Source organism: Mchenga conophoros, linkage group LG3 (assembly GCF_057382185.1).
Source record: "Mchenga conophoros isolate Kocher_MC1m ecotype Shallow Benthic linkage group LG3, M_conophoros_male_GT1.1, whole genome shotgun sequence".
NCBI lineage: Eukaryota > Metazoa > Chordata > Actinopteri > Cichliformes > Cichlidae > Mchenga > Mchenga conophoros.
In genome coordinates this window covers 30,309,933-30,454,111 of record NC_140528.1, presented here as the reverse complement: position 1 = coordinate 30,454,111, position 144,179 = coordinate 30,309,933, and the positions used below count along the sequence as shown (strand labels likewise).

General features: G+C 43.3%; 5 protein-coding genes and 1 pseudogene across 7 annotated transcripts; all 6 read left to right on the top strand.

Annotated features, from left to right (window-relative positions):
• The first annotated feature begins 15,150 nt into the window (after nt 1-15,150).
• LOC146578106 (macrophage mannose receptor 1-like) lies at nt 15,151-22,572 on the top strand. Its single transcript, XM_085269432.1, has 4 exons — nt 15,151-15,220; nt 15,409-15,786; nt 21,599-21,949; nt 22,226-22,572. Exons 1-4 carry the CDS (start codon nt 15,151-15,153, stop codon nt 22,570-22,572), a joined length of 1,146 nt encoding a protein of 381 aa, XP_085125558.1.
• A 15,192-nt stretch (nt 22,573-37,764) lies between these two features.
• Nucleotides 37,765-44,052, top strand: LOC146578105 (basal cell adhesion molecule-like). The gene is made up of 6 exons (XM_085269431.1): nt 37,765-37,832; nt 41,728-41,769; nt 41,858-42,127; nt 42,216-42,458; nt 43,366-43,586; nt 43,693-44,052. Exons 1-5 carry the CDS (start codon nt 37,796-37,798, stop codon nt 43,557-43,559), a joined length of 786 nt encoding a protein of 261 aa, XP_085125557.1. The 5' UTR covers nt 37,765-37,795; the 3' UTR covers nt 43,560-43,586; nt 43,693-44,052.
• A 158-nt stretch (nt 44,053-44,210) lies between these two features.
• LOC146578104 (uncharacterized) lies at nt 44,211-51,641 on the top strand (annotated as a pseudogene).
• A 31,673-nt stretch (nt 51,642-83,314) lies between these two features.
• LOC146578103 (uncharacterized) lies at nt 83,315-92,071 on the top strand. Its single transcript, XM_085257323.1, has 6 exons — nt 83,315-83,358; nt 88,871-88,912; nt 89,001-89,273; nt 89,362-89,604; nt 90,531-90,734; nt 90,839-92,071. Exons 1-5 carry the CDS (start codon nt 83,322-83,324, stop codon nt 90,704-90,706), a joined length of 771 nt encoding a protein of 256 aa, XP_085113449.1. The 5' UTR covers nt 83,315-83,321; the 3' UTR covers nt 90,707-90,734; nt 90,839-92,071.
• A 9,191-nt stretch (nt 92,072-101,262) lies between these two features.
• Nucleotides 101,263-109,318, top strand: LOC146578102 (uncharacterized). Of its 2 annotated transcripts, XM_085257310.1 has the most exons (6): nt 101,263-101,339; nt 106,143-106,184; nt 106,278-106,526; nt 106,615-106,848; nt 107,748-107,908; nt 108,015-109,318. In XM_085257310.1, the coding sequence occupies exons 1-5, from the start codon at nt 101,303-101,305 to the stop codon at nt 107,903-107,905; spliced, it is 720 nt and encodes a 239-aa protein (XP_085113436.1). In that variant the 5' UTR covers nt 101,263-101,302; the 3' UTR covers nt 107,906-107,908; nt 108,015-109,318. The 2 variants fall into 2 exon arrangements, with proteins under 2 accessions (XP_085113436.1, XP_085113427.1); XM_085257301.1 differs by having other exon boundaries at nt 101,286-101,339; nt 106,143-106,526.
• A 13,710-nt stretch (nt 109,319-123,028) lies between these two features.
• On the top strand, nt 123,029-135,861 carry LOC146578101 (uncharacterized). 2 transcript variants are annotated; one of them, XM_085269429.1, is made up of 6 exons: nt 123,029-123,111; nt 133,504-133,545; nt 133,634-133,903; nt 133,995-134,234; nt 135,134-135,418; nt 135,525-135,861. In XM_085269429.1, exons 1-5 carry the CDS (start codon nt 123,075-123,077, stop codon nt 135,388-135,390), a joined length of 846 nt encoding a protein of 281 aa, XP_085125555.1. In that variant the 5' UTR covers nt 123,029-123,074; the 3' UTR covers nt 135,391-135,418; nt 135,525-135,861. The 2 variants fall into 2 exon arrangements, with proteins under 2 accessions (XP_085125555.1, XP_085125554.1); XM_085269428.1 differs by having other exon boundaries at nt 133,992-134,234.
• The last annotated feature ends 8,318 nt before the right edge of the window (nt 135,862-144,179 follow it).

Genomic DNA, 144,179 nt, shown 5'->3' with positions numbered 1-144,179 from the left:
ACATCACGTGATGGCGGAGCTTCAGTTCATCCTTTGTCATCCTTTTTTTTTTTTTTTTTTTTTTTTTTTTTTTAATAGGACAGGGGGAAAGAATGAAAGAAAGAGGGGGAGAGGAAGAAAGAAAACCAAAGGGGAGAAGAGACGGTGAGAAGGGGGGGAAGAGAGAAAAAAAAAAACAAAAAAAAAAACTCCTGGGTCACCTGTATGGAGAGAAAGAAAAACAATAAACTAGCTAGTCATAGATATCAATAGTTACTAAATAGTAAACGATATTGTTCAGCACGCAAGATAGACAGCGCACAGTGTGCTTTGAGACAGCAGCCAAGAAAGCTGTAGTCCGCATCTGTGAATACCCATGTGTACACCTGTGTGCATACCTGTGTGGATCAGCATGCTTGCATTCCAAAGGTTTCTCCATGTAATGATCTGCTAGAGAGTGTGGGGAGCCACAGCCCTGTCCTCTATGGTATCAAGCAGGTATGGAGGAGATCAAAACTCCAGACATCCAGAGGCCCCCCAGAGCAGTCTTTCTGACCGACGACTTAGGCCAGACTTGTATACCCAGCACTTCATACATATATATATATATATATATATATATATATATATATATATATATATATATATATATATATATATATATTTCTACAGTTAATGTTAGCTATGTTATATTGCTGCCTCTGCTCGGTGGTGTCGAGCCAAACGGACTTTAACGTGTGTTTGAACGAGCTGACGGTTCACTCGTTAAGCTGAAAGAAAGATGCTTTAATCACAGCAGTCACACATGTGTCCACTGCACCATCTGGAACTCTTCTTGTTTACACTCGTAATAACACAAACACTAAATCCTGCTTCTCTGGTGCTGTTGTGTAGCAGTGTGTACACCTGAGACTGTCACCTGTCTGTCCTGCACTCTCTCTCTGTTTCTTTCTCTCTGATTGTGGAATAAAAGTATGAACGTGTGTTTATAAGTTACACTTGTGTTTGCATCCTGCAGCTTATCACACATTTGATTTCCATGTGTGACGACTGCAAGTGTCCAGAGTGAGGACAGACTGAGGGACCCACTGCTGCACATCACCTGTGAGGCTTTGCAGCCCTGATGATCCACCAGGACAAACTCAGCAGTGTGTGAGGAAGAGGAGGAGGAAGAGCCAGCAGCAGCTGACAGATGGAGAGAATAGACAGACTGTTCCCTGTTTGTGAAGGACTGCTAGGAAAGTTTAACATAACTGTCTGTGCTGAATCAGTCTTATTAGGTAATGTTCAAATAATGTGATCATCCCAGTGTTTCCAGTGTGGGAGAAAGTACTCAGAGTACTCAGGGCCTTCAAGTTACACACTATGAAAGGCAGCAACAAGGTTAATGTTCACATAATGTGATCATCCCAGTGTTTCCAGTGTGGGAGAAAGTACTCAGGGCCTTCAAGTTACACACTATGAAAGGCAGCAACAAGTTTAATGTTCAGAAACCTAAAGTCTGTATCAGCAGCAGAATGGAGCTAAAAATAAATGTTGGTTTCAGTTCTATGAAGCTTTGAGTATTTTGGATCAGTAGCTGCTGTGTTTGTTGCATCATATTGCTGTAACTGTTTATATGCTTTATATATTCTGAGCTAAGTTGATCTATAGTGTTACATCATATTCTATAAGGATGTTATGTGTTTGTAGACTTTCTGCCCAGTTTGACCCATTTAGCAGAAGTCAGCCTGTTTAAGGCTCTGATATCTATTCTGTATGACTTACAGCAGTTATGACATGGTCTGATTTTCTCACCCAATAAAGGAATATTTCATATATCAGTCTACTCTTCATTCTATCAGACACAGTTACCACAGCTCCTACATTTGCTTTTTACACATATATGTAAGCATTGAGCCAAATTTAGTAATCAGAATCAGAATCAGAATACTTTATTGATCCCTGGGGGAAATTATTTAGTAATGCCAACATACTGAAGGAACAACATTTGTCTCATATATGATACACCTATATATACACTGTCAAAGATACTTGTCTTTGAGTGAAGATTTAAGGTGATAAGACATATAAATAACTGCAACTTGAATCTGTACTGAGGCTCAGTATTTGACACAGAGTTCATGTTCACTGCTGTAATAGCTAATAATGATTAATATAATAACTATAATATTGGCCATATTATATTTACATTACCAAAGTGATATGACTTTAGTCTCATGAACAACATCAGCTAATTGTTATTTACTAACTAATCTTAAAATGACTGTTCAGCACAGAAATGAAGCCCAACAATCATGTTTTACTGTCCTGTGGTCTCAGCCTCAGATACTCAACTAATCACACAGAGCTCATGTAGAAACAAATGAACTAAATATGTTCTCCTTCATTTCTGTCAAACAAAGTTGTATGACACGTTTCCAGCAGTTAGTATCTTGGTTGCTAGGCAACCTGGGAAGCGCGACGGAGACTAGACCGTCCCATACAGACAAACTTGCCGTTTATTTTGCAAATCGAGCTCAACACTGCCCCTAGCGTCCTGGAGCACTTCCGTTGTGCGTTGGAATTTGCATGTGTTTTGGGGTTTGCATGTGTTTTGGATTTTGCAAGTGTTTTGGAGTTTGTACGTGCTTTGTCTCTAGGGGCCACCGTACATTTGGACCCAGTTTCTACGCAAAAGAAAACACTGGGAGCCAAATAGTCAAAAAAGTTTTTGACATCTAAAATATACACTGTATATATTGTTTTTTTACCTTTATGCTTTCTGTGAACAACTAAAGTGTGTTGCTTATGAAATCCATGAAGTGGACATTTTATTTATGTAATGAAATGTAATGTCGCAAAGAAAAACTGTTGGGAGCCGCCACTCTTATATCGCCTTTGGGCTTTTGGAGCGTAGCGGAGCCTTGACCTGAATTAAAAAAAAATTATTGGAAAAAGCACTATGCTATTAAAAAAATGAAAAATAAATATTTGCAAAATTCTGCATAAATATTTATTTTACCTGGTTAATGTGTGTGGTGGGGCGTGGTCTGCAGTGCTGCTGCATGGGAGGCGGACACACCTGAGCGGCATCTGTAATCACGTCTCACCAGCTTAAAGTCTGTGCTCTCTTTGCCGTTGTTGTTGGGCTGTGAGCTGAAAAGCTACAGCCAGCTGTATGCATGTGTGAAAAGTGGTCAATAAAGAGATGCCTAAAAGCATGCTCATGAAAACATTGTTGGGTCTGCCGTGATATGTTTACAATGGAACTTCTGTTCCTGAACCTCTGCGCACAGCGTCTGCAAATCGGGGCTGTGCGAAGTCACTTTCATCTTTACGCAGGACTGTAAGCTGTCGTCTGTGAGGCGTGAGCGTGTTTGTTTGAACACAGTTCACGGTGGAGAACAGCTGCTGACATAATGTGGATCCGAAGATCCATAATCAGCCTACCTGCGGGTGAAAGTCTCAATAAATGCACGGCGTTTCTGCGGGTACATTAGCTTCCTCGAGTGTGACGCTTATTTTGAGTGGCGAAAAACAATACAATATAATTCTTTTTTTATATTTCAATATCACAATAATCCTTCAGTTAAGAACTACACAGCAAAATCTCCAGTGTTAAATTAACACTAGAGAGTGTCTATATGGGTCCACACCTCTGAGTGTTAAATACAACACCGTTGAGTGTTAAATTAACACTTTGACAGTGTTATATGTTTAAAAGTAACCTGGTCAGTTTTGAAGATTAACAAAGACTAACACTGAGCAGTGCTGATTTTCGAACACTGGAATATTTCTAACATTTTGAGTTATTTTCCAGTGTTAGAAAATCAGCACTGCTCAGTGTTAGCCATTGTTAATCTTCAAAACTCCAGAGCCGCATGTTGCCGACCCCTGGTTTATAGTATCCTACACATCCTCTCGAGCTCTTCTCTGAGCCCTTGGTATTTCTCCAGCTTCTCGTGTTCCTTCTTCCTGATATTGCTGTCATTCGGAACCGCTACATCGATCACTACGGCCGTCTTCTTCTGTTTGTCTACCACCACTATGTCCGGTTGGTTAGCCACCACCATTTTGTCCGGCTGTATCTGGAAGTCCCACAGGATCTTAGCTCGGTCATTCTCCACCACCCTTGGGGGCATCTCCCATTTTGACCTCGGGACTTCCAGGTTACTCAGCACAGATGTTCCTGTACACTATGCCGGCCACCTGGTTATGGCATTCCATGTATGCCTTGCCTGCTAGCATCTTGCACCCTGCTGTTATGTGCTGGATTGTCTCTGGGGCATCTTTACACAGCCTGCACCTGGGGTCTTGCCTGGTGTGATAGACCCCAGCCTCTATGGATCTTGTACTCAGAGCTTGTTCTTGTGCTGCCATGACAGAGCGTTCTCACTCCCGAGGCGTAACATGTCGACGTTTTGTCACGTCCCGCGGCGTTCCTGAGGAACGCGAAAGGAGACCTTCGGCGTTCTTATGGTACGCGGCGGGTTATGGCTGGAATCCAGTGCAATGACGCTCCCGCGGGAGTAGACGTTCCAGCCCTGTATTCCAGCCCTAAACCTAACCTTATCCCTAGCCCTGACCATAACCTTATTCCTGACCTTAACCAGGACTTTAATGAAGTTAAATAGCGTGTTTCTAAGCGATTTGAATAAAAAGAGCGAACATGTGTAGATTCAGTCCAGACGGTTCTCATATTTCCTCTTTTTTCCGAGGTCGTCATTTAGGAACGTGGTGGGTAGCCGAAAACGTAATATGGTGACGATTTGTCACCTAGCGTAAAATGTTACGCTTTGGGAGTGAGAACGGGTTGGCCATGATTAGTGCCTCTGTGCTGTCTTTCAGTCCAGCTTTGTCCAGCCACTGGTAGGATTTCTGGATATCAGCCACCTCCTCTATCTGCCGGTGGTACATACCATGCAGGGGCCTTTTATATATATATCTATATATATATAATTTAACATGGGACATACATGACTGGGAGATAGGAAGGAAGGGAGGGAAAGAAAAAGAGAGAGGAAGAGGGACCGTGAGAGAAGACTAAAAAAATCTGCTGGATCACCTGTTGAGAGAGAACAAAAAAGGAAAAGAAGAAATAAGAAAGCAACACGATACACATAACATCATCGCACAACCTAAATAAACCTTAGTAGCAGTAAATACTAAAATTGAATGACGCTGTGCAGCACGCAGGACTGACAGCGCACAATGTGCTTTGAGGTAGCAGCCAAGAAAGGTGTAGTTTGGGTCTATGAACAGTGAACACCCGTGTGCACACCTGTGTGGATCAGCGCGCTTGTTTTCAAAGGTTTCTCCATGCAACTATCTGATAGAGGGTGTGGGGGAGCCATAGCCCCGTCCCCCAGGTCATGAAGCAGGCATGGAGGAGATCCAGGCCCCAGAGTTCAAGAGTCCAAGGAGGACCATCGGAGGGGCAACCATGACACCCTCCTGGGAGGGGCTGAGGACAGCCCCAGACATGGGATCACCCAGAAACTGTGGTGCAGAAGCCACAGGGGGCTGTAGTGGCACAGGCTCTGCCAGCAGCCAGCCACAGTGGACCGATCCCCAGGACCAGGGGCCCGAGGGCTCTATACCCCCCGGATGGGGCCCAAATGAGCCATGGGTGCCAGGCCTCGTCAAGCAGCCTAGGGAGTACATACCTGAGCGCCCAGCCCTGGACAGTGAGAACCACCAATGCACCAAGGTCCAAGAGCATCAGCCACTGGCAGTGAGTGTGGTGGGCTGAGATGCTCCCAGACGTGGAGTCTAAGACTCAACATGACATATGGACACAGACACAAACATACATCCGCACCCTCATTAACACTTATACAAATACTCAGCACTCGCCCAATGTGGAGACAAACATAAATGGACACTGTACACACAATCACACTCCCCAAACAAACTCTATACCTCAGGTCCAGGCACAACCACCCCCAGAAGGGTGATGGTACCCAGACCTAGGAGATGTTCCCGTTTCCCTGGGGTGGAGACAGACTGCCCTGGTCCTGTAGCTGTTTTTTAAAATAATAAAAGCACCGCATTAAAAATATCACTTTATAAAATACCCTCCCGCATCCCTCTTTTAATCTCCGTATAAGTCTCAGTTAGTTTAATCTCAGAATAAATGGATTCTTCTCTGTTTATCTCAGAGTTATTCCCTTGCAGGTGCAGCTCTCATGCCCTATGACCTCTGTATGACCTCTGTTCCTGACGTTTGTCAGTGTGTTACGTCCCCAGGCTAGTCTAGGGGTTACAAGGAACTACCATAAATTTAAATACTGAAGGAGGAACCGAGATGGTAAGTTAAAAGGTTTATTTCTTGCTAGAAATTCTGGTTGAGTTCTAGTTCAGACTAAGGATTAACTTTAGGGAGAGCCAAGGCCAACATAACAAACCAAACATCCCTGATATGAAAATAAAAGGAACTTACCTAACACTAAGAAAACAAAATATACAACCTATAACCATAACCAACCAAGGTTTAAGAAAACCAACATCCTCCTGGGGGATGTAACACAGTGTTTCAGCAGGTGTCTGTCTCTGAGTAAACCTGTGGTGGGAACAAAGCTAGCTCCTGTGACAGAATCCAGTGATTCTGCCGCAGATGCCTGAAAGCTCACCATTTCAATATTCAAATACAGCAAAAATATACTGTATGCAAAAACCACTCAAACAGAACTTTATTTATATAACACATTGCAGCTCAAAGTGCTTTACAGGAAAACAACAACAACATATGCCACATGGTTCTAGGTCCAGTCTGAGTTCTGGATTTTGTTTTTCTCTTTATTTCATTCATATTTGTGACGCAAGGTTTGTTTAATGTTTTATGTTATGTATTCTTTGGGGTGTTTAGTTTTGCTTCCTGTTCTCAGTTGTGTTACAGTTAATTCATTCCTTAGTGATCGGTCCTCTCATGTCAAGTCCTCCGTTTGTAGTCCATTCATATTTTCCTTCTTTTGTCTTGTCTGCCATCATTTTGCCCACCTGTGTCTCATTCTCCCCTCCAGCTGTCTCCACTTCCCCTAATTGCCCTTCTCTGTGTATGTAGTTGTGGTCTCCTCATGCTTTGTGTTAGAGTGTGAGCAAACAATCCACCAGGGTCTTTTATTCCTCGTATGGTTCAAGTTTGAGGTTTTCCATCCTTTTTATGTTGCATGTCTGTATCTTTGCAGTCAGCAACTAAAACGCTATCTTTTTTATCCCCTCGGTCAGCCTCTGCATATCTGCATGTGGCTATTCACATGTGACACAACCATTGTCTCTCTCTCGCAATCACTCAAACACACACACACTACTAATGAGCTCACCATATGAAACATTAAATCGGTTTTTAACTGAAGAAACACTATTTGGACTAGATTTGGACAGCCAAGTTTCAGAAACAACAATTACATCAGCACCTGTGGAGTGGGCCCACCTTCCAGTCATATCCATGTTAGGAAGCACACATAGGATGTGTAACCTATGAAATACAGCTATGTGTTAATAATTTCATAAATTAAGCATCTGCATTTTAATAGAGCAGAAATGAGAAATAAGGAAAGTTTTTCCTGTTGAAATGGCTGCTGTGACACGTTGGTGCTCGGATGTAGTCATTAAAATGAGCCGGCTCTCGTGCGTGGTTGTCTCTGCTGTTGATCATATCTAACGTTTGTTTCCTCAAAACAGCACAGATATGCGATTGATTCAATCTATTTTGCATCAACAAACAAATTATCAAGGTGCTGAAAGCAGAAACACTGAAATCTGCATGACTCACTGACTTCTCACGCTCACCTTCCATTCATTACATACTTGCAAAGGTAAAGTCTTTATTAGTGTTACATGAGCTTTGTTCACATAAAATGGAAACTTTTTACAGTGTAAACAGGAACACTTTGACTGGCTCAGACACTGAGTGTGAGCAGCGTCACTGATTCATACGGTGAGACAGTAAAGTGGTCTGAATAAAGCTTTATTTTAGGTTTGTGGGAACAGCAGGGTGATGTGTAGAATGTATTCACAGTTTTTCTTCTTCTTTTTTGACGGATTTTGGCTGGAGGGGAAACCTGAACTAAGCATTGCTCACAAACTAAATTAAATGATCTTAAAATGATAACTTATGTGAGCGATGTTTGAAACATCACCTTTAATACAGAAACATTTAATACAGAAAAAATGCTGTTTGTGAGCTGAACTGGTGGTCGGCGGTGCTGACGGTCCGGGCCGACTCCCTCTCTCACAGAGAAGGCTGATGCACCTGCGCGACATATGCAATTACGCCCGCCGACTTAAATAAGGGGAATTAGGGTTGTGGGGAGTTGTTGTGGTGTGAAGTATGTGTGGCTGGTAGCTCGTTACCTGCATGTGGACCGGCCATGCCTCATTCATGCCACACTGACTTTTTTTTTAAATTATCTCCTTATATGGTTACATTAAATAGTATTTTAAATGTTCTGGACATGCTATATAGCTCAACGTGTTCAGTGAAAAGGTGTTTATAGCCTTTAAACTTGTACATATTGATTATGTTACCACCACAACCTTAATTGTGTTTAAATGTGTGATAGACCATCATAAATTATCTCAGGATTGTGAAGTGGAAGGAAAATTATCCATGGTGTTCAAAGGGTTTTACAAATAAAAGTCTGAAATGTTTGGCATGCATTTGCAGTCACCCTCCTTTACTCTGCAGAAGATGGTCTGGTCAAACCATAACTGAACTTCATGGCCTATATGCAAAACACTACGAGTGGTGGAAACCTAACACTCCACAGGAACCTGACCTCACTATCCCCACAGTGGAGCATGGTGGTGGCAGCATTTCTTCAGCAGGGACAGGGCTGGTGCTCAGAGCTGATGGGAGGAAGGATGGAGATAAATATACTGAAAACAAACCTGTAGAGGCTGAAAAAGACTGCAGACTGTGGTAGAGGTTCACCTTCCAACAGGAAAATGACCCTAATAGAACTAGAACTCCAATGGAGTGCTTTCAGATCAGAGTATATTCATGTGTTAGAACAGCCCAGTCAAAGTCCAGATTATAATACTGCTGAAAAACTGTGGGAAGACCAACACTCTCCATCCGAACTGACTGAACTGGAGAGGTTATGTAAAGAAGAATGGCCAGAAACTTCAGTCTGTAGCTCTGAAAAGGTGGAAAACAAATCACAAAGACCTGCTGTTACGGCCCTGGGTCAGTTAGCCAGGTTTATGTTTTGGACTGTCTGTTAATGATATTCTCAGTTTGGTTAGATTCTTTGAGAGGTTTATGTCTGATTTTAGTGTACATAGGACTTCTTATGGGATCGTTTAGTTTCCAGCTCTGAGGTTCTTAGTTCTTTCATGAAGTTTAATACCCTTCAGTTCTGAGTGATCGTAGTTTGTCCCTACCTCGGTGTCTAATCTTCTCCTGTGTTTACTCTACCGTGATCATAATCTTTCTTTTAGTTAACTAAAACTAAATGTAAGATGATGGCAGAGCAATCAACCGCAGCCCAAACTGTGAACCTGCAAATTGATTTAGTATTTTTGGCTTTTTCTCTGTTCATTGTTGCCATACTAGACGATTAATTAAGGAGGATTTGGGGTTACATCACACTTGCTTTCCTGTTGGGTGACTATCATCAACTAGTCAAATATCATCGACACAGAGATAAGAACATCCTTGGATCCTGTTGTGCTTTATCTTCTTCAGCCTTCCTCCTCCATAAATGAACAAAATCAACATCAGCTCAAAGTAGATTAAGTTGATTAGTGTAATTCAGGTGATTTATTAAACTGTGACTTTTATTTATTTGCTTTTTCTTTTGCTTTGCTCGTCCTAAATGGCTTGAATAAAATATCCTGCAGCTAAAGTCTAAATCATCATCACTTTTAACCCTTTGAGAAACAGTAAAGGTAAAAACCAGAGTATTAATCCATTTTAGTGTAAATAACAGACGTCCAGTCTCAGGGTCCTGGGACCTGACAATCAAAACCTGTGTTTCTGCAAGGCTTTACTGTGAACCATCAGAAATAAATTTACCCGAAAGGTTGCAGGGTCCGGAGAAACGTCATCTGATGAGAGGTGAAACATCTTCAAGAAACTCAAAGAGGTCCTTTCCAAGCTTCTTTAAATTTGTATGAGTGGGTTTTAAACCGAAAGCATGCTGTGCCAAAAACTGGTCCACCCCAAGGATAGGGGGTCCTCAGACACAGACAGAGTAATGCAGTGTTAAGTGCCAGGACTCTGCAGTCTAGTTACACCTACAGGTGTAAGACTGGAGACTCTTTCAATGATGTAATATAAAGTTAGAAGGAAAGGTTGATAATTTAATTATTTCTTCAGAATTTACTGAAAACCAAATGTGATATTGACATGTACTTTCATACATGCTTAATTTTCAAATGTAGGGACTGGTATTTAAAACCTGAGATGTAAAATCGAGTCATAGGCTGCTGTCACATCTCACTTGGTGGCGCTGTCACTTGGTGTTCGGTCGCTCTGTGGTAGAGTATCACTTCCTGTTCCTGCTGAAACACAGTGGTGTTTCTGAGTAGCTTATTTGCTTAGCAATTTAATTAACAACTTTTAAATACATTCTTCTTTCATGGTATAATCTTCACGTGCTTCATCCGAAGCACACTTTCTGTGTACTCACTACCTAATTTATAGCCAAAGTATTCACTCACTGTCTCTGTACTGTTTCGCTAGCTTAGCTTAGCTCGTAGCCGACTCGTTAGCACCATGGCTACTTAACCTGTCCCTCCTGCACTTTCTTGCTCATTGTGTCAGATGTTTAGTTACTCCTCGGCCTCCTTTGGCAGTAATGATACCTGTAACAAATTTAAAAAAACATATTTGCAGCTCTGGAGGCCAGGATTACTGAATTGGAGACTCGGCTTCGCACCCTTCATTCACCCGTAGCTAGGCAGGCCCCTGTAGCTGGTGCAGCCGAAGATAGCGTAGGCCCCGCTAGCTGTTCCCCGGCAGACCCCAAGCAGCTGGGGAAAGAGGGCGGCTGGGTCACGGTGAGGAGGAAGCATAGTCCTAAACAGAAGCCCCAGGTACACCACCAACCCGTTCATGTGTCTAACCGTTTTTCCCCACTAGGCGACACACCCGCCGAGGGTCAAACTCTGGTAATTGGCGATTCTGTTCTCAGACATGTGAAGCTAGAGACACCGGCAACCATAGTCAATTGTCTTCCAGGGGCCAGAGCAGGTGACATTGAAGGAAATTTAAAACTGCTGGCTAAGGGTAAACGTAAATTCAGTAAAATCATAATTCACGTCGGCAGTAATGACACCCGGTTACGCCAATCGGAGGTCACTAAAATCAATATTGAATCAGTGTGCAACTTGTCGGACTCTGTAGTTTTCTCTGGTCCCCTCCCCAATCAGACCAGGAGTGACATGTTTAGCCGCATGTTCTCCTTAAATTGCTGGCTGTCTGAGTGGTGTCCCAGAAACGATGTGGGCTTCATAGATAATTGGCAAACCTTCTGGAGGAAACCTGGTCTTGTTAGGAGAGACGGCATCCATCCCACTTTGGATGGAGCAGCTCTCATTTCTAGAAATATGGACAAATTTATTAAACCCCCCAAAATATGACTATCCAGAGTTGGGACCAGGAAGCAGAGTTGCAGTCTTACACGCCTCTCTGCAGCTTCTCTCCTCCTGCTACCCCCCCAAAAACCCATCTCCATAGAGACTGTGTCAGCTTCCAAAAAGACAAAAAACAAACTAAAAACCAGCAACAAACAACTTAAACATAAAAAATCACAAAGAAAGAACAATACAGTATCCACATCTGAACCAAAGAGTAAAACAGTGAAATGTGGATTATTAAATATTAGGTCTCTCTCCTCCAAGTCTCTGTTAGTACATGACTTAATAATTGATCAACAAATTGATTTACTCTGCCTTACAGAAACCTGGTTGCAGCAGGATGATTATGTTAGTTTAAATGAATCAACACCTCCGAGTCATTCTAACTACCAGAAATCTCGAAGCACAGGCCGAGGGGGCGGTGTGGCAGCAATTTTTCACACCAGCCTGTTAATTAATGAAAGACCAAGACAGACTTTTAATTCATTTGAAAGCCTGATGCTTAGCCTCGTCCACCCCAGCTGTGAAACTCAGAAACCAGTCTTACTTGTTATCATCTATCGTCCACCTGGGCCTTACACAGAGTTTCTGTCTGATTTCTCAGACTTTATATCTAATTTAGTTCTGAGCTCAGATAAAATAATTATTGTGGGTGATTTTAACATCCATGTAGATGCTAAAAATGACAGCCTCAACATGGCATTTAATCTGTTATTAGACTCAATTGGTTTCTCTCAAAATGTAAAAGAACCCACCCACCACTTTAATCACACTCTAGATCTTGTTTTAACATATGGCATCGAACCTGAACATTTAACAGTGTTTCCTGAAAACCCTCTCCTGTCTGATCATTTCCTGATAACATTTACATTTACAATAATTGATTACACAGCGGTGGAGAGCAGACTTTATCACAGTAGATGTCTTAATGAAAGCGCTGTAACTAAGTTTAAGAATATAATCCACCCACTGTTATCATCTCCAATGCCCTGTACCAACATAGAGCAGAGCAGCTATCTGAACACTACCCCAACAGAGGTCGATTATCTTGTTAATAATTTCACCTCCTCACTACGTACGACTCTGGATACTGTAGCTCCTGTGAAAACTAAGGTCTCTAATCAGAAGTACCTGACTCCGTGGTATAATTCTCAAACACGTACCCTAAAGCAGATGACTCGTAAGCTGGAGAGGAAATGACGTGTCACAAATTTAGAGGATCATTATTTAGCCTGGAGAAATAGTTTGTTGCTTTATAAGAAAGCCCTCCGCAAAGCCAGAACATCTTACTATTCATCACTGATTGAAGAAAATAAGAACAACCCCAGGTTTCTCTTCAGCACTGTAGCCAGGCTGACAAACAGTCAGAGCTCTTTTGAGCCAACCATCCCTTTAACATTAACTAGTAATGACTTCATGAACTTCTTCACAAATAAAATTTTTATCATTAGAGAAGAAATTACCAATAATCATCCCACAGATGTAATATTATCTACAGCTACTCTTAGTACCATTGATGTTAAGTTAGACTCTTTTTCTCCAATTGATCTTTCTGAGTGAACTTCAATAATTACTTCCTCCAAACCATCAACGTGTCTTTTAGACCACATTCCTACAGTATCATTAGAAGACATAGCATACATTTTCACTGCTATGCAGATGACACCCAGCTCTATCTGTCCATGAAGCCAGATAACACACACCAATTAGTTAAACTGCAGGAATGTCTTAAAGACATAAAGACCTGGATGGCCGCTAACTTTCTGCTTCTTAATTCAGATAAAACTGAGGTTATTGTACTCGGCCCTGAAAAGCTTAGAAATATGGTATCTAACCAGATTCTTACTCTGGATGGCATTACCTTGGCCTCCAGTAACGCTGTGAGGAACCTTGGAGTCATTTTTGACCAGGACATGTCCTTCAACGCACATATTAAACAAATATGTAAGACTGCTTTCTTCCATTTGCGCAACATCTCTAAAATTAGAAATATCCTGTCTCAGAGTGACGCTGAAAAACTAGTTCATGCATTTATTACTTCCAGGCTGGACTACTGTAATTCTTTATTATCAGGATGTCCAAAAAACTCCCTGAAAAGCCTTCAGCTAATCCAAAATGCTGCAGCAAGAGTCCTGACAGGGACTAGAAAGAGAGAGCATATTTCTCCTGTTTTGGCTTCCCTTCACTGGCTTCCTGTTAAGTCCAGAATTGAATTCAAAATCCTGCTCCTCACATACAAGGTCTTAAATAATCAGGACCCATCTTATCTTAATGACCTTGTAGTACCATATCACCCTATTAGAGCACTTCGCTCTCGCTCTGCAGGCCTACTTGTTGTTCCTAGAGTATTTAAAAGTAGAATGGGAGGCAGAGCCTTCAGTTTTCAGGCCCCTCTTCTGTGGAACCAGCTTCCAGTTTGGATTCGGGAGACAGACACTATCTCTACTTTCAAGATTAGGCTTCAAACTTTCATTTTTGCTAAAGCTTATAGTTAGGGCTGGACCAGGTGACCCTGAATCCTCCCTTAGTTATGCTGCAATAGACGTAGGCTGCCGGGGGATTCCCATGATGCATTGAGTTTTTCCTTTCCAGTCACCTTTCTCACTCACTATGTATATAAACAAGTCCTTTCATAACCCCATATCTACACTGTGTCTTTGTGTCATGGGGGGGAAGTCTGTATCTTAATATTGAAATACTGTGATAATAATAATAATAATAATAATAATAATAATAATAATAATAATAATAATAATAATGTGGAAAAGTTCAAGAGGGCCGAATACTTTTGCAAGCCACTGTATTAAAAACAATTGCATATCCAGAGGAAATATTTTTGACAATGAATGAGTCACGTTTTAAACACAGTTTGAATAATCAGCACTGACAGACATTTATTGAGCTCTACAAACTCATCGATGGACGACAACCTGATGATGGGTGAATTTGGAGGGCGAGCTTGAACAGGATTGACTGCTGCGTCAGTACATGCAAAAAGTCTTTGATAGGTTTATAAGATCATGTCAGCGTCAGAGCGATCCAGCGATATTGATCAGTACAGGCAGCGTTATGTTTATATTCTCAAAAATCAACAGACTCATATTCATGTTTCTGTCACAGAGTGGTGACCTGTTCAGGTGCACCTCTGCTGTCACAGCCCTCCCCTGCACCTGCTCCACTCCTTCTTCTTTCTCCTTTCCGTAGCAATATGTAAATGAGTCTGTATATAACTCATATTAACAGTGTGTCTTTGAGTCAGGGGTAAAAACTGTATGTTCATATTGAAATACTCAGTACAAAGAGAGAGTGTGTTAGTACAGATGGTTATTTACTGCACAGCTGTCTGCATGAACACCAGAGAAGAACCAGATGTAAGTTTCAAAGCTGCAGGCTCATTTCATGTCTGTGTACAGAGGTGCTGTGTGGACCACATTTGAACTGTTGCTTTTTTCTTCATGGACAATTTTAAACAGATGATCATTTATTAAGAACAATCATATATTTCTTACAGCAGTGTGTGACAAACTAGATATCTGTGTTTAATATAAAGTGCTGCATGTCCATCAAACACTGAAGAGCTGCTGGATTCATTGTTTCCTCCAAATGACAGAAAAGTCATTTTCATGTGACAGAGCGACGATGCAGTGGAGTCTGTTTCTGCTTCTTCTGATGGGTGAGTGATCATTTTACCAGGGCTCCTGATTGTTTCCACCTGAAATCCTTTAGTTTGATCAGGACTCATTAAACAAATGAACCCTTACTGAGAAAATCAAGGATTGACCTGTAAACTGGACAGTTTGATGGGAACATGCGTTTCCTGCTTGTATCAGCAGATATTCAACAGTATTTCTTCTGTTTCAGGTCAGTGTGTCTTCATCACATGTCAGCTGTATGAGTACCACTTTATTAAAGAAGAGATGAGCTGGGATGAAGCACGGGCATACTGCAGAGAGAACTACACAGACCTGGCCAAAGTGTTTGACCTGACAGACATGAGAAGACTTCAAGACTCTGCACAGAATCAAACACAAGCCTGGATTGGACTGTACAGCGAGCCAGGAAGAGACAACAGGAGGTGGCACTGGTCTCTGCCGGGGGAGGAATACACTGAAAATAAGACCTGTTGGGCAGCTGGAGAGCCAAATGATTATGGTGGCACCCCTGAGAACTGTGTGATAATAGAAGACAAATGGGCTGATTACCCATGTACTCACACATCTCAGTTCATCTGCTATGACGGTGAGGATATGTGGACAGTGATATAATAAAATATTTAATAATGTTATAATTTAGTTTATAATCTGTGTTGTATCATATGTTCCTGAAAGAGACAGTTTGAAGAATGAGGCAAATTAGCTATCCACAAACTTCCAGAAGCTTGTGTTATAACTAAGGATGTACAATCATCAGTGTTTCCACTGCAAAGAGCTACGAGGCAGGGTTGTCCTCTGTCCCATCTCCTCTTTGCATTAGCACTTGAACCTCTAGCTGAGGCCATTCGGCAGCACCAAGATGTGCACAGTACAACAGTGGGTGAAACAAATCATAAGATAGCATTGCTGATGTTATTCTGTTGTTCTTTTCAAAACCAGAACTACCAATACCAGCCATTATGCCCATTATATATGAGTTCAGCTCATTCTCTGGTTACAGAATTAATTTTGGGAAATCAGAAGTCTTGCCGCTGGGTGATCAGATTAACTCTTTGCCAGATATTTCTAATCCCTTTCAATGTTCCCCCAGTGGCTTCACATACCTTGGGCTAAACATTACACCAGTTCTTAAAGAATTATGGAAACTGAACTTATGGCCTCTTTCTCTTATGGGGCGTTTGAGCCTAATAAAAAGGAATATTGTCCCGCGTTTATTATATCCCCTACAAAGGTTACCTCTATGGATAACCCAGAAGGTTTCTTGTGATATAGAAGAAGTCTTTTTAAAATGTATCTGGGATGGCAAGAAACCTAGATTAAGAATTAGAATTTTACAACTGCCTACTGATAGGGGAGGCTAATGGTCAATGGTCAATGGTAACTTTATTGTCCCTGACGGGAAATTGATTCGCAGTATGTCAAAACGAACAACAAACATACAACCAACACATCACATACACTCAATAGAAATATAATATAATATAATATAAGCCTGATAAAACAACCTAGATTATCCATCGGAAAAAAGTGCAATGTGCAATGGCTTAGGGTTACCAAATTAAAGTTTTTATAATTGGGCATGTCATGGCTGTGTTTTATGGGAGTGGCTACATGCTTATCTAAATTCTCATTCCCACCTAGACTCTTGGTCTACTTCACCTTCTTCCCTTTGGAGCTTAGCTGTCTGTGACAAAACAAATTACAAACTGAGATTAAGAGTGTTCCCAATTATTTATGATACAATAAGGGTTTGGATGGAAATGCATAACAGGTTGGGTAGAGAAGACTGCACTTCATTCGTGACTCCTTTATTGAGAAACAAAGACTTTGTTCCATGAATGTCTTGCAGTATGTTCGATGCATGGTGTAGAATATATATACTGGAAGTGCTGGGTATACAAGTCTGGCCTAAGTCTTCGGTCTGAAAGACTGCAGCAGTGCAGGACTTTAACCCTTTAAGACCTACCATAGAACCAAGTCCGCCAGAGCTTATATTATATTTTTACATGCTGTGGAGCCATTTTTTGGAGCATTTCAAGTTGCTATACATCAGTACAACCATTATAGCCCAAATTTTAATAATATGTCTGCATTAAGTGCATAGTAATTACATAAATTGCAAAAAAGTGCAATAAACTACAAAAAAATTGAAAATCGTTTTTGATTTTTTAACATATATTTCTAGTTAGAGAAATTTAAGAGGCTTATCCCTCAAAACTGTAAACACAAAAAAGTTGCACAAACTAGTTTCAGGAAATTTATTTTAAGTGTCTTCATAGTTTTATTTTTGAGATACACCAATTTTCATATACTGCAGGAAAAATGAAAAAATATATTATAGTGGAAATTTGCAAAATAACAGCATATGCATCAAAATAAAATATTTCCAGCAGTGCAATATGAGTCCTAAGCATCCCAGAAACGACACAGAAAGTCATAAAGTCAAACATAACTTTTAAAAACACAAGTATAGGCTCATAAGGTCACGATGGTAAAAAACTACATTTCCGCAGAATGACGTCACTTCCGGTTTCGGGCAGATCGTGCAGTCATGTGATAGTTCACGCTGATGGACGTAGGAAGTGTTACAAACAGCTGATCAGATCGGCAATGCGTGTTTCTGGAATATTATGTTTTTGTTGCTGCAAGTGCTTTTTATGCAGTTTTTGCAAAGCTATATGTGGAAGGAAACTGTGACCGAGGACAAGCTGATGGCATAAGATGTAAGTACAACTCCTCCGGTTTCATATGCAAAAAAAATTATTGCGCTAGCTTACGTGGTTGCAGTGCTACCGGGATTTAAAAATAGTTATGCAAAATGGAGCGTGTCTGCTCCGACCGGCTTTAAAGGGTTAATTAAGCTCCATAGAGGAAGTTACATCAGAGCTTAACATGTTTAAACCAAATGTGATGCAGCCAGATGTGAACTTATAGTTGTAGCAGATGCAGTATATATATGAGAAACAGGTAATACTATAATCAGTGTTGGGTAAGTTACTTTAAAATAGTAACTTAGTTACATTACTAGTTACTTCTCTCAAAAGTAACTCAGTTACTTCAAGTTACTCGTTACTTTCAAAGTAACTAGTTACTAGGGAAAGTAACTTTGGTTTTACTCAGAATTCTCTTGTTAATGTGTTGCTTCCATAACTTTGCCAGTCTTCTAGCTTGCTTTCTTGCCACAAGTGCACTGTGCCACCTACCAATAGAAAGGAAAAGATAATGTGCATATTTCCACGAGAGAAATCCCACGCCTGGACTGTCATTGACTACTGCCATGATTCTAGCCTACGTCACAGTGTCATGTGCGCCTTTTACATCCAACACAAAAACTGCAGTCGTGGTGCTTTCGATTGTACTCAGAACTCGGAAATTCTGCCTTCTGAATAGGAAGATGTAGGTAACACCAGACTGCAGATGAGCTGCATACAGGGCTGGACTGGGACAAATAAATCGTCCCGGGCATTTTGACTAGAGACCGGCCCACCATTATAGGAAAAATCATAAAGCCTTTGAATGAAAACAAACGCTGTTGTGACAGTGATGTACACTGTTTTGATGGTATATATGCATCAGTCTATCAATCGTTTGTTGTAAGATTCAGATAATTATTTATTAAAAGCGAGATATTTTAAATGAGAATAAGAAAGAAAAGTATTTCTTTGTGCTCCCCTTTCCCTGTTAATGCCCTACATGCCCACCCTGGCAACACTTTGCTAGATCCACCCCTGCACAGTTACCAGCTGTCAGCTACTTAGAAAAGCATCCTGGTGTTATTTGTCTCTCAGAAACAGTTCATAACTTCAACTCATTCATGTCACCTAAAAGGTAAACCTGTTTCTCCATCACAGCTCTGATGATCCAGTAAGGACATCTCCTGGTTTCATCTTCATGTTTCCCTCTCACCAGATATACAAACCGACATCATGACCAGCAGCTTTTTTGCAGCTGTGGCTCCAGCAAACATCAGCTGATACTAGAAATTAATATTAAATAAATTCTAACAACAGCTGATCAAGCTTAAACATGCTGCTGTTTTTTAGCGCGACATCCGCTGGTTTCCTCTTTCGGCGCAAAGTGAGTGATAAACAAACAAGAGAGCCGATCAGCTGATCACTGATCAGTTTTCATGATTGAAGTAGAAACGGGAGAGGGAGGGGGGAGGATAAGAAAAGAAGAGGCAGCTGTGCAGCGTAAAGACAAAGAATAACTCCAGCTTTGTGTCTTTTTCATTGTAGCTGAATTACGGGACAAACTGTTCCTTTTCACCTCAATAAGAAACGCGTAATATTTTCTCTGAATACCAGACGGGACGGTTGGCAACTCTAATAACTTATGAACAAAATAAAGTTCAACATCAGTAACATAGCACCCACCCAGCTGTATAGAAACTCCATCATGCTAGCTAGCACGCAGTATGAAAAAGTCAGCACAACGAAAATAAACTCCACCTAAACTTTGTTTATATCTGACCCAGAGAGACTGCAGGTCATAACTTCTTACCTGAAGTTCAGTTCACACTTGGACCGGCGGCTGCCTCGGGTCTCTTTTCCTTCTGCGTCCCCTTTCCTTCATCCACCTGCTGCCTCCACCACTTGCTAATGTTACTGAATCTGTGGAAGCTCCACCATAGCCACCACACGAAGTAACGAATAACGACCCTATCTAAATCCCAGTAACGACTAACGCGTTCCTGATTTTGGCATAATAACTAGTTACCGTGCTCGTTACCACAATAATAACGTAGTTACTGTAATGCGTTACTTAATAACGCGTTAGTCCCAACACTGACTATAATTAGTAGGGCCAAAGATAACTAAGAAACAATCATAACCCATCATCTACTACGACACAGCAACATTTTACAATGTCCACAAGGGGTCATTGTAAAATCATAAGTTGGCTAAATAGCTTTAACAGGCACAATCTGTGGCACAAACAACTACAGCTATTATCATACCAGTTAACTTGTCAAACATAATAACACTTACAGGTTCATTAACGCTCACGTAATCACGCGTTACAACTAATAATGATAATGGACTGCATTTATATAGCGCTTTTCAAGGCACCTTACAATTCCACTATTCATTCACTGGTGAAGGCTACAGTTGTAGCCACAGCTGCCCTGGGGCAGACTGACAGAAGCCAGGCTGCCATATCGCGCCATCGGCCCCTCTGGCCAACACCAGTAGGCGGTAGGTGAAGTGTTTTGACCAAGGACACAACGACCGAGACGGTCCGAGCTGGGGCTCGAACCGGCAACCTTCCGACTACAAGACAAACTGCCAACTCTTGAGCCACGACCGTCCTGCAATGCTCTGCCGCCTTTTGCCTCTCACTCTGCCTCTGCGTGATGCGCACATGACCACTGATGCGCTTCCCTTTGGGTGCGCTTTATTCTTGCCTTTGGACATCCTGAGGCTGAGTCAGCAGAGAATTTGCATATGTGGCATAAAAACGGATGAAGGGTAACTGGCGACTTGTTTCAAAACAACACACTGATGAACTTTGAGCAATTACAGTCAGATTTTAATATTCCTAGAGACCATTTTCATTTTATATGATGATAAGGAGACATTTCTCATTAAGTGAAAAGACAGAACCCATTTCATTTCCGCTTTTTATTCTCTTCTATAGACTCTCAGTAGCAGCACACTGGGCGCTATTCATAAATGGGAGAGAGATCTTAATATTCAAGATACCAAAGAGGAGTGGAAAGGATCCATTAACATAGTTAGATCCACTTTTACTTGCAACTGCTTGCGAGAAACCCAATACAAAATCCTATTCTGCCTATACATAGATGCCATGTTTTGCATAAGATCACACCTCATATTTCCCCCTTCTGTAGTCAATGTCAGAAAGAAACTTTTTTTCATTACTTTTGGGAATGCAAACTCATCAAAAGATTTTCGAGATCCAAGAACTAACTAATATTTTTAAGAATCAGATCCAAGGGGACCCCTCCTATTTTCTTCTCGGCCTACCCTCTTGCTTTTAAGATGTCCTCAATAGGACAATAGGTAAATAGGAAGTGAGCGTAAAGGACAACAGTTCACTCTTTTTTCTAAATCTGTGGGTAAATGGATGAAAAATATATTTTTTATTTTTCTCTTCTTTTTTTTTAAATTTTCTTTTCTCCCCCCCCCCCCCCCTATTTTGATTTGTAAAGGTATCTAATCACTTTAATGTATTTAATTTCCTTTGGGTGTTTTTTTCATTTCTTGTTTGTCTGTGTTGTTATGTTTTTATGCTTTTCCTAATAATGACTAAAAACTGTTAAAAGATATGAAAGTTTGAATAGATATAGAGACGAGAAAATGTTTGTTTTTGCTGAGAAAGAAAAAGACAAATTAGTTGATAAAGATGATGTTTTTTTGTTTTTCTGTTGACAGCAACAATGAAAGACAACAAAACCTTTCATTTGATTATTATGCCGATTATGGCGAAGAAGACCTGGACTCAGGCTCAGAGCTACTGCAGACAGCATCACACCGACCTGGCCAGTGGACTCGATCAGATATACAGTGAAGAGTTTAAGAAGCTGCAGAAGTCTACACCCTCGTGGATCGGCCTGTTCAGAGACAGCTGGAGGTGGTCAGATGGGAGTAACTTCTCTTTCAGATACTGGGACTCATTTAATGATGGACTAAACAACAGGAAATGTGCTACGACTCTGTTAGAGAGATCAGGAAGATGGAGCTCTGCTGGATGTGACCAAAGAAAGCCTTTCTTCTGCTATGATGGTGAGTTTACACAGATTTATCTCAGCTGTTTGTCCAATAGATGAACTGCTGGAGTCTCTGAGAGGATTTAGGTCAGTATGTTTCTTCAGCCACTTATTTCTGCAGGTGAAGATGTTTAGCTGATGGTTGGAACAGAGATTTCTCTGTAGAGCTGCTGATTCATCTGAAGAATCACTGAAGTGTTTTCTTTTGTTCTTCCAGTGAAACTGGACCAAACATCCAGAGACTTGAAGTCCAGATTTTACTGATTTCATGTTTTCTCTGATTTTATGGCAGATAAACTGATTCTGATCAGGGAAAACAAAACCTGGGAGGAAGCCTTGAATTACTGCAGACAGACACATCATGACCTGGTTTCAATCAGCAACCCTCATCAGCAGCGATGGGTCCAGGAAAGAGCCAAAAACGCCTCGACTCCTTTCATGTGGCTGGGACTGCAGTACTCCTGCACTGCACGTTTGTGGCTTTGGGTCACTGATTATGTAGTGTGCTATGAGAGGTGGGCTTCAGGGGGAAGGACTGACGACTGTGGCATGTCTGCAGCCATGACCACAGGAGGGCAGCACGAGTGGGTCAGTCAGAGGGAGAATGAGACATTTAATTTTATTTGTATAAAACACTAAAGTTTAAACCTAAAGTCACTTCTTAGCTGCACATGTAGATTTTCTGGGGTGAACTCTGTGTTTGTGCTCAGTGTTTACAGTCTCTGGGTTTGAAAATGACCAACAGATTTTTACCTGCAGCTTAGACATTTGCAGAGAGCAGTCTGTGTTTCATGTCCTCTCCTTTACCAGAGTCAGGAGCATCTTGGTTTCTTCCTTCATTGTTGCTGGATTGGTTCATTATTAAACTGTAGCAGGATGTTTGTTGTATTTAGTTCAGATAAGGTGAAGGTTTTAATGTTTCTGCTTCATGTGCTGTAAATCTTTGTATCGCACCATTGTATCCTCAGCTTGAATTACAAAGCCTGTCACTAAAAGCAGGTAAAACCATGTTTGTGTCATGACTCCATATGAGCTCTATAATCTGATCATGTTTGTTAATGTAGCCAAATAAACCTTCTGTGGCGGAGGTGTGGTCCCGGGCTCGGCTGCAGGGGAGGAGTGGTGCAGCGAGCTCAACGGGAGGGTGCTGGAGAGGCAGGTGAGAACACAGCTGATGGCGTTTGGCCTGATGACGGTTTCCTTTTTTAGTGAGACAGGAGAGGAGCGAAGGGGAAGCTGGGAACAGCTGAGACCATATTAAAATACATCCCAGTACTTAGATTTGAAATTATTTTGATGAATTATCTAAACGTCAAAAGTCAACAGGACAAAAAAAAATTGATGTTCAGAGTATTCACCCAAATCCCCGCTAAGAACGTGACTTTAAAAGCTTTTCCCCTGATAGTTCAACCTCCACCATGACCTTTATGTTTTAAAAAAAAAGTGCCATCTCTGTCTCCTACAATGCTTCTGCTGCTACACAGGAACGTACCCCGTTTAGCCAGAACAAAAGGAGTCTCTCGTGTGCTTCTGAGTGGGTGAGTGCGATGAAGGCACACACAAAAAAAAAAGCCAGCCATATGTGGAGCAGCTTCCGTATGTTAGCATTTAGCAGCTGGCTACTGACAAAAAAGCAGTTCTATCCAACTGAAGAGCAAACTTAAGAGTTCAGCTGCCTGAAAATCTGTGACTGTAGGATCTTTTGGCCCTATGGTAGTGTCAGGTCTTTACCTTACAATATAAAGCACACTGAAAAAAACTGCGGTTGTGATTTGGTTCTCTAAAAATGAACTGAATTGAGTAAATGGGGAATATTGATGCAGCAACAAAGTTTTGCAGCTTCTTCTGTTGCACTAACATACATTTGAAGATTGTTTATGGAGTTTTCTCAGAAGTCTGAAGAGATTTTTCCAATTTATTGTGATTCAGTGTTTTATTATGAAGGGAAATCCTTTGAAATCTATATGAGTGACAAACAGGACATGTGCTCTGTGAATGGTGTGATAGAATCAGAGGTTTTCTCAGGCTGCACTCATTCATATAGAAACAAATCTGAAACCACAAACCTCCAACAGTTGATTCTGTTCATCTGGACGTAGCGTTTTGTGGGAGAAAATTTCGTCACTCATCCAAGTGACGTCTTCAGTCTCAGCTGACTGCAGGTTTCCCCAATCTTATAAACAGTACATTTGCATTATGACCTCCCAGCCCACTGATGGAACAATGGGCTGGGAGGTCAGTTCCTCAATCTTAATTATACAAATTCTCATGACCATTGATCAACAACCCTTAGGCCCCCTCCTCGACTCAGAGCTGGTCTTTCCCTTTTCACGTAAACGTAAACCAGCGTTCCTCCCTGTCCAGGACAGGGAGGAACGCTGTTTTGAGCGCGGAGTCAAGGAGGCCACTGTCATCGGTGCAACAAATGATAATTTGACAGGCGCAAATCAACAGAAGAAAAATAAAGGCTAGGTTTGTACTAAGTTAGAATATTTCTTTACTGATGATGTTAGACATTTAATGACTTAAATAACCTACAGGACTGAACTTTTGATAAGTTGACAGATCAGCTCTCAACGACTAAAGGCTGCTGTTGTTCTTCTTCTCTTGGATTCATTCATTAACCTGCGTCACGGCCAGACATTCCACTGATTAGCTCCCCCTGCTGGTTCAAATATCTGTCCTTTCATAAATGGTAAATGGTCTGTATTTGTATAGCACTTTACTTGGTCCTAAGTACCCCAAAGCGCTTTACACTATACACAATCATCCACCCATTCACACATACATTCACACACTGGTGATAGCAAGCTACAGTGTAAAGGACGCTCCAGTTTCTCCTCAGCTAAAGGAGACATTAAAGGGCGCACTGAAGCTCCTTTCCTTCATGTTGGCAGATTGCACTGGCCCTGATTTTGGCTGCAGACACTCAGACACTTCCTGTCACATCTGTCACTGTGGAGCTCTCCTAAGCAACACCATCCAACCTCCACCCGCAGCAGCTTGCACTGTAAGCAGGAGAAGCTGGACAAAGTGTTACAGAGCGGCTGTGAACGCAGCAGCAGCTCTTCATTCTGCCTGCACATGTATCTGCTCCTGCTGGATTCCTCTTGATTTTATGATAAACATATATTTCTGAAATATTTCCTCATATCCTAACATGCTGACGCTCGTCCTCTGTGAGCGGTTGGTGTCTTGGCTCAGGTGATCAGTTTCTGTTTCAGGTCACTTTCTACATGCTGATCATAACATGCAGGTGACCTCAGTCAGGAGGATGATCCAGGTGTTGTGTTTACCTGTCTGCTGTGGTTTCTTACAGATACCAGACTGCATCAGCTTGGAGCTTTTGTCCACAGCTGTTGGCTGGACACTCAGATAAACACTAACTCAAAACTACACTCAGATGTTGTGTTTAACCTTTGTAGAAAAGCCCCAGAGCTCTCTCGCTCTTCCTCACTTTGCAGAAGACCAATTAGTGATCAGAGTGCATCACACCTGTAGTCTTCACATGCCTGAAGCAGAGGAAGGGCCATGATGAGACAAATCACTGTTTCTGGATCCTTTATTCCTTTTCATTAGGACTGGATCTGTGTGTGCAGATGAAACACGTAGTTCCTGCTTTTCTTTATTTGTCATGGATTTGCTGTGTTAGTGAGTGATGGTTGTACTTGTAAGCTCAGGTCTGCAGGTTTCTGCAGGTGTTAGCATGTCTGGTGCTGGCAGTCACGCTTTGTTTCTTGCTGTTTGTTATGATCTACTTTATTCATCACTTTTCCAGAACCACAAGCAACTCCATGTCCCTGTGTGACCTCAGTCAACACTCCTGCCATTAGAATCAGACATCTTCTTATGTTCTGGTCAGTCATCCTGCTCCTGCTGGTTTCTTCTTGATATTAAAATAAACATACGCTACAAAAAAAGAGGGGAACACTTGAACAACACAATGTAACTCCAACACAAACACACCTCTGTGAAATCAAACTGTCCACTTAGGAAGCAACACTGATGTTGTGTAATGGAATAGACAACAGGTGGAAATTATAGGCAATTAGCAAGACATCCCCAATAAAGGAGAAGTTCTGCAGGTGGTGACCACAGATCACTTCTCAGTACCTTTGCTTTCTGGCTGATGTGTTGGTCACATTTGATCAGTGATTTCACTCTAGTGGTGGCATGAGACGGAGTCTACACAAGTGGCTCAGGTAGTGCAGCTCATCGAGGATGGCACATCAATGTGAGCTGTGTCAAGAAGGTTTGCTGTGTCTGTCTGTATAGTGTCCAGAGCATGGATGCACTACCAGGAGACAGACCAGTACATCAGGTGTCATGGTCCCGGGCCATGTTGGCCCAGTATTCTTAGTTTCTTGTATTTCTGTATTTCATTCCTTATTTAGGCCATGTTTCCTGAGTTGCCCTGTTGTGTTGTTCCCTAAGTGTTTTCCCTTCGTGACTCTTACCCCCTGTGTGCCCCTCTGTGTATTCATGAGCCCTCGTCTCTCTTTGTGTTTATTCCCTGTTTCCCCTGCCCGTTATGTCTATGTTCTCCCTGTGCTCTCTCTCTCCTCCGGTCTGAACCCCCATGCACTTCCTGTTTTACTTTGTGCCTCTCGCGCCTGTATACGTCATGTTATGTTCACCCCGCCCTGTCTCGTTATGGTTATCTATGTCAGCTGTGTTCCCACTTCCCTCGTTTACCCTCGGTGTATTTATGTCTGCGTCTCCCTCAGTTCTGTGTCGCGTTCTCCCTCATGCTGTGTGGATCTCCCTGTGTCTCTCTGAGAGTTCTTAGTTTGTGGTTTCCCAGTTTAGTTTAGTTTGTATGTTTGTTCTACCAGCAAATAAAGCTGTGTTTTGAGTTCATCCCCCCGAGTCTGTGAGTCCTGCATTTTGGGTCCAACTCCTGCCTGCCGCATAGCAATTCATGACATCAGGAGACGTGGAGGGGGCCGTAGGCGAGGAACAACCCAGCAGCTAGACCGCCACCTCCACCTTTGTGCAGGAGGAGCACTTCCAGAGCCCTGCACAATGACCTCCAGCAGGCCACAAATGAGCAGGTGTCTTCTCAAACAGTCAGAAACAGACTCCATGAGGTTGGCATGAGAGCCTGACATCCACAGGTGGGGCTGTGCTTACAGCCCAACACTGTGCAGGACACAAGATTAGCAACTTCGCCACTGGTGCCTTGTGCTCTTCACAGATGAAAGTAGGTTCACGTTGAGTAGATGTGACAGACGTGACAGTCTGGAGATGCCATGGAGAACGTTCTGCTGCCTGCAACATCCTCCAGCATGGCCAGTTAGGCAGTGGGTCTGTAATGGTGTGGGGTGGCATTTCTTTGGGGGGGGGCGCACAGCCCTCCATGTGCTTGCCAGAGGTAGCCTGATTCCCATTAGGTACCAAGATGAGATCCTCAGACCCTCAGTGAGACCGTGTGTTGGTACAGTTGGCCCTGAAAGACCAAGGCATTACCGCTGTGGACTGGCCCGCCCATTCCCCAGACCTGAATCCAATTGAGCACATCTAGGACATCTTGTCTTGTTCCATCCACCTACAACACGTTGCACCACAGACTGCTGAGGGGTTGGTGAATGCTTTAGTCCAGGTCTGGGAGGACATCACTCAGGAGACTATCTGCCACCTCATCAGGAGCATGCCCATGCTTTGTGGGGAGGTCATACAGGCACATGGAGGCCACACATACTGAGCCTAATTTTGACTGGACATTGGACATTACATCAAAGTTGGATCAGCCTGTGTTTTTTTTTAACTTTAATTTTGAGTGTGTCTTCAAATCCATATCTTCATGTGTTGCTACATTTGATTTCTGTCGATAATTCTTGTGTGTTGTTTTTTTGTCAGCACATTCAACTATGTGCGAACAAAGTATTAAGATTATTTCATTCATTCAGATCTGGGATGTCTTATTTTTGTGTACCCTTTATCTTTCTTGAGCAGTGTATGTTTCTGACATATGCTGACTTATTTCCTCAGATACTAACGTGCTTCAGCTCGTCCTCTGTGAGCGGTTGGTGTCTTGGCTCAGGTGATCAGTTTCTGTTTCAGGTCACTTTCTACATGCTGATCATAACATGCAGGTGACCTCAGTCAGGAGGATGATCCAGGTGTTCTGTTTACCTGTCTGCTGTGGTTTCTTACAGATACCAGTCTGCATCAGCTTGGAGCCTCTGTCCAGAGCTTTTGGCTGGTCACACAGATGAATAAGAAAAGTTCAAGGTCAAATGAAGAGACAACTATCCCTGCAGTAGACAGCTCTGTGGCGATGTGTTTCAGTACAGTAGTTACTTTATAGGTGATAACAGTCTTCCCTGGGTTAATGCACAGTTTCCACTATTCAACATCTGACTAAAAATAGTTGATGTTGTGCTTTGAGGATGAAGATCCAAGAAAAGGAACGTCGACATGTCCTGTACAGCGTAACACCCGCCTGTACACACGGCATCAAAAACGATAATCTGTTTGTGTTTTTTTTTTTAAGCCAAATAACTGTTTAAAGTGCAAGCAAGAATAAACATGACATACAAGAACCAGTAGACTAAACACGTGGCCCCTCTACAGCAAACGTACATCACACACTTTATATGTCACAATAAATGGAAAGAACTGCAGTTCATAATGCTGTGACAAAGGATTCACATCTTTCCTCTTTTCTTATTTTTGTACAGTTTTTAACATGTTTCAGATCATCAAACAAATGTTAATATTAGACAACGATCACCCAAAATAAATATGGAATTCACTTTTTAAATGATCCTTGAATTCTTGGGGGAAAGTTTTTCAAACCTACCAGCCAAATGTGAAAAAGTGATTGGTAACAAGAACTGCAATCAAGCTCTTTTGTTAACTAGCAATGAGGAACTTTGGCCCACTCTTCTTCTTCTTCTGCTTTTTTATAACCTTGTATTTTGTCATTTTCATGACAAAAAAGCACTAGCAAAACAAAAACAAGTACAAGCAGGCAACCAGGATGTTAACATTCTCTGACATAGGACCATGGAAACCAAACAGACCAAGACCAACGAGAGAGAGATTTCATAAGGGGAGTTTATAACCTTATAGTACAGCGTTCCAGGATTCTGTTTCAGTCAATGAGGTATCTAGTCACAAAGCTCCACCTCTGTGGGAAGATGTCCAGTTTCAGTTGCAAACTTGCTGTCACTCTCCTCCTATTGTTTTTTTTAGCTATCAATAGGAGTATTGTTAGAATAGTTTCTGTCGGGACTATAGGTCTATCTAGGTATAGAGAGAAATAAGTTAGTTAATTAGTGGAGAAATAAGTTAGAGGATTTTGTCTGTTTCTTTTTTGATTCTTGTCCAGAATCCTTGGATTAATGGACAATCCCAAAATGTATGTGAATAATCTCCTGTTTTCCCACATTTTCACCAACATAGTTCTATATCAGGTTCTTTATAATGTGAGGAGATAACAAGAGCTGTATTAAAATCTGAATTAAAATTTTCAGTCAAATTCTCTCCACAGTTGACTGTTTATTCCTTTGCGACAGCTTTTACAGAGCTCTTCCCACACATACATCATCAGTAATTTTAACATTTAAGTTTAGTTCCCATTTCTCCTTAATACATCCCTATTTTAGCAGCATTTATTTATAAGCTTTTTGCATACATATCCATCTAAGTCTTTAGAGGGGAGTTGGAACTGTTTCTGAAGCTGGTTAAATGACTCGAGCTTTGTTCCATTAAATACTTGATATATAGTATGAAGGCCTGGATTGGCCCACGTCTTAAAGCTACTGTCCCACACAGAAGGCTGGAATTCTAGATTGCCTCTCACTGGTACGGCCTTTGAAACAGATAAATGACTACAGATGCTTGTTTTCCACATCTTCAGAGTATGTTTTATGGGGTCCACTCTTCTTTGAAAAATAGCTTTAATTCAAACACCTCAGAGGGTTTTTCAGCATGAATAGCCTGTTTAAGGTCACATCAAAGCATAGACTTCAGCTCAGCATTAAACACCATTATCCCCCCCAAAGCTGCTTGACAAATGTCACGGGGTGGAAAGGGACAAGTTACCTAGGGTTTTTTATTATGCATGTTTTGCTGTGTTTTACCTTTTTTAATATTTTAATATTGTACAGTGTTGTATTTTTATGAGTTTTATTGCATGTTTTTGTAGTATTTATTGGTGACTTGTCCTGGAAAGACTCTGCCCCTCCCTGATTATGACCCTGACACACCTGGGAGGTCCCAGAGGCCAATAAGAGGGCCTGGCAGACCACAGACCACAGGCTTGAGAGACAGGCAGCAGGGATGGTTAACTAGGAGTGGCAGGTGACGGCTGCAAGTGCTGGAGTTGGCATTGGTGAGAGTGCTCAGAGACGCAGGGCGGCTGGTGAAGGTTGCCGTGCAGGACATTGTAGAGCATACGATGCTGTTTTGCTGCTGGGATAACTGGAGGCCAGATCACGGTGGGAAATCAGTGGCCAGAGGGACAGCGCCCTAACTGCCACGGCGAGACGGGCCGGTGCTGATTGGCGTGCTACAGGAACGCGGCGGGCAGAGTTAAGAGCTCTGCCCATCCGGGGTAAGTCTCCTGACTTATCCCACTCTAATGAACGGTAGCCACTAAAAGAGTAGTGACTGTCGCTGCCCCTTTTTTTCCAGCGCATCGGAGCGGAGAACACGGACAGGAAGGCGAGGGCGCCGCCGGGTTTCCCCCTTCTACACTGTTTGCCTGGATTTCTACTTTTTAGTGACTTTTATTCCGTGGCGGAGCCACTGGATGTTTAATGTTGTGTTTTATTGATTTTTATGGTGTTTCCCCCTGGCCAGGGTTGTTTTAATTCATTTTATATTTTTAACTGTTTAAGTATAATAAATTTTATTTTCAGTCACACATTTTAATTCGGTGCATTCCCTTGACTGCTCCACTGCTCCGTCCGTTTTTGAGGAGGGTTTCCCTCCTTCAATAACACCTGTGTTAAATCAAAATCACATTCCCACCGTTACATAACTGGCGTTGTGCGACAGGATACGAAGTTAAGAGCAGTTGGTGGTAGCTGGGGGAATAGCAAATATGATGATGTATGTGTATTCCAGTGTCCCAGTATTGCTGTGGTTTAAAGGGATAGGCCAAATAAGAAGATGGAGGATTAACTGTTTGTAGCTTTAGCCAAGGGCCCCCTGACAGTGTGCGCAGACATGAGTGTTTGGCCACAAGAAGAGGAAATGAGGAACGTCCCGCCTAGGTTGTCGTGGGAGGTCAGCTGCAGGGTTGCGGGGTAATGATTTGCTGCTAGGCAGCAGTGCTTGGGATTAAGCACAAAGCCAGGTTAGGCCTGGAAGTATCCCTACAGTAGCAGCTAGGTGCACCTTAGGACCTTATGGCTTCTGGGTAGCTATGCTATGGTAAATGGTAAATTGCCTGTATTTGTATAGCGCTTTTTACTAGTCCCGCCTAGGGACCCCAAAGCGCTTTACACACCCAGTCATCCACCCATTCACACACACATTCACTGGTGGAGGCAGCTACAGTTGTAGCCACAGCTGCCCTGGGGCAGACTGACAGAAGCGAGGCTGCCATATCGCACCATTGGCCCTTCTGGCCAACACCAGTAGGCGGTGGGTGAAGTGACTTGCTTAACGACACAACGACCGAGACTGTCCCAGCCGGGGCTTGAACCGGCAACCTTCCGACTACAAGGCGAACTCCCAACTTTTGAGCCACGGTCGTCCATGGGTACGTGAAAGGGATTGCTCGTTGTAGCATTTGACTGTATGGCGCACTTTGCTATATTTTCGCTTGGGGGTAGAAAAAGGAACCGCACTCCAAGAAGGCTGCATGACTGGAAGCTGGGCCTTAGCAGGGACTGCTAATCTTTCAGTGTGGGGGGATGTCACGTCGTGGAAAGGGACTCTGTTAAATCAAAATCACATTCCCACTGTTACACAAACTCAACAAGTTAAGGGTTGCCTCCGTCCTGCCGCCCTCATCACGTTCTACAGGGGCACCACAGAGAGCGTTCTGACCAGCTGCATATATGTGTGTGGTTCAGAAACTGCAATGTTGGCCATCTCAGCCAGTTATAACGGATTAAAGTAGCTGCATAAATCATCGGAACATCTCACCCTCTGCTCTAGGACATCTTCCACAAGTGCTGCATCAGCAAGGCCTCCTGCATCGTGCTTGACTCCTCACATGGACTTTTTTCTCTCGTTCCATGTGGCAGACGGTATCACAGCATCGGGGCCCAATCCTTCAGACTGCAGATAGCTTTTCCAACAAGCCATCAGACTCTTGAACTCATTACCTGCTCTCCCACTCCCCCTCACCACACATACCCACACAGACTGTTAACTGACTCTATTACACTCAATACCACTGCATTTAAAAGGGTGGAGTGCCCACTCCGGGTCGGGGATGAGTTCCTGTCCCAAGTGGACGAGTTCAAGTATCTCAGGGTCTTGTTCGCGAGTGATGGGAGAAGGGAGCCGGAGATCGACAGACGGATTGGGGCTGCAGCTGCAGTAATGCGGACGCTGCACCGGTCCGTCGTGGTGAAGAGGGAGCTGAGTGTAAAAGCGAAGCTCTCAATTTACCGGTCGATCTACGTCCCTACCCTCACCTATGGCCACGAGCTGTGGGTAGTGACCGAAAGAACGAGATCACGGATACAAGCGGCAGAAATGAGCTTCCTCCGAATGGTGGCTGGCCTCTCCCTTAGAGATAGGGTGAGAAGTTTGGCCATCCGGGAGGGGCTCAGAGTAGAGCAGCTGCTGCTCCACATCGAAAGGAGCCAGCTGACAGATCTGCCTAATTTTCACCAATACTTCTTAGCCAACAGGCTTCAGTTCATCTCAGAATGGTCAAAACATACCTTCCTAGATGAGCCCTGGCTAGATGTTGAACAGGCACTATGCAAGGATCTAGAGATTTCAGACCTACCATTTATTAGCTCAAACATCAAAAGACATGAATGCTTTAAAAGTATCAACATCAGCTCCTCTCTGACAGCATGGTGGGAGTTTCTAAAAATATCGGAGTCTTCATTAATCCCATGCAAACGTACACCTATCTGGAATAACCCTGACATATTACAAAACAATAATATGATTAATTTCCCAGAATGGAGTTGTTAAGGAATTAAATACTTAGAACATATATTGGAGGGAACAGAATTGATCCCATTTGACAGACTAGTTGCACAATATGGGATCAACAAGAAAAATTTTTTAGAATCTAAACAAATTAAATCCATTATAAAAAAGAAATTTAACCTCAGTCAAGTTGAATTACAAACACCACCAAGTGTGGAACATTTCCTTACTCTTAAATCCCCCAAATTATTATCTAAAATATATAGAACACTTTCTAAATTAGATGAATCAATATCCCTTCCTATTGCAAAGTGGGAAGCAGATTTATCAGTCAGTTTAGTCCAAAACTTCTGGTCTCAGATTTGCTTAAAAACTTTTAAATTGATTAAAAATCCCAGTCTGCAATTAATACAATACAAAACACTACATAGAGTGCACTGTACAGGTCATCGGATGTTCAAGATGGGCTTTACATCTTCCAACAACTGCTCACACTGTCAAGGCAATACACCAGACAATTACATCCACGCTCTTTGGTTCTGTCCACCAGTTCAGAAGTTTTGGCGCGAGATATGTGAAGACTTATCAAAGTGTCTGAAATGTAACATTCCAACTTCCCCCTTAGTGTGTTTGTTGGGCAGCTTAGATAATGTCACTTCAGAAAAGAATATAGCCCATATGGTTTTCACTGCCCTATGCATAGCCAAGAAAACAGTCCTCATGAACTGGAAAAAAAAAAAATCTTAATTCTAACCAATATAGAAATTATCTATTAGATTACATTAGTCTTCATACAGCCTCTGCCACCACATCAGATCAATTGCTCTGGGCTCCTTTTATCAGCTCCATCACCTAGTGGGGGTGGGGGGGTCATAGTTTGGTCCCGCCTTCACTGTTGTGATTGGTGTGGGGGTAGGGACAGGCTTGGGGCGTCCTTGGGTGGTTCCCCGGAGGCATCTTCCTTGGGGGGCTCAACCCGGGGTAGCGGTCGTGGGTTACTGACCTGGTAGCCTGGCTGCCCCGGGGTAGGTCCGGGACGGGAGTGGGGTTGTGGGGGTGCTCCGTCTCCAGGCTGGAGCCGTGGCTGGGCCTCGGGGGCTTGGGTCCTGGTTGGTGTGTTGCCAGGGTTCTGGGCGGGTGGGTGTATGGGGCCCAGCCCTGGCGCAGGGTGCCGCCAGTGCATCGAGCCACCTGGGGGGCTCTTCAACTGGTGGGGGAGATTGTCACATCTTGCAGGAGCTTTCCTCCCCTCAGGAACTCTCTGCAGGAGGGGGAGATACAGGAGAGGTGGAGGAAGATCTCAGCCTGGGTGTCTATTGTCTCGTGTAGTCTGGAAGATGAGTGGATGACAGGGTTGGTGCAGTTTTCTCTGTGGTGGTGTCGGGTGCGCTGTCCTGGGCTCTGTGGGGTCAAGCGGCGCTGCTGTCCTGGGCCCCGGTCTGGATGGGCCTGGGCCCCCTTTCCCTGGCGGGTCGCGGAGTATGGGGGTGCCTACTGGGGTCAGCGGGGGAGCTGGCCCTAGCGAGGGGTCACTTGCCCCTCCCTTCCTTCCCTCCCCATCTCCAGCTGCCTCCCTCTTCCTGCTCCACCACAATCACCCACACATGCAGGGCTGTTGGGTCTGTGTTTCCACAAACCCCGCTAATTCTAGAGACTTATTCATCATGAAGAAAACAAGACAGTCGATCGATCCATTACTTACGCAAGGGAGGCCTCTCATCTGTGTCCAGCATGACAAAGACCCCGATGATGGCCTCCTCTCGCTGCCTTTTATTGACAAACTTCAAACAATAGTTTACTAAACACCTCCCCTTGCAACCCCCTTTGGTTACAAAGACAAGGCACTGTATGTAAATGTATATGTGTGATCGTGTGTACAGCGTCTCTTTATGTCTGTCTCCACGTTGGTTGAGTGTGGAGTGAGTGCATATGAGAGCATGAGGGTGGGAATGGATGTTTGTGTCTGTGTGTGCCTGTATGTCTGTGTCTATATGTCAGGTTGGGTATCAGACGCCACCTCTCTGGGGACATCTCAGGCCCTCCAAGGTTTGGAGGGCCTATCTCCACCCACCACCACTTCCCCTGCCAGTGGCGGACTCCCTCAGACATCGGTGCGTTGGTGGGTCTTTGTGTCCAGAGATGGGTGTCCAGGTACACACCGGCTCACTCCTTGGCGGCTGCTTATCGGGGCCTGGAGCCTGGGGCTCGCTCGGGCCACTTCGGAGGTGGGGTGCCCCCGGCCTCTCGGCCTGGGGCTCGGTCACTCAGGCGCAGCTGGCTGCGGCGGAGCTCACGGGCGCGTCACTGCAACTCCCCCTGGCTTCTGCTCCGCGGCTGCTGAGTGAGCCCTCATCTGGGACTCTCCTCAGCTCTTTCTGGGACAGTGGCGCGGCTGCCCCTCTGTGGGTCTTCCTTGGTCTCTTGTGTTCTGGGGGCCTCTGGATGTCTGGAGTTTTGATCTCCTCCATACCTGCTTCATGCCCTGGAGGACGGGGCTGTGGCCCCCCCACACCCTCTAGCAGATCATTACATGGAGGAACCTTTTAAAAACAAGCGCGTCCATGCTCACAGGTGTACACACGGGTGATCACACACACAAACTACACCCCTTTTGGTTCCTACCTCAAAGCACACTGTGTTCTGTTGATCTTATGTGCTGCACAATAATGTTTAACATTTAGTATTTACTCTCCATACAGGTGATCCAGGTGTTTTGTTTGTCTTTCTTTTTTTTTCTTCCCCCCTTTCTCACCATCTCTTCTCCCCTGTATTTTTCCTTCTCTCCCTTTTTCTCTCCCTCTTCTTTCTTTCATTCTTTCTCCCTGTCCTATCCCCCAGTCATGTCTGTCCCGTCTTTAAAAAACGAAAATAAAATAAATACATAATTATAATAAAGTTCAATCAAATGGACCAATATGGCAAGACCATGATGATCCACTTGGTAAAGTATATCCGTTGGGCATCTTTCTTGGCCTTCAGACAACAATTCTGATGGCTAAAGATCCAAACGGGTCACAAAAAACAAAAAAAAAAACAAAAGCCACTTTAAATCATTAAACTGTAAATTGTAGATTTCAAATTCTAATTTATTTTGATCCTTTAATCCTTAGTCTTAAGTGTATATTTATTTTCTTATTCCTTTTATATCTATTTGTTTGGTCATCGCATATCTCTATATACTTCACTGTATATAGCTGAGATCACAATAAAGTTTAAAGGTGGAAAACAGGAGGAGTGATACACCTCCTGCTTTAAGGCCTGCAGGTATCAGGTTGTGATGTTCCCCTTTATCTTATAGACAGGAACTATTTTTTGCATTGACACAAATAATTTGTGTGAAATCCTATTTGATGCAGAACACCTGATTGTTCTGTAAACAGTTTTAAATGGTTATCAAAATATACCTTAGCTGTGTATAGGAATTTCTTTTACTTGTGTATTAATCACATTATTTTATTGTCTAACGCCTTGATGCTACTGGATTTTAACAAGTCTCACACTCATACATTAAGACAAATGGTGGGGGTCTAGTAAGGAAGTTGGGGGAAGCAGACAGCTCCACAGGAAGAAACTTTTGTCTCTTCGAGGACTCTGGGAGGTAGCAAGGGAGTGTGAACCTGAAGGTGTGAAACAGCTGTGTACTGCCTTTTGTTCCTGAAGAAAGTATTTAACTGAGAGCCATGCTAGGCTCAGGGAAACTCTGCTGACCTGCCCCGCAGTCATGCAGGGTCTCCACAAGCTTGGTTTTCTGTTCTTTATGTGTTTTGATTAAAGAATGTTAGCTACCGCTCGTCTGCAGGCTTTATTTAATGGAAAACTTCCACAACAGCTGCATTTTTAGGTAAATAGCTAAATAGCTAGAAAATAACTAAGGTTTTTATAATCTACAATTTATATTTGAATTTCAAGTTGAAAATAAAATAAAATTCATTAAATGTGTTTGAGCTTGTTACCGTAAAAAAACAAACTTTTTTCTACGCAGAGTTTTTTTTTTGTCTGATTTTAGATCAATTGTGTTATTATACCAATGAAGTAATAACAGTAAATTCAGACATGTGAGGTTGTGCTGAAAAGAATGATACCAAACAAGGCAAAGTAAATAGTTTTTAAAGTTGAAATGTAGAGGAAACATCAAAAGCAGTCAAAAACGGCTCATTATACCCTGGACCTCAGAGGGTTAAAGTTATTTTTTAAGAAACGCAATAGTTACTTTTCCTAGTAATTAGTTACTTTTAAAATATTGTAACTCAGTTACTTTGTTAAAGAAGTAACTACTAAGTATAACTAATTACTTTTTGAAAGTAACTTGGCCAACACTGCTGATGCTGACCTCTCCCAGTTTGAGTTCTGACTCACTGTCCAATCAAAGCTCTTTGTTTCTCTCCTCACTTTCTTCCAGCAAAGTTTAAGAACGGCTCATGTTGAACCATCTTGATCACATCACTGTAAACTTGTCCAGTCATTTTCACTCCACCCTCCATTTTATTGATATTGTGCCATATTGTAAGGTGAATACAGTATTACAACAACAGAAAGAAAACTTGAAGACTAATCCAGTGTTGGCTGTGGTTGGGAGGCCTGTGCTGTCTGAGCATGATGCTGGATACTGGTTAACTTGTACGTGTCTGAAACACATGATCAGGACGCGACTGGCACAGGTGTTTATCTAGGACAGCTTTTATTGTGGAGGTGCCTCCTGTCAGAGTGCTACAGCTTCCGGTTGAGAGTCTCCTGAGAGGAGGGTGAGGTCCGAGGCAGTGAGGAGCTCTGTAACGGGACTGTGAGGATGAAAATGAGGCTGCTGTCTGTGATCCTGCTGCACGGTAAGAATTTCCAACCTCTGATCCATCACACACTCTGAAAAAGCAGCTCCTTCAGTGTGTGTGTCTCCTTTACACAAACACACACAGATGTTTGCAGGGTTTATGTTCAGCCTCTGTCTGCTTGGACTTTGTGAAAGTTTCTAAAATACCACAGGTGTGGTGGACAGCGGGTTTGTTCCTCTGGGTTTCTTACCTGGATCAGAGTGTGTGTTAATAACTCTAAACTCTGTTAGAGAGTCTGCAAACTTTGAGCTCATCCACATGTAAATGCTCGTTTAGAGCAGTGAGCACAGCGTTTGGAAAAACTTCTTAAAGAGAGAAGGTTGTCATAAACTCTGCTTTTTTATAAAGTCTTTATGCATCAGAGCTGTGTGCCTTTATTTGGCTTCATGCTACATGTGCTTTGTTACCGTTTACAGGCTTTATTGATCAGCACCTCCTGTGACAGTGCTGGAGATCGATTTTGTGCATTTTATGTAAAAAGACTGTTTTTTTTTTCGTTTTTCCAGTGGAAAGTCTGCACGTTCATGTGGACACAAGCCTGTTCATGATACAAGTCAGGGTGATGCGGGGGTGGGATTGACAGTTTCTAATGTAAAGGACACAGAAAGAGAAAGAGAAGGATGAGACCGTTACACTGCTAATCCAGACGACTCTCCACTAGTCTGTACTTGTCAAAACTGGCATCTTACACCATGAAACTGTTCTTACACTGTTGTTTTATAACCTGTTCAAAACACTGACATGAGTCCACTATCAGATAAGATCATTTGTAACCTTCACTAAAGCTGTTTCTGTGCTGTGATGAAACCTGACTGAAACTCTTCAAATAAGCCATTCCTCTGCAGATGATCTGTTAGCTGTGTGACAACTACTCTTTGATATAAAAGGAAGGTTGGATACTGGCGTATAATTGGCTAAGGCTCTAGAGCAGCGGTCCCCAACCCCCGGGCCACAGACTGATACCAGCTTCGAGAGTTGAGGCTCAGGTTTGAAATTTATGGTTTTCAGGGTTTTTATCTCTATATTTTTATCATTTTTATCAGTAACTCGGTTTCCATGGGCCTTTTCCCGTGTGTTATGACCAAATCTTCTATTTTAGGTACTGGTACTGGTTTTATTTTGTTGTATTTATCCGCAACACCTTAAAGGGTAGCCCGTAAAAACATTGTTGGACAGAAACCGCTCCGTGGCTCAAAAAAGGTTGGGGACCGCTGGTCTAGAGAGTAAAGGTTTAACTACAGCCAGCTTGAAGGCCTGTGGTGCTTAGTCGATTATTAGAGATAGGTTAATGGCTACCCTGGGTAACGAAATTCTAATAATCAAACTGGAAAAATGTGGGTTTAGGGGTGTAGTATTGGATTGGATAAAAAGCTATGTGATGGATCGACAGCAATATGTAGAAATAAATGAGTTTAAATCTAAACTGGTGGATATTGAATGTGGAGTACCTCAAGGATCAGTATTGGGTCCAAAAATATTTATTGTGTATATAAATGATATTTGTAAAATATCGAAGTTACTAAAATATTTGCAGATGATACCAATATACTTTGTTGAGGTGTGGAATTGCAAGAGGTTTTGGACGTGATCACACAGGAGTTAAACACATTAAAGAAGGGGTTAGATAAAAAGAAAATGTCATTAAATTCAAATAAAACAAAATTTATGTTATTTGGAAATTATAAGAAAACATTAACATTGAAATTTGTGTTGATAATGTATATCTAGAAAGGGTTAATACCATAACATTTCTTGGTGTGATCATTGGTCATAAGGCCTGTTGGAAATCACACATCACTTATGTGAGGGTAAAGTTAGCTCGGGGCATTGCTGTCTCGGGGAACAAAACAATTTCTGGATAGGAAAGCATTGTACATGCTATATTATGCTTTACTAATACCATATATGAGTTATTGTGTAGAGGTTTGGGGAAATACATATAAAAGTAATATTCAGACTATAATCATAATGCAGAAAAGGGCTATTAGATTAATAAATCAGGAGGGGTATAGGGCTCACACAAACGTACTCTTTATTAAGACGCAAGCTATAAAATTCCAGGATCTGGTGAAGTTTAAAACAGTGCAAATAATATATAAGGCAAGGAAAGGTTTATATCACTACTGACCTTTATTTCTTCTTTTAACTCATTCTAGAATTTAACTCCCGCTGCTGAAATAGACATCCTTTTCAAAGTTGTTCTTCCTCTTTGTATTTCTCAATTCCACTTCCCTCTAAACTCAAAAAATAAATTTTAAATAGGTATAAGAATGAAGAAAATGCAAGTAACCCAACACAGTAGTCAAAGTGATGTTTATTTTCTTTTGCAAATCAGTAAATCTAAATATATTTTTACTTGAATATGAGAAAACAATTGTGTGTGTGTGTGTGTTTAGATAGAATGATGAAGAAATGATTAAGATGTCAACCTAAGGGGTCAGAGTTAAATAAGTATATACTTCTGACTACTCCCTTTCAAACAACTGCATGGGATGATATTATGAAATGTTGGTGAATGTATGTGTTTGAAATAAAAATGAACTGAACTAAAATATTATCACTTCTGTAGTTGGGTAAATATCTGCTGTATCACCAATAATGATTGAAATTATAAACTAACACCCTTTTCAAATGCTATCTGCTCTACATCATCATCATGTTGGCCAAGAGGAATCTAATCTGTCACCATGCCTGTTCACTAAGAGATGAGCAGCTTTATGATGGCGCTGTCTGTGATGACAGGAGATTATGATGGTCCATTTTATGTCTAATGTCTTTTCAGATTTAATAATAATAATAATGGATTGCATTTATATGGCGCTTTTCTAGGCACCCAAGGCACTTTACAATTCCACTATTCATTCACTGGTGGTGGCTACAGTTTTAGCCACAGCTGTCCTGGTGCAGACTGACAGAAGCGAGGCTGCCATATCGCGCCATCGGCCCCTCTGGCCAACACCAGTAGGCAGTAGGTGAAGTGTCTTCCCCAAGGACTCAACGACCAGGACAGAGAGAGGGGGATCAAACCGGCAACCTTCCAGTTACAGATACGCTTCCCAACCCCTTGAGTCACGGTCGCCCCATATGTAGATTAAAGCACTGCTTGCCTTACCCATCCAGACAGAGCACACAACACTCCATGGATGGAGTGTGGAGCATAAGTCCTTGCCTTAAATCTAAGCTCTCTACGTCTTCTCATGTGCTTCTTTCTTATCTTCTTATCTTTCTCCATCTCTGAGTGATGTTAGCTCTCTTTCTTTCCTCTCTTTGAAATACAGCAGCTGGACCTTTAACTGTAACACACTGTGAGACAAACTGCACACAAACAGTTTGTGTGTTTGCTGATGTTTGTTGTGCTCATAGAAACGCTGCATTTGAAATGACCTGACTTATAATAAACTGTTAATCCCTTTATGCTCGCTCCTCTTCAGCAGGGCTAGCTAGATGCTGAAGTAGTGTGACTTATTGCCCCGCCCACTTTTACCCGAGTGCACTTAATTACAGTAACGAAGTATTTTTACTTTGGTAATGCCCACCTCTGTTGATGAATCATGTAGGATTTAAGAGAATGAAGCTCGTACACCAGGGGTGTCAAACTCCAGGCCTCGAGGGCCTGGAGTTTGATATCTCAGGTTTGATATCTGCAGGTTTTATATCTCACCCTGGGTCAACACACCTGACTCCAATGATTATTTTATTACCAGGTCTCTGCAGAACTTCAAGACATGTTGAGGATGTTTTAGCTATTTAAATCAGCTGTGTTAGATCAAGGACACATGTGAAACCTGCAGAACACAAGGCTTGGAGTTCCCCACCCCTGTAGTACACAGTCACACTTTCTCTGACCCTCAGTGACCTCTGACCTTCAGTGACCTCTGTCCTCCTGTTGCAGGTGTGTGTGTGCTGCATCTCTCTGCACTGACTGTTTCTGCAGGTGAGTAGATGGAAGTGAAAACCATCAGTGAGACTCCAACAAGAACACAAATACATTTAGTCTGTCTGTGTATCTGTCTGCCCTTCAGTCTCTCTGAGTGTAACTCCAGATTACAAGCAGTTCTTCAATGGTGCTGCTCTAGCGATTCTGTCTTGTGATGATGATGATGAACAAAGAGTTGATGGATGGACAGTGAAGAGGACCAGAGGAGGAGTCACTGAGAGGTGTGGAGCAGCTGAAGGCCTTGTTCTTAAAAATTCTATGTGTCAACTCAAGTTGCGTAACCCCTCTGATGGAGCTTACTTCTGTGAAAGCTCATCTGGGCAGCGTAGTGATGAAGTCAACATCATTGTTTCAGGTACAGATGTTCCAGCTGTGTCTGTATGACTCTGTGTGTTGGTGGAAGTCTGTCTCTGTATCACTCTGTTTGTGTCTCTGTTGGTCAGCTGGTTCTCTGATCCTGGACATCCCTTCATCTCCTGTGTGGACAGGAAGTAATGTGACTCTGCTCTGTGAAAGCAGAGACGGTGAACCGAGGAAGTCTTATTTCTATAAAGATGGGGACATGATTGGATCTGATCTTGAAGGAACGTTGACCCTCACTAATGTTCAGAAGTCTGATGAAGGTCTCTACTCGTGCTCCACTGAGGATCATCCACATACTCCTAAAAGCAGGCTGACAGTCAGAGGTCAGTGCAATGATCTTTCTTATTCAACCTTTTTTCCTGGACTTTAGTAGAAATGTCATAGAGATCAATGAAAGGTGGTAGGTTATATCTTACTTTATCGATACATGTTCTCTTAATGTATTCAGGTCACATAAACAGAGCAGCCAGAGAAAATTATCCCATCATTACAAAGGTTGGAATATTAAAGAAGGAACAAAGAAGTCCATCTTCACTGTGGTGGCACAAAACCTCTATTTGACTTTAAAACTCTGCTGGATTTACTAAAGAGACTCAGTGTCAGGTTGTGACTGACAGATGTGAACATTATTTTCTTTTCAGGCCCATGTTTCTCTTTCAAGAGGAGAATATTTGAATGAATCACACAAATGTGAGTCACTAAGGTTTAACCGCAGAGAAAAGCACATCTTATAGCTGCTGTGAAAGATGCAGGGAGTCTGTTTGGAATGAGACCATCTCCTCTGCTGATCGGGCCCACCACAGTTGACACACCTGTCCATTGGTATTGTAGGCAGGCTTGCAGTCATGTGTGTGAGGACAGTACAGGAGAGGACTCAGGATAGGCAGAATCACTCGTTCCAATCGTCTGCAGTTGATCCTGATCTAACTCATTTATTCTATAATGCTGATTTCTGTCTGCGGTCTTGGGATGAATATGAGAGAAGAAGATGGGTACGCCCAGACCGTCACTGCACTCCTCTCCATCCTGTGCCTGATAAAGTCCATAAATAAAGACTTTCATGACAGACAGTCTCAATGTATCCTCAGTGTAACCTGAAGATCCTTTCTTTAGTCTTTCAAGAATTCAGACGGCTCTGTCTATCAGTGAGGAAGCTTCCACAGACTACTGGAACTGATGAGCTGACCAGATAATAAACTGACTGAACCATCTTTGTCATTGTTCCTGCAGATCCTCCCACAGATCCTCCTCCTACTACCCCTAAAACAACCACTCATGCTCCCAGTACTACAAGCCCCCAAACTACCAAGAAAAAAATCCCTCCTGCTAACAGTAAATCAATAGAGGAAGATGAGGAGGTCGAGTTCGACTACACCTGGTCCCTAACCTATGGCGATTTTGTCCGTGCCTGGTTCTGGTATTAGTTCTGCTCCTTTGGAGGAAGCTAAAAGGTAAGAAGTGTGTCAGCTGAGTCACAGAGCACATACATGTGTGTGTTAGGGAAGGTCAAAGTTCACCAGCTTCGAGCTGAAATCACTGATGTTTGTCTCTGAACAGGAAAGTGAGGACGCACTCTGCCTTATGGACGACCTTCATCCTACTGTCTCTGATTGGCTGCTGTTCTGTGACATCATTGGCCCCTCCTGAAGCTCCAGTAACCAGTATAAAAGCAGGGGGTGTGTCTTCAGAGTGTCAGCTTTGCTGTTGTATCTTTACTGTCGGCCTGGGATTTTACATGTTTGGTCTTATTATGCAGCACTTCGTGGGTTTTTAAAAAAAATGCTTTTAAGTAAAATATTTTGGGACGTTTAAAGGTTTTCCTGCAGCTCTGCAATGACTTGTATTTTCAGACATGACAGCTGTGACTGTGTGTGTATTACACAGGTTTTGCATTGTAATAATAAACTATTAAAGTTTCTCACCACAAACACATTAATGTCTGAGTCTTTGTTCAAGACTGCTGGAGAACAGCTGGTCGCCAAGCACAGCACCATGACAGGGTGGCAGTCAGTAGAAAAAACAGAAGATGTTCCTGCTCATCAGTGGGATGATACGTGATTAAGACTGTTAAATGGATGTTAATCCAGCCACTGGCCACGCCCACACTACCTCAGCTCACCATCATGTTTGCTGTAAAATGTTTTAAAGGTAAAATATGATTTCTTCAATTAAGAAATTTTTATCTCAACCACACAAGGTGACAGCTTAGAAATCCCCCCCCTACTCCTCAGTTATAAAGCATCTAAATGGGAGAGGCCGAGTTTCTGCGTTGTATAAATTATTTATGAAAAATTCCAAAGAATCAACACAGTCTATTTTAGAGGCTCGGAGGAAAGATTTGCAAATGGATATATCAGATGATGAGTGGTATAAATCATGGTCCTTGGCCCAGAGTCACACAATTAATGTGCAATCACGACTACTTCAATATAAATGGTTAACAAGACAATATCTTACACTGTCAAAAATGCATTATTTCAATTCAAACCCCCAGACACCTGTATTAAATGTGGAGTGGACAGGGTCACTGCATATGGGAGTGTCCACATGTGAAAATCTTTTGGGAAAAGGTAATAAATCTGTTGAGTCAAATTATTGGTGATGTGATTCCACTTCATCCTAAAATATGTACTTTAAATACATATACCCGAATAATTTTGTACCTGCTGCAAACAACAGAGCTCTGTTAACGACTGGACTTTTGGAAGCCAAGCGCTGTATTGCTATGTGTTGGAAAAATCAAAAAATATGTGGAGTATCTCAGTGGCTTAATGGACTGACATCTATACTATCTATGGAGAAAATAACTTATACATTAAGAAGAAACTCTAACTTGATTTGTATATCTGTCCTTCCCTTCTGTTATGGTTTGCTTTGTTTTCGTTTCTATTACTATGTTCTTTCTGTTGTTGTTGTTGTGGTACTTTTTTATTTATTTATTATTTTTTTAATGTTCACGGTGCACCATGTAAAACCGGTTAAAACCAATAAATAAATGTTTAAAAAAAAAAGTAAAATATGACGTCTTTCGATCTGGTTTACTTCCTGGAGGGTGCTAGCTTTCTTCAGTGTCTCTGAGTCATGTTGATGATGGGCAGTGAGGAGGACCGAATAAAAAACATAACACATTGTAAATGTGATACCCGCTAAGATCATGTCCTTTAACTTTGATGATGTTTTCATTTTAAAATCCCTAAATTCACAAGTTTAAACTAGAGGCCTGGTATCATAACTGTAGTGTGAGCGGTGTCTGCCTGTACTGTACGTGAGCTTAAAGCCCCATCTTTCTTCTTCTACTGGAATATTGTGAAATCTACTGCAGCATCATGCTTCCATCTGCAGATGATCAAGCTTGATTTGAACTTTTTTTTAAAGAGGTTCGTGTTTGGGCATTCTGTGAGGAGCTTGCATGTCCTTCCACAGTCCACAGATATGCATCTGAGGTCAACTGCTGACCTGCGTGGATAATTGTGGCTCTGAGTGGGAAAGTTCCACCTATTGTTCTGTGAGCCAGACTCTTTGGGTCACATCAGAGAGGACAGTGCTGATGAACGTCACGAGACCTTTGCACATGCAGTAAGGAAGCATTTTCCTGTGTATGCAGATATCCTTCATTCATCCTTTTCATATAGTCAATGAGATTCTGAGAATTGTGATTTATTTTCAACATATACGTTTTTATTGCAGCTTTTAATGACTTTGTCGTCGGGGGGTTCCCCGGAGGGATCTTCCTTGGGGGGCTCAACCCGGGGTAGCGGTCATGTCCGGTTAGGGGCTCTGTTGGCTCTCCGGTGACTGTTTCCTCGCGGCTGCGTGCAGCGGGGCTAGGGGAGGGTCTGTGCTGACGGACGTGGGTTACTGACCTGGTAGCCTGGCTGCCCCTGGGTGGGTCCGGGATGGGCGTGAGGTTCTGGGGGCGCTCCGTCTCTGGGCTGGGACCCGGACCGGGCCTCGGCTGGGGCTTGGGTCCTGGTTGGTGTGTTGCCGGGGTTGTGGGCGGGTGGGTGCATGGGGGCCCAGCCCTGGAGCAGGGTGCCGCCGGTGCGTCGAGCCACCTGGGGGGGCTCTTCAACTGGTGGGGGAGATTGTCACATCTTGCAGGAGCTTTTCTCTCCTCAGGAGCTCCCTCTGCAGGAGGGGGAGATACAGGAGAGGTGGAGGAAGATCTCAGCCTGGGTGTTTATTGTCTTATGTAGTCTGGAAGATGAGTGGATGGTGGGGTGGGTGCAGTTTTCTCTGTGGTGGGGTTGGGTGGACTGTCCCGGGCTCTTTGTTGCCGGGCGGCGCTGCTGCACTGGGCCCGGTCTGGATGGGCCTGGGCCCCCTTTCCCTGGTGGGTCGCGGAGTATGGGGGTGCCTACTGGGGTCAGCGGGGGAGCTGGCCCCAGGGAGGGGTCACTTGCCCCTCCCTTCCTTCCCTCCCATTCTCCAGCTGCCTCCCTCTTCCCGCTCCACCACAACCACCCACACATGCAGGGCCTTGGAGTAGGGGTATGTCACCAGGGTGCAGAGGAGGCTACCCCCCCCCCCCCCCTTTCTGGCTGCTTGTACCTCAATTTTATCCCACAACTTAGACATTCACATTACTCACACTCTCATTACACATACATATAGGATCTTGGGGGTGGGCACAATCACGGAGTCCAAAGTACCATCAGGGTGTACACCTCACCCCTGGCGTCGTTGCCCACCTCTCAATTTTAAATACACGTAGACATTGAGGGCTAGCAGGAGGGACTATGCGCTTACCTGCTGCTCTGTGGCAGGTAGCTCCATGCCCTCCTGGGTTTTAAATGCACCTTAGAACACACATGCATCAACACTACAATGAGCGGGTGGAGGGAGGTTTGGAGTCTTCTCTCACCCCCGTTCTCTGCGACCTGCTGGAGCAGGGGGGCTAGGACTAGGAGGAGGAGTTGGCCGTCCGACTGCGGTCTGGAGTGTGGAGCCTTCCTGCTGCTGCGGAGTCGGGGCGGTCTGCCTCCCCCCACCACAGGGAAAAGGGAAACACCACCTGGGTCTGGGTGCAGTTCCCCCCTCCAGGGGCGGGGGCACCTAGACCCGGTTTGTAGAGTACGCTTGGGGAGTGTGATCATGTGTACAACGTCTCTTTATGTCTGTCTCCACGTTGGTTGAGTGTGGAGTAAGTGCATATGAGAGCATGAGGGTGGGAATGGATGTTTGTATCTGTGTGTGCCTGTATGTCTGTGTCTATATGTCAGGTTGGGTGTCAGGCGCCACCTCTCTGGGGACATCTCAGGCCCTCCAAGGTTTGGAGGCCTATCTCCCCCTACCACCACTTCCCCTGCCAGTGGCGGACCCCCTCAGACATCGGTGCGTTGGTGGTTCTTTGTGTCCGGGGATGGGCGTCCAGGTACACACCGGCTCACTCCTTGGCGGCCGCTTATCGGGGCCTGGAGCCTGGGGCTCGCTCGGGCCACTTCGGAGGTGGGGTGCCCCCGGCCTCTCGGCCTGGGGCTCGGTCACTCAGGCGCAGCTGGCTGCCGGCGGAGCTCACGGGCGCATCACTGCAACTCCCCCTGGCTTCTGCTCCGCGGCTGCTGAGTGAGCCCTCATCTGGGACTCTCCTCAGCTCTTTCCGGGACAGTGGCGCAGCTGCCCCTCTGTTGGTCTTCCTTGGTCTCTTGTGTTCTGGGGGCCTCTGGATGTCTGGAGTTTTGAGCTCCTCCACACCTGCTTCACGCCCTGGAGGACGGGGCTGTGGCCCCCCCACACCCTCTAGGAGATTATTACATGAAGGAACCTTTTAAAAAAACAAAAAACAAGCGCGTCCATGCTCACAGGTGTACACACGGGTGATCACACCCACAAACTACACCCTTTTTGGCTCCTACCTCAAAGCACACTGTGTTCTGTTGATCTTATGTGCTGCACAATAATGTTTAACATTTAGTATTTACTGTCATATTCCCATATATCATTGTGATCTTGTTTATTCTATTACTCTTGTTCTCTTCTGCTTGTTTTCTTTTTTCTTTCTCAGCAGGTGATCCAGGTGATTGATATATGCATTTTTTTTCTCTGCCCGTTCTGTTGGTTTTTGGTTTTTGCCCTTCTCCCCCGTCCCTCTTCTCAGCTGTTTCTCTTTCCCTCTTTCTTTCTCCCCTTCTTTCCCCCAGTCAAGTCTGTCCCGTATTCAGTAAGTGAAAATAAAATAAACAATAAAAGGTGAATCAAATGGACCATTACGGCAAGGCTGGGATGGTCAGTTTGGTAAAGTAAATCCGTTGGGCATCTTTCTTTGCCTTTAGACAACAATTCTGATGGCAAAAGAGCCAAACGGGACAGGCCAAAAAAAAAAAAAAAAAAAAAAAAAAAGAGAGTGGCACTGGGTACTTGGCCTGGAGGATTAAAACCATACAGAGATGCACTGCTAAAGAGAGGCGATTAACTTCTGCAGGTAACATTTATAATTCAGTGGAAATACATAATATAGTTCCAAATTGTGGTTCTGTATTAATAATGGTTATCAAATGTTGTTATTAGTTTTGATAAAGTTGTATTTCATGTTGTCTAGCGCCAGGAGATGGATCATCGGGTGAAGACCAGTGTGGTGGACCAACTGTCAGATGAGAGTTGCAGTTTGTTACAGAGAGGTTACTGAGTGAGGATGAGTGCAAGGATACAATCTCTCTGATGAAACATTCAGCTGATGAAGACACACTCAAGAAGAAGATGAAAATGACATTTGTTTATCGGCACAACATGGTCCTCGACCCCCTGCTGTCAAGCAACATACTGTCTGTGTTTCCACGTTTCAAAGATATCAAAGGCTTGGTGAATATTTTTCATTATTTTGACAATGTAAACACACTTTAATATTTTGTAGAAAGCAGATATAATTCTCTATCCCTGTTACAGATCGAACAGGATTTTGTACTGATGTTTGGTGAGGATGTATCAGGCAGGTTGCTGGAGAGGTGGCCAACAACATTCAAAAGAAAGATTATCCAACAAGGCAGAAAGCTTCCTTCTACCACTGACCTGAAAGAACTCTTGCTGGCAGCTGACTCTCCTGAGGATGCCACTGAAGTAAATGCTGACATTGGTATATATAATGTTTGTCACAGAACAGCTGTCTTTTTTGTATTTTGGGTCTACTCATACATTTTGTCAATCCAGATGCATTGAAATTTGTTGTTGATGATGATTCAACTTTATTGAAAACAAATATTTTTTTCAGGCTGGGACAGCAATTCTATTGCTATTACATCTGATTCCACCATCTGGTCAGGGTCAGGGTCAGGTTGTGTTTCATCTGTGGAGACACAGCTCGTGTCACTACACTTGTTGCTAATCTACACTTTTTGGTTCATAGGCCAACATAAGGACATCTTTAACCTCACAGAACAGCAAATCAACAGCTTTTTACCAGCTTATATTATCTGAAACAATGATGATCATGCAGCAGTGTTTTTTTTAAATCTACGTAGATTCACAGAGTTAACAAGATTCAGCTCTTTGCGTCACACTAAGATTTACTGATCTTATTAACATTATTTGCCTTCATTATATTAGTCAGCACTGCTCTGTGAAGAGCATCTGTGCCCAGCTGTGATCAGCTGATCATGGAAACAGGAGGTGATGAATGCGTCTCTGCTGCTTGGACTGATGTTCAGCGAGTCACACACAGATCCTACACTCATTCATTCACTGAGTGATTCCAGCTCCCACAGGGACCAGACTGAGTCCAAGTCCAGGTGAATGAATGCTGAGTTTCCTGGGTGCTGCAGGAAGTAAGTTTGCTCTTCAGTTGGGCAGAGCTGCCTTTTTGTCAGTAGCCAGCTGCTAAATGCTAACATACAGAAGCTCCATGGGCGTAGATTTGGCATGGACGGAAGATAACAACAAATAATGATTAGCTCCCCCAGCAGGTTCAAATATCTGTTTGTGTTTTTTCTCTGCTGAACGTGTCCTTTCATAAAGGACGCTCCAGTTTCTCCTCAGCTAAAGGAGACATTAAAGGGAGCACTGAAGCTCCTTTCCTTCATGTTGGGAGATTGCACTGGCCCTGATTTTGGCTGCAGACACTCAGACACTTCCTGTCACATCTGTCACTGTGGAGCTCTCCTAAGCAACTCCATCCAACCTCCACCTGCAGCAGCTTGCACTGTAAGCAGGAGAAGCTGGACAAAGTGTTACAGAGGGGCTGTAAACGCAGCAGCAGCTCTTCATTCTGCCTGCACATGTATCTGCTCCTGCTGGATTCCTCTTGATTTTATGATAAACATATATTTCTGAAATATTTCCTCATATCCTAACATGCTGACGCTCGTCCTCTGTGAGCGGTTGGTGTCTTGGCTCAGGTGATCAGTTTCTGTTTCAGGTCACTTTCTACATGCTGATCATAACATGCAGGTGACCTCAGTCAGGAGGATGATCCAGGTGTTGTGTTTACCTGTCTGCTGTGGTTTCTTACAGATACCAGACTGCATCAGCTTGGAGCTTTTGTCCACAGCTGTTGGCTGGACACTCAGATAAACACTAACTCAAAACTACACTCAGATGTTATGTTTGACCTTTGTAGAAAAGCCCCAGAGCTCTCTCGCTCTTCCTCACTTTGCAGAAGACCAATTAGTGATCAGAGTGCATCACACCTGTAGTCTTCACATGCCTGAAGCAGAGGAAGGGCCACGATGAGACAAATCACTGTTTCTGGATCCTTTATTCCTTTTCATTAGGACTGGATCTGTGTGTGCAGATGAAACATGTAGTTCCTGCTTTTCCTTATTTGTCATGGATTTGCAGTGTTAGTGAGTGATGGTTGTACTTGTAAGCTCAGGTCTGTAGGTTTCTGCAGGTGTTAGCATGTCTGGTGCTGGCAGTCACGCTTTGCTTCATAAGCTGAGGCTAAGTTGTTGTTTCTTGCTGTTTGTTATGATCTACTTTATTCATCACTTTTCCAGAACCACAAGCAACTCCATGTCCCTGTGTGACCTCAGTCAACACTCCTGCCATTAGAATCAGACATCTTCTTATGTTCTGGTCAGTCATCCTGCTCCTGCTGGTTTCTTCTTGATATTAAAATAAACATACGCTACAAAAAAAGAGGGGAACACTTGAACAACACAATGTAACTCCAAGACAAACACACCTCTGTGAAATCAAACTTCCATTACACAACTGATGTTGTTAATGGAATAGACAACAGGTGGAAATTATAGGCAATTAGCAAGACATCCCCAATAAAGGAGAAGTTCTGCAGGTGGTGACCACAGATCACTTCTCAGTACCTTTACTTTCTGGCTGATGTGTTGGTCACATTTGATCAGTGATTTCACTCTAGTGGTGGCATGAGACGGAGTCTACACAAGTGGCTCAGGTAGTGCAGCTCATCCAGGATGGCACATCAATGTGAGCTGTGTCAAGAAGGTTTGCTGTGTCTGTCTGTATAGTGTCCAGAGCATGGATGCACTGCCAGGAGACAGACCAGTACATCAGGTGACGTGGAGGGGGCCGTAGGCGAGGAACAACCCAGCAGCTAGACTGCCACCTCCACCTTTGTGCAGGAGGAGCACTGCCAGAGCCCTGCACAATGACCTCCAGCAGGCCACAAATGAGAAAAAAAAAAAAAAAAAAAAAGAAACAGACTCCATGAGGTTGGCATGAGAGCCTGACATCCACAGGTGGGGCTGTGCTTACAGCCCAACACTGTGCAGGACACAAGATTGGCAACTTCGCCACTGGTGCCTTGTGCTCTTCACAGATGAAAGTAGGTTCACGTTGAGTAGATGTGACAGACGTGACAGTCTGGAGATGCCATGGAGAACGTTCTGCTGCCTGCAACATCCTCCAGCATGGCCAGTTAGGCAGTGGGTCTGTAATGGTGTGGGGTGGCATTTCTTTGGGGGGGCGCACAGCCCTCCATGTGCTTGCCAGAGGTAGCCTGATTCCCATTAGGTACCAAGATGAGATCCTCAGACCCTCAGTGAGACCGTGTGTTGTTTTTTTGTCAGCACATTCAACTATGTACGAACAAAGTATTAAGATTATTTCATTCATTCAGATCTGGGATGTCTTATTTTTGTGTTCCCTTTATCTTTTTTGAGCAGTGTATGTTTCTGACATATGCTGACTTATTTCCTCAGATACTAACGTGCTTCAGCTCGTCCTCTGTGAGCGGTTGGTGTCTTGGCTCAGGTGATCAGTTTCTGTTTCAGGTCACTTTCTACATGCTGATCATAACATGCAGGTGACCTCAGTCAGGAGGATTATCCAGGTGTTCTGTTTACCTGTCTGCTGTGGTTTCTTACAGATACCAGTCTGCATCAGCTTGGAGCCTCTGTCCAGAGCTGTTGGCTGGTCACACAGATGAATAAGAAAAGTTCAAGGTCAAATGAAGAGACAACTATCCCTGCAGTAGACAGCTCTGTGGCGATGTGTTTCAGTACAGTAGTTACTTTATAGGTGATAACAGTCTTCCCTGGGTTAATGCACAGTTTCCACTATTCAACATCTGACTAAAAATAGTTGATGTTGTGCTTTGATGATGAAGATCCAAGAAAAGGAACGTCGACATGTCCTGTACAGCGTAACACCCGCCTGTACACACGGCATCAAAAATAATAATCTGTTTGTGTTTTTTTTTTAAGCCAAATAACTGTTTAAAGTGCAAGCAAGAATAAACATGACATACAAGAACCAGTAGACTAAACACGTGGCCCCTCTACAGCAAACGTACATCACACACTTTATATGTCACAATAAATGGAAAGAACTGCAGTTCATAGTGCTGTGACAAAGGATTCACATCTTTCCTCTTTTCTTATTTTTGTACAGTTTTTAACATGTTTCAGATCATCAAACAAATGTTAATATTAGACAACGATCACCCAAAATAAATATGGAATTCACTTTTTAAATGATCATTGAATTCTTGGGGGAAAGTTTTTCAAACCTACCAGCCAAATGTGAAAAAGTGATTGGTAACAAGAACTGCAATCAAGCTCTTTTGTTAACTAGCAATGAGGAACTTTGGCCCACTCTTCTTCTTCTTCTGCTTTTTTATAACCTTGTATTTTGTCATTTTCATGACAAAAAAGCACTAGCAAAACAAAAACAAGTACAAGCAGGCAACCAGGATGTTAACATTCTCTGACATAGGACCATGGAAACCAAACAGACCAAGACCAACGAGAGAGAGATTTCATAAGGGGAGTTTATAACCTTATAGTACAGCGTTCCAGGATTCTGTTTCAGTCACTGAGGTATCTAGTCACAAAGCTCCACCTCTGTGGGAAGATGTCCAGTTTCAGTTGCAAACTTGCTGTCACTCTCCTCCTATTGTTTTTTTTAGCTATCAATAGGAGTATTGTTAGAATAGTTTCTGTCGGGACTATAGGTCTAGCTAGGTATAGATCCTAAAAGAGATGTGATTGGATTTATTGGAGAAATAAGTTGGAGGATTTTGTCTGTTTCTTTTTTGATTCTTGTCCAGAATCCTTGGATTAATGGACAATCCCAAAATGTATGTGAATAATCTCCTGTTTTCCCACATTTTCACCAACATAGTTCTATATCAGGTTCTTTATAATATGAGGAGATAACAAGAGCTGTATTAAAAATCTGAATTAAAATTTCCAGTCAAATTCTCTCCACAGTTGACTGTTTATTCCTTTGCAACAGCTTTTGGAGAGCTCTTCCCACACATACATCATCAGTAATTTTAACATTTAAGTTTAGTTCCCATTTCTCCTTAATACATCCCTATTTTAGCAGCATTTATTTATAAGCTTTTTGCATACAAATCCATCTAAGTCTTTAGAGGGGAGTTGGAACTGTTTCTGAAGCTGGTTAAATGACTCGAGCTTTGTTCCATTAAATACTTGATATATTGTATGAAGGCCTGGATTGGCCCACGTCTTAAAGCTACTGTCCCACACAGAAGGCTGGAATTCTAGATTGCCTCTCACTGGTACGGCCTTTGAAACAGATAAATGACTACAGATGCTTGTTTTCCACATCTTCAGAGTATGTTTTATCCAATCATGAATGCAAAGTTGGGTTTTTGACCAACTTTGCATTCATGAGAGGTAGTGTTAATAAGACATGTTCTTAGCTGTACTTTCTTCTATCTGGATCAAGATTTCTGATCATTTCTAAGTTCGGCAGCCCCAGGCAGAGTGCCAAGTCTTATTCTGCGTCTCTTTTTCTGCCAAATGAATGTGGAGATTTGTGTATTTAGTATATCAAAGGTGGACAGAGGGACTCTTAAAGGTAATGTTTGGAATAGAAACAAAAGACAAAGAAGGTTCATCCTCACCACTTTGGCTGCTCCAAGTAATGAAAGGGTCAGAATATCCCATTGTGTTATGTCTTTCTTTATTTGTCAAATGAGCTTATTATAACTGGCTTTAAAAAAATCGCTGGGATGTTGGTGTGGGCCCACTCTTCTTTGAAAAATAGCTTTAATTCAAACACATCATTCATTTTCAGCATGAATGGCCCGTTTAAGGTCACGTCAAAGCAGCTCGGTCCAGACTTTGACTGACCAAACCTTCATTTTGCTTATTTGCTGCTGTATTTCACATTGGTCTTTCACACAGGGCAGCTAGGTTTGGATAACTTTCCCCCCTTAATTAATCATGATTTCAAAACTTCTGTATTTACTCGCATCATCTTTGTCTAAAATGACAATCTGTATGCTCGAGCTAGCACCACTCCTGTGCCAGAGGCAGTTCCCAGCATTTGGTCTCTGGCACAGGCTCAGGTGTCTGACAGGTGTACCCATCTGTCAGTAGAGAATGGCGGGGGAGGGGCAGCAGCACATTGCATTATTGGTTACTCTGTTGGCCCTCTGCCTCCATCCTTCAAGTATTGACTTTCCTTTGATATGAATCTAATGTCAACAGGTTTTGTCTGAGGGAACATTTGGAATGAACACTCACTGAATTAAGACATGAAACCAGTTCTCCTCTCTGAGTCCCTGAATACTAGCAGTTCTTGGGAAGCCAAACCTCTCTGATGTATGTAGTATATCATGATCCATAAAGATTATATAGACATATTCATTTTCCTTGTTTCAAATAATATGAACCAATAAAAAACAATTAATCAGTCTGATTGATGCTGAGTCTTCCCTCGGACTGGGGTTGTTGAACTTCAGGACACACATGGACACAATAAGTAGGAGGGAAGCTAGACAGGAAGTTGAAACTTATTTTCCATAATAAACCAGAAAGATGTAGGTTAAAAAAACCCCACACGTATAAGATAGAGGGAAACATGATGCATGAGAAAAACGACATGGATTTACAGTAAAGTCAAAACACAGTGAGGACCCAGAGCAACAACACAAGCTGGCATCTGTCTCACTCCATAGATGAAAAGCGCTGTCATGCCGCTTCACATCACTTATGAATTCATCAACAAAGAAGAAAGCATTTGCAGACACTGAGAATAAAAATGCTAACACCACCACCATCCAGCTGCAGACTCCAGGACAATGTGTCTGCAGAGCCCTCATCGCTCCTCTGTTTGTCTGGGCGTCACATCAGGAGGGAGTGATGAGCTATAATCATGTTCTGCTTTGAAGCTTGAGCTGTCTGGCTGAGGAGACTGTAGGCAGAGCTGTGCTCTCTGGGCTGAAAACATTTTTCATTGACAAGGGAAATAAAGCCCCGCAACAGATTTCAGACCTTTCCAGGGTGTACCCTCCTTTCACACTGTGGTAACTGCCATGGGTTCCAACCCCCTGAATTGGATAAGTATAAGAACATGGATGGATGGATAGAATTCAAAGAAAAAAAGAGAAATAGTTTTATCAACAGGTCATGAGAGGAGTTTTGTAAACTGGCTCATTTCTGACTAAAGACTGTGCAAAGAGCAGAGGCTCCATTTAAACTGCCCCAGTGGTATTGGTCTGTGGCTCTTTTCTTATCCCTTTAAAACTGCTCAGAGTGTGCACGCTTCGTTTTGTGTAACTGTTTTTAAATCACTGTAGGAACCACATAAGCTAGCGCAATAATTTTTTTTGCCTATGAAACAGGAGGAGTTGTACTTACATCTTCCATCAGCTTGTCCTAAGTGACGGTTTCCTTCCACATATAGCTTTGCAAAAATTGCATAAAAAGCACTTCCATCCATCCATCTTCTTCCGCTTTATCTGGGGGGGTCGTGGGGTCAGCAGCCTAAGCAGTGAAGCCCAGACCTCCCTCTACCCAGCCACCTCTTCCAGCTTATCTGGGGAAACACCAAAGCATTCCCAGGCCAGCCGAGAGATATAATCTCTCCAGCGTGTCCTGGGTCTTCCCCGGAGCCTCCGCCTGGGGGAAAATGCCCAGAACACCTGACCTTGCAGCAACAAAAACACAATATTCCAGGAACACGCCTTGCCGATCCGATCAACTTTTTTTAACATTTCCTACTTTGGAATAGACGTCAGCGCGAACTATCTCATGTCCGCCATTACCTGCCCGAAACTGGAAGTGACGTCATTTTTGCGGAAAATGTAGTTTTTTGCCTCCAGGGCCTCATTAGTTTAAAAGTTATGTTTAACTTTATGCTTTTCTGTATCGCTTCTGGGATGCCTAGAACTCAAATTGCTCTGCTGGAAAAAAGACATGTTTGCTGGGTATATGTGCTGTTCAGTTGTGCATATCGCAGTTGTGATCAATGACGTTTCACACCGCAGATTTTCCTCAGATAGTTCAGGTTTATTCCCACAGTTGTTGAGTTTTACTGGGAACTTATCTGACCAGCATCATTTTAAACATATAGAATCTTTTTTGACAGCATCAGAGCTCACGGCCGATACACTTGCGTCAGATGTCAACAATCGAATTGCCCCCAAATTTTACAATACTTTTAAAAAAAAAGGTAAATATGAACCTTCTCCCTGTCTCATTAGCTGTCATCCATAGTGATGTTGTTGGTAATGGCAGTTTTACTGATGTTCAACCCAAGACAACTCTGAGTCTGCATGTTTGTGTTAAAGTGTGAACATCAAACTATATGCCAGTTTTTAAATTGTGTAAATAGGCCATGTAAAACCAGAGTTAAGATTAAAAACTATGTGCAATTTTTTTTTCCTGAATTGTTCCTATTGGTGGAAAAATATACCATGCCCACCAATCAAAACATTGCCATTGTTGTTCATCAAGAGACTTGTCAAAGCACATATGAAGACCAACCTCCCCCTGCTCATTGGATCTGCTGCAGTCCCTAATGGGGAATTGGTTTGCAGTATGTCCATAAAAAACAAACAAACAACTAAACACATCACATACACACACACGAATAATATAAGCCTGAGAAAACAACCTAGATTTTATCATCAAAAAAGTGCAATCTGCAACGGCAACAACACTCATGGTTTAGTTTTATTAGCTATGATAATAGCAGTAGGTACAAAAGACAGTCTATGTCTCTTTGTCTTCACTGCAGGCATTTTATAATGATGATCAAGGAGTTGAAAGTCATTAAAGACAGAATGATCTGAACACAACAAGACAGAGGTTGCCTTCCTCAGCACCTGCCTGTCTTATCAAGAACAACCCCCAAATACTTATAACTGTCCACCAGTTCAATGGCTGCACCATTTACCACTGTTAGCACAGGATGGGGGGATGTCGTCCTGAAGTCAATAACCATGTCCTTGGTTTTCAAGGTGTTGATCTTTAAGAAGGACTGATCACACCACGAAACAAACTCCTCCACAACAGGCCCATGGGAATCCTCTTCACCATGAAGGAGGCTTACAATGACTGTGTCATCTGCGTATTTAATGAAATGCCTGTTGGCCTGTGTACTGCAACAGTCATTAATTAGAGCTCTCCTAAGCAACTCCATCCAACCTCCACCCGCAGCAGCTTGCACTGTAAGCAGGAGAAGCTGGACAAAGTGTTACAGAGGGGCTGTAAACGCAGCAGCAGCTCTTCATTCTGCCTGCACATGTATCTGCTCCTGCTGGATTCCTCTTGATTTTATGATAAACATATATTTCTGAAATATTTCCTCATATCCTAACATGCTGATGCTCGTCCTCTGTGAGCGGTTGGTGTCTTGGCTCAGGTGATCAGTTTCTGTTTCAGGTCACTTTCTACATGCTGATCATAACATGCAGGTGACCTCAGTCAGGAGGATGATCCAGGTGTTGTGTTTACCTGTCTGCTGTGGTTTCTTACAGATACCAGACTGCATCAGCTTGGAGCTTTTGTCCACAGCTGTTGGCTGGACACTCAGATAAACACTAACTCAAAACTACACTCAGATGTTGTGTTTAACCTTTGTAGAAAAGCCCCAGAGCTCTCTCGCTCTTCCTCACTTTGCAGAAGACCAATTAGTGATCAGAGTGCATCACACCTGTAGTCTTCACATGCCTGAAGCAGAGGAAGGGCCATGATGAGACAAATCACTGTTTCTGGATCCTTTATTCCTTTTCATTAGGACTGGATCTGTGTGTGCAGATGAAACATGTAGTTCCTGCTTTTCCTTATATGTCATGGATTTGCTGTGTTAGTGAGTGATGGTTGTACTTGTAAGCTCAGGTCTGCAGGTTTCTGCAGGTGTTAGCATGTCTGGTGCTGGCAGTCACGCTTTGCTTCATAAGCTGAGGCTAAGTTGTTGTTTCTTGCTGTTTGTTATGATCTACTTTATTCATCACTTTTCCAGAACCACAAGCAACTCCATGTCCCTGTGTGACCTCAGTCAACACTCCTGCCATTAGAATCAGACATCTTCTTATGTTCTGGTCAGTCATCCTGCTCCTGCTGGTTTCTTCTTGATATTAAAATAAACATACGCTACAAAAAAAGAGGGGAACACTTGAACAACACAATGTAACTCCAAGACAAACACACCTCTGTGAAATCAAACTTCCATTACACAACTGATGTTGTTAATGGAATAGACAACAGGTGGAAATTATAGGCAATTAGCAAGACATCCCCAATAAAGGAGAAGTTCTGCAGGTGGTGACCACAGATCACTTCTCAGTACCTTTACTTTCTGGCTGATGTGTTGGTCACATTTGATCAGTGATTTCACTCTAGTGGTGGCATGAGACGGAGTCTACACAAGTGGCTCAGGTAGTGCAACTCATCCAGGATGGCACATCAATGTGAGCTGTGTCAAGAAGGTTTGCTGTGTCTGTCTGTATAGTGTCCAGAGCATGGATGCACTGCCAGGAGACAGACCAGTACATCAGGTGACGTGGAGGGGGCCGTAGGCGAGGAACAACCCAGCAGCTAGACTGCCACCTCCACCTTTGTGCAGGAGGAGCACTGCCAGAGCCCTGCACAATGACCTCCAGCAGGCCACAAATGAGCAGGTGTCTTCTCAAACAGTCAGAAACAGACTCCATGAGGTTGGCATGAGAGCCTGACATCCACAGGTGGGGCTGTGCTTACAGCCCAACACTGTGCAGGACACAAGATTGGCAACTTCGCCACTGGTGCCTTGTGCTCTTCACAGATGAAAGTAGGTTCACGTTGAGTAGATGTGACAGACGTGACAGTCTGGAGATGCCATGGAGAACGTTCTGCTGCCTGCAACATCCTCCAGCATGGCCAGTTAGGCAGTGGGTCTGTAATGGTGTGGGGTGGCATTTCTTTGGGGGGGCGCACAGCCCTCCATGTGCTTGCCAGAGGTAGCCTGATTCCCATTAGGTACCAAGATGAGATCCTCAGACCCTCAGTGAGACCGTGTGTTGGTACAGTTGGCCCTGGGTTCCTCCTAATGCAAGACAATGCTAGACCTCATGTGGCTGGAGTGTGTCAGCAGCTCCTGCAAGACCAAGGCATTACCGCTCTGGACTGGCCCGCCCATTCCCCAGACCTGAATCCAATTGAGCACATCTGGGACATCTTGTCTTGTTCCATCCACCTACAACACGTTGCACCACAGACTGCTGAGGGGTTGGTGAATGCTTTAGTCCAGGTCTGGGAGGACATCACTCAGGAGACTATCGGCCACCTCATCAGGAACATGCCCAGGCGTTGTAGGGAGGTCATACAGGCACATGGAGGCCACACACACTGAGCCTAATTTTGACTTGACATTGGACATTACATCAAAGTTGGATCAGCCTGTGTTTTTTTTACTTTAATTTTGAATGTGTCTTCAAATCCATATCTTCATGTGTTTGATTTCTGTCGATAATTCTTGTGTGTTGTTTTTTGGTTTTTGTCAGCACATTCAACTATGTACGAACAAAGTATTAAGATTATTTCATTCATTCAGATCTGGGATGTCTTATTTTTGTGTTCCCTTTATTTTTTTTGAGCAGTGTATGTTTCTGACATATGCTGACTTATTTCCTCAGATACTAACGTGCTGACGCTCGTCCTCTGTGAGCGGTTGGTGTCTTGGCTCAGGTGATCAGTTTCTGTTTCAGGCCACTTTCTACATGCTGATCATAACATGCAGGTGACCTCAGTCAGAAGGATGATCCAAGTGTTCTGTTTACCTGTCTGCTGTGGTTTCTTACAGATACCAGACTGCATCAGCCTGGAGCCTCTGTCCAGAGCTGTTGGCTGGACACACAGATGAATAAGAAAAGTTCAAGGTCAAATGAGGAGAGAACTATCCCTGCAGTAGACAGCTCTTTGGCGATGTGTTTCAGTACAGTAGTTAACTTATAGGTTATAACAGTCTTGCCTGGGTTAATGCACAGTTTTCACTATTCAACATCTGAGTAAAAATAGTTGATGTTGTGCTTTGATGATGAAGGTCCAAGAAAAGGAAAATCAACAAGTCCTGTACAGCGTAACACCCGCCTGTACACACGGCATCAAAAATAATAATCTGTTTGTGTTTTCTTTTTAAGCCAAATAACTGTTTAAAGTGCAAACAAGAATAAACATGACATACAAGAACCAGTAGACTAAACACGTGGCCCCTCTACAGCAAACGTACATCACACACTATATATGTCACAATAAATGGAAAGAACTGCAGTTCATAATGCTGTGACAAAGGATTCACATCTTTCCTCTTTTATTATTTTTCATGTTTCAGATCATCAAACAAATGTTAATATATGTAATTAGATTACCGTTACTTTCCCGTAGGAACGCTGCGTTACTGCATTACTAAAACCGTGATTTTTTTTGCGAGAATGTCTCATGACAGTGACGTAAGCGAGTGCGACGTTCGTGACAACAGCTGTGTGCAGATCAACAATGGATCACATATCGAGTACTGGATAGAGTATGAGTGTGCAGCGTGGAAGTTTCAGGTTGTAAATCGTGTTTTTAAAAAGTAACTAAGTAACTAAGTAATTAATTACTTTTGAAAATAAGTAATCAGTAAAGTAACAGGATTACTTTTTTGGGGAAGTAATTAGTAATTAGTTACTGATTACTTTTTTCAAGTAACTTGACCAACACTGTTAATATTAGACAACGATCACCCAAAATAAATATGGAATTCACTTTTTAAATGATCCTTGAATTCTTGGGGGAAAGTTTTTCAAACCTACCAGCCAAATGTGAAAAAGTGATTGGTAACAAGAACTGCAATCAAGCTCTTTTGTTAACTAGCAATGAGGAACTTTAGCCCACTCTTCTTCTTCTTCTGCTTTTTTATAACCTTGTATTTTGTCATTTTCATGACAAAAAAGCACTAGCAAAACAAAAACAAGTACAAGCAGGCAACCAGGATGTTAACATTCTCTGACATAGGACCATGGAAACCAAACAGACCAAGACCAACGAGAGAGAGATTTCATAAGGGGAGTTTATAACCTTATAGTACAGCGTTCCAGGATTCTGTTTCAGTCACTGAGGTATCTAGTCACAAAGCTCCACCTCTGTGGGAAGATGTCCAGTTTCAGTTGCAAACTTGCTGTCACTCTCCTCCTATTGTTTTTTTAGCTATCAATAGGAGTATTGTTAGAATAGTTTCTGTCGGGACTATAGGTCTAGCTAGGTATAGATCCTAAAAGAGATGTGATTGGATTTATTGGAGAAATAAGTTGGAGGATTTTGTCTGTTTCTTTTTTGATTCTTGTCCAGAATCCTTGGATTAATGGACAATCCCAAAATGTATGTGAATAATCTCCTGTTTTCCCACATTTTCACCAACATAGTTCTATATCAGGTTCTTTATAATATGAGGAGATAACAAGAGCTGTATTAAAAATCTGAATTAAAATTTCCAGTCAAATTCTCTCCACAGTTGACTGTTTATTCCTTTGCAACAGCTTTTGGAGAGCTCTTCCCACACATACATCATCAGTAATTTTAACATTTAAGTGTAGTTCCCATTTCTCCTTAATACATCCCTATTTTAGCAGCATTTATTTATAAGCTTTTTGCATACAAATCCATCTAAGTCTTTAGAGGGGAGTTGGAACTGTTTCTGAAGCTGGTTAAATGACTCGAGCTTTGTTCCATTAAATACTTGATATATTGTATGAAGGCCTGGATTGGCCCACGTCTTAAAGCTACTGTCCCACACAGAAGGCTGGAATTCTAGATTGCCTCTCACTGGTACGGCCTTTGAAACAGATAAATGACTACAGATGCTTGTTTTCCACATCTTCAGAGTATGTTTTATCCAATCATGAATGCAAAGTTGGGTTTTTGACCAACTTTGCATTCATGAGAGGTAGTGTTAATAAGACATGTTCTTAGCTGTACTTTCTTCTATCTGGATCAAGATTTCTGATCATTTCTAAGTTCGGCAGCCCCAGGCAGAGTGCCAAGTCTTATTCTGCGTCTCTTTTTCTGCCAAATGAATGTGGAGATTTGTGTATTTAGTATATCAAAGGTGGACAGAGGGACTCTTAAAGGTAATGTTTGGAATAGAAACAAAAGACAAAAAAGGTTCATCCTCACCACTTTGGCTGCTCCAAGTAATGAAAGGGTCAGAATATCCCATTGTGTTATGTCTTTCTTTATTTGTCAAATGAGCTTATTATAACTGGCTTTAAAAAAATCGCTGGGATGTTGGTGTGGGCCCACTCTTCTTTGAAAAATAGCTTTAATTCAAACACATCATTCATTTTCAGCATGAATGGCCCGTTTAAGGTCACGTCAAAGCAGCTCGGTCCAGACTTTGACTGACCAAACCTTCATTTTGCTTATTTGCTGCTGTATTTCACATTGGTCTTTCACACAGGGCAGCTAGGTTTGGATAACTTTCCCCCCTTAATTAATCATGATTTCAAAACTTCTGTATTTACTCGCATCATCTTTGTCTAAAATGACAATCTGTATGCTCGAGCTAGCACCACTCCTGTGCCAGAGGCAGTTCCCAGCATTTGGTCTCTGGCACAGGCTCAGGTGCCTGACAGGTGTACCCATCTGTCAGTAGAGAATGGCGGGGGAGGGGCAGCAGCACATTGCATTATTGGTTACTCTGTTGGCCCTCTGCCTCCATCCTTCAAGTATTGACTTTCCTTTGATATGAATCTAATGTCAACAGGTTTTGTCTGAGGGAACATTTGGAATGAACACTCACTGAATTAAGACATGAAACCAGCTCTCCTCTCTGAGTCCCTGAATACTAGCAGTTCTTGGGAAGCCAAACCTCTCTGATGTATGTAGTATATCATGATCCATAAAGATTATATAGACATATTCATTTTCCTTGTTTCAAATAATATGAACCAATAAAAAACAATTAATCAGTCTGATTGATGCTGAGTCTTCCCTCGGACTGGGGTTGTTGAACTTCAGGACACACATGGACACAATAAGTAGGAGGGAAGCTAGACAGGAAGTTGAAACTTATTTTCCATAATAAACCAGAAAGATGTAGGTTAAAAAAAACCCACACGTATAAGATAGAGGGAAACATGATGCATGAGGAAAACGACATGGATTTACAGTAAAGTCAAAACACAGTGAGGACCCAGAGCAACAACACAAGCTGGCATCTGTCTCACTCCATAGATGAAAAGCGCTGTCATGCCGCTTCACATCACTTATGAATTCATCAACAAAGAAGAAAGCATTTGCAGACACTGAGAATAAAAATGCTAACACCACCATCATCCAGCTGCAGACTCCAGGACAATGTGTCTGCAGAGCCCTCATCGCTCCTCTGTTTGTCTGGGCGTCACATCAGGAGGGAGTGATGAGCTATAATCATGTTCTGCTTTGAAGCTTGAGCTGTCTGGCTGAGGAGACTGTAGGCAGAGCTGTGCTCTCTGGGCTGAAAACATTTTTCATTGACAAGGGAAATAAAGCCCCGCAACAGATTTCAGACCTTTCCAGGGTGTACCCTCCTTTCACACTGTGGTAACTGGCATGGGTTCCAACCCCCCTGAATTGGATAAGTATAAGAACATGGATGGATGGATAGAATTCAAAGAAAAAAGAGAAATAGTTTTATCAACAGGTCATGAAAGGAGTTTTGTAAACTGGCTCATTTCTGATTAAAGACTGTGCAAAGAGCAGAGGCTCCATTTAAACTGCCCCAGTTGTATTGGTCTGTGGCTCTTTTCTTATCCCTTTAAAACTGCTCAGAGTGTGCACGCTTCGTTTTGTGTAACTGTTTTTAAATCACTGTAGGAACCACATAAGCTAGTGCAATAATTTTATTTGCATATGAAACAGGAGGAGTTGTACTTACATCTTCCATCAGCTTGTCCTAAGTGACGGTTTCCTTCCACATATAGCTTTGCAAAAATTGCATAAAAAGCACTTCCATCCATCCATCTTCTTCCGCTTTATCCGGGGGGGTCGCGGGGTTAGCAGCCTAAGCAGTGAAGCCAAGACCTCCCTCTACCCAGCCACCTCTTCCAGCTTATCTGGGGAAACACCAAGGCATTCCCAGGCCAGCTGAGAGATATAATCTCTCCAGCGTGTCCTGGGTCTTCCCCGGAGCCTCCGCCTGGGGGAAAATGCCCAGAACACCTGACCTTGCAGCAACAAAAACACAATATTCCAGGAACATGCCTTGCCGATCCGATCAACTGTTTGTAACATTTCCTACATTGGAATAGACGTCAGCGCGAACTATCTCATGTCCGCCATTACCTGCGCGAAACTGGAAGTGACGTCATTTTTGCGGAAAATGTAGTTTTTTGCCTCCAGGGCCTCATTAGTTTAAAAGTTATGTTTGACTTGATGCTTTTCTGTATCGCTTCTGGGATGCCTAGAACTCAAATTGCTCTGCTGGAAAAAAGACATGTTTGCTGGGTATATGTGCTGTTCAGTTGTGCATATTGCAGTTGTGATCAATGACCTTTCACACCGCAGATTTTCCTCAGATAGTTCAGGTTTATTCCCACAGTTGTTGAGTTTTACTGGGAACTTATCTGACCAGCATCATTTTAAACATATAGAATCTTTTTTGACAGCATCAGAGCTCACGGCCGATACACTTGCGTCAGATGTCAACAATCGAATTGCCCCCAAATTTTACAATACTTTTTACAAAAAAAGGTAAATATGAACCTTCTCCCTGTCTCATTAGCTGTCATCCATAGTGATGTTGTTGGTAATGGCAGTTTTACTGATGTTCAACCCAAGACAACTCTGAGTCTGCATGTTTGTGTTAAAGTGTGAACATCAAACTATATGACAGTTTTTAAATTGTGTAAATAGGCCATGTAAAACCAGAGTTAAGATTAAAAACTATGTGCAATTTTTTTTTGCCTGAATTGTTCCTATTGGTGGAAAAATATACCATGCCCACCAATCAAAACATTGCCATTGTTGTTCATCAAGAGACATGTCAAAGCACATATGAAGACTAACCTTCCCCTGCTCATTGGATCTGCTGCAGTCCCTAATGGGGAATTGGTTTGCAGTATGTCCATAAAAAACAAACAGACAACCAAACACATCACATACACACACACGAATAATATAAGCCTGAGAAAACAACCTAGATTTTATCATCAAAAAAGTGCAATCTGCAACGGCAACAACACTCATGGTTTAGTTTTATTAGCTATGATAATAGCAGTAGGTACAAAAGACAGTCTATGTCTCTTTGTCTTCACTGCAGACATTTTATAATGATGATCAAGGAGTTGAAAGTCATTAAAGACAGAATGATCTGAACACAACAAGACAGAGGTTGCCTTCCTCAGCACCTGCCTGTCTTATCAAGAACAACCCCCAAATACTTATAACTGTCCACCAGTTCAATGGCTGCACCATTTACCACTGTTAGCACAGGATGGGGGGATGTCATCCTGAAGTCAATAACCATGTCCTTGGTTTTCAAGGTGTTGATCTTTAAGAAGGACTGATCACACCACGAAACAAACTCATCCACAACAGGCCCATGGGAATCCTCTTCACCATGAAGGAGGCTTACAATGACTGTGTCATCTGCATATTTATTGAAATGCCTGTTGGCCTGTGTACTGCGACACTCATTAGTGTACAAAATATACAGTAGAGGAGAGAGACAACAACCAGTAGAAGAGTGCAGCTGTTTGGAGAAACAGCCGTTTACTCTCACACACTGAGATCTGTCAGTTAAAAAGTCTAAAATCCAACCAACGAGATTAAAATCAAGTTTAAATTGGTTAAGATGTTTATCAACTAAAAGATGTGGCTGGATAGTATTAAAAGCTAAAGAAAAATCAATAAATAAGAGTCGAGCATGAGCTTTGGCGCCATCAAGATGGCGATAAAGGAAGTTCAACAGAGTGACCACTGCATCATCCACACCTCTATGAGGCCTGTATGCAAATTGTAGAGGGTCTATAAGCTTCTCTACTTGCTGCAGGATCTCCTTCCTCACAAGTTTTTCAAAGGACTTCATCACTAAGGATGTTAGAGCGACAGGCCTAAAATCATTTAATGATGTAGGTTTTGTGATCTTAGCAACCAGAGAAATAATTGATTTTTTCCATACCTCCAAGTGATAAAAGAAAAACGTAATAAAAAAAACACTGCATAATTGCTCAGCACATGTTCTAAGCACCTGGCCACATATATTATCCGGACCTGAACTCTTATTAATCTTAGTTTTATTTGGGCTTTTTTTCATTTCTGATCTGATCTCCTTCCTAATTTCTCTGACTTTCAAGATATTCCCTTCAATAAAAGCTTTTTTCCTTTCATGAATCAGCCTCATAAGAGCTTTGGAAGACCATGGTTTGTTATTAGGGAAAAAATGCACAACCTTTGAAGGAATAATCATGTCTTTGCAAAAGGAGATGTAGCTGCAGACAACGTCAGTGAGTTCATTAATGTCTCTACATGATTCTATTAACACTGACCGGTCTATACAGTCAAGGCAGCCCTGCAGGGCTAAAGAGGCGTTCTGACCAGCTGCATATGTGTGTGGTTCAGAAACTGCAATGTTGGCCATCTCAGCCAGTTATAACGGATTAAAGTGGCTGCCTAAATCATCGTAACATCTCTCCCTCTGCTCTAGGGCATCTTCCACAAGCACTGCATCAGCAAGGCCTCCTGCATCGTGCTTGACCCCTTGTATGGACTTTTTTCTCTCCTTCCATGTGGCAGACGCTATCGCAGCATCGGGGCCCAATCCTCCAGACTGCAGATAGCTTTTCCAACAAGCCATCAGACTCTTGAACTCCTTACCTGCTCTCCCACTCCCCCTCACCACACATACCCACACAGACTGTTAACTGACTGTATTACACTCAATACCACTGCATTTATAATGCAGATGCTGCTCTATCGACAATTCTCATTCTTTTTTTTTCTTTTTTCTTTTTTTTTTTGTGTGTCCCGTTTGGATCTTTAGCCATCAGAATTGTTGTCTTAAGGCCAAGAAAGATGCCAAGCGGATTTATTTTACCAAGTGGATCATCATGGCCTTGCCATATTGGTCCATTTGATTGACCTTTATTATAATTATGAATTTATTTTATTTTCAGTTGCTACAAACGGTAAAGACATGACTGTGGGATAGGACAGGGAGAAAGAATGAAAGAAAGAGAGGGAGAGAAAGAAAACCAAAGGGGAGAAGAGACGGTGAGAAGGGGTGAAGAGAGAAAGAAAAACAAACAAAACACCTGGATCACCTGTATGGAGAAAAAAACAGAAGAGAAAGCAAACACAAAAAAAAGAGCAACATATTAAAAACAGCACCATCACAATAAACTAGCTAGCAGTAGATAACAGTAGATACTAAATATTAAACAATATTGTGCAGCACGCAAGATAGACAGCGCACAGTGTGCTTTGAGGCAGCAGCCAAGAAAGGTGTAGTCCGCGTCTGTGAACACCCATGTGTACAACTGTGTCATACCTGTGTGGATCAGCAGGCTTGTATTCCAAAGGTTTCTCCATGTAACGATCTGCTAGGGAGTGTGGGGAGCCATAGCTCCGTCCACCAGGGTATGAAGCAGGTATGGAGGAGATCCAGGCCCCAGATATCCAGAGGCCCCAGAGTACAAGGACCCGAGGAGGACCACCAAAAGGGGGGGAACCGTGCCACCCTCCTGGGAAGAGCTGAGTAGAGCCCCAAATGAGAGATCACCCAGCAGCTACGGAGCAGAGGCCAGAAGGGGTTGCAGTGGCGTGCCCGCGGGCTCTGCTGGCAGCCAGCTGTGCCAGAGAGGACTGAGCTTCAGGCCCAGAGGCCAGAGGCCTGAGGGCACCCCACCCCCCGGAAGGGGCCCAGTAGGGCCACAGGCGCCAGGCCCCACCAATCGGCCACCAGGAGTGATCCGGTACATACATGAGCGCCCAGCCCCAGTTGACAAGGACCAAACCCTTAGTGTTGGGTCTAAACTCAGACCCCGCTGTATCCAGGACTTATTCCCATGAAAGAAAAACAAGGCAACAGTGTTCGATCGATTTCTTGCGCAAGGGAGGCCCTTCCATCTGTGACCAGCACGTCGAAATGACCACACTGGTGGCCCTCCTCTCGCTGCCTTTTATTGACAAACTTCAAACAATAGTTTACAAAACACCTCCCCTTGCAACCCCCTTTGGTTACAAAGACAAGGCACTGTATGTAAATGTATATGTGTGAACTTCTGTAAGAGTGTGTGTGTGTGTGTGTGAGACCTCCTGCTGACCAAAGGGTCGTAAACGCAGGAAGCTTACATCAAAAGAAACAGATCTTTCAGATAGGATGTATCTACAATAAAACCTCCCCCAGCACAGAGTGGCTGGAGAGGTGGTCAGGATCAAAGAGATGGCTTTGATCCTACTGCTTAAACTAAGACTATACAAATTTAAGAAACACAATGGCAACATTCAACAATTAGACTTAACACTTAGTGTCTATATGAATTTAAAATTGAGGGTAGGGCACCAGCGCCAGAGGTGGGTTGGAGTACGCCGACCATCCTCTGGATGCTGTAAAACATGCCCACCCCCAAGGCCCTATATGTATGTGTTATGTGAGAGTGTGAGTAATGTGGGTGTCTAGGTTGCAGAATAAAATTGAGGCACAGGCGGCCAGAAGGGGACAGAGGGGGAGTGCCTCCCCTGCACCCTGGTGACATACCTGCACCCCAAGCCTTGCGTGTGTGGGTGGGTGTGGTAGAGCGGGAATAGGGAGGCAGCTGAGGATGGGGAGGGAAAAAAGGGAGGGGCAAGCGGCCCCTCCCTGGGGCCAGCTCCCCCGCTGACCCCAGTAGGCACCCCCACACTCTGGAACCCACCAGGGCAAGGGGGCCCAGGCCCATCCGGACCGGGGCCCGCAGCAGCATCGCCCAGCCCCACAGAGTCCAGGGCAGCCCACCTGACTCCACCCCAGAGAAAACTACACCCACCCCATCATCCAATCATCTCCCAAACTACACAAGACAATAGACACCCAGGTTGAGTTCATTCTCCACCTTTCCTATATCTCTCCCCCACCTGCAGAGTGAGCTCCTGTAGAGAGGAGACCACCTGCAAAGATATAACAACCTCCCCACCAGTTAGAGAGCCCCCTAGTTGGGCCGATGCACCAGAGGTCCCCTGCACTGGGGCTGAGCCCCCCTGCACCCACCCGCCCACAGCTCCGGCGACACAACAGCCAGGACCCAAGCCGCCAAGGCCCGGCCAGCACCCCAGACCGGGGGCGGAGCACCCCCAGACCCCCAAGCCTCCACGCCCGTCCCGGACCCTCCCAGGGGCAGCCAGGCTACCAGGCCGGTAACCAGTGTCCGCCAGCACAGACCCTGCCCCATCTCCGCTGTACGCAGCCACGTGGAAAACACCATCTAAGAGCCACCAGAGCTTCTAACCAGGTCATGGCCACATCCCCCAGGTTAGTCCCTCCAGGGAAACATCCCTAGGGACTCCCCAGACACCCTAAGGCCGTCCCTACCCCATATCAACCACAATAGCAAAGGCAGGACAAAATCATGACCCCCCCCCCCCCCACCCCCCACTAGGTGATGAAGCAATCAAAGGAGCCCAAAGGGATTGATCAAATGTGATGGCAGAGGCTGTATCAAGACTAACGTGATCTATTAGATGGTTTTTATATTGGTTAGAATTAAGATTATTTTTATTTTTCCAGTTAATGACGACCATTTTTTTGGCAATGCATAGGGCCGTAAAAACAATGTGGGCTATGTTTATTTCTTCAGTGACCTCATTCAAGTTGCCCAGCAAGCATACTAAAGGGGAGGCTGGAATGTTACATTTCAGACACTTTGATAAGTCTTCACATATCTCACACCAAAACTTCTGAACTGGACAGAACCAAAGAGCAGGGGCCCGTTCTTCGTACGTCGCTTACTACATCCAAGATCAAATGACACATCCAGAGACCAAATCATCGAGCTAACCGTGAGCTCGCTAATCCGGTTCCCCGAACACACCTGCTGTTGACGATTAGTACAGCTGGATGAAGTAATGTGAGATCACTGGGTGTCGTAAAAGGGGCTACGCATCGATAGTAGAAACATTGATCGGCAACCCGCTGATTGGTCGGCGAAAATGTCGAAGGAGCGCGTTCGGTATTTTTCGGCAGCAGAGCAAGAACTCTTGAGTGAGGGATTTCAGGAGTTTCAGAGTTTAATCAGAACGCAAGGGAACACTGCAAAGGCTGCAAAAGCAAGGAGAGAGGGCTGGCAGAAAGTTGCTGACAAATTAAACTCGTAAGTAATTTCATATCACACTATATTATCCAATATTATATTACATTATATTATATTATAATATGTTATATTATATCCCCTTTCACATTAGAGCCACAACAGGACCCACTAGAACATGGGAACAAGTAAAAGTGAAATATAAGAATATTCTACAGAATGGTAATATTTATCACTTATATTGCTTTTCGTCTCTTGGAAAGAGACCCTGAAATAATCTGTTTGTTTGTTCATAACAGCAACCAAGAAAAGGGCAGAGCAGAAGAAGACAGGTGGTGGTCCTGCACCCCCTCGTCAACAAGTTGGTTAAGTGAATAATACCCTCACGGGAATATCGATATCTCTCAATGAGCACACTGTCGCGCTGAGCTAAAGGATCCTGTCTATCCCGCAATATACGCTGGATTCTGAGGACTCTCCTTATCAATCTTGCACCTTCTGCAATGGGTTGCTCGCGTATACGGACAGGACATGGCTGCGACAGGCTTCCCAAATCCACCTTCGCTTTTATAGCCGTGGTCTCTCATCTTGATTACACGAAGTAATTTACAATTACTACTCTGAAATATGAATTACATCTGTAATAATCACATACATGTAATAGAATGTTAATAGTACATTTCCCTTTTTTAGGATATGACCTGTATGTATCTGTGTGAAATCAATAAAAGGATCAAGTGCTGCATTATCTTTAGTTACATTGATAATATTTATTTATGGTGAAACAGTGGTGGAATATCGCTGTTGCTTTCGTATAAATGAAGCGGACATACCTGCGTGGCCGCGATCTAATCCTGTTTACATAAAGTAAACCTGCTCCCGAGCAGGTTTATGCTTACGGCTCTGTTGCTACGACAGCAAGTCCCGGATGAGCTTCGGGGAACCGAACGATCCAGGATCACGCGAAATCGTCAACAATCTAATCCAGCTAACCTACTTAGCGAGGTACGAAGAACGGGCCCCTGGGATGTAATTGTCCGGTGTATTTGCTGTGCAGTGTGAGCAGTTGTTGGAAGGTGTATAGCCCATCTTGAACATCCTATGACCAGTATAGTGCACTCCGTGTAATATTTTGTATTGTATTAATTGCAAAATGGGATTTCTGATCCATTGAATGTCACGGCGAGTGAGATAAGCCGTGTAAAAATAATAAATGAGGATCCAATTGCAGGCAGTCGTGAACATGTGAAGGTGGTTTATTGAATAAATGGCAAAGGAAAAATGGCAAACGAAGACAAACTAAACTATACTGGAAAACAGCTAAACTACAGAGCACAAACCTGAATGAGAACAAGCAGAGGAGAATGACGATGGACAGCAGGGAGAACACACGGGTGAGACATGGTGGATACACAGACGGACCAGCAACTACAATGACAGAGGACACGACTTAAATACACACAGAGAAACACAAGGGAATTAAACACAGGTGGTGGACACAGCTGGGAATAATCAACAGTACGAGACAGAGGTAAAACTGAACACACTCACATGAGACGCAGACCTTCACAATAAAACAGGAACAAGAAACCATCACACTAAGACGCAGACTCGACATAGAGACACAGACAGAAAATGACACATGGAACTAAACTAAACCTGCAAAAACATGACAACTCAAAATACTGGGTCAACCTGACCCAGAACCGTGACATTGAAAGGTTTTTAAGCATATCTGAGACCAAAGGATTGGGTCTAAGTTGATTGATAAATCTGCTTCCCATTTTGCAATAGGAAGGGATTTTGATTCATCTATTTTAGAAAGTGTTCTGTATATTTTAGACAATAATTGGGGGGGGGGTTTAGACTAAAAAATTGAACCACACTTGGTGGTGTTTGTAATTCAGCTTCACTGGAATTAAATTTCTTTTTTACTATGGATTTAATTTGTCTATATTCCAAAAGTCGTTTCTTGTTGATCCCATATTGTGTAACTAGTCTGTCAAACGAAATAAAGTCTGTTCCTTCCAATATATGTTCTAGGTATTTAATTCCTTTGCAACTCCAATCTGGAAAGTTTATCATATTATTGTTTTGTAATATGTCCGGATTGTTTCAGATAGGTGTACGTTTGCATGGAATTAATGAAGACTCTGTTATTTTTAGAAACTCCCACCATGCTGTCAGAGAAGAGCTAATATTGATGCTTTTAAAGCATTCATGTCGTTTGATGTTTGAGCTGATAAATGGTAGGTCTCAAATTTCTAGATTATTACATAGTGCCTGTTCTACATCTATCCAAGGTTCATCTAAGAGGGTGTGTTTAAACCATCTAGAGATGAACTGAAGCCTGTTGGCTAAAAAATAGTGATTAAAGTTAGGCAGATCCTCCTTTATCCTTGGTCTTTTGTAGTGATTTTAAGCTGATACGTGGGGGTTTATTTTTCCAAAGGAATTTAGAAATATACGAGTCTAGAGATCTGAATCTTGTGATGGCTTATTTGGGATCATTGAAAATAAATTGTTTATTTTTGGCAAGACCATCATTTTTATAGCGGCGAGCCTTCCCATGAGTGAATCTAGCCAGATCGCCTTCTACTGTCTTTAAAAGTGGGATGTGGTTTAATTTAGTTAATTCTGAAAGTTTAGGAGAGACATTAATGTGGTGTTTCGATAGAAGAACGGAGACGACTTGGTTTATAATGGAACGTGTATTCAGCAGTAGTTAGCCATCCAAAACATATCATAATACACTTCTCTTCTTCTATCCTTCTATCACTCTTAGTCACAGAGCCCCTTACTGGTAACTGAGTACATGTTCATAATCAGTCCCCCTTGTAAGCAACCCTTCACCATCTTAGAAGTGTACACTGTTCCAAAAAATAGTAATGTCAAATTATTTTACTGTGTAGTTTACAGTTGTGTACTGTTTTTCTAGAATATCATTACATTTACATAAGTAGACTGTGATCTGACACGTCAAATGTAAAATAACATAACATCACTGTAAATGTAATAAAACACAATTTACTTGTTTGTTATATATATTTTGTTGTACATATGCATATTTAGATCGTAAAAATACATCCAGGAATGTCTCCCATCATGCCTTGGGACATGTGCTGCTGTTTAGATGTTCTTGTTTTATTGTTTATGGTTACGTTACTTTTAACTGTTATCTTGAATGTTGTGTTTACGCCATGGTGCAGCGTCACTGACAGTTGTTGTTTTGTAGAGAGAGTGCTGTACCATGAGTGACTTCTGTTGTGCTGTTGTTGAACTTTGAGGCACATAGTAGCACCAGCAAGTGTTTAAATGAAGAGCTCCCCCTACCAGCTTGGAGTTAAATAACAAGCTCAATCTCTCTCTGCGAGCTTCCTTGTTAAGATTTCTCTGCATGCCAAAATGTAAAACATTGCACACACAGGGTGGCCTTTTGTTGTGGGCAGTCTGAGGTACACCTGTGCACTACTCATGATGTCAGATCAGCATCCTGATGTGGCACACCTGTGAGGTGGGATGGATTATCTCAATATAGCAGATGTGCCCACTACCACACATTTGGACTGATTTGTGACCACTGTCTGGGAGGGATGGTTATATTGTGTATCTGGAATGAATTTTAGGTCTCTACGTCCATCCCATGGGGAATGGGAGCAAAAACAAAAGTGTTGCGTTTATATTTTTGTTGAGTGTAGTTCAGCTACTCCAGGATCGGGCTCTGATTTGGGCTCAAGCTGTGCTTCACGCCAACCCTGAAATAACGTATTCTGACTTTCTGGATAAGTTCGAAGACGTCTTCGACAGAAAATCCACCACGCTCACTGCCGGCCAGCGCCTGCTCGCGCTCAAACAAGGCAAGCGGAGTGTGGCTGATTTCTCTAGTGACTTCCTCACCTCGGCTGAACAGACAAAGTGGGGGGAGGAGGCTCTTAAGAGTACTTTGCTTTCTAATGTTAACGAAGAAATAAAGAAAGAACTGATGCTTCGTGAACTGCCTTCTTCCCTAGACGCGCTTATGACCCTGTGCGTCCGGTTGGATGATCGCGTGCATGCACACCGGAGTGCACACACACGGACTGGACAGGAATCACTGGAGTATCACGGGGCCTCTCCTGCCGGCTGCGGGCCGCGCGACTCCGACACCTGTAATGAGGAGGAGCCCATGCAGCTTGGACACTCGCGGCTGATGCCTGCAAGAGCGCCAGCGCCGTCTGGCCGCCGGTGAGTGCGTCTATTGCGGCCGTAAGGGTCACTCTGTCTCCTCGTGCCCGACGCTGGCAAAAGGGCGCGCTCACCAGTGATTGAGAGGGTGCTGGTGGGCGATCTGTCTAGTAAAAACCCTCTCCCCAGACTTCTCTTACCCGCCAAACATCGAGTGCAATCTGTTTTTCACTCGCTTTCAGTACTCATTGACTCTGGGGCTGAGCAGAACTTTATTGACACCTCGCTCGCCACCAAACTAAACATCGCTTTGGAACCCTTGTCACGCCCTCTCCGCGTGCACGCGCTCTCTGGTCACCGCCTGCCCGATATCACTCGGAATTCCTTTCGCTGTCTCTCTCGGGCAATCACACGGAGAGGATTTGTTTTTTTGCATTCACAGCTCCGCTCACCCCGCTGGTTCTCGGTCACCCCTGGCTTGTGCTCCATAACCCGCACATTGACTGGGAGAAAGGTGACATCCTAGGTTGGAGTGTGAATTGTCACGTCTTGCCTTCGGGCGGCCACGTCACCTGTTCCGCTTCTTCCCTCTGGTTCGCCGTCCGACCCCCCGGATCTTTCGGCGGTCCCGCGGGTCTATCATGACTTGCGAGGCGTGTTCTGCAAGGATCGGGTGCGGTCCCTTCCCCCCCACCGCCCATATGACTGCGCTATCGATCTCCTTCCGGGGGCTCCGTTGCCGTCTAGCCGCCTGTACAGCCTCTCCCAGCCGGAGCGGGTCGCTATGGAACGTTACATTTCTGAGTCGCTTGCTGCGGGCTTGATCCGTCCCTCCTCCTCCCCGGTTGCGGCTGGGTTCTTCTTCGTGGACAAGAAGGATGGTTCGTTGCGCCCGTGTATCGATTATCGGGGCCTTAATCTGATCACTGTCAAGAACAGGTATCCTTTGCCGCTGCTGTCCTCTGCTTTTGAGCTGCTCCAGGGCAACGCCTACCACCTGGTTCGCGTCAGGGAGGGGGATGAGTGGAAGATGGCCTTCAATACTCGCCAGGGGCACTTTGAGTACCTTGTTATGCCCTTCGGCCTCACCAACGCTCCCGCGGTTTTTCAAACCATGGTGAACGAGGTGCTTCGTGACTGTGTTAATCGCTGTGTCTTTGTGTACTTGGATGATATTCTCATCTTTTCTAAGACGCTCGCGGAACATCAGGTGCATGTGAGACAGGTCCTGCAACGCCTCCTGGAGAACCGGCTGTTTGTGAAGGGGGAGAAGTGTGAGTTCCACGTGCCTGCAGTAGCTTTCCTGGGCTATATAGTTGAGAGGGGAAATCTACGAACAGACCCTGGAAAGGTGCGTGCGGTGGTTGAATGGCCTGTCCCTCCTAATCGCCGCCAACTGCAACGTTTTCTGGGATTCGCTAATTTCTACAGGAGATTCATTCGCGATTTTAGTAGGATCTCCCTCCCTCTCACTAAACTCACCTCTCCGAAGGTTCGTTTTCAGTGGGATCCTGCCGCTCAGCGAGCCTTCGCCCAGCTCAAGGAGAGGTTTTCCTCGGCACCCATCCTCCGGCAACCGGACCTCACACGGCAGTTCGTGGTGGAAGTCGATGCTTCTGACTCCGGGGTGGGGGCGGTTCTCTCGCAACAAGAGGACGGTAAGCTTCACCCGTGTGCTTTCTTCTCTCGCCGTCTCTCGCCCGCAGAAAGCAATTACAACGTCGGGGATCGGGAACTCTTGGCCATAAAACTCGCCCTGGAGGAATGGAGACATTGGCTGGAGGGAGCTGCTCACCCGTTCATTGTTTGGACGGATCACAAGAACCTGGAGTACATCCGTTCAGCCAGACGTCTCAGTTCTCGGCAAGCCAGGTGGGCGTTGTTCTTTGCTCGCTTTGATTTCACCATCACCTACAGGCCAGGATCTCGCAACGTGAAGCCAGACGCCCTGTCCCGGCAGTTTTCCACCAAATTCAAATTCAAATTCAAATTTTATTTGTCACGTACACAGTCATACACAGTACGATATGTAGTGAAATGCTTGGACAACTGCTCGTGACCTAAAGAAAACAAAAAAAGGAAAAGGCTATGAATAAGATAGGAAATAAATATGAAAAATTAAAAAGGGTAAATTTAACTAGGAAGGAATAGAATATAAATTAAGGTTAAAAATGAAATAACTGTACAACACAAATTAGAATGAAGGGTAAATTTAACTGGGAAGAATAAGATAAAGATAAATATATAAATTAAAGTTGAAAATAAAATAACTGTACAACAAAATACACAATACACAATATAGAACTATATAAGAATGTATGAAGAAATCTAAATATAAATAAATATATACACAATAACAGCAGCTGTACAAGTATTAACCGGAAATGAAGAATATAGTGACCAGTGTTGTGCAAAACCAAAGTCCAGAAAGTCCAGTGTGTGTGTAAGAACTGTATGTGTGGGTCAGTACTGTGTGGTGGTGTGATTGAGAGACCGTATCGCCTGCGGGAAGAAGCTCCTCCTCAGTCTCTCTGTGTTGGTCTTCAGGGAGCGGAATCGCTTTCCTGACCTCAACAGAGAGAACAGTCTGTTGTTGGGATGGCTGAGGTCCTTCACGATCTTCCTGGCCTTGGTCCAGCACCGCCTGCTGCAGATTGAGTGCAGGTCAGGGAGCTCGGAGCGGATGGTGCACTCAGCTGACCGCACAACCCTCTGTAGAGCTCGTCTGTCCTGCATGGTGCTGTTCCCGAACCAGGTTAAGATGTTTCCCGTCAGGATGCTCTCTATGGTGCACGAGTAAAAGTTCCTGAGCACCTTGGAGGGCAGTTGGAAGTCTCTCAAGCGTCTGAGGTGGTAGAGACGCTGACGGGCCTTTTTCACCACGGTGTTGATGTGACAGGACCATGACAGGTCCTGCGTGATGTGAACTCCGAGGTATTTGAAGCTGTCCACTCTCTCCACTGGGCACTCGTTGATGACGGGGGTCTGGTAGTTCCTCTCCTGCTCAATGCTGAAGTCCACTATCAGCTCCTTTGTCTTACTGACGTTTAGAAGGAGGTTGTTCCTCTGGCACCAGTTCTCCAGATTCCTAATCTCCTTCAGGTAGGCCGTCTCGTTGTTATCAGAGATCAGGCCCACCACGATGGTGTCGTCAGCAAACTTGATGATGGTGGTGGAGCTGGTAGTGGCCACACAGTCATATGTGTACAAAGAGTACAGCAGGGGGCTCAGAACACACCCCTGGGGGGCTCCAGTGCTGAGAGTGGTGGAGGCAGAGACATGTCCGCCCATCATTACTGCCTGTGGTCTGCCAGTTAGGAAGTTGGAGATCCACTGACACATAGATGAGCTGAGTCCCAGATGCTCCAGCTTGGTGGTGAGTGTGGAGGGAATTATGGTGTTAAATGCAGAGCTGTAGTCTATGAAGAGCATTTTAACATAATTCCCCCTTCTAGTGTCCAAGTGAGTGAGTGATGTGTGGAGGAGATGAGAGATGGCATCGTCTGTGGAACGATTTGGACGGTAAGCGAACTGTAGTGGGTCCAGTGTGTCTGGTAGTGAAGAAATGATGAAGTCTTTGACCAGGCGTTCAAAGCACTTCATCACTACTGAGGTGAGGGCTACAGGGCGATAGTCATTGAGAGAAGCAGGGTGGGGTTTCTTCGGGACAGGAACAATGATGGACTCTTTGAAGCATGTGGGGATCACCGACTGAGATAAAGAGATGTTGAATATCTCAGTGAACACAGGAGCTAGCTGGTATGCGCAGTCTCTTAGGATACGACCTGGGATGCCGTCTGGTCCTGCTGCTTTCCTGGTGTTCACTCTCTTGAAGGCTCTCCTTGCTTCATGCTCGGAGATGACGAGCACGTTTCCGGTGCTGGCAGTATCTTCCTGTCTGCAGCCGTTAGCGCCGCTAACACTAGCATTGTTGGAGACCTTAGCTGCAGCCTCGAAGCGAGCATAGAAAGTGTTCAGCTCGTCTGCCAGAGTCACGGCCGCGTTCGTCATACCGGTTGTTGGTGCTTTATAGTCCGTTATTGTCCTTAGTCCCCGCCACAGGCTCCTAGAGTCACTCTGTTGGAGTTGTGACTCTAGTTTCCTCCCGTAGCGCTGCTTCGCCTCTTTCACCGCCCTCCGCACGTTATATGACGCGGCTTTGTACGGGTCCATGTCCCCCGTCATGAGTCCCGTGTTGTAGGCAGCGGTGCGGGATCTCAGAGCGTCGCGGATGGTTTTATCCACCCACGGCTTCTGGTTGGGAAACGTTTTGATAGTCTTTGTCTCCACGGTATCATCCGCTAGTTTCCCGATGAATCCCACAACCACTTCCGTAAACACGTTGACGTCATCGTCGGAGCTGTTTCTGAACATGCCCCAGTCTGCGTCATCGAGTGCGTCCTGTAACGCGGCCACCGATTGATCCGTCCAGCGCGCGACCTTCCTCTGAACCGGAACTTCCTGTTTCAGCCTTTGTTTGTATTTTGGCATGAGGAAGATGGCGGCGTGATCAGATTTGCCAAACGGGGGGCGGGATTGTGCCTTGTAGCCGTCCTGTAGTGTAGCAGTGGTCCAGTGTCCTTTCACCCCTGGTGGGGCAGGTGATGTGTTGATAAAAGTTCGGCACTGCGCGTTTGAGGTTGGCGCTATTAAAGTCCCCCGTCACAATAAGCGCAGCATCCCGGTGTTGTGTCTGGTGCTGTGTGAGTGCCTCATGCAGCTCGCATAAGGCGGTGACCGTGTCCGCTTGTGGTGGAATATAAACGGCACTTACAATGACCGATGTAAATTCCCGAGGTAGATAAAAAGGACGACACATGATGGACAGTAGTTCCAGATTTGGTGTGCAGGAGCGTGTGAGAGGAACAACGTTCGCACTGTTGCACCAGTTGTTGTTCACCATTAAACACACGCCGCCTCCCCTTGACTTCCCCGAGTCCCGTGTCCTGTCCATGCGGTGAACCGAGAAGAACTCGGCCGGCTGGATGGCGTGGTCCGGCACCGCTGGGTTCAGCCATGTCTCGGTGAAGCAGAGGAGATTGCAGTCCCGAATGTCTCTCTGGAACTTTATCCTGGCCCTGAGGTCGTCAAGCTTGTTCTCCAGTGACTGGACGTTGGCGAGCAGGATGCTAGGCAGAGGTGTGCGGTGTGCACGAGCTCTCAGCCTGTTCCTGACGCCGGCTCGCTTCCCTCTAGGCCGCCGCCGCTTCCCTTTGTTCTCCCTCGAGATCTCACTCGGCCAGCTCGGATCTGGAGTTAAAAACTTCGAATTGTGAGTACATTGTAAACCAATAGAAACAAGAGTGTCACTGTCATACCTAATGTACCCAATGGTGATGATTTTGCCGATTTAGAAACGCTGAAAACCAACTTAAAAAACAAAGACAAAGAAAAAGTGGTCGGAGCAGTCGTGACGGCAGCCGACCTCACCGGCGCCATCTTAAATGAGGAGGAGGAGTCGGACCCTGAACCCGTTCTGCCAGCGGCCTGGGTGGTTGGAGTCGTTTCCTGGGAGATTGAATCCCTCATTCAGGAGGCACAAGAGACTGAACCGGATCCTGGTACCGGCCCGACTGGCCGCCTCTTCGTCCCCCTCGGCGGTCCGCTCCCAGGTACTCCAGTGGGCTCACACTGCCCGTTTCTCATGTCACCCCGGGGTCCTCCTCACCCTGTCCTTCCTTCGACGCTACTTCTGGTGGCCCACCATGGCGAGGGACACCAGGGAGTTTGTGTCCGCCTGTCCGACCTGCGCCCAGAACAAGCGGTCAAACCAACCGCCGTTGGGCCGTCTCCTACCTCTCCCTACGCCGGCCCGACCATGGTCACACATCGCTCTGGACTTCATCACTGGACTGCCTCCCTCTGCAGGTTACACCGCTATACTAACTATCATCGACCGTTTCTCTAAGGCCGCACACTGTCGCCCTTCCTAAACTCCCTACTGCTCTGGAGACGGCTCGGCTCCTCACCTCACATGTGTTCAGGCTCCACGGGATCCCCGAGGACATCGTCTCAGACAGAGGACCACAATTCACTTCCCGAGTATAGAAGGAATTTTGCACCGCGCTGGGAGCCAAGGTCAGCCTCTCTTCCGGTTTCCACCTGCAGAGCAACGGACAGTCCGAACGGGCTAACCAGGAGTTGGAAGCTGCCCTCCGGTGTGTTGCCTCCCACAATCAATCAACTTGGAGTGAACAGCTGCCATGGATCGAATACGCCCACAACAGCCACCGCCGCCACGGGCAGGTCACCCTTTGAGGCATCCCTGGGCTACCAACCACCCCTGCTCCCAGCTGTCGAAGGTGAGCACTCTGTCCCCTCTGTTCAGGCTCACCTCCGCAGGTGCCGCTGGGCCTGGCATGCTACTCGGGCCGCTCTACTCCGCACTAAGGAGCGCAACAAAGCCCTCGCTGACCGTCACCGGACACGGCCCCTGAATACTCCGTCGGTCAACAGGTATGGCTGTCTACCCGTTTTGTGCCGTTACGGACCGAGTCTAAGAAGCTGTCACCTCATTGGCCCCTTTCCCATAGACTCCATTGTCAACCCTGTGTCCGTTCGCCTCAAGCTGCCATGTACCATGCGGATTCACAATGTTTTCCATGTGTCCCAGGTCAAGCCTGTGCTCTCCAGCCCGCTGTGTCCTCCCGCCAGGGCCCCGCCGCCCCCCCGGCTTGTGGGTGGTCAGCTGGTCTACGACATCTCCCGCATCATGGACTCCCGGCGCCGGGGCAGGGGTTTTCAGTACCTGGTGGATTGGGAGGGCTACGGGCTAGAGGAACGTTCCTGGGTGCCTCCGGCGGTTATTCTGGACAAGAATATGCTTCGGGACTTCCATCGCAGGCATCCAGGTAAGCCCGGTGGGTCGCCGGGAGGCTCCCGTTGAGGGGGGGGGGGGGGGGGGGTACTGTCATGGTCCCTGTGCCTGCCCAGCCGGCCTCACAAGGCTACACTTGTGTTTTTGCTTTCTCTCTCTCTCCCCTGCCTCTCTGCCTGGGCGGAGCTCACAGCTGGCTCCCGCCCTTGGCTCACACAGCTGTTGGCGATCAGCTGATTACCCATCTACTATTTGAGGCTGGGTCACAGATCCTCTCATCGCTGGATGATTGAGCTACTGACGTTAGTCTTTCTTTTGGTCTTATACCTTTACGCCCTACCTTCGTGATTTGTGAGTGATTTCTCCCTTCCCTGTTCCAGTTTATCTTCCCGGACCTGTGACCTCCCCGTGGTACGGACGTGTGTGAGTCGGCTGTGAGGACGTGAGCGAGCGTGAGAGAGAGAGAGAGCCTTCCCCTAATCCCCTGGAACCCTGGACTTTCCCCTTCACTGTATATAGTATTGCACTGGTGTGTAAATAAATCGTGTTCTGAGACGTCAACCTGCTCTGCGCTTGAGTCCCTGCTTTCAGTTTGTGACATGAGTAGTCTATTAAATTAAGTAATCTACGTGTATTTGTTGATGAGTGCCTACCTTTTATCAAACCAGTTTGGTCAGGATGAATTAAAAGGGGCGTTATTTTCTCTAATCTTTTTGAGAGAGCTTTGCAGATTATTTTAAGGTCTACATTAATAAGGTACGGTGGCTGGGAAGTGCAAATCGCAACAAATTAAAAAACCGCAACAAATTTAAAAAAACCCACAACAAATTACAAAAACCCCACAACAAAATACAAAAACCCCACAACAAATTACAAAAACCCCACAACAAATTACAGAAAAAACCACAACAAAATACAAAAACCCCACAACAAATTACAAAAACCCCACAACAAATTACAAAAACCCCACAACAAAACACAAAAACCCCACAACAAATTACAAAAACCCCACAACAAAACACAAAAACCCCACAACAAATTACAAAACCCCCACAACAAATTACAAAAACCCCATAACAAAATAAAAAGACTAAAGACTAAAGACTAAAGAAGACTAATCCACTGTGGACTGTGGTTGGGAGGCCTGTGCTGTCTGAGCATGATGCTGGATACTGGTTAACTTGCACCTGTGTGTATCTAGGACAGCTTTTATTGTGGCGGTGCCTCCTGTCAGAGTGGTACAGCTTCCTGTTGAGAGTCTCCTGAGAGGAGGGTGAGGTCGGAGGCAGTGAGGAGCTCTGTAACGGGACTGTGAGGATGAAAATGAGGCTGCTGTCTGTGATCCTGCTGCACAGTAAGAAGAATTTCTCACCTCTGATCCAACACACACTCTGAAGGAGCTGCTTTTTCAGTGTGTGTGTCTCCTTTACACACAGAGATGTTTGCAGGGTGTCAGGATGTGTGTTCAGCCTTTCTTTGCTTGAACTTTTTGAAAGTTTCTAAAATAACGCAGGTGTGGTGGACAGGGGGGTTGTTCCTCTGGGTTTCTAACCTGGATGAGAGTGTGTGTTAATAACTCTAAACTCTGTTAGAGAGTCTGCAAACTTTGAGCTCATCCACATGTAAATGCTCATTTAGAGCAGTGAGCACAGAGTTTGGAAAAACTTCTTAAAGAGAGAAGGTTGTCATGAACTCTGCTTTTTTATAAAGTCTTTATGCATCAGAGCTGTGTGCCTTTATTTGGCTACATGTGCTTTGTTACCGTTTGCAGGCTTTATTGATCAGCACCTTCCTGTGACGGTGCTGGAGATCGATTTTGTGCATTTTATGTAAAAAGACTCTGTTTTTTTTTGTTTTTCAAAAGGGAAAGTCTGCACGTTCATGTGGACACAAGCCTGTTCATGATACGAGTCAGGGTGATGTGGGGGTGGGATTGAGAGTTTCTAATGAAAAGGACACAGAAAGAGAAAGTGAAGGATGAGACCGTTACACTGATAATCCAGACGACTCTCCACTAGTCTGTACTTGTCAAAACTGGCATCTTACACCATGAAACTGTTCTTACACTGTTGTTTTATAACCCGTTCAAAACACTGACATGAGTCCACTATCAGATAAGATTATTAGTAACCTTCACTGTTTCTGTGCTGTGATGAGCTCTGAAACCTGACTGAAACTCTTCCAATAAGCCATTCCTCTGCAGATGATCTGTTAGCTGTTTGACAACTACTCTTTGACATGAAAGGACGGTTGGATACTGGCGTATAATTGGCTAAGACTGCTGGGTCTAGATTCCTTGTCGTGGTTCTGTTTTTTGTTTTTTAATTGATGGTTCTTAGTTATTTTTGCAACTCTGTGATTTCCTAGCCTTTAGGTTTTTTCTCCTTGCCTCCCTTGTGTTGCTTGTGTAGTCCCATTATGATACTTAATTCTACCAAATCAATGTTTATCCTTAGCCAGCAGTGTCAGGGATCCCTCAATGCTGCCTCGGGTCCACTATTCCTCAATCTGTAATGATAGAGCTATCCTCTGAAAGCTCTGTGCAGTGACCACCCCCCACTTCCGCACTTCTATCCGCTGTATCACCAATAATGATTCAAATTATAAAGTAAAGGAGTTATTAACAGCTTTTTCAAATTTTATATATATATATTTCCTCGACATCATTATCATGTTAGCCAAGAGGAATCTAATCTGTCACTATGCCTTTTCACTGAGAGATGAGGAGTTTCATGATGGCGCTGTCTGTGATGACAGGAGAGGAATGATTTATAATGGTCTGTTTTACGTCTCATGTCTTATCAGACTTAGTTTAAAGCACTGCTTGCCTTACTTGTCCAGACAGAGCCCCAAACTTTGTACGCCATGGTACATCGCTACCACTCCATACAAACACCAGGTATTTTCTTACCTGTGTTAGAAAATACTCCAGTTAAAGATGAAGCACTGAAGAAACTTCTTTACTCAATAAAAGTTAAAAAGTACAGGCTGTGAAGTTGTTAAGGAATATATTCTAAAACACTTCTTCAGCAAAGACTCAGAGAAGAGAAACACACAGAACTTCTTGCTAGCAAGGGCAGCCTCCAGACTGAGACTCGTGCTGAGAAACTGCCCCGGTCTTTATTTATACTTCAATGTGCGTGTGTGTGTGTGTGTGTGTGTGTGTGTGGTGTCCTGCTGATCAAAGGGTCATATAACATGAAAGCACAAAAGGTACATCCTTGGTCATCTATATGTAAAGAAGCACTTAAACTAAAACTGACATAGCTACGTTAATCCTGCCGTAAAACAATAAGACAAGGTACGACCTCTCTCATGCTCCTGGGATGTGGGTGTGAACACCCTAGAATGTTACAGACCTCCTAGGATGAGACATTCTTTCAATATGCCACCAACTATATACTTCTACACACAAATAACTACATGCAGTATTCTACCATATGCAAACTTATATCACTAAAAGATTATACTGATTACTAAGTACAATTTTCCATTGACATTCCCTCCTGTTGTCAGTAAAAACTTTAAGTGAGATATCAGTTTGTAACATCTTGTTGTACATTTTCTGTCACATCATCATTAATTACACAAAGTCTTCATGTTCCAACAGGTTGGGGTCATTATCATCATCACTTGTCATGGCTATGTATGCAGCAACAGTAGAAAATATTATGCGGTTAATCATGAGTTTTAGGCATGGCAATATACACGTTACAAAGACACAAAATAAAAGTAAAAATATCCCAACTCCGATGAGTAGTCTTTTTAGCACCTGTAACCAGGAGCCAGTGTAGAGCCAAGAAAGCCAGTCACTTGTATCACTTACATAGTCCTGATTTTGAGCCTGCTGGATCTGTCTCAAAGCATTCAGGGTATCAGTCATGTTTAATGAGTGTACATCGTCCAGTATGTAAATGCCGCATGTTTTATTGAAGAGGATGCAAAATCCCTCTCTCTCTGCTAATATCATAGAGTAGTTCTTCCCTGGGAGTTGGTCCAGGAACACATATAGTGTGGGGTATGTTGCCGTGCTGGGTAGATGGGAACAGACATAATAGTCTGTATTTGCCGATTCTGCTTTTGTTCTGTCATGGATATAACGGTACCAGGCATTGTTCATCCGCGGAGGGATGTGGTCTTGCGTCATGTCTCTTAGGTGAGAGTTGTCATGTGTCCATCTTTTCTGCCTGCCTCCTGGTTCAGCTGTTTCCGGCACCAGCTGGGGTCCTGTAAAAGTGAGCGTCGTAGTAAAGGTAACCAAGAGGGTCCACCTTCCCATGGTTGCACACAGGTCCGTCACGCCTCGCACTTGGTTGCCCTAGAGTTGATCAGAGGCTGGAGGTTGAAGTGCGAGCTTACCCTACGGGGGCTCAATCAGCACTCCCCCCTCACCACTGAAACAACCAAGTGTGAGATTTCTCTATTGTGCTGTCTTGGGGGTGCTGGGGTTTCCTGGGACCTCAACCTTTTTGCAGTGGCTCTGATAAATCCAGGAGGGTCTCTCTGCTATTTTGCAGGCAGTTGAAATGGTCAGAAGCACTTGAATTGGCCTCTATCAACCCCCATCACCTCACTTCAGGCCTTCATCCTGCAGTAGGAATACTTATGACTCCTCCATTGTCCAACCTCTGCAGAAAAACCCCTCTGTGGAAAAAGGTGCTGGGTCCAGTTATCTTACTGCTGTTATGATCCCAGCAGTCTTCAGCGTGCCATCGTATGCACAGTATAGTGGCACAGCATTAGGTGATGGTCATAGGAAACTGCTGTCATCACCACCATAGCTTCTGGTTCCTGTGCTTTCACAGAATCATGATGCCATCCTTAGATTCCCTCTGCGCTGTCGATGGAGCTTGGCACGCTCCCCTCATCCTTCAGGTGCCCGTCCGTCGTCCACAATCTCCTCTGTTGGCCTCTGGAAATCCCCCTTGGCACAGCTCTCATTCCAACGCAGTTTCATGGTCCTTGCTGTGGCTCCAAAGTCTGATCTCATGATGGGCCCCAACCAGCTCGACCTTTGACCTCAACCACTGCCTGGGCTGTCAGCTATGCCTGGAATGTTTCTCGCTTCTCACTGGGCCTCTGAAGATTTCTCAGGAGATCCCTTTCAGCAGACTGCTGTACCTGTATTTCCTTGCTAGGAGGAAAAACTTCTATTTGGAGAGCATGTCAACAATCATCAAACCACATTCTTTAGTTCAGTGAACTTCACTTATAGGCCATCAAAGCCTCATCTGAACATGGATGCACCACTTGCATAGGTTTAATACCCGTTGAATGAACTGTTAATCACACAAATCGCTGCAAAAATCATATAGAATAGAATAGAATTCAACTTTATTGTCATTGCACATGCACAGGTACAGGGCAACGAAATGCAGTTTGCATCCATCCAGAAGTGCTTTAGTGATATAGATATATTACAATATATATTAGCAATAGTATAGATATGTAAGTATATTACAGAAATGGGTCTATTATGGTATGTTATAATGTACACGGTATGAAGTATGTTGTGAATATTCTATAACTATAAGTATGTACAGGCTGTAGTGAGTACAAGCTATGTACAGGATATGAACATGATATAAATATGAAAAACTATACAGAATATGAAATAAATAACTTTACAGAAATCTGAGATATAGAGCTATACAGAAATGTGAACTATGCAAGTTGTAAACAGTTGTAGAATTAAAGATTATCGAATGTACAGAATGATTATTTACACAGAGCTATACAGTAGTGCAGTTAAGATAAGTGAGGGTGTAGATAGTTTCTACAGAGGCTATATAAAGTGCTAGTGGTTGTGAGTGGTGGTTCAGTCCATGTTATTATTGTGTTTGAGGGTACAGTTGTCCATTGTGGGTGTGTGTATGTTCAGTCCATGAGTTTAACGTGGGTCAGATGTCAGGAGGCAGAGTTCAGGAGTCTGACAGCTGTGGGGAAGAAGCTGTTCCGGTACCTGGTGGTCTTAGTCCGGGGGCTCCTGTAGCGCCTCCCAGAGGGCAGGAGGGTGAAGAGTCCATGTGATGGGTGACTGGGGTCTTTGATGATTTTCCCAGCCCTTTTCAGACACCGCTTCCTGTAGATGTCCTTTATGGCAGGAAGTGGTGCTCCGGCGATGCACTGGGCAGTTTTCACGACCCTCTGCAACGCCTTCCGGTCCGAGGCAGAGCAGTTCCCGTACCAGACTGTTATACAGTTGGTCAGGATGCTCTCGATGGTGCAACGATAGAAGTTCACCAGGATGTCTGAGGACAGGTGGTTCTTCCTCAGAGTCCTCAAGAAGAAGAGGCGCTGGTGAGCCTTCTTGACCAGCTTGAAGTACTGTGACTTATTGCCCCGCCCACTTTTACCACTTAAGCACAGCAACAAAGTATCTGTACTTTGGTAATGCCCACCTCTTTTGATAAACCATGCAGGGTTTATGCAATTTTTTTTTGCACACCCTATAAGAGGATGAAGCTCGTACACCAGGGGTGTCAAACTCCAGGCCACAAGAGCCGGTGTCCTGCAGGTTTTATATCTCACCCTGGGTCAACACACCTGACTCCAATGATTATTTTATTACCAGGCCTCTGGAGAACTTCAAGACATGTCGAGGATGTTTTAGCTATTTAAATCAGCTGTGTTAGATCAAGGACACATGTTATCTGACAGTATGTTTGCACTGAAGCACCGCAGCAATTTCCTAATGTTGTAAACCTGCTCAACATTTGGCAGTAAAACCCTTTCTGATTCTGATTCTGATTCTGAAACCTGCAGAACACAAGGCTTGGAGTTCCCCACCCCTGTAGTATACAGTCACACTTTCACTGACCCTCAGTGACCTCTGACCTTCAGTGACCGCTGTCCTCCTGTTGCAGGTGTGTGTGTGCTGCATCTCTCTGCACTGACTGTTTCTGCAGGTGAGTTGATGGAAGTGAAAACCATCAGTGAGACTCCAACAAGAACACAAATACATTTAGTCTGTCTGTGTATCTGTCTGCCCTTCAGTCTCTCTGAGTGTAACTCCAGATTACAAGCAGTTCTTCAATGGTGCTGCTCTAGCGATTCTGTCTTGTGATGATGATGATGAACAAAGAGTTGATGGATGGACAGTGAAGAGGACCAGAGGAGGAATCACTGAGAGATGTGGAGCAGCTGAAGGCCTTGTTCTTAAAAATTCTCTGTGTCAACTCAAGTTGCGTAACCCCTCTGATGGAGCTTACTTCTGTGAAAGCTCATCTGGGCATCAGCGTAGTGATGAAGTCAACATCATTGTTTCAGGTACAGATGTTCCAGCTGTGTCTGTATGACTCTGTGTGTTGGTGGAAGTCTGTCTCTGTATCACTCTGTTTGTGTCTCTGTTGGTCAGCTGGTTCTCTGATCCTGAAGGCCCCTTCATCTCCTGTGTGGACAGGAAGTAATGTGACTCTGCTCTGTCAAAGCAGAGACGGTGAACCGGTGAAGTCTTATTTCTATAAAGATGGGGACATGATTGGATCTGATCCTAAAGAAAATTTGACTCTCACTAATGTTCAGAAGTCTGATGAAGGTCTCTACTCGTGCTCCACTGAGGATCATCCACATACTCATGAAAGCAGGCTGACAGTCAGAGGTCAGTGCAATGATCTTTCTTATTCAACCTCTTTTCCTGGACTTTAGTAGAAATGTCATAGAGATCAATGAAAGGTGGTAGGTTATATCTTACTTTATCGATACATGTTCTCTTAATGTATTCAGGTCACATAAACAGAGCAGCCAGAGAAAATTATCCCATCATTACAAAGGTTGGAATATTAAAGAAGGAACAAAGAAGTCCATCTTCACTGTGGTGGCACAAAACCTCTATTTGACTTTAAAACTCTGCTGGATTTACTAAAGAGACTCAGTGTCAGGTTGTGACTGACAGATGTGAACATTAGTTTCTTTTCAGGCCCATGTTTCTCTTTCAAGAGGAGAATATTTAATATAAATATAAATGTGAGTCACTAAGGTTTAACCACAGAGAAAAGCACATTTCATTGCTGCTGTGAAAGATGCAGGGAGTCTGTTTGGAATGAGACCATCTCCTCTGCTGATCGGGCCCACCACAGTTGACACACCTGTCCATTGGTATTGTAGGCAGGCTTGCAGTCATGTGTGTGAGGACAGTATAGGAGAGGACTCAGGATAGGCAGAATCACTCGTTCCAATCGTCTGCAGTTGATCCTGATCTAACTCGTTTATTCTATAATGCTGATTTCTGTCTGCGGTCTTGAGATGAATATGAGAGAAGAAGATGGGTACGCCCAGACCATCACTGCACTCCTCTCCATCCTGTGCCTGATAAAGTCCATAAATAAAGACTTTCATGACAGATAGAGTCTCAGTGTATCCTCTTCTACAGGAGGCGACACAGGAAAAACCTGAAGCTCATTTCTTTAGTATTTCAAGAATTCAGACAGCTCTGTCTATCAGTGAGGAAGCTTCCACAGACTACTGGAACTGATGAACTGACCAGATAATAAACTGACTGAACCATCTTTGTCATTGTTCCGGCAGATCCTCCTACTGTAAAACCTACCACTACTACTACTACTACTACCACTACTACTACTACTACTACTACTACTACTACTACAACAACCACAACCACTCGTCGTCGCTCTTCTGGCCCTCCTCTCACAGCCTCCATCATGTCAGGTCTGCTTTCTGTGGTTCTCCTGGTTCTGGTTTGAGTTCTGCTCCTTTGGAGGAAGCTAAAAGGTAAGAAGTGTGTCAGCTGAGTCACAGAGCACATACATGTGTGTGTTAGGGAAGGTCAAAGGTCACCAGATCTGAGCTGAAATTGCTGATGTTTGTCTTTGAAGAGGAAAGTGAGGACGCACTCTGCCTTATGGAGGACCTTCATCCTACTGTCTCATCATTGCCCCCCCCCCGAAGCTCCAGTAACCAGTATAAAAGGGGGTGTGTCTTCAGAGTGTCAGCTTTGCTGTTGTATCTTTACTGCTGGGCCTGGGATTTTACATGTTTTGTCTTATTATGCAGCACTTTGTGGTTGTTTTTAAAAGTGCTTTTAACCCTTCAAGACCTACCATTGAACCAATTCTGCCAGAGCTTTTCTTTATATTTTTACATGCTGCCATTTTGGGGAGCATTTCAAGTTACTGTACACCAATACAACCATTATAGCCCAGATTTTAATAACATGTATGCATTAAGTGCATAGTAATTACATAAATTGCAAAAAAAGTGCAACAAACTACAAAAAAACTGAAAATCGCTTTTTTTTGTTAACATATATTTCTAGTTAGCGAAATTTAAGATGCTTATTCCTCAAAACTGTAAATACAAAAAAGTTGCACAAAATAGTTTCCCATCACAGGAAATTTATTTTATTAAGTGTCTTCATAGTTTTATTTTTGAAATACGCCAATTTTTATATACTGCAGGAAAAACGAAAATAAGTATTACAATGCAGATTTGCAAAAAAATAGTTTATTTTGATGCATATGCTATTTCCAGCAGTACAATTTGAATTCTAAGCATCCCAGAAACGACACAGAAAGTCATAAAGTCAAACATAACTTTTAATAACACCAGTATAGGCTTAGAAGGGCCTGATGGTAACAAACTACATTTCTGCGAAAATGACGTCACTTCTGGTTTCGGGCAGGTCACGGCGGATATGCGATAGTTCGCGCTGATGAACGTAGGAAGTGTTACGAACAGCTGATCAGATCGGCAAAGCATGTTTCTGGGATATTATGTTTTTGTTGCTGCAAGTGCTTTTTATGCAATTTTTGCAAAGCTATAGGACAAGCTGATGTAAGTACAACTCCTCCGGTTTCATATGCAAAAAAAAAAATTGCGCTATTTTACATGGTTGCAGTGCTACTGGGATTTAAAAATAGTTATGCAAAACGGAGCATGCCCACTCTGACTGGCTTTTTAAGGGTTAAGTAAAATATTTTTGGATGTTTAAAGGTTTTCCTGCAGCTCTGCAATGACTTGTATTTTCAGACATGACAGCTGTGACTGTGTGTGTATTACACAGGTTTTGCGCTGTAATAATGAACTATTAAAGTTTCTCACCACAAACACATTAATGTCTGAGTCTTTGTTCAAGATTGCTGGAGAGCAGCTGGTCTCCAAGCACAGCACCATGACAGGGTGGCAGTCAGTAGAAAATGTGGAGATCAGGGAAATATTTTACTGCTACTATTCATAACCATCATCATTACCATTACATTAATTATCATTTCATCAAAGCATTTATTCAGTAAATTACACATGTTCTTAGTTAAGATTATTACACCGATCACAGAGAGCTTCTGTCTAGTAAAAGGTTAGAAGCATCAACGGGCGGGGTGAGTCTGAGTGCGTTGGAGGTTGAGACACACACACAAACAGTAGTTAGACTCATATTTAGGTAAGAGTTCAAATAATAGTTTGCAAAAGCTTGTGACTGCAAAACTGTGTCTGCCTAAGGGACAGTTTGTTCCAGGAGATGAGCGAGAGTTAGAAGATTAATAGGAAGCACCTGGCCTCGAGACGGAGAAGATGTACTTTTAAATGTGTCAAAAGTCATCAACAGAACATTTGCATATCCATGTATTGTATCTGCTTTGACGCATGAGGGGGCGTCATAAATAATACCCTGATGTTATAAAAACAACTGCTTGTGTATCATTGGGCGGAGATCGATGCTGTCGGTATGCAGTGTTCATCTCCCCACGCGTGTGTCCATTGTTTGACCGAAGCTCTTCTGGACCATAGTAGTTTTTGTGCTCACCCTCAATATTTGAACTCTATTAGAAACATTAGAAGACGTTTCTGATCATCAATGGGCTGATATGTGATTAAGACAGTTAAATGAATGTTATGCTATCACTGATAAGAATGAAATAAATCGTGATATACAGCAACAGATTGATTGCGATTTTGCATTCTGACCAGTTGAGGCCAATTTTAACCGCCCATTGAACCTCATCATTAAAAGGTAAAATGTTGCATCTTTTGGTCTGGTTTTAGTTTCTGGAGAGTGCTAACGTTCTTGATGTGTTGATGTTGGGCACTGAGGAGGACTGAATACGATAAAAAAACAAAACACACATTGTAAATATGATACTCACTAAGATCATTTCTTTTAACCTTGACTGATCTTTTCAATTTAAAATGTCCTTAATTAACTAGTTTCAAATAGAAGCTCAAGTAACCACTATAAAAGCAGGGAGTGTGTATTTGGAGAGTTTGCTGTGCTACTTTCCTTTTTAAAAGTTTTCCTTCAGCTCTGCACTGACTTATTACCTGACATTACCAGAGATGGGCAGTACTGCAATCCAGTAAAGTGTAAAGCAAGGGATTACTATGGCAAAAAAGTAATTAAATTACATACTGCTTGAAGGTATTCCACTGAGACCCATTGTTAGCAGCATGAACTCAGCCACTTACAACATTTCAAAACACCTTGCTACAACCAACTTCACCCCCGAACAGAATGGCCCACTGTTAGACCTCTGCCTTACCTCCACAATATTTCAAATATAACGAGGTTTTCTACAGACACGAACATGGATGTGCCATAGGCTCCCTGGCGTCACCTACTGTAGCCAACCTTTACATGGAGGAAGTGGAAAGAAAGTCTCTTGGCTTTTTAAAAAGGAGAGTACCTAGCCACTGGTACAGATATGTAGACGACACCTGGGTCATAATTGTTGGAGTTGTCATTGTTGTCATTTTTTTTTTTTTTCTTTTTTTTCTAAATGACATCAGAAACAGCTGTATGCGACATTACGTGATGGCAGAGCTTCAGTTCATCCTTTGTCATTTTTTTTTTTTTTTTTTAATAAATAGGACAGGGGGAATGAATGAGAGAGAGAGGGGGAGAGAAAGAAAGAAAACCAAAGGGGAGAAGAGACGGTGAGAAGGGGGGGGAAGAGAGAGAAAAAAAAAAACTCCTGGGTCACCTGTATGGAGAAAAAAAAAAAAAAAAAAAAAACAAACAAAAACAGCAAACAACAGAGAGCAACATAATAATAGAGAAAACAAAGCACCATCACAATAAACTAGCTAGTCAAAGATATCAGTATTTACTAAGTAATAAACGATATTGTGCAGCACGCAAGATAGACAGCGCACAGTGTGCTTTGAGGCAGCAGCCAAGAAAGCTTTAGTCCGCGTCTGTGAATACCCATGTGTGCATACCTGTGTGGATCAGCATGCTTGCATTCCAAAGGTTTCTCCATGTAATGATCTGCTAGGGAGTGTGGGGGGGCCACAGCCCCGTCCTCCAGGGTGTGAAGCGGGTATGGAGGAGATCAAAACTCCAGACATCCAGAGGCCCCCAGAACACAAGAGACCATGGAAGACCAACAGAGGGGCAGCCGCGCCACTGTCCCAGTAAGAGCTGAGGAGAGTCCCAGATGAGGGCTCGCCCAGCAGCCGCGGAGCAGAAGTCAGGGGGAGTTGCAGTGACGTGCCCGTGAGCTCCGCCGGCCCCCAGCTGCGCCTGAGTGACCGAGCCCTAGGCCGAGAGGCCGGGGGCACCCCACCTCCAAAGGGGCCCGAGCGAGCCCCAGGCCCCAGGCCCCGACAAGCGGCCGCCAAGGAGTGAGCCGGTGTGCACCTGGACGCCCACCCCCAGACACAAAGAACCACCAACACACCGACACCTGAGGGAGTCCGCCACCGGCAGGGGAAGTGGTGGTGGGTGGAGATAGGCCTCCAAACCTTGGAGGGCCTGAGGTGTCCCCAGAGAGGTGGCGTCTGATACCCAACTTGACATATAGACACAGACATACAGGCACACACAGACACAAACATCCATTCCCACCCTCATGCTCTCATATGCACTCACTCCACACTCAACCAACGTGGAGACAGACATAAAGAGACGCTGTACACACAATCACACTCCCCAAGCGTACTCTACAAACCGGGTCTAGGTACCCTTGCCCCTGGAGGGGGGAATTGCACCCAGACCCAGGTGGTGTTACCCTTTTCCCTGCGGTGGGGAGAGGCAGACCACCCCGACTCCGCAGCAGCAGGGAGGCCCCACACCCCAGACCGCAGTCGGACGGCCAACTCCTCCTACTAGCCCTCCCGCTCCAGCAGGCCGCAGAGAATGGGGGTGGGAGAAGACTCCAAACCTCCCTCCACCCGCTCATTGTAGTGTTGATGCATATGTGTTCTAAGGTGCAATTAAAACCCAGGAGGGCATGGAGCTACCTGCCAAGGAGCAGCAGGTAAGCGCATAGTCCCTCCTGCTAACCCTCAATGACTAAGTGTATTTAAAATTGAGAGGTGGGCAACGACGTCAGGGGTGAGGTATACACCCTGATGGTGTCATTGTTGTCATTAAAACTGTAAATCTTCTCGCAAACTGCATGTTCGTATATTTTCTTCACGTGAGGAAACTTGTCTCCTTGGGTGACAAACAGAAGTCTTTATCACTGTAATAATAATAATGATAGATTGCATTTATAAAGCGCTTTTCTATACACTCAAAGCTTTTTCCAATTCCACTATTCATTCACTCTCACATTCACACACAATGACTACAAGAGAACACGTGACCATGGATGAACAGCTGTTCCTACCAAGGTCCATTCACACAGTATATCGCAACCAAGCCAGACAAATTTGGGATCAGGTTCTGGATGGCCACGAATTTGGAGACCAAATATGTCTGCAGTGCATTTCCTTACTTGGCAAATGACCCCAGTCGTCAGAAGGGAGAGAGGTAGGCAGAGAATGTGGTCATGAAACTGATGGAGCCATTTTTGGATGATGGGAGAAATGTCACAATGGACAATTTATTCACCTCACTGTCGCTCAGACTGCTGCAGAGCAAACATTACTGGGCACGGTGAATAAAGTCTGCTGTTCTGGGATTCCATCCTACCTGACAAACCATCCTACCCGTTGTTTCTGTGCATGCGCACAACACGAAATTAAGTGTTAAACCCTCCTACCTTTGTGAATGTGACCTACAAGCATACTTTCACAGCTAAAATTCAGTGGCAAATCATCCTACCTTTGCCACAACACCTAGAACAGCACAGTGGGGGGGACTGTGGAGAAGGAAAACGAACTCAACAACTTCTTCAACAGGTTTGACCAGCCCACAACCCCCCCACCCTCACCCTCACCTTTACTACAGAGTCCTCTCCCCACTCTCCTACCTCCCTCGCTTCCCCCCCTTCCTGACACCATGACACCCCCCTCCTCCAATCCCTCTCTCAGCAGCAAGACATCTTCTCCCCCCCCTCCTCCCAAACATCTCCCAATGTGACAGTGGATCAGGTCAGGAGACAACTGAGGAAGCTTCGCCCCAGAAAGGCAGCAGGCCCAGACAAGGTGTGTCCTAGGATGCTAAAGGCGTGTGCTGCTGAACTTGGGGAGCCGCTACAACGAGTCTTCAATCTCAGTCTGCGACTGGGGAGAGTGCCCGCCAAATGGAAGACATCCTGCATCGTCCCGGTCCCCAAAAGGAACCGGCCCAATGAGCTGAATGACTTCCGACCGGTGGCACTGACGTCACATCTTATGAAGATTCTAGAGCGGCTCTTCCTCAACCTCCTCCGACCACAGGTACAACATGCCCAGGACCCACTACAGTTCGCCTACAAGGCGGATGTCGGAGTGGAGGATGCCATCCTGTACCTCCTGCATAGAGCCCACTCACACCTGGATGGGGGAAAAGGCACGGTCAGGATCCTGTTTCTTGACTTTTCCAGTGCCTTTAATACCATCCGGCCCTGTATGCTTTAGGAAAAACTGAACAGGATGGAGGTGGACCCCCCGACTACCTCACCGACAGGCCACAGTACGTCAGACTGAAGGACATCACGTCTGACACTGTGGTCAGCAGCACAGGAGCACCCACACAAACACGAGCAAATCTAAGATGCAACACTTTTTAAAAATTTCCACTTTTAAATTTTGGGACACAAAATAAGTAACGCGCTGCTCGCAACAAATCTCAGAGATCCATGTTCATTGATCAAAGGTAAGAAACCTAGTTTGAAATAAGAGTGAACCAACAGAATAAATTGTCAGGTGTATCTTTAAGGTAACAAGCATGTTGCGAGTTCATTTATGAAGCCTTCATCACTTGGTTAAAGATTGTTAGAGTTTATTCACTGTTGTAAAGGGTATAATTTACGTATATAATATACGTAAAGGTAAATTAAAGGGTATAATTTAATATGATAAATCATGAATGAACCTGCTCCTTAAAAAAGTGCGTGTTACACTGACATGTTTCCAGTGTTGGGTAAGTTACTTTAAATTAGTAACTTAGTTACATTACTAGTTACTTCTATCAAAAGTAACTCAGTTACTTCAAGTTACTCGTTACTTTCAAAGTAACTAGTTACTAGGGAAAGTAACTTTGGTTTTACTCAGACTTCTCTTGTTAATGTGTTGCTTCCGTAACTGGATACCCAGCAAGATTGCCAGTCTTCTAGCTTGCTTACTTGCCACAAGTGCACTGTGCCACCTACCAATAGAAAGGAAAAGCTAATGTGCACATTTCCACGAGAGAAATCACACGCCTGATTCTATCCTAGCCTGCTTTTTACATCCAACACAAAAACTGCAGTCGTGGTGCTTTCGATTGTACTCAGAACTCGGGAATTCTGCCTTCTGAATAGGAAGATGTAGGTAACACCAGACTGCAGATGAGCTGCATACAGAGCTGGACTGGGACAAAAAAATCGTCCCGGGCATTTTGACTAGAGACCGGCCCATCATTATAGGAAAAATCATAAAGCCTTTGAATGAAAATAAACACTGTTGTGACAGTGATGTACACTGTTCTGACGGTATATATGCATCAATCTATCAATCGTTTGTTGTAAGACTCAGATAATTATTTTTTTAAAAGTGAGACATTTTAAATGAGAATAAGAAAGTATGTCTTTGTGCCCCCCTCTCCCTGTTAATGCCCTACCTGGCCCCCTGGCAACACTTTGCTAGACCCGCCCCTGCACAGTTACCAGCTGTCAGCTGCTTAGAAAAGCATCCTGGTGTTATTTGTCTCTCAGAAACAGTTCATAACTTCAACTCATCCATGTCACCTAAAAGGTAAACCTGTTTCTCCATCACCTGTTCAGCTCTGATGGTTCAGTAAGGACATCTCCTGGTTTCATCTTCATGTTTCCCTCTCACCACATAACCAAACCGACATCATGACCAGCAGGTTTACAGCTGTGGCTCCAGCAAACATCAGCTGATACTAGAAATTAATATTAAATAAATTCTAACATCAGCTGATCAAGCTTAAACGTGCTGCTGTTGTTTAGCGCGACATCCGCTGGTTTCCTCTTTCTGGCGCAAAGTGGGCGATAAACAAACAAGAGAGAAAAGCCGATCAGCTGATCACTGATCAGTTTAATGATTGAAGTAGAAACAGGAGAGGCAGGGGGAGAGAATCAGAGAAGAGGCAGCTGTGCAGCGTAACGACAGAATAACTCCAGCTTTGTGTCTTTTTCATTCTAGCTGAAGTCCGGGACAAACTGTTCCTTTTCACCTCAATAAGAAATGCGTAATATTTTCTCTGAATACGAGACGATTCCGTTTTTTACGGGACGGTTGGCAACTCTAATAATTAACCTTATGAACAAAATAAAGTTCAACATCAGTAACATAGCACCACCCAGCTGTATAGAAACTCCATCATGCTAGCTAGCACGCAGTATGAAAAAGTCAGCACAACGAAAATAAACTCCACCTAAACTTGGTTCATATCTGACCCAGAGAGACTGCAGGTCATAACTTCTTACCTGAAGTTCAGTTCACCTGACACTCTCGGACCAGCGGCCGCTTCGGGTCTTGCCTCCCCTTTCTCTCATCCACCTGCTGCCTCCACCACTTGCTAATGTTACTGAATCTGTGGAAGCTCCGCGATGCCACCACACGAAGTAACGAATAACGACCCTATCTAAATCCCAGTAACGAGTAACGCGTTCCTGGTTTTGGCATAATAACTAGTTACTGTGCTCGTTACCACAATAATAACGTAGTTATTGTAACGCGTTACTTAATAACGCGTTAGTCCCAACACTTCATGTTTCACTGTTAAATAAACTTCGTAGGTTTCTGACTGCTCTGACACTTGCATTACTATAATGTGGTGTAATTAAATAACCTATAAATAGCTTGTTGTGAGCTGACATGCTTTTTTAAAATTCTGGATTGCTTTCATGTTGCAATGGTAGGTAATCTTATCGATGCAACAGTCTGTCTTGATATCTCACTAACATGAGCAATGCTAACTAGTGTATGAATAATCATAGAGATGTTGATAACTGCCTGCAGTTCTTCCCATATTGGAAAGAAATAGAAAAAACCTATAAAAGACTTGCATCAGATTTGACTTACTTCATATAGTGAATCATAAAAGGCTTATATGATTTAGTCATATACAGGGGGATCACACTCCTCAGCCTCCCTGGGAAAGTCTATGCCAGGGTGCTGGAAAGGAGAGTTCGTCCGCTAGTCGAACCTCGGATACAGGAGGAACAATGCGGTTTTCGTCCTGGTCGCGGAACACTGGACCAGCTCTTTATCCTCTCCAGGATACTTGAGGGTGCATGGGAGTTTGCCCAACCAGTCTACATGTGTTTTGTCGACTTGGAGAAGGCATTCGACCGTGTCCCTCGGGGTGTCCTGTGGGAGGTGTTGTGGGAGTATGGGGTGTCTGGCCCATTGCTACGGGCCATTCGATCTCTATACAACCGTTGCAGGAGCTTGGTTCGCATTGCCGGCAATAAGTCGGACTCGTTCCCGGTGCGTGATGGGCTCCGCCAGGGCTGCCCTTTGTCTCCGGTTCTGTTCATAATTTTTATGGATAGGATTTCTAGGCGCAGCCAAGTGGCAGAGGGCTTTCGCTTTGGTGGCCTCAGAATCTCATCTCTGCTTTTTGCGGATGATGTGGTTCTGTTGGCTTCATCGGGTGAGGGCCTCCAGCTCGCACTGGAACGGTTCGCAGCCGAGTGTGAAGCAGCGGGAATGAGGATCAGCACCTCCAAATCTGAGGCCATGGTTCTCAGCCGGAAAAGGGTGGAGTGCCCACTCCGGGTCGGGGATGAGTTCCTGCCCCAAGTGGAGGAGTTCAAGTATCTCGGGGTCTTGTTCGTGAGTGATGGGAGAAGGGAGCCGGAGATCGACAAACGGATTGGGGCTGCGGCTGCAGTAATGCAGACGCTGCACCGGTCCGTCGTGGTGAAGAGGGAGCTGAGTGTAAAAGCGAAGCTCTCAATTTACCGGTCGATCTACGTCCCTACCCTCACCTATGGCCACGAGCTGTGGGTAGTGACCGAAAGAACGAGATCGCGGATACAAGCGGCAGAAATGAGCTTCCTCCGAAGGGTGGCTGGCCTCTCCCTTAGAGATAGGGTGAGAAGTTCGGCCATCCGGGAGGGGCTCAGAGTAGAGCCGCTGCTGCTCCACATCGAAAGGAGCCAGCTGAGGTGGTTCGGGCATCTGACAAGGATGCCCCCTGGGCGCCTCCTGGGTGAGGTGTTCCAGGCATGTCCCACCGGGAGGAGGCCCCGGGGCAGACCCAGGACACGCTGGAGAGATTATATCTCTCGGCTGGCCTGGGAACGCCTTGGTGTTCCCCCGGATAAGCTGGAGGAGGTGGCTGGGGGAGAGGGAGGTCTGGGCCTCTTTGCTTAGGCTGCTGCCCCCGCGACCCGGCCCCGGATAAAGCGGATGAAGATGGATGGATGGATGGATGATTTAGTCATGAAAGTGGCCACTTTCATATGTTGTCCAAAACATACAAGTTTCATTTACATAATTTTTCAAGGGATCTTATATCTGTTTTCACTCTTGCATGCTTTTCATACAAGTTTCACACAAGACAGATACAAACTTTATAAGACATATATATTTTTCCATATGGGTCATGTGCCATGACTACGACACATGAATAAATACATATGAAATACATTTTTTTAAATAATTGTTTATTTTTTCACTGCATATCAAGATGCATAAGAAAGTTGTATCCTACCCAGGGAAAATCTCTGTCGTGTTCCGCACTTGGACACCTTCTCCACAAGACGTTGGATGAAACTAGATGGATTAATAATATCATTGATCCCTGTAGGGAAATTCCTCTCTGCATATAACCTATTCAATCTGTGAAGCAATTGGCAGCCACCAATCTAGCACCCAGCGAGACTGGCACAGGTGTATATCTAGGGCAGCTTTTATTGTGGCGGTGCCTCTTGTCAGAGTGGTACAGCTTCCTGTTGAGAGTCTCCTGAGAGGAGGGTGAGGTCCGAAGCAGTGAGGAGCTCTGTAACGGGACTGTGAGGATGAAAATGAGGCTGCTGTCTGTGATCCTGCTGCACGGTAAGAAGAATTTCTCACCTCTGATCCATCACACACTGAAGGAGCAGCTTTTTCAGTGTGTGTGTCTCCTTTACACACAGAGATGTTGGCAGTGTGTCAGGATGTGTGTTCAGCCTCTGTGTGCTTGGATTTTCTGAAAGTTTCTAAAATTTAACAGGTGTGGTGAACAGCGGGGAACATTGCTCACAAGTCTTTATGCATCAGAGCTGTGTGCCTTTATTTCTATTGATTTCTATTTTTGACTTACTGTTTAGAGGCTTCATTGACCAGCACCTCCATCTGACGGTGCTGGAGATCGTTTTGGTGTATTTTATATTAAAAAAAAATTGTTTTGTTTTGTTTTTCAAAGGGGAAAGTCTGCACGTTCATGTGGACACAAGCCTGTTCATGATACGAGTCAGGGTGATGCGGGGGTGGGATTGACAGTTTCTAATGAAAAGGACACAGAAAGAGAAAGAGAAGGATGAGACCGTTACACTAGTCTGTACTTGTCAAAACTGGCATCTTACACCATGAAACTGTTCTTACACTGTTGTTTTATAACCCGTTCAAAACACTGGCATGAGTCCACTATCAGATAAGATCATTTGTAACCTTCAATGTTTCTGTGCTGTGATGAAACCTGAATGAAACTCTTCCAATAAGCCATTCCTCCACAGATGTTCAGTTAGCTGTTTGACAACTACTCTTTCAAGGATTTTAGCTATGAAAGGAAGGTTGGAGATTGGCCTATAATTGATCTCACCATCTAGATTTATAGACTACAGCAGGAAGGACTTCCTTAAGCTTTCTTCATGGCAGCCAGGTTGAATCAGTCTGAGGGACGAGGAGCTCTGCTGCCTCAGCAGTAAGGATGGTAATGGTCTTCCATGTTGAAGAGCAGTTTGTTCAGTGACCTCTGACCCTCACTGGCTCAAGAAATACTAAATAACTCATTACAGCACTGCAAGCTAACCTGTTTATTCTGCACTAAACTACCCATGATTTTCACATATTACTGAAAGTACATAAAATAAGCAGTGTACGGAATACATGTACGCCGTTACGTATTTCAAATACAAAATATGAGTAACTGTATTCCGTTACAGTTACCGTTTAAATAGGTGGTATTTGGAATACAGTTACTTTGTTGAAATAAATGGATTATTGGTATTTTCCTGTTTCATATTGTGGCGGGTCAGGACTGTTTGGGTTTTGTTTGACAGCTACGTTCTGTTGTTCTAGGCGGCAGCGTTACGGTTGCCGTGGTTATAGGGTGATGCGCTCTCTCTGCGACTGTGTTTTTCCTGGGAGAGAGAGAGGCTTTTTGTTGTTGTTGTTGTGCTAAGCTAACAGGCAGAGTGTTACAGGCATTGCCCTAAACGATGTAGCCTCATGGGCAGTGTAGTCCGTGCTGCAGGGAGAATGGACCGCCATACACGTTATGTGTCTGTGAGCGAGGGAGGGAGAGAAAGGAGAGTGGAAAATTAGTTCTCATCGAGCAGAAATGGGAGCTCTTCTCCTTCCTTCAAGCTATCGTCCAATATCCCTTATTAATGTAGACCTTAAAATAATCTGCAAAGCTCTCTCAAAAAGATTACAGAAAATTACGCCCCTTTTAATTCATCCTGACCAAACTGGTTTGATGAAAGGTAGGCACTCATCAACAAATACACGTAGATTACTTAATTTAATAGACTACTCATGAAGTAAAAACATTGAAACCATAATATTTTCTTTAGATGCGGAAAAAGCATTTGACAGAGTTAACTGGAAATTTCTATTTGCAACTTTACACAAATTTGGTTTTGGATCCTCTTTCATAAACTGGTTAAAAATATTATATAACTCCCCAACAGCTTGTGTCAGAACAAATGACCAGACATCCTCCAGCTTCTCTCTCCTGAGGGGCACCAGGCAGGGATGCCCACTCTCCCCTTCACTGTTTGCAATTTTTATTGAGCCACTAGCAGCAGCAATCAGACAGAATTCAGTAATTAAGGGCATAAAATGTAAGAATGTAGAACATAAAATCAGCCTTTATGCGGATGATGTGTTACTTTTTCTCCAAAACTCAAACCAATCTCTCTGGGGTAATTGAATTGATAAATTCCTTCTCAAGTGTTTCAGATTATTCAATTAACTGGTCATAATCAACAGTTCTTCCGATTAATTGCTCCTTCCATAATTCTTCTCCTTCCCCACTGCAATGTGGAAATATAAAATATTTAGGTATTAATGTCTCCCCTAAACTTTCAGAATTAACTAAATTAAACCACATCCCACTTTTAAAGACAGTAGAAGGCGACCTGGGTAGATGGAAATCTTTACCCATATCACTCATGGGAAGGGTCGCCGCTATAAAAATGATGGTCTTGCCAAAAATGAACTATTTAGTTTCAATGATCCCAAATAAGCCATCACAAGATTGGTTCAGATCTCTAGACTCGTATATTTCTAAATTCCTTTGGAAAGATAAGCCCCCACGTATCAGCTTAAAAACACTACAAAGGACCAAGGATAAAGGAGGATTAGATCTGCCTAACTTTAATCACTATTTTTTAGCCAACAGGCTTCAGTTCATCTCTAGATGGTTTAAACACACCCTCTTAGATGAACCTTGGATAGATGTAGAACAGGCACTATGTAATAACCTAGAAATTTGAGACCTACCATTTATCAGCTCAAACATCAAACGACATGAATGCTTTAAAAGCATCAACATCAGCTCTTCTCTGACAGCATGGTGGGAGTTTCTAAAAACGACAGAGTCTTCATTAATCCAAAGCAAACGTACACCTATCTGGAACAACCCTGACATATTACAAAACAATAATATGATAAACATTTCAGATTGGAGTGGTAAAGGAATTAAATACTTGGAACATATATTGGAAGGAACAGACTTTATTTCGTTTGACAGACTAGTTACACAATATGGGATCAACAAGATCCCATATTGTGTAACTGTTATCTACTGCTAGCTAGTTTATTGTGATGGTGCTGTATTTATTATGTTGCTCTTTGTTGTTTGCTTTCTCTTCTGTTTGTTTTTTCTCCATACAGGTGATCCAGGTGTTTTGTTTGTTTTTCTTTCATTCTTCCCCCCTTTCTCACCGTCTCTTCTCTCCTCTGGTTTTCTTTCTCTCCCTCTCTTTCTTTCATTATTTCTCCCTGTCCTATACCACAGTCATGTCTGTCTCGTTTGTAGCAACCGAAAATAAAATAAATACATAATTATAATAAAGGTCAATCAAATGGACCAATATGGCAAGGCCATGATGATCCACTTGGTAAAATAAATCCGCTTGGCATCTTTCTTGGCCTTAAGACAACAATTCTGATGGCTAAAGATCCAAAAAAAAAGAAAAAAGAAAGAAACGGGAGCTGGAAGCATGTAAATATAATAATAACCACTGCAGCCAAGAAGAGAGCCTGACGAGCCCAGTTGTAAGTAAGCTATTAAGACTCGACTGTACACCGTGTTCGTGTTTTCCTCCGAAACAATAAGTTCAGTTGGAGCAGTCTTTCAACGCCTCTCTCTGTCTAAAACAAAGTTGACCCAGACAACAAAGTTAATCTATTTTTCGGCTACGAGCCCGACACGGCACCCGACGTATTAGCCAGAGGTCCCTTTACTACGGTTCAAGCCGCGCACCTGTTTTATATATGCGCTGAATAGTTTTCTATACCAGATCGCTGCAAAAAGTGCAGCCTAACCTAATGTCCACCTACTGTTACTCATGTATATTAAGATTTAAACATCTATTTTGTATTGGTATGGCGAGTAGCCTTCAGTAATAGTAATATATCTCACAGCAATAGTACATTCATGCAGTTATAAAACGCATGATAATATATAAAGTAATCCAAAGTACTCAGAATACATTACTCACATTGAGTAACATAATGGAATACGTTACAAAATACATTTTTGGGGCATGCATTTTTCTAATCTGTAGTGGAATACATTTTAAGAGTAACCTTCCCAACACTGGATTTAAGTATAATTTACTTTGTTTGACAACATGAAAGATCTTCACATACAGGTCCAATATGTGATTAAAGTCATGGCTTGTTTACATTTCCAGTTCATGACATCACACTAAGCAGTCCTTCTCTTTAAATCTAAGCTCTCTACGTCCTCTCCTGTGCTTCTTTCTTATCTTTCTCCATCTCTGAGTGACGTTAGCTCTCTTTCTTTCCTCTCTTTGAAATACAGCAGCTGGACCGTTAACTGTAACACACTGTGAGACAAACTGCACACAAACAGTTTGTGTGTTTGCTGATGTTTGTTGTGGTCATAGAAACGCTGCATTTGAAATGACCTGACATATAATAAACCGTTACTCCCTTTATGCTCGCTCCTCTTCAGCAGGGCTAGCTAGATGCTGAAGTAGTGTGACTTACTGCCCCGCCCACTTTTACCACTTAAGCACAGTAACAAAGTATTTTTACTTTGGTAATGCCCATCACTGTTGATGAATCATGCAGGATTCATGCAGTTTTTTTTGTACGCACTATAAGAGAATGAAGCTCGTACACCAGGGGTGTCAAACTCCAGGCCTCGAGAGCTGGTGTCCTGCAGGTTTTTGATTCCCCCCTGGGTAAACACACCTGAATCCGATGATTAGTTCATTACCAGGCCTCTGGAGAACTTCAAGATATCTTGAGGAAGTTACTTAGCTGTTTAAATCAGCTGTGTTAGATCAAGGACACTAGGTCTCAAGGCCTGAGTTCCCCACCCCCGTAGTACACCCTCACATTTTTTGTCTGACCTTCAGTGACCTCTGACCTTCAGTGACCTCTGTCCTCCTGTTGCAGGTGTGTGTGTGCTGCATCTCTCTGCACTGACTGTTTCTGCAGGTGAGTCGATGGAAGTGAAAACCATCAGTGAGACTCCAACAAGAACACAAATACATTTACTCTGTCTGTGTATCTGTCTGAGTGTAACTCCAGATCACAAGCAGTTCTTCAGTGGTGGTGCTCTAGCGATTCTGACTTGTGTTGATGATGATGGAAAAACAGTTGATGAATGGACAGTGAAGAGGACCACAGGAGCACTCACTGAGAGGTGTGGAGCAGCTGAAGGCCTTGTTATTATAAAGTCTCTGTGTCAACTCAAGTTGCGTAACCCCTCTGATGGAGCTTACTTCTGTGAAAGCTCATCTGGGCAGCGTAGTGATGAAGTCAACATCATTGTTTCAGGTACAGATGTTCCAGCTGTGTCTGTATGACTCTGTGTGTTGGTGGAAGTATGTCTCTGTATCACTCTGTTTGTGTCTCTGTTGGTCAGCTGGTTCTCTGATCCTGAAGGCCCCTTCATTTCCTGTGTGGACAGGAAGTAATGAGATCCTGCTTTGTCAATTCAAAGATCTGGGGAACTTTTCTTTATATAAAGTTGGTGAGAAAATGAGATCTGATCCTGAATTAAAGTTGACTCTCACTAATGTTCAGAAGTCTGATGAAGGTCTCTACTCGTGCTCAACTGGTGTTGATCAGTCTCCTAAAAGCAGGCTGACAGTCAGAGGTCAGTGCAATGATCTTTCTTATTCAACCTCTTTTCCTGGACTTTAGTAGAAATGTCATAGAGATCAATGAAAGGTGGTAGGTTATATCTTACTTTATCGATACATGTTCTCTTAATGTATTCAGGTCACATAAACAGAGCAGCCAGAGAAAATTATCCCATCATTACAAAGGTTGGAATGTTAAAGAAGGAACGGAGAAGTCCATCTTCACTGTGGTGGCACAAAACCTCTATTTGACTTTAAAACTCTGCTGGATTTACTAAAGAGACTCAGTGTCAGGTTGTGACTGACAGATGTGAACATTAGTTTCTTTTCAGGCCCATGTTTCTCTTTCAAGAGGAGAATATTTAATATAAATATAAATGTGAGTCACTAAGGTTTAACCACAGAGAAAAGCACATCTCATTGCTGCTGTGAAAGATGCAGGGAGTCTGTTTGGAATGAGATCATCTCCTCTGCTGATTGGGCCCACCACAGTTGACACACCTGTCCATTGGTATTGTAGGCAGGCTTGCAGTCATGTGTGTGAGTACAGTATAGGAGAGGACTCAGGATAGGCAGAATCACTCGTTCCAATCGTCTGCAGTTGATCCTGATCTAACTCATTTATTCTATAATGCTGATTTCTGTCTGCGGTCTTGGGATGAGAGAAGAAGATGGGTACGCCCAGACCGTCACTGCACTCCTCTCCATCCTGTGCCTGATAAAGTCCATAAATAAAGACTTTCATGACAGACAGTCTCAGTGTATCCTCAGTGTAACCTGAAGATCCTTTCTTTAGTCTTTCAAGAATTCAGACGGCTCTGTCTATCAGTGAGGAAGCTTCCACAGACTACTGGAACTGATGAACTGACCAGATAATAAACTGACTGAACCATCTTTGTCGTTGTTCCTGCAGATCCTCCCACAGATCCTCCTCCTAATGTAAAAGCTCATCCTGGTACTGGTACTGGTCCCCATCCTCTGGCCCTCCTCTCACAGCCTCCATCATGTCAGGTCTGGTTTCTGTGGTTCTCCTGGTTCTGGTTTGAGTTCTGCTCCTTTGGTGGAAGCTAAAAGGTAAGACGTGTGTCAGCTGAGTCACAGAGCACATACATGTGTGTGTTAGGAAAGGTCAAAGGTCACCAGATCCGAGCTGAAATCGCTGATGTTTGTCTCTGAACAGGAAAGTGAGGACGCACTCTGCCTTATGGAGGACCTTCATCCTACTGTCTCTGATTGGCTGCTGTTCTGTGACATCATTGCTCCCCCCTGAAGCTCCAGTAACCAGCATAAAAGCAGTGGATGTGTCTTTGCTGTTGTATCTTTACTGTCGGCCTGTGATTTTACATGTTTGGTCTTATTATGCAGCACTTCGTGTTTTTTTTTTTTTCAATGCTTTTAAGTAAAATATTTTGGGACGTTTAAAGGTTTTCCTGCAGCTCTGCAATGACTTGTATTTTCAGACATGACAACTGTGACTGTGTGTGTATTACACTGTTTCTGTTTTGTAATCATAAACAATTAAAGTTTCTCACCAGAAACATACTCATGTCCAAGTCTTTGTTCAAAGGAACCCTGACTTATGGAGAAGGGCACAGCACAATGACAGGGTTGCAGTCAGTAGAAAAAACGCACACTAGTAGATGTTCCTGCTCATCAGTGGGATGATATGTGATTAAGACTGTTAAATGAATGTTAAGCCAGCCACTCGCCACGCCCACAGTGCCTCAGCTCACCATCATGTTGACTGTTAAATGCTTTAAAGGTAAAATATGACGTCTTTCAATCTGGTTTACTTCCTGGAGGGTGCTAACTTTCTTCAGTGTCTCTGAGTCATGTTGATGATGGGCAGTGAGGAGGACCAAATAAAAAACATAACATATTGTAAATGTGATACCCGCTAAGATCATGTCCTGATATTTTCATTTTAAAATGCCCTAAATTCACTAGTTTAAACTAGAGGCCTGGTATCATAACTGTAGTGTGAGCGGTGTCTGCCTGTACTGTACAGCTGCTGTTATTGTGTATATATATATTTATATTTCTTCATACATTCTTATATAGTTCTATACTGTGTATTGTGTATTCTGTTGTACAGTTATTTCATTTTTAACTTTAATTTTTTATATTTTATTCCTTCCTAGTTAAATTTACCCTTTTTAATTTTTTCATATTTATTTCCTATCTTATTCATAGCCTTTTCCTTTTTTTTTTTTCTTTAGGTCACGAGCAGTTGTCTAAGCATTTCACTGCATATCGTACTGTGTATGACTGTGTACGTGACAAATAAAATTTGAATTTGAATTTACTGTACGTGAGCTTAAAGCCCCATCTTTCTTCTTCTACTGGAATATTGTGAAATCTACTGCAGCATCATGCTTCCATCTGCAGACGATCAAGCTTGATTTGAACTTTTTTTTAAAAGAGGTTCGTGTTTGGGCATTCTGTGAGGAGCTTGCATGTCCTCCCACAGTCCACAGATATGCATCTGAGGTCAACTGCTGACCTGCGTGGATAATTGTGGCTCTGAGTGGGAAAGTTCCACCTATTATTCTGTGAGCCAGACTCTGTGGTTCACATCAGAGAGGACAGTGCTGATGAATGTCACAAGACCTTTGCACATGCAGTAAGGAAGCATTTTCCTGTGTATGCAGATATCCTTAATTCATCCTTTTCATATAGTCAATAAGATTCTGAGAATTGTGATTTATTTTCAGTACATACGTTTTTATTGCAGCTTTTAATGACTTTGTTGAACTTGTTAGTGCTCTAGGATACGGTCTTCTTATGGTCTCTGTTCTTCTTCATTGCCCACTTTGCTGCTTCTGAAAAAGCATTCGAAACACAACAAGTTCAGTCATCAACATTCACATGAGTCTTTATATTTCCTGCTCACTAACAAATCTGAATGTCTTCCAGTCAGCAGCTCTTCATCACCCCTCAGTATCACTCCTCTGCTGTTGTGATATTGTTCTGCATTGCAGACAGGTGAATGTATACATCATCACAGCTCATTTCTTCATTGATGGAAGTTGTATTGGATCTGAATCTAAATCAGAGCTCATCATAATTAACGTCCACCAGTCTGATGAAGGTCTCTACTCATGTTCAATTCAATTCAGTTTAATGCAATCCAATTCAATTCCATTCAAATCAATTCAATTTTATTTATGTAGCGTCAAATCAAAACAACAGTTGCCTCAAGGTGCTTTATATTGTAAGGTAGACCCTACAATAATACATACAGAGAAAACCAAAACCCAACAATCAATCCATAAACAAGGGCTTCCAATGATTTTCAGGTCATTGGTCTACCGACCTAGTGCTGGACTTACCAATACTCAGCTGACGAACTTCTCTGACTCCGCTTTCACCTAACTGCTCCACCGCCGGCTGCGCTTTATCTCCACACAGCTATCGCATTCCTCCCTCGCCGAAAGTACATTCGCCGGGACTCTCGTCGGAATTTTCACCATGACGACTCTAAGCCAATACAGTCCCTCTGGTCTCGTCACCCTTCACGGAACTTCGAAAGGGATGTTGACCACAGTGTTTTAGCCAGCCTGCCCAGGTCACCAAATACCTCTCTCCAGTCTGACAGCACCGATGTCAACTTTGGCTTCCTTAACAGCCGCTCCCTTACGAGCAAGGGTCATCTCATCTTGGATCTCCTCACAGATCGTAAGTTTGACTTTTTCTGTTTGACTGACATGTGGCAACAGCCCAATGACTTTTCGCAGCTCAACGACTCCACTTTTTGTACACCTGCCAACCTCGTGGGTGCGGCCGTGGTGAAGGTCTCGCAGTAATCTATCGTGAGAACTGGAAAGTCACGCTGTCTGTACCTGTCTACAATTCCTTTGAATCCATTGTTTGTCAACTCTCAGCACCTGTTCCAACTGTTATAGCTATCATTTACCGCCCTGCAAAGTCTAATTCTGTCTTCATAAGTGACTTTGTTGATCTGCTGACTCACATAGCTGTTTCCCCAAATACCATACTTCTGGGAGACTTTAATAATCATATGGATAGCAGTGATCATCCTCTCATACAAATACTTCTCATCCTGCTTCGATAGTTGTGGCTTTAAACAACAAATAACTTTCCTACTCATAATAAGCACCATACTTTGGACCTAGTTTGCTGCTCTGGACTTATTCCTTTCAACTGCAAAGCTGATGAACTGCTAATTTCTGATGACTTTACTTCTTTCAAAATGACCTTTTCTATAACCAAGAACCTTTGTACCATTTCTTTTCAGGAAACTGACAGACCTGGGCATCAGTTCCCTCATCTGCAAATGGTTACTGGACTTCCTGACCAACCGCCCCCAACATGTCCGGCTGGATAACCACTGCTCATCTACCATCACAATGAACACCGGTGTACCACAAGGCTGTGTGATGAGCCCTTTCCTCTACTCCCTCTTCACCCACGACTGCAGACCTGCTGATGGTTCCAACACCATCATTAAGTTTGCAGATGACACCACGGTGATTGGCCTCATCAGTGACAACGATGAGGCCGCCTAGAGGGAGGAGCATCGTCTGGCTGAGTGGTGCGACACAAACAACCTGCTGCTTAACACCGAGAAGACTAAGGAGCTCATCGTGGACTACAGGAGGAATGCTGACCGACATCCACCCATCCACATTAAGGGGGCGGCTGTGGAGTGTGTGAGCAGCTTTAAGTTCCTGGGAGTCCACATCTCCGAGGATCTCACCTGGACGACCAACTGCTCCAAGCTGGTCAAGAAGGCTCAACAGCGCCTCTTCTTCTTGAGGACTCTGAGGAAGAACCACCTGTCCTCAGACATCCTGGTGAACTTCTATCGCTGCACCATCAAGAGCATCCTGACCAACTGTATAACAGTCTGGTACGGGAACTGCTCTGCCTCGGACCGGAAGGCGTTGCAGAGGGTCGTGAAAACTGCCCAGCGCATCGCCGGAGCACCACTTCCTGCCATAAAAGACATCTACAGGAAGCGGTGTCTGAAAAGGGCTGGGAAAATCATCAAAGACCCCAGTCACCCATCACATGGACTCTTCACCCTCCTGCCCTCTGGGAGGCGCTACAGGAGCCTCCGGACTAAGACCACCAGGTACCGGAACAGCTTCTTCCCCACAGCTGTCAGACTCAGATGTCGGAGTGCAGGATGCCATCCTGTACCTCCTGCATAGAGCCCACTCACACCTGGATGGGGGAAAAGGCACAGTCAGGATCCTGTTTCTTGACTTTTCCAGTGCCTTTAATACCATCCAGCCCTGTATGCTTCAGGAAAAACTGAACAGGATGGAGGTGGACCCCTGCCTGGTGGCTTGGATCTCCAACTACCTCACTGACAGACCACAGTACGTCAGGCTGAAGGACATCATGTCTGACACTGTGGTCAGCAGCACAGGAGCACCACAGGGAACTGTGCTGTCCCCTCTTCTCTTCACCCTGTACACCTCTGACTTCTGCTACAACTCTGAATTATGCCACATTCAGAAGTTTGCAGATGACACAGCCATCATGGGGTGTATCTGGGATGATCAGGAAGAGGAGTACAGAAGTCTGGTGAGGAACTTTGTCGCATGGAGTCACACAAACCACCTGCAACTCAACACCTCAAAGACAAAGGAACTGGTTGTGGACTTCGGGACGTCCAGAGAAGGTCCACTGCCGGTTCAGATAGAGGGGGAGGAGGTGGTCAACAAGTACAAGTACCTCGGGCTGTGGGTGGACAATAAACTGGACTGGTCATGCAACACAGAGCACCTGTATAAAAAAGCCCAAAGCCGACTGTACTTCCTCAGGAGGCTGAGGTCTTTTAACATCTGCAGGAAGCTCCTGAGGATGTTTTACCAGTCAGTGGTTGCTGGAGTCCTTTTCTATGCTGTGGTGTGCTGGGGGAGCAGCACAGCAAAGAAGGACTCATCCAGGCTGGAGAAACTGATCAGGAAGGCTAGCTCTGTGGTCGGCATGAAGCTGGACACTCTGGTGACAGTGGCAGAGAAAAGGACATTAAAGAAACTGCTGGACATTATGAACAATGCTGGGCATCCTCTGCACACGGCCATTAACAATCAGAAGAGTCTGTTCAGTGACAGGTTGCTTCTCCCCAAGACAAGAACTAACAGACTTAAAAACTCCTTTGTCCCACACGCCATCAAACTGTTTAACTCCTCTCTGGAGGGGAGAGGGAGGGGAGACAGGAGGACAAAGGAGGGGGGAACAACTAAGCTGTAGTGCCTCTTCACCTCACTGTGTAATACTTTTTGTTAATATCCAACGGTGCAATAGACTTTAATACTTGAAATGTGCAATTCCCTTGTATTCTTATCCCTATTTTTTCTATTTATCCCGTTGTATACTCTTTATTTATCTATGTCTCTGTATGTATATATGTGTCTATATGGTATATTTCGGTGCTGTGCTAATTGGAAACCGAATTTCCCGGAGGAACCCACCCAAGGGATTAATAAAGTTTTATCTAATCTAACATGTAGTTCCTGCTTTTCCTTATTTGTCATGGATTTGCTGTGTTATTGAGTGATGGTTCTACTTGTCAGCTCAGGTCTGTAGGTTTCTGCAAGTGTTAGCATGTCTGATGTGCTGGCAGTCACGCTTTGCTTTGTAAATTGACGCTAAGTTGTTGTTTCTTTCTGTTTGTTGTAATCTACTTTATTCATCTCTTTTCCAGAACCACAAGCAACTCCATGTCCCTGTGTGACACTAACATGCTTCAGCTCGTCCTCTGTAAGCGGTTGGTGGCTCAGGTGATCAGTTTCTGTTTCAGGTCACTTTCTACATGCTGATCATAACATGCAGGTGACCTCAGTCAGAAGGATGATCCAAGTGTTCTGTTTACCTGTCTGCTGTGGTTTCTTACAGATACCAGACTGTATCAGCTTGAAGCCTCTGTCCAGAACCGTTGGCTGGTCACACAGATGATTAAGACGAATTCAAGGTCAACTAAACAGAGAACTGTCCCTGCAGTAGCCATTTCTGTAGTGATGTATTTCAGTACAGTAGTTACTTTATACACAGCAAAAATGCCAGTATTGATTTTTCAGTGTTAGCAGAATTCAACAGAGTTCCGAGTTAGTTCAACACTTAATCGAGTTAAAATAACACATCGGGAGTTGATTCCTGAAAAGTGTTAGTGTGGATTTTAGTCGTTACTGCATTTTAACACTGTGGGTGTTAAATTAGACCACACCTTCATTTCCTGTGGAGCTTCGCATTTCAGAATCTTCGGTCGCCATTTTTTCTTGCTGCTGCGGTAAGTTTTATTCGGTCAAATATTAAGTTTTAGATTGATGTTAGAGCAAGTAACATGATAACTAGTAAAAAAAATAGTATTTATATCAAAATACATCATCTTTAAGTGTCATATTTGAATTTTAACTGTTTTTGTTAAGCTGGGCTACTGCTAGCTAGAACTCTGCAAAGTACCAGTTTCTTTCCTAATATTCATTTAGCATAATCTGGGTGTTGGCAGACTGTAATGAATATTACTTGTTAATATATGTCACAGTTTTTATTAAATGCCTTTTATTTATTTTCAAATTAAACTGCTAAAGCCTTAGGGTCAGTGGTCTCAAACACGCGGCCCAGAGGCCACTTACGGCCCACGTCAGGTGAGGTGAAGAAGTATAATGCAATTTGGCCCTTAAAGTGACTTTTTTTTGTCATTAGCCAAAAATGATTTAATATGAAGGCAATAAGGGCAGAGTGTTACGGGCCCTCATAGGCAGCGTAGTCCGTGCTGCAGGGAGAATGTGGAATTGCCCCTCCCGTTGTGTGTTTGAGCGCGAGAGAGGGAGAAAGTAGGAGCTGTTACCGAGGAGAAATGGAAGAAGAAAGCATGTAAATATAATAATAACCACTGCCGCCAAAATGAGTGCCTGGTTGTAAGAAAGCTGTTAAGACTCGACTGTACACTGTGTTCGCTGACAGTAAAGTTACAAGCCCGACAACCCGACGTATTAGCCAGAGGTGTCATTACCACGGTTCAGAGCCGCGGACCTGGCCGAGGTAACAAGAGAGTACAAACATGTGGTTTGATTGGCTTTGTTAGTTCAGTGAGAGTCAAAAACTAATGTGAACACTTCTTTCTGCATTTTTATTTTGTTAAATATGAACAAAATTACAGCAGAAGTGCTGCAAAGTGTCTGACCAGAAAGAGGACCATTGTGTTCATTTGGTAGTTCAATTAAAGGCATCGGTTAGTTAAGAGTGAGGGGGGGGGGGGGGGGGTGTTCATATTTGCAGTTTTGTCTTGTTATACAATATTTGAAACTTAAAAACGAACAAGCCAAACGCTACATTGTCAGGAATATTTGTGGGTGTTTTCTTTGTGGTTTCTGTTTTTTTGAAGTAGCCCTCCAATGAGATGACAGCTCATTTAAGTTTGAGACCCTTCCTTAGGTGAACTAGGATGCTTAAGGGTAACCTGGGAGTATTTTTAAACTATAATGGCCCCTACATCTCGTAAATTATGGGAATTTCATCATAGTGCGCATTTCTGTAGCCAGTAGGTATTTTTCTTTTTTTTTTTCTTTTTTTTAGATTTTGTTTGTGGTACATTAAGCATTTTCTAGTCTAAAAATGAATAACAGGGTTATATTAGGGTTTGTTAGAGAGTGGGGAGGGGTTTTATGGCTTAAAATATATAAAAATAATAAAATAGAAATATGGTTCCTACTAACCCCTGCGATAATTGAGACAATACTGTGTTGCAGTCATGTTACACAGCTTGTACTACTTAAAAATGGACCAAGGATGTTTTTTCTTAACAAAATTAATTTAACCCTTGTGTGGTGTTCATATTTTTGTTACTCAGCCAGTGTTCATGGGTCTGGTGGACCCGCTAGAGTTTTGGCTTTCCAAATTAACACTATTAAACAATTTTATGTTAAATTACTCAACAGATGTTTACTTCATCCCAATTACAAGCCATATGAACAGCAAACATGGTTAATTTTTTCCCTTTACCTTTGTTAGATCACATTTATGAATTAATGTGCTTCTCGTTTTTTTTTTTGTTGTTTTTTTTATAAAATGTTATAAAAAAATAAATCAGTTGTAATCAAGTGGAGTGAGTGGAAAGACACAACACATTTACACGTGAAGCAATATGTTTCATAACTAAATGGGATCAGCTGCTCATCAATGGTGACATTAGGCCCAGGGATGTAAAACAGAGGGAGGAGGTGCACCCACTTATCCCACACTGTCCTGATGGCATCTAGCTTGTCTCACTGCCGTCGAGCTGGTCTGTAGTGTCCGTTATCAAAACGGATAATCCTGGAAATTTTGTGGAAGTTTTCCAGAGACATTGATGCACGGAAAGGTTCTTGCCGGTTTCTGCATCCCACAGGGATTCTGTGGATTCCCCTTTGGACCTGAAAACTCCTGCAAGGATAAGAACCCCAAAGTAGGCCTTTGGGGTTCTTAGATGAATTTGGTCCATCTCCTTCCACCTCTCTCCAAAAACACACCTTCCTTCTAGATTACTGCAATCCAGAATAATTTTCTGGATGGAATCTGGGATGAAAAGCTCAAATGAAGACTTGATGTCCTGTCAGCCGTGTTGGCCCTGGCTTATCACAGTAACAGCTCTGCAGGGTGGCTCATTTCTTGGGTAAGAAGACCATTCAATTTCACCAGTTATTGACGTCCATATTTCTTCACTTGCTGTCTGGTGGGCTTGTTCTGGTCCTAGAGCTGGCTGCAGATGGGGTACTCGTCTTCGTTTTGTTACTAAATGGTGCTCAACCTCATCCTCTTCTTCAAAGTCACTGTCAGACTCTGAATTTTCAGAAATGTGAAATATTCTGAAACCTCTTTGTCAACATCATCATCCGAAGCTCCTCTCTCTTCCAAAATCAATAAGGCCCTCGCAGCAGATAATCTTTTGCCATCTTGATCAGTTGTGATAAAGAACCACACTGGCAAAGTCTTATTTACAGCATTATGCCCCTAATTTGCAGGTGGGACAGGGTATGAGAAAATAAAATTTGGATCCCTCAAGAAAGAGGGTAAAATGTGTGAGATGTAAGAGCAGACGGTGTTGATAGTTGATTTTTCAACAATGTGGCAACTTTGTGCGGAGCAGGAGGGGAAGAAAACACTATCAGCAGCACCAGAAAGGAGGAAGACAGAGTGTGGGAACACAGGACCTGCACTTTCAACACTTTTATTGGACCTGGGTCCAGTGGACCCGAACACCTTGTATGTAATGTAAATGCGTGGGGGGAGGTACAGTATGAGGTCATTGAAAATTAGTTCGGATTTATGTTCTTCACAGAAAATAAGCCAAAGCCAATGAATTTCAGGTTGAAAAAATAATTAATTAATTAACTGAAAACGGGTCTCACAGACCCGAACACCATACAAGGGTTAGGCTCAGTCTAAAGGGACTAGACATGCTAGATATTTTGCAAAGAAATGGTGTTATATGCTGGACCTTATTTTACTCTTGGAAGGTGGTGATATGCTGGTTCCTGAGAAGAGATGAAGTAATCAAAGTCAGCTTTTCAAGACAGCCCCAAGACTCTTCGCAACTTGTGTTCAAATGTGAGGCCGTTGTGAGGTGATAAATGCAAGGAAGAGGCACTCAACTGACATGAAACATGTCAAAGACAATATGAAGGTGACATTTCAACATAGGCAAAAAGTGGTTCAAGAACCTGCCACAGCTTCTGCTGTCCTGGACCTTTTCCCAAGGTTTCTGGATACACCTGGCTTGGTAAGGCATAAAATGATTTAATGACTGCTTTGTGGTTCCTTTGTTTGTTTTCTTGTTAAAGTGTTGTTTCTGTTGTTACACTTTGTGTTTAAGATTGACCAAGACTTCACAATACTGTTTGTTGGGCAGGAAGTGTCTGCAAAGTTCCTTGCAAAGTGGCCAACATTCTTCAAGCCAAGGATCATCAAAGATTGCAAAAATCTGTCTCAGAGTACAGAATTGGATGAGCTGCTCATTTCTGCACAGCGTTACTCTGACGAGGGTGGTAAGTGTAAGTTGGAAATGGTAGATTTTGCATGCCTTTACAGCATTTGCTTAATTCCCACAGCACAATATATCACTGGACCATACTGGTAAACCTTTACTACAAATTGGAATACAGCTGTCCATTTTCTAAATCACATTGGGTTTCTGTTCATTTCTGTATGAAAATAAGCTTACAAACATGTTAAACCTGAAATGACATTTAATGTAGTTTGAACACAAAAAAGTTACATAATCTTACTATTGTTATGACTCGATATCTACTTCACTTGGTGGCCAGAAGATTTTAAGTCTCTAGAAATGGATTTTTATACCAAAGCGCTGGTTTGGTAGTTGAAAAATTATCAGGTGTCTAAGACGTCATCATGGTATTACATAACGTGGAAAAAATGGCTGCTGGGGTCCTTTAAATGACAGTAATTGTGATGATCTTAATTCCTATTCTGTAGTTTGGGACTGCGAGGCGGCTGCCATCTTTTGCTGCTTCACTTGTTACTCCAACATCTAAGGGAAGGACGTCTTCAAAGATTAGCACATCAGATGCTGCTCACCACCTAATGAAATTCATCAAGGTATGTGTGCTTTTTAGATTTGTATATTTCTCTTTTGATGAGAACAGATGCAAAATATCAAGGGCTGATATTTTAAGATGGCAAGGTGATCCAACCTGCAGCAGATGTATCTATCGCAGACAGGCTTGGTGTTGCAGGACTGACATGTCATTGTTTCTATTAAAACTAAATGTACACATTGAAACAAAAATAATTGTGCGCGCGGAGTGAAACATTTTAATATTGTCATAATTTCCAGCAGCAAAGCCTCAACATCAGATTATCAATTTTGTTTAATGTCAATCACTTGGTTTCTTTCTCTCCCTCAGGTGGGAGGTAGCACGGAGGCTTTTCCTAAGGCTGGCCCCACTCAGCCATTCGTCCTGTGTGTTGGAGAAAGAAAGAACATCATCCAGAGTTTCTACATTGTCCTGTGTGACACAGATGGGAGATGCAGTTTTTTTGACAAGGCAAAACTTTTCAAGGCACATTTTTTATTTGCCGTGTCCTTTGATGAGGCATTGGACAACTTCTACACATTCATCCAGACCACCGTGTATGGCATTGATGTTGGCAGCTTTGAAGGACAGTCAGGGAAACAAGAGGAAGTCTTCACTGTACAGTTTAAAAATATCCACTATTCAGCACTTTGACTGGAAATGTTCACCTGTTACATTTGCAAGATACACCACACAAGTTGCTCAGTGTTATTCAGACATTTGAAGAAGTTCCAGCATGGTTTGTACCCAGGAAGGTTTTTACGTTTGACCTGTGGAGAGCCTGGATGTTCATTTATCTTTCGCACGTACTCTGGTTACAAGCGGCACTTATTCCGAGCACATGGAGACTGTGTTCACTCTGAGGTCATCAATAATTTTGAGCCTGTACCTAACGATGGAACCTCTGTTTCACAGCCTGTAAATGTGGCTCATCCCATGACAATAACTACACAGGTTCCAGTTGGAAAAAGGCAAATACTGAACATGTGCAGCTCTGTTTTTGCTCAAGTATCAAGTGAGATGCCTTTGTTCAATAAGATTGTCAATATAATTGTTAGAGATTGCAATGCTTATCTTCTAACTTGTAAGGTCTCAACAGTATATTTCAATGACCACTTAAATGCATTTGTTAATGAGGATGGATTAGATGTCTTTGCACTGATCTCTGTAGATGATCTGGTGTACTATAGACCTCATGATAGGCAATTTTCAAATGGCACTGATGACAAAATGTACATTGTCCCATACTGTAATTTTGTATAACTTGTTTACTTGTGGTCTATCTGAATACAAAGTATTTTGGAACGTTAATGTCTTGTAATGGGTAGATGTTAGGGGTTAATTGTAGCAGTAGAGATATCAGAGATTAATGGGAGTTTATTGTAATCTGGTGGTATTAATGATTTGACTGACACTAGTGTTAGTATTAGAAAATTAACACTATTCAGAGTTGAATTTTTAAACACCAGGGCTAGTGTAAAGTACCACCAACACTATTCGGTGTTAATTTTTAACACTTAACACCAGTGTAGAATATTTTTGACACTGGTCAGTGTTACTCAGTGTTAATCTTTAACTCTGTGCAGTGTCAAAATAACACTAGCTCATTGTTAAAAATATAACACTTTGAAAAGTGTTAATTTAACACTCAAAAGAGTGGACACATATAGACACTTTTCTAGTGTTAAATTTAACACTCACAGTGTTAATTTCACACTAGCGATTTTGCTGTGTAGCTGATAACAGTCTTTACAAGGTTAATGCAGCGTTCCTGTCATGATCGCTGTGTGGCAGGCAGGATGAGGACTCAAAATGCAAACTCACGGACTCAGGGGATAAACTCAAAATCACAGCTTTATTGCTGGAAGGCAGATTACAAGAAATACAAAACTTAAACTGGGAACAATAACTAACACTCGCAGAGAGACACAGGGAAATCCACGCAGCATGAGGGAGAACGCGACACAGAACTGAGGGAGACGCAGACATAAATACACAGAGGGTTAACGAGGGAAGTGGGAACACACGGGGAACACAGGTGACACTGATAATCATAACAAGACACGGCAGGAGTGAACGCAACACTAACGGGAGACGGGAAAAGTAAAACAGGAAGTACAGAGGTTCAGACAGGAGGAGAGAGAGCACGGGGAGAACACAGACATAACGGGCTGGGGAAAACATAGAATAAAACACAAAGAGAGACGAGGGCTCATAAATACACAGAGGGGCACACAGGGGGTAAGAGTCACGAAGGGAAAACACTTAGGGAACAACACAACAGGACAACTCAGGAAACATGGCCTAAATAAGGAACGAAATACAAAAATACAAGGAACTAAGAATACTGGGCCCACATGGCCCAGGACCATGACAGTTCCAGGATTCTGGTCCAGTAACTGGGGTATCTGGTCACACAGCTCCACCTCTGTTGGCAGATATCCAGTTTCAGTTGCAAGCTTGCTATCACTCTCTTCCTATTGTTCTATTAGCTATCAATAGGAGTATCATTAGAATATAGTTTTTGACTGGACTATACGTCTCTCTAGGTATAACTCCTAAAAGAGATCTGATTGGATTTAGTGGAGACATAACTTGTCTGTTTCTTCTTTGATTCTTATCGTGAATCATTGGATTGATGGACAATCCCAAAAAGTATGTGAATAATTTCATATTTTCTCATCTGATTTTAAGTTCCAAAGGCCTGCATTGTCCCACCTACTAAAGCCACTGACTCCCACAGAAGGCTGGAATTCTTCCGATTGCCTCTCACTGGTGCGGTCTTTGAAACAGATAATTGTTGTCCACACCTTGAGAGTACTTTCTATTGTTGGGTTTTTGACCGACTTTGCATTAATGAAAGGTAGTGTTGATAAAGACATGTTCTTAGCTTTACTTTCCTTAATCTGGACCCAGTTTTCTGCCATCAGTTAAGTTTTGTAATGTTTTGTAGCGGCTCTTATCGCGGTCAGCAAATCAAGCTGCATTTTGAGTTTAAGCCCAGTTTCTGTGAGTGTGCATGGCTGCACACAGCAGCTTTCGTTACAGGATGAAGCTTGTCATGTTCTTCTTTGTCTTATAGTGGATAGAAATCATTTTTTGAAGTCGCACAAATAATTTGTGTGGAGCTTATTTGATGCAGAACACCTGATTGGTCTGTAAATAGTAAATCATTAAAAGAAAAGCTGCATTTTTATGTAAATAGCTGCAAATGGATTTGCTATTTGCAAAACTTGTGCACAGGTTTTTAAAATGTACAATTTAGATTTTTTATTTCAAGTTCTGAAAATGATTCGTTAAACATGTTTGTGGTTGTTACAGTAAAAAAATTAAACTTTTTTCTACTGAGAGTTTGTTTTCTTTATCTGATTTTAGATCAATTGTGTTAATACAGTATGTCAAAATGAAAAAAATAACAGTAAATTCAGACATGTGAGGTTGTGCTGAAAAGAATGATACCAAACAAGGAAAAGTAAATCGTTTTTAAAGGTGAAATGTGGAGGAAACATCAAAAGCAGTCAAAAACAGCTGATTGTACCCTGGACCTCAGCAGGTAGCACACTGTTTTCTAAGTAACGCAATAGTTACTTTACCTAATATTTAGTTACTTTTAAAATATTGTAACTCAGTTACTTTATTAAAGAATTAACTAGTAAGTATAACTGATAGGTTTGTAGCTTGAACCTATTCGCTGGAACGTTGAAGACAATATAATTACACAGCAAAGCAAGACACGAAGTAGGCAAAGTTCTTCATGTTTCTCGTGCACGGGAGAGACCGGACAAACGCCGTTCCTTCGCTTGACCCCAGTTGCTCTCGTCCGCTCCCCCGTAACACTGCTCTTTTATTGAGGTACATGAATATGCATAGGTTCATTAACATATGACGTCTACATACACACAAAGAGTACCTTTGACCCCATAAAGACTTCCCTAAACCTGCTGGTCTGGAAGTCCAGCAGTTCATCTAAACCAAAGGCACTTAGCCTAAAACAGATACAGCCACGTTCATCCTGCCATAAAACAATAAGACAAGGTACGACCTCTCCCATGCTCCCAGGATGTAGGTGTGCACACAAAGTTTGCAGACTATTAAGGATCAAACCTCTACCAATCTACAACTAATTATACAACTCTAAGCATATATGAGTAGATATTTCTAAGCATAAATGACAATCAACAATACAAAACCTAACAATAACTAATTACTTTTTGAAATTAACCACCACTGCTGATGCTGACCTCTCCCAGTTTGAGTTCCGACTCACTGTCCAATCAAAGCTCTTTGTTTCTCTCTTCACTTTCTTCCAGTAAAATTTAATCACGGCTCATGTTGGATGATTTTGATCACATCACTGTAAATTTGTCCAGTCATTTTCACTCCAGGCTACATTTATATTGCGCCATATTGTAAGGTGAATACAGTATTACAACAAAAGAAAGAAAACTTGAAGACTAATCCAGTGTTGGCTGTGGCTGGGAGGCCTGTGCTGTCTGAGCCTGATGCTGGATACTGGTTAACTTGTACGTGTCTGAAACACATGATCAGGACGCGACTGGCACAGGTGTTTGTCTAGGACAGCTTTTATTGTGGCGGTGCCTCCTGTCAGAGTGGTACAGCTTCCTGTTGAGAGTCTCCTGAGAGGAGGGTGAGGTCGGAGGCAGTGAGGAGCTCTAAACGGGACTGTGAGGATGAAAATGAGGCTGCTGTCTGTGATCCTGCTGCACGGTAAGAAGAATTTCCAACCTCTGATCCAGCACACACTCTGAAGGAGCAGCTTTTTCAGTGTGTGTGTCTCCTTTACACACAGAGATGTTTGCAGTGTGTCAGTATGTTCAGTATGTGTTCAGCTTCTGTCTGCTTGCTGTGCAAACACATGCAAAAATAACACACAAACAATAACTATAATACAGAAAAGGGCCATTAGATTAATAAATAATGTGGGGTACAGGGACCATACAAATGCACTCTTTGTCAAAATGCAAGCTATTAAATTCCAAGACTTGGTGAAGCTTAAAACAGCGCAAATAATGTATAAAGTAAGAAATAAATTGCTTCTAAAAGAAATCTGTAAATTGTTCATAGAAAGAGAAGGTGGGGATAACTTAAGAGGGAAATGGAATTTAAATACAAAGTGCTAGAACAACTTTAAAAATCTAACAGAAGAAATAAAAGAAATGAAAACATAAACCAGTTGAAAATAAAATATAAAAAACTTATTTCAAATAATTATAAGAATGACAAAAACAGGGTTAACCCAGCACGGTGATGTTGCTGTAAATGGTGTTGTAGTTCTTTTCTGTTTGTTTGTTTGTTTTCATAACTTGTGAATCTGCAAATTTACACATTCTGTCTTTTTCATATGAAAAACTTACTTTTGCTTCATATGTTGTTTGTTTAATTTAAGACTAAAAGAAAATTAAATGAATGAGAGGTCAAACTTGAGGGGGTAGGGACAAATAACTATATACTTCTGGTTATTTTGTAACGATTGTGAGGCACATGTGTGAAAGGAAATGAACTGAGCTGGATCACAGTGTGTGTGCATTAACTTCAGTATTGTTTGGAAAAACTTCTTCCTGAGAGAAGGTTTTCATAAACCCTGCTTCTGTGCTCACAAGTCTTTATGCATCAGAGCTGTGTGCCTTTATTTCTATTTATTTCTATTTTTGACTTACTGTTTAGAGGCTTCATTGACCAGCACCTCCATCTGACGGTGCTGGAGATCGTTTTGGTGTATTTTATATTTTAAAAAAATTGTTTTGTTTTGTTTTTCAAAGGGGAAAGTCTGCACGTTCATGTGGACACAAGCCTGTTCATGATACGAGTCAGGGTGATGCGGGGGTGGGATTGACAGTTTCTAATGAAAAGGACACAGAAAGAGAAAGAGAAGGATGAGACCGTTACACTAGTCTGTACTTGTCAAAACTGGCATCTTACACCATGAAACTGTTCTTACACTGTTGTTTTATAACCCGTTCAAAACACTGACATGAGTCCACTATCAGATAAGATCATTTGTAACCTTCACTAAAGCTGTTTCTGTGCTGTGATGAAACCTGACTGAAACTCTTCAAATAAACCATTCCTCTGCAGATGATCTGTTAGCTGTTTGACAACTACTCTTTCAAGGAAGTTTGATATGAAAGGAAGGTTGGAGATTGGCCTATAATTAGCTAAGACTGCTGGGTCTAGAGATGCTTTTTGAGTAAAGGTTTAACTACAGCCAGCTTGAAGGCCTGTGGTACATAGCCGATCATTAGAGATAGGTTGATCATATTTAAGATTGGAGCATTAATTAATGGCAGGACTTCTCTTGGCAGTCTTTACAGATTAGTTTTTTTCAAAAGTAATTAGTTACTTTATTACTAGAGATGGGTACCGGTATCCGGTGCCATTATTGCACCGGTTCTGACATAAAGGGTAGTAACCAGACCGAAAGGCAGCGTACATTTCGTTTTTTGTTTTTTTTGGTAGTGATGTGCAGATCGATCCTGAAATATCGATTCCTCCGATACCAATCATTTATGTTCTAGAATCGATTCTCACATTAAAATATCAATATTTTAGTAATTTTGAGTAAATTTGTAGTTTATCATTAACAGGAACACAGTGGAAAGAAACTATAACATTGGATTGTCTACATTTGAAGGAACTACTTCCTCTTCCGCCTTTCATAGTCATGTGCGAAATACGGCTGTATAAACATGTTGCAGCCCCTTGGCGCGCGCACTCACAACAATGGCTGAGTGTAATTGGACTTATGTGCGGACTTATTTTACCTCCACAAACAGCTGACACGTGGTTTGCGATCCATGGCAAAAAAGTGAGGTATTGCTGCAACATCACTAACCTTGTCAAACACCTCAGAGTAAATCATATCACAGAATATGACGAGCGTATGTTGAGGCGAACTGAAGAGGAGGACAGGGACAGGTGCTGCTAGGGCGAGACAGACGTCTCTCACGGAGTCCTTTAGTGCTGCAGGCAGGCAACGTGTTCAAATAGCACAACTTCAGTTTTTTTATTTCTATATGATGAACTCTGCATTATTAAGTGATAAGAACAAGTAATCTGATGTCCTGTAATCATTATGACGCTATAATTTGAGATACAATAAATAAAATACGTTTTTGTACAAAGTATCGTATCGGATCAGTATCGTCGATACCACCCTGAATATTACTTGGAAAGGAAATCTTAACCCTACCATAGAACCAAGTCTGCCAGAGCTTATATTATATTTTTACCTGCTGTGGAGCCATTTTTGGGAGCATTTCAAGTTGCTATACATCAATACAACCATTACAGCCTAAATTTTAATAATATGTCTGCATTAAGTGCATAGTAATTACATAAATTGCAAAAAAGTGCAATAAACTACAAAAAAATTGAAAATCGTTTTTGCTTTTTTAACATATATTTGTAGTTAGAGAAATTTAAGAGGCTTATCCCTCAAAACTGTAAATACAAAAAAGTTGCACAAAATAGTTTCCCACCACAGGAAATTTATTTTGAGTGTCTTCATGGTTTTATTTTTGAAATACACCAATTTCTATACACTGCAGGAAAAACGAAAATAAATATTATAGTGCAAATTTGCAAAAAAAAAACAGCATGTGCATCAAAATAAACTATTTCCAGCAGTGCAATATGAGTCCTAAGCATCCCAGAAACAACACAGAAAGTCATAAAGTCAAACATAACTTTTTAAAACACCAGTATAGGCTCATGAGGCCTTGATGGTAAAAAACTACATTTCCGCGAAAATGACGTCACTTCCGGTTTCGGGCAGGTAATGGCGGACATGCGATAGTTCGTGCTGATGGACTAGGAAGTGTTACAAACAGCTGATCGGATCAGCAAAGCGTGTTTCTGGAATATTATGTTTTTTTTCCTTCAAGTGCTTTTTATGCAGTTTTTGCAAAGCTATATGTGGAAGGAAACTGTGACCAAGGACAAGCTGATGGCATAAGATGTAAGTACAACTCCTTTCATATGCAAAAAAAATTATTGTGCTAGCTCACGTGGTTGCAGTGCTACCGGGATTTAAAAATAGTTACGCAAAACGGAGCGTGCCCGCTCTGACCGGTTTTAAAGGGTTAAATAATCAGGCCCCATCTTATCTTAATGACCTTGTAGTACCATATCACTCTATTAGAGCACTTCACTCTCGCTCTGCAGGCCTACTTGTTGTTCCTAGAGTATTTAAAAGTAGAATGGGAGGCAGAGCCTTCAGTTTTCAGGCCCCTCTTCTGTGGAACCAGCTTCCAGTTTGGATTCAGGAGACAGACACTATCTCTACTTTTAAGTTTAGGCTTCAAACTTTCCTTTTTGCTAAAGCATATAGTTAGGGCTGGACCAGGTGACCCTGAATCCTCCCTTAGTTATGCTGCAATAGACGTAGGCTGCCGGAGGATTCCCATGATGCATTGAGTTTTTCCTTTCCAGTCACCTTTCTCACTCACTATGTATTAATAGACCTCTCTGCATTGAATCATATCTGTTATTAACCTCTGTCTCTCTTCCACAGCATGTCTTTATCCTGTCTTCCTTCTCTCACCCCAACCGGTCGCAGCAGATGGCCCCGCCCCTCCCTGAGCCTGGTTCTGCCGGAGGTTTCTTCCTGTTAAAAGGGAGTTTTTCCTTCCCACTGTCGCCAAAGTGCTTGCTCATAGGGGGTCATATGATTGTTGGGTTTTTCTCTGTATCTATGAAGCGCCTTGAGGCGACTTTTGTTGTGATTTGGCGCTATATAAATAAAATTGAATTGAATTGGATGTTATTCCATCCAAATTCTCATTATAATCAGCTTGAATCTGTTATATATAATCTTTGATTTTGACTTTGCGTGCACAACCAATCAGAAAAATGTGAACAGCCAAAGTGCTAAAGTGAGGTTTGGCATCTGGGGCAACCCTAAGATCACTAGAAGATCAGCAGATGTAGTGGTGGGCAGATCAATCCAAGTATCGTTAACATTGATTTATATGGATCAGTACAAGTGTAATGAGATTGGTGCTTCAGTTTCTGTTTCTCTCCTGTATGCACTGATGAGGTTTCATCAGAGGCAGCCTGGCTGCTGCTTCTTTCAAGTGTCACAGCCCGGGCCGGTTCCCTTTTCTCCCCTCTTGTACTTTGATGTTTTCCTGTCACATGACCCAACAGCGCTAGGCAAACAAGCAAGCAGGTTCAGCTAGCCAGGCCCGCTCAGCACTGCATCAATGACAGAGAATATCCTGGTAGATGGCTGTGGGAATAGTAATAATATTGTTATCTTCAGACTTAATTTTCACAGTGAAACTGGCTCATTCTTATGTATCCAACTGAAAAAGTATTTATGCTAAGACCCTTATCTAATACATTTACCTTAGTGACGCTCATGAACACCACAGTCACTGCAGATGGATAGAAAGATACTTTATTGATCCCACAAATGAAATATTTCTGTTACACCAGCATCAGTCTACAAATAACAGAGCTAAAATAATAATAAAAAACTAATGTAAAAATCAAATTAATTAAAAGCAGTAAAGGTCAGACTGACATAGGAAGAATTTCATGTTCTTCATGGCAGCCGGGTTGAATCAGTCTGAGGGATGAGGAAGCTCTGCTGCCTCAGCAGTGAGGACTGTGATGGTCGTGCATGATAGAGAGCAGTTTGTTCAGTGACCTCCGACCCTCACTGGCTCAAGACAGTCTAAATAATTCACCACAGTGCTGCAAGCTAACCTGTTTATCCTGCACAAAACTACCCAGGATTTTCATGTACTAATGGAAGAACATGAAATAAGCATACCTTACTTTGTTTTGCAAGACATTTCACATTATGAAAGTACATCACATACAGATAGGGCTGCCACAAACGATTATTTTGATAGTCGACTAGTCACAAATCGGAAGATTAGTTAGACTAATCATATCATGCATCCATTGGACGTACAACGTGCACCAGCACGCATCTGCTCTAATATAACTATCATTAGCTTAGAGCTTTAAGTGATTAAGATATGTGCTATCTAAAAATAAAGACAAGATGACAGTTTTAGATTTAGATTAGATTTAGATTTAAGTATTTATTGTCATTGTCAGAAAACAATGAAATTGCGTTTGGAGCTTCCGTACAACCCGGAGCTTCCGTACAACCCAAGATGGCGGCGCGCACAGACGCAGCGGCCCGGAGCTCCTACATTTTTGCACTTTTGGTGGTACTGGGTATTATTTCACACAGTCTGGGGTTACTTCAATACAACAGAGACGATCTACTACAACTAAGCCGTGGAGATCTTCAACTAACATCCGAGTATCTCATCCCCCCCGGAGTTCGTTAAGCAACCCCCGGGGCTACCCGCAACAGCAAGCCGCAGGAGGAGACGTTGCGAGCAGAGGCAGAAGAGGGGCAGGCGGGGAGGCTTGTGGGCACGGCTAAAGACTAGTCCGTTTAAACCACCACTCCCAACCATATTCCTCTCCAATGCCCGTTCAATCCGTTACAAACTGGATGAAATACGACTGCAGATCGCCACTAGACGGACTTTTAATAACTGTTCGTGCATGACAGTTTATTGACTTTAAATTAAATTTGCAGATTGTTTCGGTGAAGTTTAATAAAGTGGGCCGTCTGCTCCTTGCTATCTAAATGTCATGGTCTGCGGCCCGGCCGTGGCTGTTAACTCCACACCTGCACCCCATCCCAGGCGATCATCAGGTGGACTATTTGATCCAGCCCAGCCTGCTGCTCCACGCCAGTCCGTAGTCGTCTCACAGCGGTAACGTACACCTACGGGAAAGCGATTGTGAAAACTCATCTGTCCGAACTAGCGCTAATTCCTGTGCACTCAGATAACAACTCGCCGTGTTTTTTTGAGCCACCTGCCTGTCCACCTGCCCGTCTGGAATTTGGATCGCCTTCAGTACTCGCCACCTCGACTTTCCTTGAGCTGCCCCGCGGACACTCACCCCTCCCTCCGGCTCCCACAGCCCCGCTGTCACCGTAAGACTCATACTCTTCCCCCACGTATGCTGCTATTTCCCCGCACCCCAATAATTCTTTTCCTTTTTCTGTTGCAGCCTCCCACAGTCCTGTTTTCGGCGTTCCTGCGTGACTCATCTCCCGGTCCCTTGGTTTCTCTAGTTTCACGTGTGTTTTCCTTCTACCCTCCCGGGACACCTTCAGTTAAAATAAAGTTTATTTTCTCATACTCCTGTGTGTGTTGGCTCTGCTTCTGGGTCCAGCTTGTGCGCAGAACTTCGGTTCATGACACTAAAATATAACAGGACATTCTCGAGCATGGCAGCACGGTGGCACGGTGGTTAGCACTGTTGCCGCACAGCAAGAAGGTCCTGAGTTCAATTCCAACATCATTCTTTCTGTGTGGAGTTTGCATGTTCTCCCCGTGTTTGCGTGGGTTCCCTTCGGGTACTCCGGCTTCCTCCCACCATCCAAAGACATGCAGCTTGTGGGAATAGGCTAATTGGATAATCCAAATTGTCACTAGGTGTGAATGTGAGTGTGAATGGTTGTCTGTCCCTGTGTGTTGGCCCTGCGACAGACTGGCGACCTGTCCAGGGTGTACCCCGCCTCTCGCCCTATGACAGCTGGGATAGGCTCCAGCGCCCCCCGCGACCCTGAAAAGGATAAGCGGAAGCGAATGGATGGATGGATTCTCGAGCATCTCATACTTCTGATAATCAGCTGTCTGCTTGACATTTATTCAGCTGTGTAAAAACTACAACTTTAATCTCAGCCAAACCGATTTACTCAGGAACAAATAAAATACTGAAAAAAATGTTTTAAGTTATCTAAGTGACTTATGCATCATGTTTAACCTGAGTAGGGAAAGACGGCGGTGGGTTTGAAAATGATTTGCCGGGAGTCCGGTGCTCTCACGGCTCTAGTGAGCCTAGCCCCCGGCTAGCTATCGAGCTAGTGTTTAACAGACGTCTCCGAAAACATCGGAGCGCTTTTGAAAATATGTGGTGTCTTCCCTGGTGAACATCAAGTTCACCAAGGAAGACACAAAGGACAACTGTTTGCCTTTCCTGGACTGCGCTGTGCACATTGAAGAGAACGGCAACCTCGACATCGAAGTTTACCGGAAGCCCACACACACGGACCAGTACCTCCTCTTTGACTCCCATCACCCTCTGGAACACAAACTTGGAGTAATTAGGACCCTACACCACCGGGCAGAACATGTTCCCTCTAAGCCTGAAGGAAAAAAGAAGGAACACACACATGTAAAGGAAGCTCTCAAAACGTGCGGCTATCCTAAATGGGCGTTCTTAAAGTCAGCAAAGAGGCACAGAAAAGAAGACCAGACACCAGCGAGGGAGGATAAGAAGGACAGACGCAACAACATCGTCATCCCCTGTGTAGCCGGTGTATCAGAAAAACTCAGGAGAGTTTTCTCCAAGCATGACATCCCGGTGCATTTCAGACCCAGCAACACGCTCAGACAAAAACTGGTTCACCCGAAAGACAAAACGCCAAAACACAGACTTAACAATGTGGTGTATGCTGTACAGTGCAGCGAGGAATGCCCAGACCTCTACATTGGAGAGACCAAACAGCCACTTCACAAGCGCATGGCACAACATAGAAGAGCCACCTCCACAGGACAAGACTCAGCAGTCCATCTGCATCTTAAGGATAAAGGACACTCTTTCGAGGATGCCAATGTTCACATTTTGGACAGAGAGGACAGATGGTTTGAAAGAGGAGTGAAAGAAGCATCTATGTCCACTGTGAGCGACCGTCTTTGAACAGAGGCGGGGGTTTACGACACCAACTCTCTGCCATCTATAATCCAGTTTTGAGATCCCTTCCCAGACACCTTAACGCCCACTCACATCCTGGGCCATCTGATCTCAGGAATTCGCATGATAAGGTGGGGCCAGGTTTCACAATGAACGCACCCGAAACTCTGGCTGATTGGGACCCACACCCAGTTTCACACCTTGGCTCAGGCGATTAGAGGATCATCAGGGGGTCCTTTTGTCCCTCTGTGGGGGGAAACTCCCACTAGGTTTATATCTGGGACTCTCCACCATTTGACCTTAGAACTGAAGAAGCTTCTCGGATGAGAGGTGAAACGTCTTCAAGTAACTTAAAGAAGTCCAGACGCTTTTCTTTGCAAGCTCCTTTGACTACGATGACCTGGATGACTGAGAACCTTCACAGATATGTGGTGTCTTGATAAACTGAGCAGATATTTGAGGTTTACACAGCTACATTCTCGCCTGTTAAACATTTATTTTGTGACCCAGAAAGAATAATAAAAGTAGTAGAACTACCTAGCTGCCGCCATTGTTGGCAACTGGGACACAGCTTCTTCTTCTCCGGGGTTTAACGGTAGCTGGCATCCTTGTACATGCAGTGCTGCCATCTTCTGTTTCTATCTGTTATTACACTCTTAAATCCTGCTACTTATTCCTGCGGCTTTTGGGATCTTACAAAGCTTCAAACGACGTGTCAACTATTAAATTAGTCGACGATTTTGATAGTCGACGTAATCGTGACTAGTCAGCTAATCGTAGAAGCCCTACATTCAGATGATTCAAATCCTGACTTCTTTATACTTCCAGTTTATGACATCACACTAAGCAGTCCTTCTCTTTAAATCTAAGCTCTCTACGTCCTCTCCTGTGCTTCTTTCTTATCTTTCTCCATCTCTGAGTGACATTAGCTCTCTTTCTTTCCTCTCTTTGAAATACAGCAGCTGGACCGTTAACTGTAACACACTGTGAGACAAACTGCACACAAATAGTTTGTGTGTTTGCTGATGTTTGTTGTGCTCATAGAAATGCTGCATTTGAAATGACCTGACATATAATAAACCGTTACTCCCTTTATGCTCACTCCTCTTCAGCAGGGCTAGCTAGATGCTGAAGTAGCGCTAACACAACTTACCTTACAAGGTCCCTTTACTACGGTTCAAGCCGTGCACCTGTTTTATATATGCGCTGAATAGTTTTCTATACCAGATCGCTACAAAAGGTGCAGCCTTACCTAATGTCCACCTACTGTTACTCGTGTATATTAAGATTTAAACATCTATTTTGTATTGGTATGGCGAGTAGCCTTCAGTAATAGTAATATATCTCACAGCAATAGTACATTCATGCAGTTATAAAACGCATGATAATATATAAAGTAATCCAAAGTACTCAGAATACATTACTCACATTGAGTAACGTAATGGAATACGTTACAAAATACATTTTTGGGGCATGCATTTTTCTAATCTGTAGTGGAATACATTTTAAGAGTAACCTTCCCAACACTGGATTTAAGTATAATTTACTTTGTTTGACAACATGAAAGATCTTCACATACAGGTCCAATATGTGATTAAAATCATGGCTTGTTTACATTTCCAGTTCATGACATCACACTAAGCGATCCTTCTCTTTAAATCTAAGCTCTCTACGGCCTCTCATGTGCTTCTTTCTTATCTTCTTATCTTTCTCCATCTCTGAGTGACGTTAGCTCTCTTTCTTTCCTCTCTTTGAAATACAGCAGCTGGACCGTTAACTGTAACACACTGTGAGACAAACTGCACACAAATAGTTTGTGTGTTTGCTGATGTTTGTTGTGCTCATAGAAACGCTGCATTTGAAATGACCTGACATATAATAAACCGTTACTCCCTTTATGCTCGCTCCTCTTCAGCAGGGCTAGCTAGATGCTGAAGTAGTGTGACTTACTGCCCCGCCCACTTTTACCACTTAAGCACAGTAACAAAGTATCTGTACTTTGGTAATGCCCATCACTGTTGATGAATCATGCAGGGTTTATGCAATTTTTTTTTTTTTTTACACACCCTATAAGAGAATGAAGCTCGTACACCAGGAGTGTCTCCAGGTCTCGAGAGCCTGCAGGTTTGATATCTCACCCTGGGTCAACACACCTGAATCAGATGATTAGTTCATTACCAGGCCTCTGGAGAACTTCAAGACATCTTGAGGAGGTTACTTAGCCATTTAAATCAGCTGTTTTAGATCAAGGACACATCTAAAACCTGCAGGACACCGGCCCTCGAGGCCTGAGTTGGCCAACCCCGTAGTACACCTTCACACTTTCTCTGACCTTCAGTGACCTCTGTCCTCCTGTTGCAGGTGTGTGTGTGCTGCATCTCTCTGCACTGACTGTTTCTGCAGGTGAGTAGATGGAAGTGAAAACCATCAGTGAGACTCCAACAAGAACACAAATACATTTACTCTGTCTGTGTATCTGTCTGCCCTTCAGTCTCTCTGAGTGTAAGTCCAAATTCAACAACGCTCTTCACTGGTAGTGGTCTAGCAGCTCTGACTTGTGATGATGATGATGGAAAAACAGTTGATGGATGGACAGTGAAGAGGTCCAGAGGAGGACGCACTGAGAGGTGTGGAGCAGCTGCAGGATTTGTTCTTAAAAATTCTGATTGTCAACTAATGTTGGACAAAGCCTCTGATGGAGCTTACTTCTGTGAAAGCTCATCTGGGCAGCGTAGTGATGAAGTCAACATCGTTGTTTCAGGTACAGATGTTCCAGCTGTGTCTGTATGACTCTGTGTATTGGTGGAAGTCTGTCTCTGTATCACTCTGTTTGTGTCTCTGTTGGTAAGCAGGTTCCCTGATCCTGGACATCCCTTCATCTCCTGTGTGGACAGGAAGTAATGTGACTCTGCTCTGTCAAAGCAAAGACGGTAAACAGGGGAACTCTGATTTTTATAAAAGTGTTGAAAGGATTGGATTTGATCCTGAAGGAAAGTGGATTCTCATTAATGTTCAGAAGTCTGATGAAGGTCTCTACTCGTGCTCAGCTGGTGTTGATAAGAAGTCTCCTGAATTCAGGCTGACAGTCAGAGGTCAGTGCAATGATCTTTCTTATTCAACCTCTTTTCCTGGACTTTAGTAGAAATGTCATAGAGATCAATGAAAGGTGGTAGGTTATATCTTACTTTATCGATACATGTTCTCTTAATGTATTCAGGTCACATAAACAGAGCAGCCAGAGAAAATTATCCCATCATTACAAAGGTTGGAATATTAAAGAAGGAACAAAGAAGTCCATCTTCACTGTGGTGGCACAAAACCTCTATTTGACTTTAAAACTCTGCTGGATTTACTAAAGAGACTCAGTGTCAGGTTGTGACTGACAGATGTGAACATTAGTTTCTTTTCAGGCCCATGTTTCTCTTTCAAGAGGAGAATATTTAATATAAATATAAATGTGAGTCACTAAGGTTTAACCACAGAGAAAAGCACATCTCATTGCTGCTGTGAAAGATGCAGGGAGTCTGTTTGGAATGAGACCATCTCCTCTGCTGATCGGGCCCACCACAGTTGACACACCTGTCCATTGGTATTGTAGGCAGGCTTGCAGTCATGTGTGTGAGGACAGTACAGGAGAGGACTCAGGATAGGCAGAATCCCTCGATCCAATCGTCTGCAGTTGATCCTGATCTAACTCATTTATTCTATAATGCTGATTTCTGTCTGCGGTCTTGGGATGAGAGAAGAAGATGGGTACGCCCAGACCGTCACTGCACTCCTCTCCATCCTGTGCCTGATAAAGTCCATAAATAAAGACTTTCATGACAGACAGTCTCAGTGTAACCTCAGTGTAACCTGAAGATCCTTTCTTTAGTCTTTCAAGAATTCAGACAGCTCTGTCTATCAGTGAGGAAGCTTCCACAGACTACTGGAACTGATGAGCTGACCAGATAATAAACTGACTGAACCATCTTTGTCATTGTTCCTGCAGATCCTCCCACAGATCCTCCTCCTAATGTAAAAGCTCCTTCTTCTACCCCAATCACTCACTCTTCTAGAACATCAAGCCCCCAAAGTACCAGTAAAAAAGACCCTGAAGACACAAATAAAAAAAACCCTCGTGGTAACAATAAACCAAAAAAGCAAGATGAGGAGGATGGGTGGTACTGGTCCCCATCCTCTGGCCCTCCTCTCACAGCCTCCATCATGTCAGGTCTGGTTTCTGTGGTTCTCCTGGTTCTGGTTTGAGTTCTGCTCCTTTGGAGGAAGCTAAAAGGTAAGACGTGTGTCAGCTGAGTCACAGAGCACATACATGTGTGTGTTAGGAAAGGTCAAAGGTCACCAGCTTCGAGCTGAAATCACTGATGTTTGTCTCTGAACAGGAAAGTGAGGACGCACTCTGCCTTATGGACGACCTTCATCCTACTGTCTCTGATTGGCTGCTGTTCTGTGACATCATTGGCCCCTCCTGAAGCTCCAGTATAAAAGCAGGGGGTGTGTCAGCTTTGCTGTTGTATCTTTACTGTGGGCCTGTGATTTTACATGTTTGGTCTTATTATGCAGCACTTTGTGTTTTTTTTAAAAATGCTTTTAAGTAAAATATTTTGGGACGTTTAAAGGTTTTCCTGCAGCTCTGCAATGACTTGTATTGTCAGACATGACAGCTGTGACTGTGTGTGTATTACACAGGTTTTGCGCTGTAATAATAAACTATTAAAGTTTCTCACCACAAACACATTAATGTCTGAGTCTTTGTTCAAGACTGCTGGAGAACAGCTGGTCTCCAAGCACAGCACCATGACAGGGTTGCAGTCAGTAGAAAAAACAGAAGATGTTCCTGCTCATCAGTGGGATGATACGTGATTAAGACTGTTAAATGGATGTTAATCCAGCCGCCGGCCACGCCCACACTGCCTCAGCTCACCGTCATGTTTGCTGTAAAATGTTTTAAAGTTAATGTTACAAAGGTTCCTGTTTCTTCCTGCCCCTTTCCCCCTTACTCTCCCTCACCTCACCAGACTTGCATTGTTTCCATTTCTCTCCTTTGAAAGGCTCTAGTTTGCCCTCAATTGCACTCATCTGGCACACATTATATAAGGACTGCACACACTTACAGATCACTTTTTTTGCTTCCACATGAAGCAGCAGCTAAGAGTTTAGCCATGTGTATCTCCCTTTAAGTTACGCTACATTACCTCCTTCATGTGTTGAAGTTGGGCACTGAGGAGGACTGAATAAAATAAAAAAACAAAAGACACATTGTAAATATGATACTTCACTAAAATCATTTTCTTTAACTTTGACTGATCTTTTCATTTTAAAATGTCCTAAGTTAAGTAGTTTAAACTAGAAGTCAGGGACATTGCAGCTGCCATTCCATCTTTGTACCAGTAGGTGTCAGTGTTAAACCACAGTTTGCTCTTTTGTTGGCAGTGTCCAGGTGTGACAGTGGGATACGTGATGACTCTGTTTGATAACAGAGAATATGTGAGATGTGTTTGGGAAAAGTTGGTGCACAGCTGTAATACTGTCAAGTAACGAAAGACTGCATAAGTATGAGAAGGAGGAGATAATGGTGACAAGCCACGCCTCCCCGTCTAACCGTTCCTCTCCTGTTTACAGGACACATGTATAACTGTCCACAGGTGCTGTGATAACTCTGTACCACAATAACAATAATGTTATATTGGTGTCATGACGATCTGAGAAATCTTAAATCATGACTTTAATTTACTGCAATGCTGCTTTTATATCTCCAGCTTCTTTACTTTGATATTTAATCAGATCTCTAACTGATATATTTTTTTTCTTTTTTACAGGCATTTTGTATTCTTTGAACATCCACCACTTATTTTTATGTTTTCTACTAAATGTTTGATCTTTGGATTTGTATCACACAAAGTTACAATGTTGTTAGATGCTTTATTATTAAGATATTTGGGTGATATAAGGACTCACAGTCCAGATCCATGGTGTGGATGAGTATTTCTTTTGCGTCTTTACTGGATCCAGCTGTTGTGTGTATGCAACATAAGAATCTGTCTCCTTACACCGTTCATCTCTGTTCCACTGAAGTTAATAACCAGATCACATCTGTCTGCATGAACCTGGAAATCCACCATCCTAATGGTCCCGTATCTTCTGTCCACTGAACATCAAACAGTACTGAGAGCATCTCTGCTGTGCACACTGTTCACCATCATCATGAATCCATTGCTGAAACTCATGAACAGTGATTGGTTGGATTCTGTGTAGATCAGGACATAACTGTAGTATGATCAGTGTTGCCTGTAATATACGTGACCTAAAGCCCCATCCTTCTTTTATTGAAATAATGTGAAATCTTACAGCATCACACTTCCATCTACAGATGATCAAGCTTGGTTTAAACTTTCTTTTTTATAAAGAGGTTCCTGTTTGGGCATTCTGTGAGGATCTTGCATGTCCTCCCACAGTCCACAGATATGCATCTGAGGTTAACTGCTGAGTCTAAATGAGCTGCGTGGATAATCGTGGCTCTGAGTGGAAAAGTTCCAATGATCGCTCTATGAATCAGACTCTTCAGTTCACTTCAGAGAGGACAGTACTGATGAATATCATGAGACCTTTGCACACACAGTAATGAAGCATTTTTTTTTGCCCTCATTCATTCTTTTCATAGTCAATGAGAGTCAGAGAACTGCGATTTGTTGTCAATATTTAAAGTTTTATCCATCCATCCATTCACTTCTGCTTTTCATTTTCAAGTTTTATTTAATCTTTTAATCACTCTTTTGAACTTGTTAGTGCTACAGGAGACTTCTTCTTCTTTTGCTCTTCCCTCTGTTCTTCTTCATCGCCTGCTTTGCTGCTTCTGAAACAGCATGTTATCATTACAGGACAGAGGTCACTTCCTGTGGGAGTGTGTGTGACTACCTGACAGTCAATCTGTGACCAGCCTGAGATCAGCTGCTGACTCTGTACCTGCTCAAATATCTACTCCATGTTTGAGGTGGGTGTTATTGTACAGAGTTAAGTGTTATTGCTGAAGACATACGGGTGAAATCTTGGGTGCCAGGAGGGGGCAGCGTTCACCATCAATGAGATATCTTCCAATCACTCAGTTGTAAGGGCAGCTTTTATTGTGGAAGGTAGTGATGGTAAATTTGATTCTTTTTCCTGAATCGAGTTTGAACGAGTCAATCACCAAAGTGAATCGGGTTTTTTGAGTCACTGAGGCTACGTCCACACGTACACGGGCCAAAGCAACAGGTGGCGATATACTCCTAACAGTGTAGAAATGTTGGCCAATCAGAAGTCCTGAAATTCTCCCGGAGTCACCATTCTCCTGAATTTCTCCAGATTTTCCACCCGGACAACAAAATTGAAAAACCATATCGCAGAATTCATAGCGTGGCCGAGCCAATTCCAGTTTCCAGATACTTAGTTTTAATATTACTCTTATTTCTCTTTCTGGGTCGCAAATTTTTTTTTTACCATGTCTTCAGGTGAGAATGTAGCTGTGTAAACTTCAAATATCTGAGCCGACCGACACATCGTCTTCAAACCCCCGCGGTCTTTCGCTACTTGGGTTAAACATGATATATAAGTCACTTTGATAACTTAAAAATGTTATTGTTTGGCTTTTTCAGTGTTTTATTTGTTTGTGAGTAAATTGGTTTGGCTGAGATTAAAGTTATTAGATTAGATTAAATTAAACTTTATTAATCCCTCAGGAGGGTTACTCCGGGGTTTTCACACAGCTCAATAAACGTCAAACAGGAAATGATTAAACAGAAGAGTGAGACGGTTGAGAGTTTACATCAGTGCCCGGTTATATTTTAGAGAGCAAGGAGCAGACGGCAGAGTTTCACTCCACTGACGGAGCTCGTGACGTACTACCCGGCTTTCTTTAGACCACGAAGGCCGGGTCCTCAGGTGGAAGCAGCCTCTGAATTTGGACACCCCCGCTGTTTCCGTGTCGGCCATTGAAAACGGTGACATTTAACGTATTTTATCCGATAAATAAACACTGTAAAATGTATTTACCCCCCAACAGCCCTTTTGAATGTCTCCCTAGTATGGCCACAACACCTCACTCTTGGAGCACTTTTTCCCACATGTATCCCAAACCACGTCTGTGGAGGTAAAATACACTGACTCACATGACAATTTTCCGCACATGACTCCGATTACGCTCAGCCATTGTTGTGAGTGCGCACGCCAAAGCGCTGCGAGACATTTATACAGCCGTATTTCACACATGACTATGAAAGGCGAAAGAGGAAGTAGTTCCTTTGAATGTAGACAATCCGAATGTTATAGTTTCTTTCCACTGTGTTCCTGTTAATGATAAACTACAAATTTACTCTAAATTACTAAAATATCGATATTTTAATGTGAGAATCGATTCTAGAACATAAATGATTGGTATCGGAGGAATCAATATTTCAGGATCGATCTGCACATCACTACCTCGGTGGGAAATAGTAAACAAAGCTGGGGCATAGAAGCAGAACTGAGTCGTATGTGTGGAGGGACAGTAACTGTGTGTATATGTAAGCATTTAAACACTGCAGAGAGTACAAGTAACAGTAGCAGTATTGTAGAAATTCATTTCACCGAAACAATAACGTAACAATAACAATAATGTAACAATAGCAGTGTGACGTCAAAAAAGGCGCCCACCTTTGACGCTGCGTTTTCTTCGTTTTCCTCATGCAAAAACGAGTTGCGAGTTTTCGAAAATATCCACCCTGTCATGGTCCTGAGTCTGAGGACTCAGTGTTTTGTGTTTCCTTATGCTTTTGTTCATTCCGAGTGTGTATTCTGTTGTGATTTTGCCATTTGTTAGGCTTCTGTTCTTTGCCTGCCTGCTCCCACTTCTCTGTCTGTCCACGGTGTTATTGTGTCTGCTCATGAGTCTGCCTGTCAAGTTCAGTGTCCTGTCTGGTTCTCTGTGTCTGTTAGTTTCCTGTTTTATTCTGAAAGTTCATGTCTCATGTCAGTGTTCAGTTTTACCTCTCCCCTATCTCGTTAGCCTAATTGTTCCCAGCTGTGTCTCCCTCCTGTGGCCCACTCCCTGATTACTCCCCGTGTATTTAAGCCCTGTGTTTTCCTGTGCTCTCTGTCGCGTCCTCTGTTAGGTGGAGGGGAGGATCCAAGTGCAGGACTCGAACACAGAATTGTGAATCAAAACCACAGCTTTATTGCTGACATGAGAAATGAACGTGAAGTGCCATGAAAACAGAAACCAATAACACACAGGCATAAACTGAGGGTGAACAGACATTAACGACACGACACTGACATAAAGACACACTGGGCTTAAATACACTGAGGGAGTCATCAAGGAATTAGAGACAGAAGGGGGACACAGCTGGGAGGAATAAGACCTAACGAGACAGGGAGAGCGAAGCCGGAACACTGACATCAGACAGGAACAAGAACCTTCAAAGTAAAACAGGAAACAAAACACACTTTACTAAGACACAGACTAGACAGAGACAGACCTGACACTGACCAAAGTCTACTAAATGATAATCATAATCACAACAGTATCAGATCATAAATCATAATATAGAAAAACATCAAGATAACTAAAACACCAAAAGAAAATCCATGATGCAAAAGTACCAAAACATAATGAACTCAAAATACTGGGTCCAACGGACCCAGAACCGTGACATTAACTCCATGTCTGTCTGCATCATTCTGTGTAACCCGGTGTTCAGTCTGCGTCTCTCCGCCATCTTTCATTGTGTATTTTGTTCCTCCCCCCGTGCGTGTTTGGCTTAAGTTGAGTTCTTTAGTTTTCCCCAGTTTAGTTTGGTTTTCTCCCCGCTCTGCTCTTCCTGTTTTTGTCACCTTATCACCTCTGTAAATAAACATTCACTCGCACCCCAGTCAGTGCCTGCATCTTGGATCCTTTTCTCAATTCACCACATGACTGCTGTGCAGCCGTGACACACCCTGGCAGGCATTTTTAGAAATCTCCGTTTTCAGTGACCGAAAAGGCCGTTTACGTGTGGACGAAAGGTGCAAACGCATAGAAAAATCTGCGTTTTCAAAAATACCCGGGTACGTGTGGACGTAGCCTAAGTCAGTTGACCAGAGAGTGCAAAAAATTTACTTTTTTCACTCAAACTTAATTTGTTTCTTTTTAATGTATATCCTACTACTAAGATGAGTGATTGAAAAAGAAAAACAACAATTTTTAGTGAGCAAAAAATTTTCTAAAAGGAACATTTATTTTATTTCTTTTTATTTGTATTTTATTAGTATTTTCCTCAAATGTGTCAAATATATATTTTCTCATCTAAATGTCCACTGAGCTGTGAGCCAGGGGGCGGTAAAGCGCCTTAACATTGGTTGCCAACCAAGAAAAAGAAGAAGAAGCTGTGAGCCAGGAGGGAGGGGATTGGTGAGTCCTGAGTGATTCATTCGTGCTGTGATTAGTAGCTCAAATGTGCTGTTAGCATGTTAGCTGAGCGATGCTACTGTGAACCGAGGAGCTATTGTCTTGATGTGAGCTTCTACTCAAGGTTTTTTCTTCCAGTTCAGAGCAGAAATGTTTTTGTTCAGAAACTGTTTTTTTTCTTCCCACAATTTTAATTATAAGCAAGATATATTTCTACTAATGAAATTAGTTTGCTAATAGAAATAGGGATGAGTCAGTGAGTCAGTTGGGCTTGTGAATCATGATTCACGAGTCAGTAAAGTGATTCTCGAGTATTAAACGATTCGTTCATGATTTGCGCATCACTAGGGCCTCCTGTCAGAGAGGTGCAACTTCCTGTTGAGTTTCCTGGGAGGAGGGTGAGGTCAGCAGCAGTGAGGAGCTCTAAAACGGGAATGTGAGGATGAAGATGGGACTGCTGTCTGTGATCCTCCTGCACAGGAAGAAGAGCTTCCTGTCTGTGATCGTCACACACTGAGGATGCAGATCTAAGGCTTTAAGTGGGATTGTTGCTTTGGGTTTCTAACCGAGATCAGAGTGTGTGTGTGCATAGACTTCAACATACTATACGTTTCCAGCCTCTAAAGTCTGTTAGAGTGCTACAAACTGTCCACTATAAAAAAAAGGGCTGTGGTGAAGCAAACCATAAAGCTCCTAACACACGTCCCCCAAACCCTGCAACAGGCAAGCAGCGATCAGTGATCAGCATATTTGAATTTTATTTTTCAGTTATCAGACTGCTTTAGGTCAAAGTTGTAGGTAGACAAAGGTTCAAAATGAAAAATAAGCACACATTTAACACAATTACCTTCAGTTATTATGACAGTGCAATCTTTCAGAGTTTACTTCTTTTCCGATTACACCATTTGTGGATATTTCTGGCAATATGGGACAGCTGGTCATATTTGCTCAGTCCAGCACACAACTAAAACTTGCAGGATACCGGCCGGAGTTCAACACCTGTGGTGTAGATGGACCATTACTCAAAAACCCACATTTTGAAAAGCTTTCAATATATGAAGGAAAAATATCCCAGCATGTTTCAAAACTTTGGATCGTGAAACTTAAAAAACAATGCTGTGGTCACCAAGTCTGACGAAAAGCAAACGGACGATGCAGCTCGGTCTGTTTGACCAGTGGTTCCCAAACTTTCTTTGCTGGACCCCCCTTTGTTTTACAAGAAAAATGTTTGTGCCCCCCCCCCCACGCACGAACACATCCTCCAACCACACACACCCATATTTTGCTCAATTGCGGTTTATTTCACACCTCAAACATTTAGTAAACAATTAAGCAAATACAAGTAACCTGCAATAAATTACAGGTAGTAAGAAAATAAACTACTAACTCTTTTATGCTACGTCCGCACCTACACGGGTATTTTTGAAAACGCTGCTGTTTCGTCCACACGTAAACGGCGTTTCAAATCACCGAAAACTGAGATTTTTTAAAACGGAGATTTTTTAAAACTCCTTTTTTCCGTTTACGTGTGGACGAGGAATACAGAGTTCGTCACGCAACGTCAAAGATATGAGTCCTTTTTTTCACGTCACGCTGTGCGCCACGTTATTGTTTACGTGAGATGAATTGCTGAATGGCAGATAAACAGTATTTTGTCTCTATCTTCAGAAGTGTTGGGACTAATGCGTTATTAAGTAACGCGTTACAGTAACTACGTTATTATTGTGGTAACGAGCACGGTAACTAGTTATTATGCCAAAATCAGGAACGCGTTACTCGTTACTGGGATTTAGATAGGATTGTTACTCGTTACTTCGTGTGGTGGCTATCGCGGAGCTTCCACAGATTCAGTAACATTAGCAAGTGGTGGAGGCCAGCAGGTGGATGAAGGAAAAGGGAGGCAGGAGGAGAGACCCGAAGCGGCCGCCGGTCCAAGTGTGAACTGAACTTCAGGTAAGAAGTTATGACCTGCAGTCTCTCTGGGTCAGATATAAACCAAGTTTAGGTGGAGTTTATTTTCGTTATGCTGACTTTTTCGTACTGCGTGCTAGCTAGCATGACAGAGTTTCTATACAGCTGGGTGGGTGCTATGTTACTGATGTTGAACTTTATTTTGTTCATAAGGTTAGTTAGTAGAGTTGCCAACCGTCCCGTAAAAAACGGAATCGTCTCGTATTCAGAGAAAATATTACGCGTTTCTTATTGAGGTGAAAAGGAACAGTTTGTCCCGAACTTCAGCTACAATGAAAAAGACACAAAGCTGGAGTTATTCTGTCTTTCCTGCACAGCTGCCTCTTCTTCTCTCATTCTCTCACCCTCCCTCTCCTGTTTCTACTTCAATCATGAAAACTGATCAATGATCAGCTGATCTGCTTTTCTCTCTTGTTTGTTTATCGCCCACTTTGCTCCAGAAAGAGGAAACCAGCAGATGTCACGTTAAACAACAGCAGCACGTTTGATCAGCTGTTGTTAGAATTTATTTAATATTAATTTCTAGTATCAGCTGATGTTTGCTGGAGCCACAGCTGTAAAGCTGCTGGTCATGATGTCGGTTTGGATATGTGGTGAGAGGGAAACATGAAGATGAAACCAGGAGATGTCCTTACTGGATCATCAGAGCTGAACAGGTGATAGAGAA

Excerpts from the sequence above, each read along its gene's own strand:
- LOC146578106 (XM_085269432.1), top strand. The coding sequence starts at position 15,151 with ATGACAGAAAAGTCATTTTCATGTGACAGAGCGACGATGCAGTGGAGT. Across the intron at positions 15,221-15,408 it reads GTTTCTGCTTCTTCTGATGG|GTCAGTGTGTCTTCATCACA; the intron begins GTGAGTGATCAT and ends CTTCTGTTTCAG. Across the intron at positions 21,950-22,225 it reads GCCTTTCTTCTGCTATGATG|ATAAACTGATTCTGATCAGG; the intron begins GTGAGTTTACAC and ends ATTTTATGGCAG.
- LOC146578105 (XM_085269431.1), top strand. The coding sequence starts at position 37,796 with ATGAAAATGAGGCTGCTGTCTGTGATCCTGCTGCACG. Across the intron at positions 41,770-41,857 it reads TGCACTGACTGTTTCTGCAG|TCTCTCTGAGTGTAACTCCA; the intron begins GTGAGTAGATGG and ends TCTGCCCTTCAG. Across the intron at positions 42,459-43,365 it reads AAGCAGGCTGACAGTCAGAG|ATCCTCCCACAGATCCTCCT; the intron begins GTCAGTGCAATG and ends TTGTTCCTGCAG.
- LOC146578103 (XM_085257323.1), top strand. The coding sequence starts at position 83,322 with ATGAAAATGAGGCTGCTGTCTGTGATCCTGCTGCACA. Across the intron at positions 83,359-88,870 it reads GTCTGTGATCCTGCTGCACA|GTGTGTGTGTGCTGCATCTC; the intron begins GTAAGAAGAATT and ends CTCCTGTTGCAG. Across the intron at positions 89,605-90,530 it reads AAGCAGGCTGACAGTCAGAG|ATCCTCCTACTGTAAAACCT; the intron begins GTCAGTGCAATG and ends TTGTTCCGGCAG.
- LOC146578102 (XM_085257301.1), top strand. The coding sequence starts at position 101,303 with ATGAAAATGAGGCTGCTGTCTGTGATCCTGCTGCACG. Across the intron at positions 106,527-106,614 it reads AGTCAACATCATTGTTTCAG|CTGGTTCTCTGATCCTGAAG; the intron begins GTACAGATGTTC and ends TCTGTTGGTCAG. Across the intron at positions 106,849-107,747 it reads AAGCAGGCTGACAGTCAGAG|ATCCTCCCACAGATCCTCCT; the intron begins GTCAGTGCAATG and ends TTGTTCCTGCAG.
- LOC146578101 (XM_085269428.1), top strand. The coding sequence starts at position 123,075 with ATGAAAATGAGGCTGCTGTCTGTGATCCTGCTGCACG. Across the intron at positions 133,546-133,633 it reads TGCACTGACTGTTTCTGCAG|TCTCTCTGAGTGTAAGTCCA; the intron begins GTGAGTAGATGG and ends TCTGCCCTTCAG. Across the intron at positions 133,904-133,991 it reads AGTCAACATCGTTGTTTCAG|CAGGTTCCCTGATCCTGGAC; the intron begins GTACAGATGTTC and ends TCTGTTGGTAAG.